This window comes from Chiloscyllium punctatum, chromosome 23 (assembly GCF_047496795.1).
Source record: "Chiloscyllium punctatum isolate Juve2018m chromosome 23, sChiPun1.3, whole genome shotgun sequence".
Classification (NCBI taxonomy): Eukaryota; Metazoa; Chordata; class Chondrichthyes; order Orectolobiformes; family Hemiscylliidae; genus Chiloscyllium; species Chiloscyllium punctatum.
The window spans coordinates 54,707,317-54,851,495 of record NC_092761.1 but is presented as its reverse complement, the minus strand read 5'-3'; the positions used below and the strand labels follow the sequence as shown (position 1 = coordinate 54,851,495).

The window sequence follows — 144,179 nt, the reverse complement described above, 5'->3', positions numbered from 1 at the left end:
ATTGGCTTACTGAAAGAAGACAGAGGGTGGTGGTTGATGGGAAATGTTCATCCTGGAGTCCAGTTACCAGTAGTGTGCCACAACGGTGGGTGTTGGGTCCACTGCTGTTCATCATTTTTATAAATGACCTGGATGAGGGCGTAGAAGGGTGGGTTAGTAAATTTGCAGACGACACTAAGGTCAGTGGAGTTGTGGATAGTGATGAAGGATGTTGTAGGTTACAGAGAAACATAGATATGCTGCAGAGCTGGACTGAGAGGTGGCAAATGGAGTTTAATGCGGACAAGTATGAGGTGATTCACTTTGATTGGAGTAACCGGAATGCAAAGTACTGGGCTAATGGTAAGATTCTTGGTAGTGTAGATGAGCAGAGAGATCTTGGTGTCCAGGTACATAGATCCTTGAAAGGTGCCACCCAGGTTGACAGGGCATACAGTGTTAAGAGGGCATACAGTGTTTTAGCTTTTATTAATAGAGGGATCGAATTCCGGAACCATGAGGTTATGCTACAGCTGTACAAAACTCTGGTGCTGCTGCACTTGGAGTATTGTGTACAGTTCTGGTCACCTCATTATAAGGAGGATGTGGAAGCTTTGGAAAGGGTGCAGAGGAGATTTATTAGGATGTTGCCTGGTATGGAGGGAAGGTCTTACGAAGAAAGGCTGAGGGACTTGAGGCTATTTTCATTAGAGAGAAGAAGGTTGAGAGGTGACTTAATAGAGACATATAAGATAATCAGAGGGTTAGATAGGGTGGACAGGGAGAGCCTTTTTCCAAGTATGGTGACAGCGAGCACGAGGGGGCATAGCTTTAAATTGAGGGGTGATAGATATAGGACAGATGTCAGAGGTAGTTTCTTTACTCAGAGAGTAGTAAGGGTATGGAATGCTTTGCCTGCCACGGTAGGCAAAAAGCTCTGGATAAGATGGGAAAAACATACTCAATGCTGTCCTCATTCTGATGGCCACTTTTGTGTGCAGCTGCATCAAGCTGTGCATAGACCCTTGGTACATAAACACCAAGTGTCACTACGTATTGAGGTTCTACCTGTCCCCGGTGTTGCGAAGGTCTCGCTGCTGCAGAACACTGCAAGTTATTGGATCATTCTGTACTGCCTGTCCTTCATGAAGAAATTTGTGATAAAAAACATCTTTGACCAGAAGTCCATCAGGAAGTGGTCAACGCATAGCATCCTCGAGAACTCTGCGGGAAATGGAGAGGGTGGATCCTGTTAGGTTGCCCTGAGCAGATTGTCAAAACTGTTTGGCAGAATGCCTCATCACCAGAACTTACCAACAAACACCAAGATGTTGCTGGTGAAGAGAAGGGCACCGTCTGTGAGATCCTTCATGTACTCCCAGACTCTCTGCGCCAGTGCACACTGCCCTCACAGTGACTGCAGCAAGATGAGACTGTCACATATCTCCTCCTGGAATGTGCCAATGCAAAGGAATTCTGGAGAGAAATGCAGTGGTTCTTGTTGAGTGTAATCCCGACCACTCTGTGACATGGGACTCTGTGCTCTACGGTCTGTTCCCCGAGATTCACACCAACACAAACAGTGACTTCACCTGGAAGGCTAACAACTTGGTGAAAGATTCTCTTTGTTCTGCCAGAAACCTGTTGGTCTTCTAGAGCAATGAGTTGACACCAACTGGATGTTGCCGATTGGCATATACTTCATGATGAGGGATGCGTTCAACCTTGCGGCAGCTGCCAGCATGATGTACTGGGGAAGAAAACACTATCCAAGCTCTTTCTGCTGAAGTTAATTAAGGTAAGCAGGAGGCTGGAAAACACAGCAATCCAGGAAATATCAGGAGGCTGAGAAGTCAACGTTTCATGTATAACCCTTCTTCAGGGATGGAGGTGGGAGGGTAGTGGGAGCTGCAGATAAAGGCAAGGGGGAGTAGTGGTGTTTATTGATGGGGAGAGGGGTGGAATGCTGAGATAGTGATAAGTGAGTACAGATGGTGGGTATGACCTGGTTTGTTGATGGGACGGATAAATCTGATTGGTAGCTGAAAGGAAGTGACAGTAACTGGAATGGAAGGTACACTTTTACTGTACCTGCCTCAGAAATTCTGGATGCTGATACTGGTATATAAAATTCTGCAGCACCATGATGAAACATTAAATGCTAAAGAGGTTTTGGGATAAAATGCTGTAAATTTAGCCTCAATAAAGACTTGCGCCAGTTAAAAAAAAATTTTTTAAAAATCAAAAAAACAAAAAAAAAATGGGCGGCATGGTGGCTCAGTGGTTAATACTGTTGCCTCACAGCACTACAATCCCCGGTTCAATTCCAGCCTCAGGTGACTGGCTGTTTGGAGTTTGCACATTCTCCCAGTGTCTGCATGGGTTTCCTCCGGGTGCTCCAGTTTCCTCCCACAGTCACAAGATGTGCAGGTCAGGTGAATTGGCCATGCTAAATTGCCATAGTGTTCGGAATAGTTCTGGGCGGGTTACTCTTCGGAGGGTCGTTGTGGACTTGTTGGGCTGAAGGGCCTGTTTCCACACTGTAGGGAATATATAATATAAAAACGGGGCTGGAAAGAGAGTTGGGTCATGGTTGGGAAGGTTATTTGAAATTGAAGAACTCAATGTTGAATCCTCTAGCCTGTGGGTTGTCCAGGCAGAGGATGAGGCGTTGCTCCTCCAGTTAATGGTCTGATTCACTGTAGCAACAGATAAGGCTGGCTTGCTGTGTTCTTCCAGCCTCCAGCTTGGCTAATTTGAACCTCATTTTCTGCCTGGGCAACCCACAGCCTGGAGGACTCAACTCTGCATTCTCCAGTTTCAAATAACCCTTCATCCCCAACTCTGTTTCCACCACACCGCCCCTCCAATCCACTTATTGATTCTTCCTTCCAGCTACCAACCGGATTCATCTCTCCCAACGACCAACTAGGTTGTACTAACCTCCTGTATTCACCAATCACTGCCTCAACATTCCGCCCCTCTACCCACCCAAAACCCGCCCCTCCTTTATCTGCAGCTCTCCCTATCCCCACCCCCAGTCCTTAAGAAGAGTAACACCTGAAACGTTGATCTCTCCACCTCCTGAAGGTGCCTGGCTTGCTGTGTTCTACCAGCCTCTTGCTTGTCTACTTTGAATTCCACCATCTGCAGTTTTTTTTGTCTCAAATGAAGTAAACTCAGGGTCGATTCAGTTATCGGAGCGGCCTGGTGTCTCAGATATATATGAATATTATATTGTGTAAGTAGATGCTAGGGGTTTGTTATCCAGATGAAACAAATCTACATAACTAAATTCTTTAGTGACTATGTTTCTATACAAAGCATTTTGTGAATACAGCATATATTTTTTGAAATAAAAAATACCTCTGCAAATACACAGTCACACCAGGTACACAGTCACTGTGGATACACAGTCATGCAGATACTCACTCACTGTGGGTACACACTCACTGCGGGTACACACTCACTGTGGGTACTCACTCACTGTGGGTACACACTCACTGTGGGTACTCACTCACTGTGGGTACTCACTCACTGCGGGTACTCACTCACTGCGGGTACTCACTCACTGTGGGTACACACTCACTGTGGGTACTCACTCACTGCGGGTACACACTCACTGCAGGTACACACTCACTGTGGGTACACACTCACTGCGGGTACTCACTCTGCGGGTACACACTCACTGTGGGTGCTCACTCACTGCGGGTACACACTCACTGCGGGTACACACTCACTGTGGGTACTCACTCACTGTGGGTACACACTCACTGTGGGTACACACTCACTGTGGGTACACACTCACTGTGGGTACTCACTCACTGTGGGTACACACTCACTGTGGGTACTCACTCACTGCGGGTACACACTCACTGCGGGTACACACTCACTGTGGGTACACACTCACTGCGGGTACTCACTCTGCGGGTACACACTCACTGTGGGTACACACTCACTGCGGGTACTCACTGCGGGTACACACTCACTGTGGGTACACACTCACTGCGGGTACACACTCACTGCGGGTACACACTCACTGCGGTACACACTCACTGTGGGTACACAGTCACTGTGGGTACACACTCACTGTGGGTACTCACTCACTGCGGGTACTCACTCACTGTGGGTACTCACTCTCTGTGGGTACACACTCACTGTGGGTACACACTCACTGTGGGTACACACTCACTGCGGGTACTCACTCTGCGGGTACACACTCACTGTGGGTACACACTCACTGTGGGTACTCACTCACTGCGGGTACACACTCACTGCGGGTACTCACTCGCTGCGGGTACACACTCGCTGCGGGTACACACTGTGGGTACACAGTCACTGTGGGTACACACTCACTGTGGGTACACACTCGCTGTGGGTACTCACTGTGTGTACACACTCACTGTGGATACCCAGTCACTGCGGGTACTCACTCACTGCGGGTACTCACTCGCTGCAGGTACACACTCACTGCGGGTACACACTCACTGCGGGTACACACTCACTGCGGGTACACACTCACTGCGGGTACACACTCACTGTGGGTACTCACTCACTGTGGGTACTCACTCACTGTGGGTACCCAGTCACTGTGGGTACACACTCACTGTGTGTACACACTTACTGTGGGTACCCAGTCACTGCGGGTACTCACTCACTGTGGGTACCCAGTCACTGTGGGTACACACTCACTGTGGGTACCCAGTCACAGCAGGTACTCACTCACTGTGGGTACTCACTCGCTGTGGGTACTCACTCACTGTGGGTACTCACTCACTGTGGGTACCTAGTCACTGTGGGTACTCACTCACTGTGGGTACCTAGTCACTGTGGGTACTCACTCGCTGTGGGTACTCACTCGCTGCGGGTACTCACTGTGGGTACACACTCACTGCAGGTAGACAGTCACTGCGGGCACACACTCACTGCGGGTATTCACAAACTGCAGGTACACATTCCCTGTGGGTACACAGTCACTGTGTGTACATAGTCCTTACAGGGGCATAGTCACTGCGTGTACACAGTCACTGAGATACACAGTCACTACAGGTACACAATCACTGCAGGTACACTGTCACTGTGGGTACACAATCACTATAGGTCCGTACATTAACTCCGGGACATTATTGGGGGTACACAGTGAATGCAGGTGCATTCTAAAGTACACAATATCAATACAAGTGTGCACTTGTACTCAAAAGCAAAAAAAACCCCATCACCTGTAAAATACTGGATGAAAGAGCAGATGATGGAGAAACGTATGAACAACATTAGTATGAAGCAAGTGCGATCATGCTGAAAGAAATAAAAGACTTGAAAAAATCTACAACAATATGGAGAATGTGTGAAATTGTGCTTGTGTTGGAAGTGTGCCAGTTAAGAATCCATGTCCAAGTGTGATACATCAGCCCAGAACATTCAAAGCCCAGTGGGTGGCAGGGTTTGGCAGTGGCTTGGTGCTGTGGGCAGGGGCTGATGGCAGGCGACAGCAGCCAAAGGGAGAGCAGATCAACAAAGGAACTGCAGCTCTCCAATGTCTCAATGAGGTTTTGCAGTTTAAACATCATATGTCCAATTAAGCATTTTGCTGTTCACTCTATTTCTTCTTTGGTATTGATTTTTGCTTTCCCTCCATTGATTTTGTTACTCTGTATAGGTTTTGCATCGTTAATAACATGCTGCTAGTCTGCAGCCTTTACAATATCTTTTACAATCTGTTCATTTTTCAAAGTTCAAGCAACTACAAGCTTAACCTGTCCAACCTTTCCTCATAAGACAACCCATTCATTCTTAGTATCACTCTGAACTAGCTCCAGATAATTTACATCCTTATTTTAATAATATGATCAATATAGTACTCCAGATGCAGTTTTCATTCGTGCCCTGTATAACTAAAGTATAAACACCCCACTTGAGCATTCAATAACCCTCGTGCTCATCAATAATATTGTATTAGTTTTCCTAGTTACTTGCTGTACCTGCATACTGCCCTTTTGTGATCCAACACAAGGCTATCTCAAAATTCTGCAATGTCTCACCATTTTGATAATGATGATTTGGAGATGCCAGTATTGGACTGGAGTGTACAAAGTTAAAAATCACACAACAACAGGTTATAGTCCAACAGGTTTAATTGGAAGCACTAGCTTTCGGAGCAGCGCTGGTGTTGTGTGATTTTCATTTTAATAATATTAGATTAGGTACAATCCCCACAGTGTGGATTTTTTAAAAATTTCTCCTGACAAAAGGGACATTATCCCACATTATACTCCACCCACCTAATTGGCACTCATTTAACCTATCCAATTCTTTTTGGAGCTTCCTTTTATCCTCTTCACAACTTAACTTCTTATCTATCTTTGGGTCATCAGCAAAATTAGCAAGCATACCTTCCATCTTTTCATCAGTCATTTATATAAATTGTAAACTATTGAGATTCCAGACCAGATCACGAGGCATCCCCAGCTGCTGCCTGACCAGCTACATGTTCCTGGCATTTTCTGCTTGCTTTTCAGCTTTCCAACATTTGCAGATTTTCCTTGTTGTGTCTTAATGCAGTTAACCAGTTTTACACATTCTACTTCAGACCCGAACTCTAGATATACAATGAAGAAACTAAATTCACTTCATATTGGAACCACGTGCAATAATAAGTGATTGGAGATGAATTATTTGTAAACTTACGAGTTAGTATATCCCTGAACCATATGTACTCATTTTAAGTACAGCAACTAAGTTCACAGAACAGAACTGCAATAATCACAAATCAGTTCCAAGCAGTATCAAGATAAAATCCAGCTGCTTTCTCCCCTCTTCCAGACCTGAAGCTCAGATGACATATAATTGCTGGTAGGGAGAGGATAAGGAAATTATAAACTTTGGCTGCCGATGTACAGCACTGGAAACAGACCCTGAATATTCTGTCAACCCACCTCTCAGCAACTCAATCTCACGTAAAAGATTTAGATTCTACCTGTTTCTGTGATTTCAGTCTTACTGCTCTGTAATCCTGCTTGATCCTGTGCAGCTCCCCTCCAGCCAAACAACAATCTTTCTCTAATTGAACTCTTTGTTATGTGACTGGTCACTTTGAGGCAAATGACCCATGTTAGATTTATTTCCATCTATAAATTAGAATTGTCAGCAAAAACCCAAGCAGCTTGCACAGGAGCCTGAAGAATAATTCAGCATTTCAGGTGAAAAGTACTTCACCCTAAGGTCATTGGCAAGAAAGAACTTTGAAAAAATCCAGCACCTGAGAATGCTCCCTAGATATTTCACATTCAATGGATCATTGTTTAGAAAGTAACCACTAAACTTTACATAAGAAACTCTCACAAACAATAATGAAGCAGATCATTTGTTTTTGGTAGGGGTACTTGAGGGAGGATTTTTGCTCCAAAGAACTCTCCTGGTCTTCTTTGAATTGTAATGTTTGTATGAACAGAGAGAGAGAGAGAGAGAAAGGAAAGAGAGAGATGGGACCCTTAACATCACATCCAAAAAAAACCGTCATTTTCCCACCCCCCAAACTGGATGGCCTGAATTTTCCATGTTTTCAGGGGCTGCCTGGAGTCAAGGTGTAAAATTCAGGTGAGCTGAACAGGAATATTGTATGTGTTACTTCTTGCTAACGTTGGCATTTACCATCAAAAAGGGGTAGGGGATGAGCACTCACCTACACAGGCTAATTGAGGCCATGCAATGTTAATTGCCAGTTAAGTGTCTCTTCCCACTGCCTTTGATATTTTACCTGCTGTACCTGGGCACTTTGCCACCTGAGGAAGCAATCCAGTGAAACCCGGTGGCCTCCCTTTGGCCTCAGGAAGAAGGCGTTCCTCCAGATCGGGCACTTTGTTGACCACAGAGCTCCCAGCCCATAGCTACCCATCAACTTCGTGATTAAACGATCACTGCCCCACCGGGCCAAACCCAGTCACCCAGGCCCTGTCATCTGATTGGTCCCAGCCAAAACAGGCCTGCTCCCCCCTCACTTGCCATCTGTTTGTTCCTCCTTCATCATGGCTGATCCAGGGGCTGATGTAGTTCCGGACCTGTCCCCCATTCCTGGTGGCGCTGTTGGGACTAAGAAACTGCTATCCTCTGATTGACCAGCAGCTCTTAGAGATGGCCATGCATTACGTCATCACTTCTAGGGCTGTGGGAGGTTGGATTGCACTGGTGAACAAGACTTTTGTGTAAAATATTGGCCCTTAATGCAGTTACCAAAGCAATAACCCAGGTTTTATGTCTAAATTTATGGTGGTATTTGAACCTGCAGCCATGTGACTCCAGTCTCCAAATAAGAATGCCACAAATTGAAGCAAAGCTGGTTATTATAGCTATTTTCAAACACAGTGACCAACCATTTTTCCACAAACTTCACATCATTCTGAATCTGAAAGACTGTCCTGCAAAGAGAACCTTCTGTTCCAAAGGATAATGTGCAAAAAGAAAAGAATTATTTATTTACATTTCAACATTATTATACAAGCTCGCAATTCCTACTCCTCGAGAACTGATGGGATAGAAGGACAATCAAGTAAGTCCATGGGGCCAACATGACTGAATATTTAAGGATCAGGACCCTGTGGTCAAATGATACATGAACTAGGTACGGCCAGAGCACTCTCGATACTTGTTAATGGTTGACTGATCAAGGCATCTTGCTAATCGACCAGAAGGGATAGACCTGTCAGTGGTGTGATGATATGTGCCTTTAAGAGGTATATGTTTTGTCCTGTTTCTCTTGAAGAGGGCATTATAAACCTGGTGCTGAGGTATCTGCCCCATGGAAAGCAGAGTAAATAGCTTTGTTTTTTTCTAAACAAAAGAAGCAGGAATAGGTAGAGTCATGCTCATACTGACCTAGGGTTTTAGTTTTTGCTTTCAGTTATTGAAGTTGGGATTTTGAAGTTGAAGATACAGTCCTCTTTCTGCTGTATGCTTTCCGATTTTCCTTTCTCCTGAACTGAAGGTGGTCGCAAGTGAGGGAAATCTGTTTTGACAAGTTTCCTTTGCCAATGATGTTTTTATGGGATCCTGCTGCATTGGGACAGTTGACAAGTAGTAGTTGAAATATATATCATTTTGTTAAGTCCTTTCACAGTGTTAAAGTTATGCCTTTTTTTTTGTTTTTTTATTTTAACTCTGGTGTAAATATAAAATGTGGTTTGCCCAAAGATTACTAGATTGACCGATCAAATCACATCCAGAAGCAAGAGCTTCCATTGCTGCTAAATAAGATAAATGTGAGGGTTGAAGGTACGTTGATATGTTTTGAGGGGGTTTGGTCTGGTCCATAACACTGGGGACTGGCATTTCTCTTACTCAACTCCAGACCAACCCTGAAGGTCAGCTGTTTAATTGATTGGCTGATGCTAGCAGGACAAGCAAAGATCACTGCTCTGTGAGGTACAGAGCCTGACAAGATGAAATGTTCACATTAGCTTTTCACTTTGATGAATTGATGGACATAATTGCCACAGTGAGTACAAGTACTGTCAACAAAACTGACTTGGGTCAGAGAGTCCTAGAGATATACAACATGGAAATAGACCCTTCAATCCAATGCCTCCTTGCCGACCAGATATCCTAAATTAATTTAGTCCTATTTGTCAGCATTTGTCCCATATTCCCTCTCAACCCTTCCTATTCTTATACCCACCTAGATGCCTTTTAAATCTTGTAATTTTACCAGCCTCCACCATTTCCTCTGGCAGCTCATTCCATACACGCACCACCCTCTGTGTGAAAAGAATTACCCCTTAGGTTCCTTTTAAATCTTTCTCCTCTCACCTTAAACCTATGCCCTCTCATTTTGGACTCCCCTATTCCGGAAAAGATCTCTTGGCTATTCACCCTACCTGTGCCCCTCATAATTTTACAAACCGCTAAAAGGTCACCCCTCAGCCTCCAATGCTCCAGAGAAAATAGCCCCAGGCTGTTCAGCCTTTTCCTTTAGCTCAAATCTTCCAAACTTGGAAACCTCGTAATAAATCTTTTCTGCACCCTTTCAAGTTTTACAACGTCTTTCCTGTAGCAGGGAGACCAGAATTGCATGCAGTATTCCCAAAGTGGCCTAACCGATGTCATGTACAACTGCAACATGACATTCCAAGTCCTATTGGCAAAAGTGAGGACTGCAGATGCTGGAGATCCGAGTCTAAACTAGAGTGGGGTTGGAAAAGCACAGCAGGTCAAGCAGCATCCAAGGAGCAGGAAAAACGATGTTTTCGGCAAAAGTCTTTCATCAGAAATTCCTGATGAAGGGCTTTTGCCTGAAAGGTTGATTTTCCTGCTCCTTGTATGCTGCCTTACCTGCTGTGCTTTTCCAGATCCCAAGTCCTATACTCAATCCAGCGACCAAAAATGGCGAGCATATCAAACACTTTCGACTACCCTGTCTATCTTCGAATCTTTCAAACAGACCATATTTCTTTAATAAGACGGTTGTTTTCCAAGAAGTGATCATGTGGAATAGGCCTATTTTCTGTGGAGTTGCAACATCTTAAATCCTTGAACAATTCAAGAGTAGATGATGAGAGGCTAATTCTCCATGGGGGGTGGGGAGTGGGGAGGGAGTTGAGGAGTTGTGGAGAATTTTGGTCAAAGCGTTAGGATAAGGAGTTCACTATTTAGTACCGAGATGTGCAGAAATTTCTTCAATCAAATAGTTCTCCATCTATGGAATTCTCTTTCACAAAGGGCTATTGATAAATTAAGTGGGTAATTCAAATTTGAGATTGAAACATTTTTGGCACTAAGGAAAACCAGGATAGAACAGAAAAGTGGAGTTGGTGTAGGTCATATCTATCATCTTATTGAATGTGGAGCAGACGTGAAGTGCCCTATAATCTACTTCTTATCCTTTTTTTACAGTTGACGGGTTTAAAGAAGGTTTGTGAAAGGTTGTCTGCACTTCAAGATGATAAAGTATCAGAACCAAATGAGATGTATCCAAGAATACCAAGGGAATTAGAATAGAAACTGCAGGTGTAGTGGCCAGAATTTTCCAATCTTCCTTTGACTCAGGGGTAATGCCAGAGGTGTGGAGAATTGCAACAAAAAGCCCCAAAACTACAAGCTTAACTTCAGTGGTGGGAAGTCATCGCAAACAATAATTCAAGACAGCATCAACAGTGGTATGCTGGTTATTTAAAGAATTTCATTGTGGATTTGTTCAAATGAAATTGCATTTATCTAAGTTGCTTATGTCTTTTGATGAGGGCAATGCTTTTGATGTGGCATACACTGACTTCCAAAAGACATTGATAAAGTGCTACTCAACAGAGTTCTGAACAAAGTAAGTGTTCAAGAACTTTAAAAAAAAAATTGATGGTAAATTAACTGAGTGACCATCCTATCATTCTATGATCTACAAGGCACAACTCAGGAATTTGACAGACCTGAGTAGTTGAAGAAGGTGATTCGATCTCACAAACTCAAGTGTATTAAGTGCTGGCCTTGCCAGGAAGATCCTCATATCCTATTCTTCCAAGCCTGTCAAAACCCTAATCTTCACCACACCATGATTCCAACCTAGTTAAACTGCTATCAGCAATGGACCAATTCCCCTAACATGCTGATTTTTCACCCTCTTCTTTATTATACAACCACAATTCACAAATCCAAAATAAATTCATAACTTGGCCAGAGCCAAAATGTATTATGTGCTATTCAGGTTGTGAACCCATTGCATTAGCTCTGATCACAGTACTAATGTCACCACCAAATAAATACCTCCTCTGCTCACATTAACCCAAGAACAACCTACAGTGTAACTTCCTTCCCTCTCACACTAATTCTAATACTTAAATATAATTATCTTACTTGCTCTCATGCCCATGCTAACTCTGGCACTGTTTCTAATTTATCTCAGGTGGATGCTAAACATCACCACTTCAAAGAAGAGCAGGAAATACACCCCAGGTGTCTTGGCAGATATATTTATCCCTCAAAAATATAACCAAAAATAGATCATCTGGTCATGAAAACATTACTGTTTGTGGTCATTTGTTGTGCACAGGTTGTCTGCTACATTTCCTATATTTTATAAGCAAATGCGTTTTCAAAAAGCCATGGATTAAACATATCTTAAAGAACACTCTTCCATCTCCTCCACTACTGGCACCAACAAAAAGCACAAGGAGCTCAAGGAATTCAAAGATCAAGACCATTCAAATGGCTGCAACTGCCGTCCCCTCTCTGACATCTAGACTCTTGCAATGAAACCTAACATAGTTTATTAATCTAACTAACTGCAAGACACCTGAGGTTGGAAGACTACACTGGTCTTCTATTCCCATGACACCACAAATTACAATGTAATTTTAAAATGCTTTTCCCAGTTAACAGGGGGGCAATTTAAACACCATACCTTCATCAGTTTTTAAACAAGGTCTATCAATTAAGTTTCTTAATAAATGCAAAAATATGTTTGTTTTTGAACCAAAATGCTTTCAAAACAAATGCAATGATTAGTTAAAGATGCAGTGATCAATATGGAAGTAAAAATACTTCCAAATGTCTGCAAAACATGCATACACTCACATGCATGCATGCACATACTTGGTTCTTAGGAAAAGTACAAAGCAAAACAGATTTCCTTACAGAGACTGGCTTTTGAAGGAAGAAGCATTTTTGCATTTTTGCCAATGAGAAAGCATCAAATGTTCTTAAGTGTGTTTCTCTGATATTCCAGCTGGTGTGGTCAAGTCACTCATCATTCATGGTTATGTCTGAAGACTTGCAGACACAGCTTGAACAGAGAATAAAAGATTTAGATGTTTCTTGTCTCACTCTTTCAGAAGAGCAAATGATTTTTACCTTGAACTCATTGTCATTTTTTTTTCAGAAATGAGAGAGTTCAGCTAAACAGCCTGTTCTTCACAAGCGTTCTTCAAACTCATTCATGGGATGTGGGTGTTGCTGACTCGGTCAGCATTATCGCCGGTGAGAAGATGGCAAGCTGCCCTCATGAATGACTGGAATTCTGGATCTACAGTGCTATTGGGAAGGAACTTCCAGAGTTTTAGCCCAGTGCCACTGACAGACTGGTTATATATTTGCAAGTCAACATGATGAGTAACCTTGTGGAGGGCAACCTGCAGTTAGTGGTGTTTCCAAGTATCATCAGCCCTTTGCCCACTTGATGGCAATGGTCTTGATTTTGGAAGATGCTGGTGAAGGAGCCTTCATGGCTTGCTGGTATACACTGCTGTGATTGAGAATCAGTGATGGAGGAAGTGAAAGCTTTTGGATGTGGTGCTAATCAATGGGCTGCTTTGCCATGAATGGTGGCAACTTCTTGAGTGTTGTTGGTGCTTTTGAATTCTTAGAACTTATTCAGGCAAATTATTTATTCACAGGATGAGTGTATCATTGGCTAGACAAGCATTTAATGCCCATCCCAGAGGCCATTTAAGAGTTAACCCCATTACTGTGGATCTTGAATCACATGTAGTCCAGAACAGGTAAGGATGGCAGCTTCCTTCCCTAAAGGACATTAGTTTTCTTTTAACTTCAACAAGTGATAATTAGGCTTTTAATTTCAGATTTTTATTGAATTCAAATTCCACTATATGCCGTGGTGGGATTTGAACGCAGCCACCCAGAACATTACATGCATCTCTAGATTAACAACCCAATAATAATAACGCAACATATTACACAATAATAATGCCATGACACCTCCCTTGAATATTCCCTTGTATTCCTGATATGAACCTTGTTGATGGTGAGCCGGATTTGGGAAACCAGGAGGTGAGTTACTCGCTATAGGATTCCCAGACTTTCACCTGCTGTTGCAGCCATTGTAGATGAATGGCCCAGCCTAGTTCTGATTCTGATCAATGGTAACCTATAGCAGGCTTTCCTTCAACTCAGCTTGTTCTTAATAGACTCGCCTCTAAATGACCCAGATAAAACAAGCGCCTTTCCAAGTTGGTCGACTAGAAGCATGCTCCGAGGATTGATTAGATTACATTACATTACAGTGTGGAAACAGGCCCTTCGGCCCAACAAGTCCACACCGCCCCGTCGAAGCGCAACCCACCCATACCCCTACATCTACCCCTTACCTAACACTACGGGCAATTTAGCATGGCCAATTCACCTGACCTGCACATCTTTGGACTGTGGGAGGAAACCGGAGCACCCGGAGGAAACCCACGCAGACACGGGGAGAACGTGCAAACTCCACACTGTCAGTCGCCTGAGGCGGGAATTGAATCCGGGTCTCTGGCGCTGTGAGGCAGCAGTGCTAACCACTGTGCCACCGTGCCGCCCATCCCATGCTTGAACCTGTCTGTTCTACAAGCTATCGTAAAACACAGAAATGCGATCACCAATATGATCAATTTGCCTGACTGACTGTTCCCAAGGATGAAAGTGAACCCAACCTGGTCACAGAAAATGCCTCCATTTATTGTAAGGCACTTAATTTTAACAAGATTGGTAACAGATAGGATTTCTAATTTAGGCACTTCAAACACCCAAACACAAACACTTAACCATGGTTACAACAGGCAAATGATAAACAATTTATCACATACACTGTGGAAAATGGATACACCTTTCCCTTCTTATCTGCTGATTTGTTTTTTAATGTGTGCATCCACATACTTGTGAGATCCTCTTGATAGGTTACAAGATCAGTCCCAAAGTGTAGAAGTGCAAAATTGCTCTCACAATGCCATTCAAAAGGTCAGGGCAGCCTAGCATAGCAATCAAGTCAAAGGGGATATTTAAAGATGCTTGGGCTCCCTATGCAGAAACTTATAAGGAGTTAAAGAGAAAGATATCACAGCTCCCTGTAAGATTGCTCCTTACAAAAGCAACGCAAGCTTCCAGTCACAGAGTCACTGAATTACTATGACACACAAGTAGGCCATTTGGTCCCTCTTGCCTGCACCGTGCCTAAAATGAATCACAATCTCTTACCTCTTCCTTGTCGCCATCTTCCTCTCAATCTCCTGTTTCATTGAGTGTGCATTGAATGTATCAAGTTAAAAATTACACAACACCAGGTTATAGTCCAGCAGGTTTATTTGATTTTTAACTTTGTCCACCCCAGTCCAACACCAGCATCTCCACATCTTGAAGGTATCAGCTCAGGGCTGTGCATGTATCCATGTTATCTGTGTTTTTTCAATATACATGGGATGTCTTTGCCTCTATCCCTCATGGATAGTGAGGACTGACAAGGTGAACAAAATTATGAGCTAAAATTCCAAGCCATAAGATAGAAAGTTATTTTTCTCACAGTTCTTTTAATTTTCGCAATGAGGATCCACTGTTGGCTGGTGGGTGACGGTTATGCTTTGATTCAATGCTTGATCAGCTGAACCTCGATCATTTGTTGTATGAACTCTTTCTTTGAAATATTAATGGGCTTTCTGTCTTTTCCCCACAAAGAGAGAGAGAGATGGATACTTTCTGTTTCCAGATTCTGGATGTTTTCCTCTCTCTGCTGCATTTTAATGTTCTGCATTGAAACCAAGCAAAGGTCTGATGCCAGGCAAAACTTCCTTAAATCCAAAGATTCTTGATGCCATTCAGTCTCTCATTCTTCCTTCTAATGCATCAAAAAGCAACATTGTGTGGCACAGCTCAACACTTGATTTCTAAGTTGCAAAACTTTACCTGATATTCCAATTATAGCAATTATACTCCCATTTCAGTTTCCAAAAAAAATGCAGATTCTTGAACAGCAAAAACTTTGTTCTATCTGGAATCTTATGAACTGGCACCCTCCATAAACCGGCAAAAATTGTAAACATGAAATGCCAGAACTTTACTGTATCATCACAACCTCTAGATTGTCCAGGGAGTCAGTTGAGAAGGCTCTCAGTCAGTAAGTTTTATTTAAGACGAAGTTGTATTATTATTTAAGTGATTTATGGTGTAAATAAAGTATAGCAGTGATTTGTATACACCCACATTACATTTCTATTGTATAGTGTCTGGCTTAACATTGATGATGTGAATCTCTTGATTAACTGGAATATTTGATCAACTGGCATAGTCCCAGTTCCATTGATGGTTGTTAATAAATGTTTGCTGTAATTCCTGAAATTAAACTTTTATTTCCTCTCTCCATCTCCTCCCCAGGAACTTTTACGGTACCCTTTAAACCTATTAACATTTAATCATGAAAATGTAACTCCTCACCTCCTCTAAGTCTCTTTCACTTGAGGCATTAGTCTCCAAGAGTATTCTCAGTGCATGTATTGGACGTGAATGCTTCCTTATCATAGAATGCCTAATGTTTTTTATGGAGGCTATTTGCCCCATCAGTCTGCACTGCTCCTCCAAACAGCATTTCACCCAGACCCACCGCACCCCCCACCCCCCACTCCATGCCTCTAACCCCCATGGCTAATTCACCTAACTCTGGACTGTGGGAGGAAAGTAGCAGAAACCCACACAGACACAGGGAGAACATGCATAGTTCACACAGTCATCCAAAGGTGGAATCAAACTCGGGTTCCTGACGCCGTGAAGCAGCAGTGTTAACCATTGTGCCACTATTGAGCATCCCTTAATTCATTGCCTGGGAAGTCAAGTTGAGGGGGAGGGTGTGTTGCCAGCAAGAATCTTTCTGGAGTTTCATCAACATGAGAAGTGCATCATCATTGATGAGGAAATAGATTCTGGACCAGCATCTATAGAATTGTGGTCTGCTGGCCAAGTAGCAAATTGGCACAATGGGCTGAAATGTTGCATTAGATGCTTTAACAATTCTGTGATTCTATGTTTTAAGCCTCAAGTATTTCTAAATCTTTAGTCAAGAGATCATTGTTATCTGTACGAGCTCTCTCAGGCTTACTTCTCTATGAGCGTCTAAATTCAGCAATTGACTCACAGTGATCCTGCAGCCCTGGACTTTTCTATAAAAAGAAAAACCGTTTCCTCCATTTGCATTTGTCACTTGCATGAAAACATTGGTTATCTATACGCAGGATAATTTGGAAACTTTCTGTAAACTTTTCTTTCCAGATTCTGAGGCCTTATCGCAAGGTCTGACTGCTAACACCTGGGCTAAAAACTGCCCCAATCCTTGTTTGATTTCAATCTGTTTGAAGTCCTTTTGATGCTTGACTTTAAGCTTCATTAAGGTGTGCTGTGTCCATGGAGGCTCTATAATGTGATTCTCTGTCCCTCTGCTAAAAAAAGACTTGAATGTTTCCCCAGACTGCTGGTAAGGCTCAGTTGGCTTTATGCGGATATTTTCGAATCAACCTGTTCAAACATGTTATAGATTTTTAGATTACTTACAGTGTGGAAACAAGCCCTTTAGCCCAACAAGTCCACACCGACCCTCCGAAGAGCAACCCACCCAGACCCATTCCCCTACATTTACCCCTTCACCTAACACTACGGGCAATTTAGCATGGCCAATTCACCTAACCTGCACATCTTTGGACTGTGGGAGGAAACCGGAGCACCCGGAGGAAATCCACGCAGACACGGGGAGAGTGTGCAAGCTCCACATAGACAGTTGCCCGAGGCGGGAATTGAACCCGGGTCCCTGGTGCTGTGCAGCAGCAGTGCTAACCACTCACTGTGCCACCATGCTGGCCAACACACCTCTGGAGCAAGTGGGACTTGGATTCAAGTATCCTAGATCACAGGTAGGGACACTACCACTGCACCACAAGAATTTTAAATGCTGAATATTAGCATCATCCCATTTGTTCTGAAGCAGATTTTTTTTTCCCCGGATGGGTTTTCATTAGTTACTTGCCATTCTTTTGAAGTGATCTACTTTGAAACATTATTGTTGTTTCTTGCTGCTTCAATGAACCATTTGAAAATGTGAGATCATAGCACCAAGCACTGCGGTGTGTGTAACTTTCCCAGCATAGTAAAGACAATTAGCAATAGCAGGACTCAAACTATTTTCCCTTTATGGCTGCTGCTTGCAGCTCTAAGGTTAAAAATGTAGACCCTGACAAACCAAAGGACTGGTCCCAGGAAAGCTGTCTGTTCCCTTGAATAAAAGATATTTTCTAATTTGAAATCCTGCCTATCTGGTGAACTACATTATTTGTGATAGTGTGTGATCTTCTTTAGACTGATCAGGTTTCATCCTGCACACCCACTACAATGTGGTGTCATTAGAATATTCTTTCAGAGCACCATATGGACAATTTTTCATGAGTCTGTAACAATTTTTTTTATAAAGAATTGATGGTTTGGCTGGATCTCTTTTTCTCTAATTAGACTTTGCTCAATGTATAACAGGGATTTGTCTTCAATTGAAATAGGAGTTGAAAGCTTTAATACATTATCATGTATTGAGGTGTCTGTAGCTGTGGTTTATATGGTAAGCGTGGCATGGTCACAGCTATTGATCAAATACAACAATGGCCTGTGTCTGGCTTTGCATGAACACCTGAAGGAGTATGCTATCTGCTAAACCCCACACATCTGTCAAGGCCCCACACATCTTCTAGATGAGCTAGTGCCTTTTCCATCTTCATTATAATTGCTATGTGTGCTATGGTAACTGGAATGCTGCTGTTGCTTTTCTATGGTTTTCCAATGGCTGTGTGCGCCTTCATCTTTGTAGTCTATTATGTGGGTCACCTCTCATGTGCAGTTTCCTGTTCTGTTTCTGATGAGGTTTTCCTGTTGCTTTCTAAACACTTTGTTTTGGATTTTCTCCTATGCATTTTCAGCTTTTGCACTTCTCTCCATGGTTCAATGCCAAGGTAGTTATTGAGGGGCAGCATTTACAGGGGCCCGTCACCACTGAGCTTCTCTTCAGCTATTCTCCCCATTGTGTAATCAGAGCACTAGGTTGTGCTTGTGTTCCATCCATAGCACCATGTTGTCTTTGGGCTTCACTTCAGATGCTCCTTGACACTTGCCTCCAATTCCAGCATCAACTACCATCATGTGGGTGAAAGTCTCTCCTCTTGTTAGTGAACACAAATGTTTTTTTTACATAACTATGCACAATGGTTGTAAATATTAAATGTCTCTATAACATTTATTTATGAATGTGCACAATAAAAGAACTCCTCAGAGGCCATTATTTATCACCAAATCACCTTTACGTACACATAAATAGTTCTTGACTTTAGTACTGCCCCAGTTGGAGTCAGCTACCAGAATGATGACATCTCTGACACTCCCCTTTTTATATGTCAGCCAGGACTCCCTGACTCAATCAGATTAACACCCCAGTCAGGGAACTCACATTCTATGAAGTCCAGCGAGCTGATCTCATTACAACCATTACAACACTTCCCCTCTGAGTTCAAGGACATAGGCTAGTCCTTTTTCTTGGAGAGCCACCTGGGGTATTCTAGCACTGGGTCAGGTTCATCCAATGTGGTGTCTGAAACGGGCAGTGTGTAATGCTTGGGAACATAGAACACATAACATACGGCACAGTACAGGCCCTTCAGTCCTCAATGTTAACTTGACCTGTAAAACTAATCTGAAGCCCATCTAACCTACACTATTCCATTTTCATTCGTATGTCTATCCAATGACTATTTAAATGTTCTTAATTTTGGCAAGTCTACTACTGTTGCAGGCAGGCCATTCCACCCCTCTACTACTCTGTGAGTAAACAAACCACCTCTGACATCTGTCCTATATCTATCATCCCTCAATTTAAAGCCACGTCCCTTCATGCTAGCCACCACAATCCGAGGAAAAACGCTCTCACTGTCCAACATATCTACCCCTCTAATTATCTTATATGTCTCAATTAAGTCACTTCTTAACCTTCTTCTAACAAAAACAGCGTCAAGTCCCTCAGCCTTTCCTCATAAGACCTTCCCTCCATACCAGGCAGCATCCTAGTAAATCTCCTCTGAACCCTTTCCAAAGTTTCCACATCCTTCCTATAATATTATAACCAGAATTGAACACAAATCTCCAAGTGCAGCCGTGCCAGAGTTTTGTACAGCTGCAGCATGACCTCATGGCTCTGAAACTTAACCCCTCTACCAATAAAAGCTAACACACTGTATGCCTTCTTAACAACCCTATCAACCTGGGTGGCAACTTTCAGGGATCTATGTACATGGACACTGAGATCTCTCTGTCCATCTACACTACTAAGAATCTTACCATTCACCCAGTACTCTTTATTCCTGTTGCTCCTTCCGAAATGAATCACCTCACACTTTTCCACAATTAATTCCATTTGCCATCTCTCTGCCCAGTTCAGCAGTTTATCTGTGTCCCTCTGTAACCCACAACATCCTTAGCACTATCCATAACTCTACCAAACTGAATTTCATCCCCAGATGTACTAACCCATCCTTCCAAGTCCTCAAATAGCTCATTTATAAAATTGACAAAGAGCAGTAGCCCCAAAACAGACCCTTGCGGCACACCACTAGTAACTGAACTCCAAGATGAACATTTCCCCTCAACGATCACCCTCTGTCTTCTTTCAGCTAGCCAATTTCTGTTCCAAACCACTAAATCACCCTCAATCCCATGTCTTCGAATTTTGTACAATAGCCTACCAGGGGAAACCTGATCAAACATCTTACTGAAATCCATATACATCACATCAACCACTTTACCTTCATCCACCTGTTCGGTCACCTTCTCAAAGAACTCAATAAGGTTGTTTACAAAGCCATGTTGACTATCCCTAATCAATTTATTCCTTCCTAGATGATTATAAATCCTATCTCTTAAACCTTTTCCAACACTTTGCCCACAACTGAAGTATTGCTCACTGGTCTATAATTACCAGGATTGTCTCTACTTATCTCTAGGTGCTTATCTCTTGTGCCAGGAATACCTTGGGAAACATTCACTCTCTTCTTCCAGAGGCAAAGGCATTGAGGCAGTAACATCCATCATGTCCATCATGTCTAAGGAAGGGTCACCGGACTCGAACCATTTACTCTGATTTCTCTTTACATGCTGCTAGACCTGCTGAGCTTATCCAGTAATTTCTGTTTTTGATCCAAAATGTCCATCATGTAGACCACGTGTTTGTTCAGGACCGTCGCATCTACCTGAACTTTATACATCACTGGTCATGACTTGGCCCATTTCCATGAATCTTGCATCAAACCTTGTCCTTTGTACCAAACTGTCTCTCTTGATTGGAAGTTTTGTGTCAACATTGGCATCCTTGATGCCATTTTACCCTCCCCCACAGGTCCGGCAAGATTAGACTTAAGCTGGTGCACAGTCTTCTACCTGTTAGCAACTCTGTCAGCTCTATTCCTGTAGTTGCATGTGGGGTGATCCTATAATCAAATATGACAGCTTGGCATCTAATGAGGTAGTAGGCTGTTTCTTCAAGCTCGCTTTCAGAGTTTGGACTTTTCTTTCTGCCAGGCCATTGGATGTGTGATATGGAGATGTCCTTACATGTTGAATCCCATTTGACTTTAAGAAATAACCAAATTCTTTGCTGGTAAATGATGGCCTGCTACCTGTGACTAACACTTCCAGACTCCATTTACTGAAAAAGATACATGCTGTTCATTCTATCATCATTCCTGTATTTGGCAAATGGATGTTATGCACATCCAGCCTCCTTGAATGGGCATCTACAATGATGAAGAACATTGAGGCGATGAAAGGACCTGTATTGTCCATGTGTAACCAAATCTAAGGTTTACCCAGCCATTTCCATGGATGTGAGGGAGTTGCTGGCAGTAATTGTTGTCTTTGTTGGCACTCTGGGCACTACCCCACCAATGTAGCTATGTCTGCATCCAAGCCAGGCCACCAGGCGTAACTCTGACCAACATCTTCATTTTGGAGACCTCTAGATGGCCCAAATGCAGTTCAGCCAGTATTTGATAGTAACCTCCACTCGGGACAATCACTCTTGCTCCTTGCAATAATATGCTGTCATCTACTGTGACCAGATCTCTCCAGTCCAAAAAGGTTTCAATTCTAGTTTTGATGGCTCTTTGCTTTCCCCCATCGCCACCAGCTGTTTCCAAGTTGGTCGACTAGAAGCATGCTCCGAGGATTGATTAGATTACATTACATTACAGTGTGGAAACAGGCCCTTCGGCCCAACAAGTCCACACCACCCCGTCGAAGCGCAACCCACCCATACCCCTACATCTACCCCTTACCTAACACTACGGGCAATTTAGCATCGCCAATTCACCTAACCTGCACATTTTTGGACTGTGGGAGGAAACCAGAACACCCGGAGGAAACCCATGCAGACACTGGGAGAATGTGCAAACTCCACACAGTCGCCTGAGGTGGGAATTGAACCTGGGTCTCTGGCGCTGTGAGGCAGCAGTGCTAACCACTGTGCCACCGTGCCGCCCACAAATAGAGTGAATAGCCAGAGACGTTTTTCCAGGGCAGAAATGGCTATCACAAGGGGGCATAATTCTGAGGAATTAGAGGAAGTTTTAGGGGAGATGCCAGAGATAGGTTCTTTACACAGAGAGTGATGGGTGTGTGGAATGCACTGCCAGTGGTGGTCATCGAGTCAGATACATTAGGGACATTTAAGCAACTCTTGGATCAGAACATGGAAAGTAGTACAATGAATGGAATGTAAGTTAGTCTGATCTTAGAGTAGGATAAAAGGGTGAACACAACATCAAGGGCCGATTGTCCTGTACAGCGCTGTATTGTTCTATGCTCTCTATGTTCTATGTTCTGGGGCTTGTCTATGTGACCATTTCCAAGGCTGACCCTTTTTTAGGAGTTGATGCCAAGATGCCAGGATGTATGCCAGGTTATGTATGAACTTTCCAGAATAATTTACCAGTCCAGCTCCAGTATTGCCATTGGAGCTGGAGTTGCTTTGATCACCATCACTTTATTTTCCAACAAGTGTGACCAGTCTTGTTGACACAGTTGCCCAAGTAAGTCACCTGGGGGGCCTGGAACACATTTCTTTCCTTCTTAGGTAAATGTCTGCCTTGGAAAAACACTTCAGGTATATATCTATGTTTGTTATAAGTGTTCTTTATTAGTTTTCCTTGATATTAGGACATCACATAGATAAATGGCGATCTGAGGTAGTCCCAGCAAAATGGTCTCTATCATCCATTGAAAAATTGAACAAGTTGATGATACTTAAAATGGTTTCTTGTATATTGGCACAAATCCTTATGGGTATTAATTGTTGCATACTTCTGGGAATCCTCATCTAAACACAACTGCAAGTATGCATGGCTTATGTCCAACTTTGCAAAGGACAACTCCCTGGCTTTTTCTGCAGATAAATCCTCTATGCAAGTAATGGCCATTTATTCACCATCAAAAAGTAGTTTGATATCGCCCAAAGGTGAACCAACCAATTCAAAATTGGTATGACCGATACTGCCCATTTCGCAAATTGGACTGATTTGATGATTCCTTCACTTCCAACCTTCTGATTTCTGCCTTTACCTTTGTCGAATCCTGGAATTGCTTTGTGGTCAACATGCAAGGTGGCCTTGGCTCCTCTGACTGTCCTGGAAGACTTCTGGGTATCACTCAGGCAACCATTTTCTAATTGAAAAATGTTGAGCCAAACTAGGTGAATCTCTCACAACCAATTTCTTCCCATGAACTTTGGCCCAAGCCTTTTACCACAATCACTGGTAATTGAAACAGCTGTTTTTCATAAGAGATGGGCAGTACGGTGGCTCAGTGGTTAGCACTGCTGCCTCACAGTGCCAGGGACCCAGGTTCCATTCCAGCCTCAGTCCACTGTCTGTGTGGAATTTGCACATTATCCCCGTGTCTGCGTGGGTTTCCTCTGGGTGCTCTGGTTTCCTCCCACAGTCCAGTGTGGGTTAGGTAGATTGGCCATGCTAAATTGCCCATAGTGTCAGGTGCATTAGTCAGAGGGAAATGCGTTTGGGTGGGCTATTCTTCGGAGGGTTGGTATGGACATCTGAAAGGCCTGTTTCCACACTCTAGGGAATCTAATCTAAAGAGAATGGAACCTAAGTTGTACACTTAGTCTGTAAATGTTCCCCAGTATAGGTTCTCTGCCTTGCCAAGGTCTTACACAAAGTTAAGGGCTAGAGGTCTCAGCAAATTTTACTAAAAACTGGTTCTGTGATCACTGATATGACTGTGGCAACACCGAATTCCACTAGAACTGGATGACCATTTAACCAGATGTTTATCTTAATTGGTTCTGCTTTGAGATTGCTAAGCAACTTAAGTGTTCCAAACTCTCCTGGATACCCTCCTGCATACTAGCCAATGAGTTATCTTACTCAGTTTAGGTCCAGACTTTTGCTGTCTCAAGTCTGCATTCTTGCAGCAACTATAGAGATTTGCCAGCCTAGATCCTGAAGAATGGTTTAACCGTTTGGCCAAGGTTTGGCTTTGTTTTGGGATTTTGTTGTGGGCTGATATAGGATCCCTCTGTTCAGGTTATGGGGCTATGCCATTATCTGCACTCAAGTGGTGTTCCCCAAGCTCAGTCAAATTGGCGAGGGTGTCCACTTCCATTGGAATACTCTGCAACTCATATGCTCCACTTTCTGTATTTTCCAATGATAAAGACAGTTGTAGTGCCTGTTTGAAGTCCAGTTGGGCTTTTTATACATGGTTACATCATTAATTCCACAGACCAGACCTAATATAAGTGCCTCATTAAGGGTTAAACAAGGTCACAGTTGTCATGACCTAGACAAAAATCCCAGTTCAGATTCTCCTGGTTCTTGAGTTGCTGAATAAAAATGTTAGCATCTCAGAATTAAAGGAGGCTTGGGGTCATAATATTCTTTAACTATGTCCATCAATTCTTGAAAGGTTTTAGTATCTGGAACCTCAGGGAAAGTTAGGCTCAAATAATAAGAAAAGCTGCAACTCCATGGGATTTCAGGAGAATTACTTGCTGCATTTCATCTGTCACAATATCATTGCTAATTCTTTCCACATACTGGGCCCAGTCCTCGACATTAGTGTTGAATGAGTCAAGCTTCACAAACAAAGGCATGAAGTAGAAATGCTTACTCTAACTCAAATATGACTGTTGCGAGCGAATTACTTCAGTTAGGTTCTTTCTTTCCATTGCCATTGAAATAACTCCACAGAGGCTGGAATCCCATCACCAAATCTCCCTCTGTTTACACATGAATATTCCTTGACTTTAGTACTGCCTCAGTCAGAACCAGTTACCAGAGTGACAGCATCTCTGAAACTCCTGTCCATGACTAGGGAGAAGGTAGGACCACTCAAGGATAAAGGACAGAAGTTGTGCTTGGAGACAGAGGATGTGACCGAGATCCTAAATGGTTTACATTGGTATTCACTCAGGAGAAGGATATGGAGGAGAGTGAAATTTGTGTAGAGAACGCTAATATGCTAAGGCACTTTGAGATCAAGAAAGGAGTAGTGTCGGGTCTCATGAAAAGCATTAAGGTGGATAAGTCTCCAGGACCCAATGGTATCTACCTCAAATTAATGAGAGAAGCAAAAGAGAGGACATTGCTGTATCCTTGATCAAGATCTTTGTATTCTCACTAGCCACTGGAGAGGTGCCAGAAGACCAGCAAGCAGCAAATGTTATTCCTCTGTTCAAGAAGGAAAATAGGGATAATCCAGGAAACCATAGACTAGTGAGTCTCACATCGGTGGTCGGGAAGCTATTGAAGGGAATTCTTAGGAATAGGATTTATGCATTTTGGAAAAGCATGGTCCAGTTTGGGGCAGTCAGCATGGCTTTGCACAGGGCAAGTAGTGTCTTACTAGTTTGATTGAACTTTTCAAGGAGGTGACAAAAATGATTAATGAGAATAGATCAGTGGATGTTGTCTACATGGATTTTAGTCAGGCTTTTGACAAGGTCCCTCGTGGTAGTATTATCCAGATGATTAAGATGCATAGGAACCACAGTAACTTGGCCATGTGGATTCAGAATTGGCTTGCCCATAGATTACAGAGGGTAGTTGTGGAAGAGTGTTCTTCTGGCTGGAGGTCTGTGACTGATGGCGTTCTGCTGGGATTCTTTGTTGTTTGTGATATACACAAAGAACAAAGAAAATTATCACACAGGAACAGGCCCTTTGGATCTCCAAGCCTCCACCGATCTAGATCCTCTATCTAAACTTGTCTCCCTATTTTCTCAGGATCTATATCCTTCTGCTCCCTGCCCATTCATATTTCTGTCTAGATACATCTTAAATGATGCTATCATTCCTGCCTCTACCACTTCGCTGGCAACGGGTTCCAGGCACCCACCACCCTCTGCGTAAAGACCTTTCCATGCATATTTCCCTTAAACTTTTCCCTTCGCACCTTGAACTTATGACCCCTAGTAATTGAGTCCCCCACGCTTAGAAAAAGCGTCTTACTATCTACCTCTCATGACTTTGTAGACCTCAATCAGGTCCCCCTCAACCTCCACATTTCTAATGAAATTAATCCTATTCTACTCAACCTCTCTTCATACCTAGCACCCTCCTTACCAGGCAATGTCCTGGTGAAACACCTGTGCACCCTCTCCAAAGCATCTGCATCCTTCTGGTAATGTGGTGACCAGAACTAAATGAAGTATTCCAAATGTGACCGAACCAAAGGCTTATACAACTGTAACGTGAGCTGTCAACTCTTGTACTCAATACCCCGCCCTATGAAGGAAAGCATGCCATATGCCTTCTTGACCATTCTATCAACCTGCATTGTCACCTTCAGGGTATCATAGACCTGAACACCCAGATCTCTCTGTACATCAGTTTTCGCCAGGGCTTTTCCATTTACCACATAGTTCGCTTGAGAAATGGATCTTCCAAATTACATCACCTCACATTTGCCTGGATTGAACTCCATCTGCCTTTTCTTGGCCCAACAAGCGAGTCTATTTGTATTCTGCTACATTCTCTGAGAGTCCCCTTCATTATCTGCTACTTCACCAATCTTAGTGTCATCTGCAAACTTGCCAATCAGATCAGTTATACTTTCCTCCAGATCGTTTATGTATATCACAAACAACAGTGGTCCCAGCACAGATCCCTGTGGAACACGTCTGGTCACAGTTCTTTATTTTGTGAAACTTCCTTCCACTACTACTCTCTGTCTCCTGTTGCCCAGTCATCTATACATCTAGCTAGCATACCTTGGATCCCATGTGACTTCAACTTTCTCCATCAGCCTACCATGAGGAACCTTATCAAATGCCTAACTAAAGTCAATGTATATAATATCTATATCCCTTCCCTCATCAATCAGCTTTGTCACTTCAAATTCTATTCTATTAAGTTGACCTTCCCTGCACAACACCATGCTGCCTATCATTGATAAGTCAATTTTCTTCCAAATGTAAATAGATCCTATCCCTCAGTCCCTTCTCCAGAAGCTTCTCTTCCACTGATGTCAGGCTCACCGGTCTATAATTATCTGGATTATCCTTGATGACTTGGATGAAAATGTAGATATCTGGGTTAGTAAGTTTGCAGATGGTACAATGATTGATGGAGTTGTAGATAAAGTGCAGAAGGTTGTCAAAGGATATAGCTGGATCTCAATCAGTTGCAGATATGGGTGCAGAAATGACAGAAGGAGTTTAACCAGGGTAAGTGTGATGTGCTGCCCTTTGGGAAATCAAATGTCAAGGAAAATGGGAGGGTCCCAAACAGCATTGACATATAGAGGGATCTTGATATTCAAGTCCATAGTTCCCTCAAAGTGGTCATTCAAGTGGATCGGGTGGTAAAATACAAGTGTCAGATTTCATGTTGTAGCTTTATAAGACCTTGGTTAGGCCACACTGAGAGTATTATGAGGAAGGGTCACCAGACCTGAAACATTAACTTTGATTTCTATTCACAGATGCTGCCAGACCTGTTGAGCTTTTCTAACAACTTCTGCTTTTGCTATTGTTTGAGAGTATTGCATTCAATTCTGTTTGGCACATTACAGAAAGGAAGTGGAGGCTTTGGAGAGGGTGCAGAAGAGGTTTACCAGGATGCTGCTTGGATTAGAGGGTATGAGCTATAGGGAGATGCTAGAAAAACTCAAGTTGTTTTCTCTGGAGCAGTGGAGGCTGAGGGAAGATTTTGTAGAAGTTTATCAAATTATGAAATGCATGGATAGGATTGATGGTCAGAATCTCTTTCCTAGAATAGGAATATCTCATACTAGGGAGCATGTTTTTTAAACAGAGAGGGTGATGGGTTTGAAAGACACTGCCAGGGGTAATACTGGAGGCAGAGACAATTGGGGTTTTTATGGAACTTTCAGATAACGACATGAACATAAAAGGAGTGGATGGATATTGATCAAGGGCAGGCAGAAGGGATTCGTTTAATTTGGAGTCATGTTCGCCACAACATTGTGAGCCGAAGGGCCTGTTCCTGTGCTGGCATCGCTGGGTAGGCCAGAATTTTATTACCCACCCTAACTGCCCAGAGACCTAACTACATTGGTGAGTCTGGGGTCATGTGTAGGTCAGACCAAACCAGATCATGACATTCGTGAACCAGACAGGTTTCACAGTCATTGTAAAACTCTTAATTTCAGATTTGATACTGAATTCAAATTCTGCCATCTGCCTGGGTCTCTGGTTTACTAGACTTGCAATAACAACACTAAGCTATCGCCTCCCCTTCCTAGACTGAAGGTTATAATTAATCTTTGGGTTCCACAACTCCCTTCCACTCTTCACTGGGTCAAACATTTCCTCAAATTGGCCCACCCAAGCCTTGAAATGGTTCACTGGTTTTCCTTCTATGTCTTCCCATGTCCTGTCCAAACATACCTTGCCCTTGACACCCACCTTCTGCTCCCTTAACCTTATTCTCATGAACTTACTTATCAACTTTCCCTCCTGGTTCAGATGCTATTATTTTTGGTTCAGTCTCTTCAGGATCGAATTTGCTCTCCTTCAGTTCCGATATCATATCTCTCTCCTCAAAAATAATCTAACTCTTAAATGCAAAGTCTTTGTAAACAAATTATACTTCACAATACTTGCAAAGTTTGTTTTATCTTGAAATATTGACTTTGTTGACTGTTCACCAAAGTTTATTTGTTTAATATAGACTTGAAAAGCATTGGTTGATCTTTCTGCAGTCTGAATTCAGCCTGTTGTTTAACAATTGTTTCCATCAAAATGCAATTTAATTATTAAGCACTATCTTGTGGCCAAAATTGTATCCATTCTCCCACTTTTTTCTTTTATTCCATGGGCTTTAACTTATTAAAAGCATTCTGGAAGTCCATTACATCACATCAACCACATTATCCTGCTCAACGCTTTCTGTTACCTCTTTTAAAAAATCTCCATCAGATTAGTTAAACAAAGTTTGCTTTTAACAGATCAATGTTGGCTTTCTCTAATTAAACTACATTTACCTGATTGACTTTTATCCAGAATCACTGCTACAGTTAAACTGTAATCATTGAATCCTTTTTGAAGAAAAGTATAATATTTGGAATTCTCCATTTGGCACCATTCTTAAAGGTAAGGAAAATTATGGACAGTATCTCTACAATTTCCAATCTTATTTCCCTCAGTATCCTGGGAAGCAACTGATTCAGCTATGATAACCTAAAAACTTTAAGTCTACCAGTTTTAATTAATGCTTCCTCCTAATTTTTGATGCACCCAGCATCTGACATGCTCCTTTGTAACAATGACATTGGGATTATAGTCAAAGACTTCCTTTTTGACAAAAAAAATGCCAAATACTCGTTAAACACTTCACGTCTGTCCTCTTCCTCCATGTGCAAGTTCTTATTTGCTGTACGCTCCATTTACTAACCTTTTCCTATTTATATACCTAGAGACGAATTTTGGATTCCCTTTAATACCATCACTTGCTATGATTTTTCTTCCATCTCTGCAACTTACTACTGGTCTCCCAAGGATTTATCTTTGACACTTCCTATTTTTCATCAACATGCTGCCCCTTGGTGGTATCATCTGAAAGCACAGCCACATACAATAACCATCAACGAGATACCTATTTCCATCTCTGTAACATTTTCTGCCTCTGTTCCTGGCTCAGCTCATCTCCTTATTCATGCCTTTCTGACCTTTGGATTTGACTATTCCAGTGCACACTTGGCTGACTTCCCAATTTCTATTTTCTGTAAACTTGAGGTCAGCCAAAACCATGCTGTCTGCATCCTTACTTGCCCCAACTCATGTTTACCAACTGTTCACATCTTGGCTTCCAGTCAAGCCAAAAAATTGATTTAAAAATTCTCATCTCTTTTTGTTCATATTCTTCCAGGACTGGCCCCTTCCTATTTCTATAATCATTTCCAACACCATAATGTTGTAGAATATCTGTACTCTTCAAATTCTGGCTTCTTGACCAACAACTCCAACTTTAATTGCTCCACTATTGATGGCCATGAGCTACTTCAGCCTTAAGTTCTGAAATTCATTCCCTAAGTTTCTCTGACTCTCCATTCCTTTAAGCTGCTCCTTAAACCCTACTTTTTTGACTTTGCTTCTGACTTTTGTCCCTATTGATGTGCTCATGTGACTTGATTTCTAATTTTGGTTTACAATACTCCTGTGAAACTCGTTGATACAGTTCATTGTGTGAACCATGTAAGTTGTTGTTAATTGACTCTAAATTTAGGACATCCTGAGGACACTAAGGTACTATAAAAACTCAACCTTTCCTTTTATCTATTTCCTTAAATCTAAATTATCTGTTTTCCTTCCTTGTGCACATTCACTGCCAATTTTCTGTAAGCAGCCTTACCGAGAGTTGCAGAACCAGAAGAATTATATTCTGGATCTTTAAAAGGGAGTAGACATTTGTGTTTTCAGGAATACTGACTTCAGGGTGGTGAAGAGGCAGTAACCTTACCACTGTCTGAATAAGGTGAAAGATTGACTCAGCTTCTGACAGTTGTTTACAAATGCTAACATATATATTGAAGAATTCTCCAAAAGCACCTGACTATAACGTGGAGATATTAAATGGACTCTGCATTCGATATACTCTCTCAATGGCAGTTAGCCGATATTATCTCATTGCTGTTTGTGGGAACTTGTGAGCAAATTGGCAGCTGAATTTACTCCATTGCTATAGTAACCACACCTCAACGGCTGTACAGTGCTTTGGAATGTTGTGAAAGGTGCTGTATAAATGCAATTCTTTCTTTTCATCAATTTATCCTGGCTAATAGAGTCATTGAATTATAGAGTTTGACACCACAGAAAAAAGTCCTTCAGTCCACTGATTCTGTGCTGGTTCAATAAAAAGCCACCGAACTGCTCTAGTCTTATTTTCCAATACTTGGTCCAATGCTTTGTATGCCTTGGCATCATGAGTGCAAATCTAAATGCTTCCTAAATGTTATGAGGGTTTCTGCCTCTCTTGCCCTCCATCTGGATAAAAACAAATTTCGAACATCTCCTCTAAACCACCTATTTTATCCCTGCTAAACCTTAATTCAATGCCCCTGGTCACTGATCCCTCCTTCAAGGAGAAAACTTCTTCCTTTCCACACAATCGGTACCTAGCATAACTTTAACATTATGTCTCTGATCAATGTCCCTGGTAACTCTTGCTCTGGTCACTGCATCTAGTTGCTGCATTTCTTTTTCCCAAGCATTGTATGATTCTTGTATCCCTGGTCACAGTCTCTCTGGTCACTGACTCTCTTACTGTATCGAGAGTCAATGTCTTTCTGGTGGGTGTGATCAGAGTGTCTTTGGTCACTGTTTCCTGGTCATTATATCCTGGTCATTGTATCTGGATCACTGTGTCCTGGTCAGTGCCCCTGGTCTTTATCTCCTGGTCATTGTACCAGATCCTGATCAGTATCTCTGGTCATTATCTCATGGTCATTGTATCTGGATCACTGTGTCCTGGTCAGTAGCCCTGGTCATTGTATCCAGATCACTGTGTCCTGGTCAGTATCCCTGGTCATTGAATCAGGATCACTGTGTCCTGGTCAGTGCCCCTGGTCTTTATCTCCTGGTCATTGTACCAGATCCTGATCAGTATCTCTGGTCATTATCTCATGGTCATTGTATCTGGATCACTGTGTTCTGGTCAGTATCTCTGGTCATTATATCCTGGTCATTGTATCTGGATCACAGCATCCTGGTCAGTATCCCTGGTCATTATATCCTGGTCATTGTATCCAGATCACTGTGTCCTGGTAATTATCCCTGGTCACTGTGTCCGTGGTCACTGTATCCTGGTCTGTGTCCCTGGTCTCAATCTCCTGGTCATTGTTAATGGTCATTGTGTCATGGTCATCGTGTCCCTGGTCAGAGTCTCTGGTCACTGTATCCTGGTCACTGTTTCACTGGGCAGAGTCTCTGGTCACTGTGACCCTGGTCAGGGTCTCTGGTTACTGTATCCTGGTCACTGTTTCACTGGGCAGAGTCTGTGGTCACTGTGTCCCTGATCACTGTATCCTGGTCAGAGTCTCCAGTCACTGTATCCTGGTCACTATTTCGCTGGTCAGAGTCTCTGGTCAATGATTCCCTGGTCACTGTGTCTCTGGACACTATGTGTCTGGTCACTGTGTCTCTGGTCACTGTATCCTTGTCACTGTGTCTCTGGTCAGAGTCTCTGGTCACTGTGTCCTGGTCACTGTGTCCTGGTCACTGTGTTCTGGTCACTGTATCCTTGTCACTGTATCCTTGTCACTGTGTCTCTGATCACTGTATCCTGGTCACTGTGTGTCTGGTCACTGTATCCTGGTCACTATGTCCTGGTCACTTGTATCTTTGTCACTGTATCCTTGTCACTGTGTCTCTGGTCACTGTATCCTGGTCACTGTGTGTCTGGTCACTATGTGTCTGGTCACTGTATCTCTGGTCACTGAATCCTTGTCACTGTGTCTCTGGTCAGAGTCTCTGGTCACTGTATCCTGGTCACTGTGTCTCCTGTCAATGATTCCCTGGTCACTGTGTTCCTGGTCACTGTGTCCCTGTTTGCTGTTCCGACACAGAGCCCAGTTGCTGATGGGTAAGGGACTCTTGTATGTTCTGAGTATCTCAAAGACCAACGTTTCGAATTGTCCAAATGAAGGACAGCCAGCCCAGTCTCTAATTTTTTTTTAATTTCAAAATATACTTTATTCATGTAAATAAATCTTTGGTACTTGTACAATTTTCCATGTCGTTCATAGTTGTATACATTGCATGTCTTAACATTACAAAGAACAAATTGAATTAATCGAATTCATAGTTATCCTATTAACAGTTACCTTTATTAACTATCCAGTCTCTTGGTATTTGGCTGTGGCTTCAGCGGAACCCACCTACTGAGTGGGTGCCCTGTTATATGAAAGCAAATGAAACTTCTTTAACCCCCCCAGTTTATGGGGTTACCATTGTCCATTTGATTGTCCTGTCTCTGGTGTGGCTGTCTACATCCCCATGGTAAGCACGAACTGCTGGACCTTCGCTGGGCTGAGGTAGCTATCCAGCTCCTCACTGGGGTCATTTACCCGCTCTGGTGTCAGCCCAGTCTCTAAATCTCTCCTGAGCAGTGATATTTGCGGCTGTGCGAGGATAAATTGTAACCGGACCAGCCCCGTGCGACCTCTCGCAATTCCTGTTTCAGGAAGGTTGGGATCCGGTAGGACGTGATGTAAATTATCCTGGTCTGTTAAATAGGTGGAGTCCACTCGCAGTCCCTGCCACTGCAGCCCTGAGGGATTGGGGATTGGCGTTTGAGTGGAGAGCACGCAGTGCTGGGAAGGTGTGAGAGTTGGACTGGGATCAGGACTCCAATAACCGCCGAGGAACCGCTTCGCCCCCTACACCGAGTTAGTGAGTAACTGTGTCCCGAACTTATCACTCTGACGGGTTTAACTTTCAAATGTCTAAAATCTCTTTGAAGGTTATGGAGGGGGAAAGGTCACGAACCAGGACTCACAAGAATTCGTTTGTGGAAAAAAAAAGATTCAGAGTGTAATCTTTCTTCCCTGAGCTGAGTGCAAGAGGAGAGTGTGTGGGATTCCGGGTTCTGTCGGATTCCGTGTACACATGATTCAAGCAGTATACTGTTCTCATCGATCCCGGACTGGATCAATGTCACAACACTCAGCCAGCACAGAACACTTCCCAGGGAATGTGCACAGTCCCTCAATTCCCTGCACACAATGCTCTTCATGAATCTGTGCCTCTCAATGGCCAGTAAAGTATCAATAACTGTTTTAAGAACGTGTGTCAGTAATCAGGTACGAACTATCCAAGTCAGTTGGAACAAATATCACTTAATTTATTGCATCCGTGACTGCTCACCAGAAAATAATCAGTTTTCATTACCGTGCACAACAGCGTGATCCATTGTCTACAAAATTATGTAATATATCAGGGCAGTGTGTCAATACTACCCTGTAGCCACTGCCCATGCTTCACCATTCACTTCACTGGGTGGATCCGTGAATCTACCTCATATTAACTCCTGCTTTTTATTATTGTGGTCACATTGATGACATTTCTCCCCATTGTTTCACAGTATTCAATATTACTATCAGTAATGTTAGCAAAACTCTGCCAGAAAGCATTGTGTAGATGGCCTGTCTTACTTTATGTTTAATTTTGATAAAAATGTTCACGATATGTTCAATATTTATGTGTACGTTAATAAAAATCCATGTAAAGCATACAAATGATGGAATGGGAGTGAACGAAGTTGGTGTTTCTCTTCCCAGGGGACTGTCAGATGATCAAACATTTAACAGGCTTTTGTTTCTTGTGGTTCTAGGCAGATCTTGAGGATGAATTATTACCCTGAAGCAATGGCTGGAAGCTGGAGCTCCTACTCTCCACCTTATAGGGGCCTAATGGTAGGTTGTGCGGAAAGCCAAGCATCCTGATCATCGAGCCTTGAACGTGTCAGGAAGTTGTAAAATCACACAACCTAGGCAGACGTATATGAGAAATGCAGCATTATTCACCCTTTAAAAGGCCTGGCATTCCCCACCATCCACACTCACCCAGTAACTACCCTTCTCATGAGAAGAGCTTAGAATTTGCCAACAAGATTATGAGACTGTGCTGGCAAAAGGGAAACGCTGAAAATTGAAACACAGCAGAGAAGGAAACTTGGTGTTTTCAGCTGTGTTAAAGGAGAAAGAAAATGACTTATGTGTTGCCATTTTCAAAATATTCACTGAATTTGATTACTTAATAACCTTCAGTATAAGAAAGAAACACAGATTTAGAAATTAAATTATTTTGCTCTTGTTCTACAAATGTTTTATTATTCTGTGACAGAATTGTGCTACTTGTCATATTGGGAAGAATCCCTCTTAAGTATCCAGTATATTCAAGCAGAGATCTAACTGCCTGTTTAAGTTGGTTTTGAATGGTCAGAGCATGTGTGGTCAGTTCTTTTTAGTTCTTTGGCACCCCATTACATTTCTTTAAGTGACTTTGAAGAGTTCCACATGAAATTAATATTTAAAATTTTACTCCCACTTCCTTAACCTCTCATACCATTCTGAACTGACTGACTTTGGTATCCCCTGCAATCATTGGCCTGTTTCTGGGCCACAGTGGACAGAGTCCCTGTCATTACTGGTCCTTCTTATGATACTGAGAAGAACTGTTGATTTATAGTCACTCCCTCCTTTGCATCTTTGATGATCTTTTCCCCAATAAAACGTTTACTGCCTCTCATGCAGAGCAGTTCTGCTACCTCCAACTTCAATTTGGTTGGGTCGAAAAGATACAGTTTTTGTGCACCAATGCACAAGTGGCTTGTCTCTGAATTACTTGAGCTGGATAGGTGACATGGAACTCTTCAAGGTGACAGTTCCTTCAAAAGTATCATAAATTCATCTTGGAGATGAGATAAACCTCTAACCCTGTCTTTTGTTTTTAACAAAACGTCTCTCTTCATTACCAAACTTCTTAAACGTCTAAATAAAAACTGAAAAAACTGTGGATGCTGTAAGTCAGAAATGGAAACAGAAATTGTTGGAAAAGCTCAACAGATCTGGCAGCATCTGGGAAGAGAAATCAGAGTCAAGGTTTCAGGTCCGGTGAAGCTTCCCCAGAACCTTTCCGAGAAACATCACTGACCTGAAATGCTAACTCTGATTACTCTTCACAGATGCTGCCAGACCTGCTGAGCTTTTTCAGCAATTTCTGTTCTTAAACATCTATCCTCATCAGTTCTACCCTCAACTTTAACAGTAAATGTAGAAAGTTCAAAGATTTTTTTTCTTACTAAGATAGAGACTATTCAGTTACCTCTGCTGCTTCCTCCCCTTCACTTTGCAAACCAAATCAAACTTTTCATCCCTGGCACATCTCTAATTTCCCTTGACATAATCCTGTATGTTTGTCTCTGATTTTTCTCATCGCATCAGCTCTGAACCTATTGAGATTTATGCACTTAAGAACCAAAGCATATTTCCTTCACCACTGCTAATGCTTTAGCTCTTTATTCCCCTGAAGGCTGTCAGCATGTTCAGCAATTGACATACGTCTAGAGCACTGTGTGTACTGAAGGTAAGGAATATTCACCAATCTTGGGTGGAGATTTCTTTCAGAGTTCTGCATCAATTTGTGTAGTCAAACATCCTCTGAAGTTCTATTTCTCTTATGTTCGATCTTGGATAAGCCACAATTTCCTCCAGCTGAATATTGAGAAGACCAAAGCCATTGTCTTCAGCCAACTTTGTTCATCAGCTGTTGCATTAGAATTCCATGCTGACTCAGACTGTTCACAACTTTCTACATTAGAGATGTATAAATGCAAGCTCTGGGCTCTTATTGTGCAGTAGCAGTGTCTCCATTTCTGAGCCAGAAGGCCCAGGTTCACGTCCTACCTGCTCTGCCTGAACAGGTTGATGAAAAAGATCTAGAAAGGAGAATTGTTCCCACCAAGAGCTGTTTAACCTTTTATGGGTCTTGCAGCAAAGTGGTAGTGACCCCACCTCTGAGCCAAGAAGGCCTTGGTTCAGGTCCCATTTGCTTCAGACATATGGCAAACCAAACATCTACTTAGTTGAAAATCACACAACACCAGGTTATAGTCCAATAGGTTTAATTGGAAGCACACTAGCTTTCGGAGCGACGCTCCTTCAGCAGGTGATGCTCTGAAAGCTAGTGTGCTTCCAATTAAACCTTTTGGACTATAACCTGGTGTTGTGTGATTTTTAACTTTGTACACCCCAGTCCAACACCGGCATCTCCAAATCATGTCTACTTAGTTGAACAGTTTGATTTTTAAAAAAATCTACAAATATGCATTGTTGTTTCGTTGCACTCTGCGTTGTCTCTGCTGGTCTCAGAATGTCACCTGATAAAGAGTACGAGAAGTACAATTCTTTAGACGTGGAAGTAAACGTGCGACTGTGTAAGACTATGGGCTGGAAGGTAAGGCTATGCCAAGGCTGGAAATAAAGGGCAATATGGCTGGAAACATACAAAACTGGTCGAGTTTCCCAGTTCCCCAGCCAGGTGGATAGGCTAATTATATGCCCAGTTAAGAGTAAGTAATGAATGTAGATGAGATTTTCTAGTTGATCTCCAATTCCTCATTATGACAGGGACACTTGAACAATTAGTGGCGAGTCAGGCTGTCTACAGGGCCATATGTCTACAGTGGTTGGGTCTACTGCCAAACACTACTGTTCAGAGAGGCCTCTCCACACCTGCATCCTTCCCCCAACTACACCTAACCACCCATTTCTCAACCTGGATGTTTGCTGTGTTTCTTATTTATATCTTTAAAGTAATGGCTGAAATAGCCTCTTCCTATTGAAGCACCCTCTTAATCACCAACCTGTGGGTGGGGGGTGGAGTGAGGAGTTGGGGTGTCAGTTTGCTCAGTTGGCTGGATGGCTGGCTTGTGATGCAGAGTGACTCCAACAGCCTCCATTCAATTCCAGCACTGGCTGAAGATCCCACCTTCTCAACTTTACACTTTGCCTGGGGGGGGGTGATGACCTTCACGTTAAAGCACTACCAGTTGTCTTTCTCCAATGACAGAACAGCCTATGGTCCAGCAGGTCTGTGGCAAGTACCCTTTCCTTCAGATTGGTAATCCTCTTATGCAAGGTGAAAGTGAGCACTGCAGATGCTGGAGATTAGAGCCAAGAGTGTGGTGCTGGAAAAGCGCAGTTGGTCAGGCAGCATCCGTGGAGCAGGAGAATCAATGTTTCTGGCAAACGTTTCCTAAAGAAGGAATTTTGCCAAAACATTGATTTTCCTGCAGCTCGGATGCTGCCTGACCTGCTGTGCTTTTCCAGCACCGCATTCTTGATCCTCTTATGTTGAAAGGCCTCTCCAGCTTTAGGAGCTTCCCCACCATCCTCAACTGGGCAGGGAACCTGTCCCCATGCCGATTAAGCCCTAATCAAAATTCCAGGTCAGTGTTTGATTCTCCATCGGTGAGGAGTCAAAACCTAGGTCCTGTTTCACACCCCTGAGGTTAAATTCTGCCTCGTGTATGTGACTGAGTGTGTACGTATGTGTGTGCTTACTTGTGTACATGTGGATATTTGAGTGCATGAATATACAACTTAGTGAGCTGCTATTGTGTCCAAGTGTTTGAGTATTAACAACTGTGGGTGAGAGACTACATGTACACAGTTATATCTGTGACTGTGTACATGTGTGTATGGTTGCACCTGTATATTTGGAAGACTGTATGGACGGGTTGGCCTACTGAATGTATAGGTTTCAATAAGAGAATTGCAGTACCAGAGTATAAACTTCAATGAGCATTGAAAGCTCCGCAGGCATGAGTTTTTGTACAAAAGACCTGAAGAGATGGTCTTCTACAAGGCATTTTGAGTACTATAGGAATGACTTTGATGGGATGAGTAGGATCTGCTAAAGACATCACTTTATGTTTCATTATTTGAATTCCTTGCGTGATTAAAAGAGCACTGACTGCAAAAAAAACTTTTGCCAAACCATATTTTGTTTGAGGTGGAGGAAACCTGAGAGTGTACTCACCATATTAACAGATTGTGGTCAGTCTTTTTACAGAATCACTGTTCTACACTTCAAACACTTTTGAGAACAAATGTCTCAAAAGCAACTGTAATTTTCCTTTTATTCACTAACAAGATGTGGGCATCACTGGCAATATCAGAATTTATTACATGTTCCCATTGTCATTGAGAAAGGATTGGTGAGCCACCTGCTTAAATACAGTGCAAGGCCATTTTAGCGGGAAAGTCAAAAGTCAGCCATATTGATCTAGATCTAGGTAAGCTTGGGAAATTCCAAAGACAGATAGGGATGGACAATAACGCAAAACTCCCATGAAACAATAAATCTTGAGTGTAATCATGTAAGGATGTAGAAAGTTGCCATGCAGGTATAATACGCAATTCAGAAAGAAAATGGGTGTTGGCCTTTTTTGCAAGGTGTTTGGAGTACAAGAATAAAGATGTTTTGCTAAAATTGTACAGAGTTTTGGTGAGTATTTGTGGAGATTTAGAATCACAGAATCATAGAATTTTATGGTACAGGAGCCCATTCAACCCATTGTCTCTGTATAGGCTCCTGAAAGAGCTACCCAACTCATCTCATTCTCTAGCCCTAACTCTCAAGGACACTAAATTTTTCACTTTCAAACATATATCCAACTCTCTTTGAAAACTCCTATGGAATCTGCCTCCACCACGCTCCTGGGCAGTGCATTCCAAATGCTAACAACTCTCTGAATAAAGAGGTTTCTCCTCACCTCACACTTAGATCTCATGCTGACAATCTTGAAATTGTGACCACGTTACTAACAGTAACTTGGAAACAGAATATTCTTCTTTATCCTGCCATCGTTTTTCATAATTTTGAATACCTCCATAAGGTCTTTCTTAATCTTCTTTGCTCAACTTCTCTAATTCTTCTTCGTATCTATAATCCCTCACTGCTGGTATCATTCTGGTTAATCTCCTTTGAACTCACTCCAGGGCTTTCACATCCCTTCTTAAATAAGGAGCCCAGAATGGAACACAATACTCCAAATGTGAGCAGTCCAATGTTTTGTAGCAATGCCACGTCACTTCCTTACTTTTATACTCTATGCCGCTATTTATAAATCCAAGGATCCAATAAACTTTCTTAACAACTGTTTGAACTTGGAGAAAGTGAGGACTGCAGATGCTGGAGATCAGAGCTGAAAAATGTGTTGCTGGAAAAGCGCAGCAGGTCAGGCAGCATCCAAGGAACAGGAGAATTGATGTTTCGGGCATAAGCCTGAAGAAGGGCTTATGCCCGAAATATCGATTCTCCTGCTCCTTGGATGCTGCCTGACCTGCTGCGCTTTTCCAGCAACACATTTTTCAACTATTTGAACTTGCCTGGTCACCTTCAGAGAATTCTGCACATGATCCCCTGAGGTCCCTCTGCTTCTATACTCCTCTCAAATTTGTATCATTAACTCTGTATTGTCTCTCCATGTTTCTTCTACCAGAATGCATTACCTCCCATTTCTCTGCATTGACATTCATCTGCTAGGTCAACCAATGTGGCAAATTTGTCAACTATGTCAGCCTCACAATTCACTATTCTCCCTATCTTAGCATCATCTGCAAATTGCCCTCAACATCCATCTCCAAATTATTTATATAAATCAGAAGAAGCAGTAGTCCCAACACCAATTCCTCAGGAACACCATTTTCAAGTTGTCTAAGAAATGTTCAACTTTCCCTGTCTTCTGTTTCCTATCTTTTAACTAAAAGACAGCATCCAGAATCTTGGACCCTCAGATTTGAAGTCAGCTGTTCTATCAATTGAGTTACCCAGGCATTGGGTTGCATGATGTCTGGTTCTTCACCTCTGTAAAAGGATATATTTGCATTAGAGGTGGCCCAGTAAAGGTCCAAAACATTGACCCTTGGGATGAGGCATGGCCCATGGTGTGGGACAGATTAAATTGGGTCCTTAGTCACTGATGTTTAAAAAAGAAGAGGAGCTCTTACCGAGCTTTGCAAGATTCTAATGGAACTTTTTGGGCAAGATGCTGAGAGATTGTTTATGTTGATTGGGAATCTAAATAATCGGTATACAGTCTTCATTTAGGATTGAAATGAAGAGAAATTACTTCATTCAACATGTTGTAAATCTATGGAATTGCCCACCCCTGAGAATTGTGGATGCAGCAGTGTTGAATACATTTAGGATTGGATTTAGTCAGATTTTTCATCTCTCAAGGGATCAAAGGGATATGGGGAGCAGATAGAAATGTGACATTTAACCCCAAGATCAGCAGTTATGATGTTGAATGGTAGAGCAAGCTTGGAGAGCGAAATGGTCTACTCCTGATCCTATTTCTTATGCTCTTATACTATTTCATTCAGGCTATCCAATTGACTCTAACGATAGCACTAAGATAAGCAGATTAGAACTTTTGAAGTTGAATTCTAGGTCCCTGGTCAGATTTCGCAGGAGGAGAAGGGGAACTGAAATGAAAGACCTCTTCATCCCATCAATGAAAGTATGGTGGATAGGTATTTTCAATAAGAGTTCATTAATTAGAAAATGTCTCTGGGCTTGGATAACTGAAATGATTTATTGATCTTGCTGGGGCACAGCGTTCTTCATTTAACATCTCTGTGGTTAGAACTGAGATTGGTCAATGCCACAGGCAAATAGGAAAGTGGGCGGCACGGTGGCACAGTGGTTAGCACTGCTGCCTCACAGCACTAGAGACCTGGGTTCAATTCCCACCTCAGGTGACTGACTGTGTGGAGTTTGCACATTCTCCCCGTGTCTGCGTGGGTTTCCTCCGGGTGCTCCGGTTTCCTCCAACAGTCCAAAGATGTGCAGGTTAGGTGAATTGGCCATGCTAAATTGCCCGTAGTGTTAGGTAAGGGGTAAATGTAGGGGTATGGGTGGGTTGCGCTTCGGCGGGGCGGTGTGGACTTGTTGGGCTGAAGGGCCTGTTTCCACACTGTAAGTAAGTAATCTAATCTAATCTAATCTAAAAAAAAAGCAGATGCCAGTCACTTTGTCTGGTGATCAGTGATAAACCTGTCAGTCTTAGGCCATCACTCACTTCTCTGTGCATTGAACAACTTCAGTTCTTCTTATACAATGTCATAACGAAAATTTTGAAATGAACTCGATGTGAGGATTTCTTAATAGCTGAGGGCATCATGAATAACAGACACAGTAGGAAGCAATATTGCCAACTATATCTGTAACCCTGTTATAATTCTCGGCTTCATGACACTCTCATTATACAATCAGTTTGTGCAGTTTGTTATTCTGTTATTTGACTGCAGTCAAGATTTTCAACTCTGGCTGTGAGGTGATAAATTAATACAAGAATGTAGTAAATGATTATTATCGTTGAAATTTATTTTGCAGATCCTTAAAAGTATATAATGACTATTACAGAAAATAAAACATTTTATGTGTTTTTCAATATCTCCAAGTGCTTTCTCTGCAGTGAATTCCTTTGAAACATATTGATGCTATTGAGGAAAATGTAGCAAAAATTAGGCAAAGAGTAAGGATTTGTAAATCAATTAATATGTGTGTGGAGTTTGATTAAAGGATGTGTCGGTTTAAACTCTGATAAATCACAAAGATATATTTGTATACTCAAATAATCAAGAATGGATTTAATGCCTCATTTTTATAGATTACTTCTGGCAAAGGTGATTCAAGATTTGACACAGTAGAAGCATCAGGAAAGATTTTGCAAAAAGGAAGGAAGACAGGAGACCTAATGGAGCTGTTTAAAATTATAGTAGGGCTTGGTAGGGTTTCTACTACAGGGATTCTAAAACTCAGTGCCATATATAGTCACTAATGAATCCAAGAAGGAGTTTAGAGAAACATCTTTTGGAAGAGAATGATTAGAATGTGGAACTCATTACCACATTCAGCAGTTAAGACAAATCGTACAAGCATGCTGAAGAGGAAGCTACCTGAATATTTGAGGGAGGAAAGGATACTAAGATATTCTGATTGGGTGAGTTGAGGTCAGAGGCATGTATGGAATATAAATAATGATATTGAAGAGTTAAGCTGAATTGCCTGTTCCTGAGCTGTAAATTATATGAACCGAATACCTTTAATACAATTTATAAGATGTTAATTTCTGTCCCTTTTCTGTTACATTATTTACATTATTAACTGAGAGTCATAGAGTCATTGAAACATAGAGGTGTACAGCATGGAAACAGAACCCTTGCTCCAACTTGTCTATACCGACCAGATAACCTATATTAATCTAGTCCCATTTACCAGCATAAACCCTTCCTATTCATATACACATCCAAATGCCTTTTAAATGTTATAATTGTACCAGCATCCACCACTTCCTCTGGCAGCTCATTCCATACATGCAACACCCTCTGCATGACAAAGTTGCCCTTTAGATCCCTTTTAAATCTTTCCTCTCTCACCTTAAACTTATGCCCTCTAGTTCTGGACTCCCCCACCCCAGGGAAAAGACCTTGTCTATTTGCCCTATCCATGTCTCTCATGATTTTATAAACCACTATAAGGTCACCCCTCAGCTTCCGACGCTCCAGGGAAAAGAGCCTCCGCCTATTCAATCTCTCCTGACAGTTCAAATCCTCCAACCCTGGTAACATCATTATAAATTTTTTCTGAACCCTTTCAAGTTTCACAACATTCTGCTGGTAGGAGAGATGTGCTTTTTTTAGTTTTTGATTATATTTGTACACATGCAATATTAAGACAGTTTAATGCAGTAGAACATTGATGCATAGTCCAAGATGGTATTTCCATGATTACAACATGATTTCCACTTTTCTGCTTTGCATGGCTGCGGTTTGTATTTTCGACGCATGGCTGCAGATAGTTGCAGAAGGAGTTATGCATTTAACACTGGAATAATCTAGTTCTAGCTATTGGTCCAGTGCAGGGTTATCTCAATCCTAGTGGGCAGAGTTTAAGTCTCTGACAGATCAATGTGAGCAAGCCCCATTTGTAAACCCTGGAACAGGGTAGATCCAGTTGTGTTACTCAATGGCAATTAATTCTGGCTGTTGACTGTAGTGCTGAAAGGGTTAACACCGAGGAGTTACCAAGTAGCACCCACTTTGATACTGTCATTTGGACTGTGGGCAGAACAGCACCAGATCTCAAAGCAGTGACATCTAACATCCTCCTCAGAGTTTCTATTTTGATAATATCAATGTAACCTGTAGCAAGTTTTTAACATACAATAATTCACACCCGATTAACAAAAGACTCTTCTAATCTGCCTTCAGAAATTATTTTCCTGTACAACACTGAACCAAACCGTGGGCGGCACAGTGGCACAGTGGTTAGCACTGCTGCCTCACAGCGCCAGAGACCCGGGTTCAATTCTTGCCTCAGGCTGTGTGGAGTTTGCACATTCTCCCCATGTCTGCGTGGGTTTCCTCCGGGTGCTCCGGTTTCCTCCCACAGTCCAAAAATGTGCAGGTTAGGTGAATTGGCCATGCTAAATTGCCCGTAATGTTAGGTGCAGGGGTAAATGTAGGGGAATGGGTCTGGGTGGGTGGCGCATCGTCGGGTCGGTGTGGACTTGTTGAGCCGAAGGGCCTGTTTCCACACTGTAAGTAATCTAAACATATCCTGTAGTTTCCTATAGTTAAAGAGTTCAACAGAAGCAGCAGCTCACATAGTGCAGGTATGCCAGGTATCCTCACATCCTAACAGCAATTAAAAAAGATGAGGTTAGATATTAAAAAACAGCAGAAGTGAGGATGCTGGAAATCAGAAAGAACAGAAGTTGCTGGAAAAGCTCAGCAGGTCTGACAACATCTGTGGAAAGAAATCAGAGTTTGGGGTCCAGTGACCCTTCCACAGAACTTCAGAACTAGGAGAAAGGGTGGGGGGAGGGGTTAAGGAGCAAACGATAGGTACATTCAGAGCCCAAAGAGACAGAACAGCCAGACAGTCAAAGGTGTGATAATGGTCAGCCTGGGAGAATGAATAGCTACAAATTGGGACTATTAATGGATAACACTGGGTTTATGTAATGCCAGACATTGTGATAACAAGGCCTGATGTGTGAGGTTTGGGGTAAGGAGAAGGTGCTTCAAGCCTGAAGATTGTTGGACTCGATATTGAGTCTCGAGTTCCAAAATGGAAAACGAGGTGCTATTCTTCCAGCTTGCGCTAGGCTTGACTGGAGCAATTCAACTCACCATCTGTTCCTTGACCAATATCTCTGTCTCAGGCTTGCTGCAGTGCCCCAAGCTCAGTGCAAACTGGAAGAACAGCACCTCATTTTCCATTTTGGGAACTCTACAACCTTCTGAACTCAATATCAAGCTCAATTTTAGGGTGTGAAGCACCTTCACCCATATCCTCACCCCAACCCCCACTGAACTTTATAGTGAACCTGTACTGCTTTGGGAAAGCTTGATGCAGTAAATTAGAGGGGTATAATTTTCTGTTCAACCCATGCTGTACCTGTACTTTTATCTGTACATAAGAATGATGGACAGTGTAAACAGGAAATAATCTAGGATCTAATCTACTCTGTACTCACCCTGCAAATGTTTAGAGTATTCTTTACTCTAAAGTCAACTCGTGTTGCACCTGATTTGGAATTTTTGATGGAACTACATATAGACATTTATTCTGCATCAATCCATATTGTAGTTGTAGCTGAATTGAAAGTGCTGGGTGCCATAATATTGCGTGGACTTGCAGAGCAGGTTCGAAGCTCCCCCTCCTAATTCCCATGTTTGAGGGTTCTTAGTGATCACTGCAACTAATCTTTGTTGTACTTGATCCTTGTCACTCCCACAAAACAGCATTTTGTAACCTCTCAGAATTCAATCAAAAGCATAATGTCTGCAATTAAAAAAATCAAAGATGCTTTCATGCCTTTGTATGTGGATCCATGCATTGAGGTGCTGTTTCTGTATTTCAGAGACACATCCCTGTTGACATGTGCGGGGACACATCCATGGGAGGATTTCCTGATAACTGCTACCAGCAAAGATTCTACAATGGACATCAAGAAGAGCTTGCAGCTCAGGAGGTACCTACCGGTCTTGAGTATTCCACTCCAGGTAAGAGGGTGCAATGCACTAATAACTTTATCCCTTTCCCATGTCTCTTATTGAAAAGAAAACTTTAACCCTGTGGATAAACCTTTATTAGTTCTTCAGTGACACAGTCCCTCATTAATAAAAACCTCCTGGCCTTGATTATTATATGTTCTCCTTTATCTTTGTCGGATGATCTCCTCTCTCTGATAAAGGTCTCTTCTTTCTTTGATGGCCTCTTTGACAAGAATGTCCTTTCTTTGATGAAGTCTCTCTAATAGCTATTGATGAAGATGAAAGAAAGGAACTGAAATAATACCAAAAAAAGCTGAAAATATAGAGTAGGTCAACTGGCATTTTAAGGAGGAGAAATACAATGGCTATGAAGTTTTCATTAAAACTGATGTAAATGAGGTAAAATTAGTTTTCTTTTAACGTTTCAATCCTTCCTTTCATAGTGTGAAATCCACAAATGCTACTGCCTGTGCCCCCTTGCGTGCATACATTGTTTCCCACCAAGATCGTGACCCCATCAAATTAATTTCCACTTTGCTCTCCTAGATCCTTCTTTCATTATTTCTCTCCTCCCCGTCTTCCCAAATGACTATTGCAACTCTTCAGTTCTCCATATTCACCTGACTTATCTACCTTATCCTAGGCTTGAATCCCTTTTCCATAAGCTTCCGGATTCATTCGAGATCTCTGCTGAGATTCTTCAAAGAGACTTTTTTTGGCCTCCTCTCTTGCAGCAATCACAATTTCCCAATCCAGTTCTCTTGTCTATCTTTTTCCCTGCCTAATTCACTCTTCTCAGTGATAGATCTAATAGACTCTGACAGTAGTCCTGCTATCATGGCCTCTTCCCATACAGGAGAAAGGGAGGACTGCAGATGCTGGAGATCAGAGTCAAGAGTGGAGTGCTGGAAAAACACAGCAGGTCAAGCAACATCTGAGGAGCAGGAGAATCGACATTTCAGGCATAACCTGCCTGACCCGCTGTGATTTTCCAGCACCACACTCTCGACCTTTTCTATATATTCCTCCATAATGTTTGTTCAATCACAACCAATGAACTTGAAATCTATAAATGTATTCTGGATGATTGCATCAAATTCCTTACCTTGGTGGAAATCTGGCTGAGAGGTGACATCCCTGTTCCACTAATTGGCTATTGCTTTCACCATTTAATTGATGCAGACATGTATGTCATGGCAATATAGCCCTTTGAACCAAATTTCACTTTGACCTGAGCCCCTAGTACTTTCCCCTTCTTTGAGCATTCCATCTTGTTCTACCAGTCTTGACTCATTCAAAACCTTGTTTTGTACCAGCCATCCACATAGCATGACAGTTTCTTAAGTAGATATGCTCACTACTTTCCCCTTAAACCTTTAATGAATAGCTTCCCATTTCAGGGAATTTTGACCTTCATATCAACTCATAACATTCTGTCACTTTTCCCTGAATTCACCCCCTCCTTTGACCTCACATTTTATGGAAACATCCCACACATACACACAGTCACCCATCTTGCCATCTACTCCAAACCTCCAACTCATTGAGATATTGAGATCTCTGCTGAGATTCAAATCTGGCCTATTGAAGACATCTAATGCTGCATCATTCTTACATCTTTCCACAAAGCCTTTATATCATGCAGTGGTAGTGCCTCTACCTCTGAACCAGGAGGGTGAGGTTCAAGTTCCACCTGTTCCAGTATTGTGTCATAACATGTCTGAGTAGATTGATTGGAAATAGCTATACCCCTGTACATTATACATGTTTAACCGAGAGACCAGAAATAAAAAATATTCTCTTAGATAGGGTTCTGTTAGACAGTTGCAAAAAACTGTCAACTTTTCTTGATTGACACCTTTAAATGATTACAATAAATTCTTATTTCTGTGGTCTCTTTTAGCAAAGTCTCAATGTTTACTTTCACAAGATTGAGTACTGTGAAGTTTTTGAAGTCTCTGGTCATTAATGCTTTAACGTTCTGTTTGATTGACACTTTTAAAAGAGTTGCAAGAACTACAGTTTTTTCAAACCATATTTGTGAATCTTTTCTAAGCAGACCCCTAATGTGTTATTATTACTATTTAGTTCCTTACATAGTGCATACTATGTAAATAGGCATGGATATGGGAGGGTGGGTCATGGGGTCATCAGTTACCATGGAAGACAACATTGGTAAAATCTTTTAAACATACTTTTCAGACATTTGCTGAATCAAGTCAATGGTTTCTGAATCCTTTGAGGAATTGTGAACCATGAGTCATTCAGAATCTGGCCTGATGACAACTGAAGGGAGCTATGAAAAAGCCTATCTCATGCAATGCAGCCAGCCAGGTCAAGAGCATCATTCACTACTCACATCCTTATCCTGTGCGAATGAAAACTGGGGCACGGAAAGGGAGCAGGTGGCACCACAATCGGATCCCACTTGCCAACATCAAATGGCTCCAAAGTTCTTCTGACTCCAGGTTCATGTTGATATAACAATAAATCATTTTTCTTCTTGGTGGTAGTTATGAATGAAAGGAGCTGTAAATATGCCAGTGCAGAGTTTTCTCTTGATTTTAGTGGTAGGACCTAGGCATCTATCTGAACAGAGTAATTTCTTACCACTGGATGGAACGTACCTTAGCATTTCCATCCTTGTTGCCCTGCCCACTGTTCTCAGCAATACAGCAACATTAAAGGACAATCAAACTGCATTGTCGATGCTGATTGAACTGCAAAGTGCACACTGACTCCTGTGAATCTGTCTGTGACTTAAAGTTGACAAGTAGCAAGATTGTGATTGGGCCCACATCTCACAGGTCTTGTGCAACTACATCTATGGTGAGAAACCATGTGAATATTTAATAAGGCTCATCCATTGTTTTTATATGAATAAAGTGTTAACAGTACAGTTGTCACTCTGTTTTCCACTAAAAGTTTCACTGACATTTCTGACATGGAAGCAGATGGTCCAGCTTCAATGCTGCGGGTTGGCATCCACTTGAAAAAAAAAGTTACTGTTTGGAAAAAAAAATTGTGAAGCGTTTGTTCTTGAGAAAAGAATAGTGCACCACAAACCAACACAATAGCAATATATGGTGATCAACAGAGAAGTATAAACAGGAAAGCCAACCTATGCGCTTAGTGCAGAGTTACCACACATCTAATCTGAGCCTTATCATTGAACCACATTGAGTCATCACCTCTAAAACTGCAGCTCTGTTAGGACTTTTCTTGTGTATCTAAATTCTATCAAGAAGATTAGTGTTGTTTTTCACATTTTTATTCTTGTCACTTCAATAAGTTTGAATTAAATTACCCTTAACACTCTTCCCTCTCCCTAATTTGTCCAAGCTGATACAAGCTATTTTTGAACGCTACCTTGCTCTAATTCACTCCTTCTCAAACTCTCGAAATTTCCATTATGTTACCTCCTTCCTGAAATCCCTGAAAGGTTTTGGTACCTAATTATTATTTTAATCTCATTTTACTTTCCTATTCACGTGGTATGATATGATGTGGACTTCGCTCTAAACATTTCAGCAAAACGACCTCTGAAAATCAATAATGTGCAGCTAACATAAAGTCCCTCAATCAGAATTGTTGCATTTCCAGAATCAAGCCTAAACTAACTCTGTATTCTCAGAGTTATTCTCAACTACTTCACTGGGCAGGGAATTCCACAGATTCACAACCCTTTGGGTGAAGAAGTCCCTCCTCCATTTGATCCTAAATCTGCTCCCCATAATTTTGAAGCTCTCGCTTCTTGTCCTAGCTTCACCCTACAGTGGAAACATCCTCTCTACTTCTATCTTATCTATTTCCTTCATAATTATATATGTTTCTATAAGATCCCCGCTCATTCTTCTAAATTCCAATGAATATAATCCCAGTCTACTCAGCCTGTCCTCATAAGCCAACCCCCTCAACTCCAGAATCAACCTAATGAATCTCCTCTGCACACCCTCTAGTGCCAGTACATCCTTTCTTAAGTAAAGAGACCAAAACTGCACACAACTCCAGGCATGGCCACACCAGCACCTTGTACAGCTGCAACGTTACCTCTCTGCTTTTAAAATCAATCCCTCTCGCAATCAGCCTTCCTAATTACTTGTTGTACCTGCAGACCAACCCTCTATGATTCCTGCACAAGGACACTCCAGTCCCTCTGGACAGCAACATGCTTCAAATTTTTACCATTCAAATAATAGTCCTTTTCACTCTGACCAAAATGAACGGTTTTACATTTATTAACATTGTACTCCTTCTGCCTGACCTTTGCCTACTCACTTAAACTATGTTCCTCTGCAAAATTTCACAGTCCTTTGTATACTTTGATCTGCCATCTGCAAACTTTGACAAACTATATGTGGTCCCCTACTCCAAATCATCTATGTAAATTGCGAATAATTGTGGTCCCAACACTGACTTCTGAGGCACACCACTAATCACTGATTGCCAACCAGAAAAGCACTAATTTATCCCTTCTCTTTGCTTCCTGTTAGTTAACCAATCCTCTATCCATGCTAATACATTGCATGCAATGCCATGCATCTTTATCTTATGCAGAAGCCTTTTGTGTGGAGCCTTCACTTATGTTTCTTCTTGCATTTTCCATCCTTCCCTTTTCTTGATTTGAATACTTTCGTTTCATCCATGAAAACTATTCTAAATCTGCATCTTTTTGGTTTTTTTTGCTTGGTGAGTATTGTAGAAATGAGGAATTGTGAATGAGCCAGGAAGAAAAGTTCTAAAATAAACCAGAGATAAAGCCTTTGAAATAAGGAAGGGGACCGGAAATATAAAATGCACAAGTAAGAAACAGACAGTTCAGATCTTTTTGCATTTTGGTTGGGAATTTCTTGAGGGCACCAAGCAATAAATGCCTCACCCAACATCTAGGACTATGTCCGTCCTTCAAGCTTGCTGGATAGACTTGAGCTACATCTGGTTAAGGGGTGATCTTAGACAATAAGGGTACATATAGCAATTAACTGAAGTAAGGTATTCAGACTCAGAATCAAGTGGGAAATAAATGGTAACATCTTGAAATATATCTATATTGTGGAGGAGGAAGTACTGAATGTCTTGAAACACAAAGGTAGATAAATCCTCAGGATCTAATCAGGTGTACCCTAGGTGTGGGGAGCTAGGGAAGTGATCTCAACAAACAGCTCGTGAGCAGTCAGTTTAAAGAGGCACCATTACTTTTTCTAAAAATGTGATGAAGTGGCATCAAGTAATTATTTTCTTCCTCTATTTTTATAAAATAAATTTGGCAAATATATTTACATATGAATACATGAAGAGAGAGAAAAACAGTCTAACAATGCTTACCTTTTGGTACCACATTCCCCATACATTCCCCCCATCTATAATTGTCAACATCGCTAAACTGTGGGTGGAGAGATGGCTAAATTGTCTCTTTAACCTGATTGCTCACTCGCTGTTTGTTAAGATCGAAATTAATGTCAAGAAAATTCCATTGAAGCTGGTTTCTTTATCATTCTACGCTAATTTTCTCAGATGATCATCTCATAATCTTAACATCTTTGTCCTCATAATCTGGATGAGCAGAGGAGACCAAATATTTGCCATAAATTGTTGTCCAAATTCACTGCATTGGCTCTTGGATACTGAATAGTGTTTATTTTTAAACATAGGCAAGGTCATTAGTTAATGAGACAACATTCAACTAAAACTAAATAAGATGAATTAACACTTTGTCAAGGTCAAAACACCTGCTACAAATCACAAGTTGCTGTTTAAATGATGTTAGTGAATATGTAGAACATTAGCTAACCAAAACCTGAGCTTACAGTAGGCTTTCATAAAGAACATGCTAATTTCTTTTTATTTAACTGATTTTCAAATCAACCTGTTCGGAGATGTTATTACATGCCTCTGGGGCAGGTGGGATTTGAGGCCCAGCTCTCTTGGACCAGGGGAAGGGGCACTGTCACTGTGCCACAAGAGGTTTCATGTCAAGGTTATATGACTTTTAGAAGTTTCAAGTTCCTTCACAGCCAATCAATACTTTTTTGAAGTGCCGTGTTTTAATATAGAAAAACTCAATAGCTATTAGGACAAGACCCACAGCCACTAAATGAGATAATTGAGCAGTTCACAAATTTCAAATGTGTTGATTGAGGTCAAGAAATTGGGTTAACCTCACTACTCTTTTTTTTAAAAAGAGTGCCTAAGTCTGGTTATAGGCTTTCATTTCATCCAAAAGGCTGCATCTCCAATAGCACAACCAATCCTCAATGCGGCACTGAAACCTTGGTCTAGGTTCTGTAGATACACTTTCTAGACTGATACTTCAATCTATGCCTTTCTACGTTTACCTGATCCAAGGCTTCTGTTGTTTCCACAAATAATTGAAGCAAAACTGAGAGGGACCCCAAATTATAGTAACTCAACTTATCCTTTATGTAATGTCAATAAAACAAGATGATTGCAACTGTACTTAGAAACTGCTTCAAGTTTCTGAATATAATTTATCATGACAGGATTGGTTTCAAAACCAACTTGTGAATAAAGCTTCTCACATCACACTGATAAATACTTGAAACAAGCTTGACTCAATGCTGCCTTAGCTGGCGCAAAATTCATTCTCAATCTCTGGATGTACATATATGGTAAGACATACCCGTTGACCCTTCAGAGCAGGCATACATTACCAGCATGTGCGTGAAAACCTCAGAAAACCATATTCACTGCCGTAGGAAATCATTAACTAAATAATCCAGACTATGCTTATAGTTATAGTAGAAACCAATCTAAGATCATCAGTCATATGCTGATGGTGTAATGCATTTGCTTGTGCCAGAAGCTACATATATACGGACCCAGGACCTTGTTTTAAGTTAGCAAAAGGAATTTGTAGACCCGTTTAAAAGAAAGAGCATGGAGACAGTCAATCTCTGCTGTATTCCCATGGTAACACCAGGCGATTTAAGATCTACCTGCCTAGTCTGATCGTTAAGATTGACAGTTAACCATTCCTGCTGCATGTTATGCCACTGATGGCCTAACCATTCAGCACCTCTTCTCATTTTGAATAAGTTGGTGCCCCTTTATTCAAGATGTTTCTTTGTGTTCTTGTTTTGATGAGTGCAAGACAAAGAGCTTGAATTCTTGTCTCCTCATCAACTTTATTGAGTTTTTTTGAAGATGTAATGAAGAGGATTGGTAAGGGCAGAATGGTGAACATTATCTATATGGACTTCAGTAAGATGTTTGACAAACTTCCTCATGGTAGACTGTTTAGAAAAATCTGATCACATGGAATACAGGGAGAACCCACCATTTGGGTACAGAACTGGCTCGAAGGTAGAAGACAGAAGGTGGTGGTGGAAGATTGCTTTTAAGACTGGAGGTCTGTGACTAGCTGTGTGCCACAAGGATCCACTACTTTTCATTATTTATATAAATGATTAGGATATGAACATAGAAAGTCTGGTTACTAAGTTTGCAGATGACAAAAAATTTGGAGTTGTAGTGGACAACGATGAAGGTTACCTCAGAGTACAGAGGAGCTTGATTAGATGGGCCAATGGGCTGAGGAGTGGCAGATGGTACTCAATTTAGATAACTCTGAGGTGCTGCATTTTGGAGAGGCAAATCAGTGCATGACTTATACACTTAATGGTAAGATCCTGGGGAGTGTTGCTGAGCAAAGAGACTTTGGATTGCAGGTTTATAGTTCTTTGAAATTGGAGATCCATGTAGACAGGGTATTGAAGAAGGCATTTGATATACTTGCCTTTATTGGTCAGTGCAGTGAGTATCGGAGTTGGGAGGTCATGTTGCGGCTGAACAGGACATTGATCTGGCTACTTTTGGAATATTGTGTGCAATTTTGCTCTCCCTCCTATAGGAAGGATGTTGTGAAACTTGAAATGATTCAGTAAAGATTTACAAGGATGTTGCCAGGGTTGGAGGATTTGAGCTATAGGGAGAGGCTGAATAGACTGAGGCTATTTTCCCTGGATTTTGGAAGTTGAGGGTTAGAAAATCATGAGAGAGCATGGATAGGGTGAATAGCCAAGGTTTTTTCCCTGGGGTGGGGAAGTGCAAAGCTAGAGGGCTTTAGTTTACGGTGAGAGGGGCAAGATTTAAATGGGACCTAAGGGGTAGCATTCTCACGAAGAGGGTGGTGCCTGTCTGGAATGAGCTGCCAGAGGAAGTGGTGGAGGCTGGTACAATTACAACTTTTAAAAGTCATCTGGATGGGTATATGAATAGGAAGGGTTTAGGGGGATAAGGGCTGGGTGCTGGCAAATGGGACTAGATTAAGATAGGATATCTGATCAGTATGGATGAGTTGGACCAAAGGGTCTGTTTTGATGCTGTACATCTCTATGATTCTGTACTAAATTGGAAATATATCGAAAGATTATAAAATGATTTTGTTCCTCAATGGGCAACCCAACGAAATTGCCAAAGGTTTAAAGTTTTAAAAATTCTATTGTAGCAAACAAACTAAAAGCACCCAGCACTATTGTTTAGGCAATTTAGATTCAATAGTAAAAAAAAACTTCTAAATCCTATCGTGTGACCAAAATTGACATGTTTTTATTTTACTTTGTCTCCAGTGACAGACTATTCTCATGGAACCAGTCTGACGTGATTCCTACTTCAGAAGGCTTGCTTTCCTTCTTTTCCTTTTATAATTATATCATTTCTAACACCCACACTGACTTTTACAGTGCACATTACCATGGCGATTTGTCCTACTAGCCAAAGTTAGGCAAATATTCCAGTCTTGTTTAATTTCTTGCAATCTCAGTCTGCTTAATCTGAAACTGGGCTGGCATCTGCATTCTTACATGGAAAAGTGTAACCACATGATTTACTTGTGTCTCAGTACTGTCTCTCAGATCTGTGAGTTTCAACAAACTGATCCTGCAGTGGTTCCCTCTGGACTATTCCCCCCCCCCCCCACCTCACTCTAAGCCTGTTTCCATGCTACTGTAATCCACATATCTGTGTGGAAACATTATTTAACAACTTTTGAACTCACAATCTCACTGTATATTGAAATTAAATGAACAGTTTAAAGATTCTGTGTAGAGGGTTGTATGGTAAGGTTTTTTAAATCCCTTTTGGAAATTTAGAGCAGAGGGGATGGTGGCTAGGGCAGGTGCATGCTCCTCTTGCAGGATGTGGGAGGTAAGGGTTACCACTAGTGTCCCTGCTGACGTCACCTGTGGGAAGTGCACCCAACTCCAGCTCCTCACAGAGTGCGTTAGGCAACTGGAGCTTGAGCTGGATGAACTTCAGATCATTCGGAAGGCTGAGGGTGGGTGGCTAGAGAGGAGTCATGGGGAGGTAGTCACAGCTAAGTTACTGGATAAAGATGGGTAACTGTCAGAAGAGGGAAAGGGAATAAGCAGTTAATGCAGGGATCCCTGTGGCCTTTCCCCTTAATAATAAGTGTACTGTTTTGGATACTATTGGGGGGGGGGGGGGGTGGGAATGACCTAGCAGGAGAAAGCCTCAGGGGCCAGGTCTTTGGCACTGACCCTGACTCTATGGCTGAGAAGGGAATGGGGGGGAGAACAGTGAGTGATAGTGATCGGAGATTCATGGTGAGAGGAACAGAGAGGAGATTCTGTGGTTGCGAATGAGACTCCCAGATGGTATGTTACCTGGCGGGTTCCAGGGTCAGGGATGTCTTGGATTGAGTTGACAGGATTCCTAAAGGGAAGGGTGAGCAGCCAGAAGTCATGGTACACTTGGTAGGAATGACATAGCTAGGAAAAGGGATGAGGACCTGAAAAGTGAATATAGGGAGTTAGGTTGGAAGCTAAAAGGCAGGACGAGCAGAGTAGTAATCTCAGGATTGCTACCAGTGCCACCGGCTAGTGAGATGAGGAACAGAGAGCGAGTGAAGCTGAACACGTGGCTGCAGTGCTGGTGTAGCAGGGAGGGCTTCAGATATGTGGATCATTGGGATACCTTCTAGGGAAGGTGGGACCTGTATAAGATGAATGGGCAACACCTGAACTGGAGGGACACCAATATTCTGGGTGGGAGTTTTGCCAGAGCTCTTCAGGAGAGTTTAAACTAGTTGACAGGGGATTGGAACCAGATTTACGGAGCAGAGGAGGGGGTAGCTGGTGAACAGGCAGATACAGCATGCAGAGAGTCTGTGAGGAAGGATAGATAGTTGATAGGATAGAAAGTTGCAGTCAGTGTATCTAGTTTAATGCAAGAAGTGTCAGGAATAAGGGTGATGAACTTAGAGCTGAAAATGTGTTGCTGAAAAAGCTGGAATTTTTCCTGAAGAAGGGCTTGTGCCCGAAACGTCAATTCTCCTGCTCCTTGGATGCTGCCTGACCTGCTGCGCTTTTCCAGCAACACATTTTCAGCTCTGATCTCCAGCATCTGCAGTCCTCACTTTCTCCTCCGTGATGAACTTAGAGCATGGATCTGAACTTGGAGCTATGATGTTATGACCATTTCAGAGACTTGGATATCACAGGGGCAGGAATGGATGTTCTGGGGTTTAGATATTTCAAAAGGAATAGGGAAGGAGGTAAAAGAGGTGGGGAGTGACATTGCTAATCAGGCATAGTATCACAGCTGCAGAAGGGAGGTCGTTGAATAGAGTTTGCCTATTGAGTTACAGTGGGTTGAATTCAGAAACAGGAATGGAACAGTCACATTATTGGGAATTTTGTATAGACAACCACCTCCCACCCCCCACTCCAGTAATAACAGAGACATGGAGGAGCAGATTTTGCAAAGGTGCAGAAGTAACAGGATTGTTGTCATGGGTGACTTCAACTTCCCTAATATTAATTGGAACTTCCTTCATGCAAATAGTTTGGATGGAACAGATTTTGACAGGTGTGTCCAGGAAGGATTCCTGACTCAAATGGAGATAGGCCAACTAGAAGGGAGACCATATTGGATTTGGTGCTTGGCAACAAACCAGGTCAGGTGTCAGATCTCTTGGTGGGAACGCATTTCAGTGATAGTGATCACAACTCTCTGACCTTTACTATAGTCATGGAGAAGGATAGGAACAGATGGTATGGGAAGTATTTAATTGGGGGAAGGGGAATTACAATGCTATTAGGCAGGAACTGTAGAGTATAAATTGGAAACAGATATTCTCAGGAAAATGCATGATAGAAATGTGGAGGTTGTTTAGAGAGCACTTGCAGTGAGTGCTCCCACTGAGACATGGAAGGGATGGTAGGGTGAAAGAACCTTGGATAACAAGAGATGTGGAACATCCAGTCAAGGGGAAGAAGGAAGCTTACTTAACATTGAGGAAACAAGGATCAGTCAGGGCTCTATAGGGTTACAAAGTAGCCAGGAGGAACTGAGAAATGGACTTAGGAGAGCTGGAAGGGGGCATGAAAAAGCATTGGTGGGTAGGATTAAGGAAAACCCTAAGGCATTCTACACTTATGTAAGGAACAAGAAGATGGCCAGAATGAGGGCAGGACCAATCAGGGATAGTGGATAGAGATAGTGGAGGGAACTTGTACCTGGAGTCAGAGGAGGTAGGGGAGGGCTTAATGAATAATTTCCTTCAGTATTCACTACTGAGAGGAACCCTGTTGTTTCTGAGGATAGGTTGATGTTAAGAAGGAGCATGTGCTGAAACTTTGAAAAACATGAGTATCGATAAGTCCCCTGGGCCAGATGAGATATACACTAGGTTACTACGAGAAGCGAGGGAGGACGTTGGTTAGTCTTGCGATGATCTTTTCATCTTCACTGTCCACTGGAGTAGTGCTAAATGATTGGAGGGTGGTGAATGTTATTTCCCTGTTCGAGAAAGGGAATAGAAATAACCCCGAGAAATACCGTCTGACATGGTAGTGGACAAATTATTGGAGAGAATTCTGAGAGACAGAATTTATGATTATTAGGAAAAGTATAGCTTGATTAGAGATAGGGCAGGTCATGCCTCACAGGCCTTAGTGAATTGTTTGAGGATGTAACAGAACACATTGATGAAGGTAGAACAATGTTTGGAGTGTACATGGATTTTATCAAGGCATCTGACAAGGTTTCCCATGGTCAGCTAATTCAGTAAGTAAGGAGGCATGGGATACAGGAAAATGTGGCTGGCTGGTTACGTAATTAGCTGGCCCATAGAAAACAAAGGGTGGTAATAGATGGAAAGTATTCAGCCTGGAGCTCGGTGACCCATGGTGTTCTGTGGAGACCTGTTCTAGGACCTGTGTTCTTTGTGGTTTTAATGAATGACTTGGATGAGGAAGTGGAAGGGTGGGTAAGCAAGTTTGCTGATAACACAAAGGTTGGTGGAGTTGTGGATAGTGTGGAGGGCTGTTGCAATTTGCATCGGGACATTGACAGGGTGCAGAGCTGGGCTGGGAAGTGGCAGATACAGTTCAACCTGAAAAAGTCTGAAGTGATTCATTTTGGAAGGTTGAATTTAAATAAAGAATACAGGGATAAAGGCAGGATTCTTGGCAGTGTGGAGGAACAGATGAATCTTGGGGTCCACATTCATCAATCCCTCAAAGTTGCCACCCAAGTTGATAAAGTTGTTAAGAAGGCATATGGTGTGTTGGCTTTCGATAACAGGGGGATTAAGTTTAAGAGCCGTTTAAGGTTATGCTGCAGCTGTATAAAATCCTGGTCAGACCACACTTGGAATACTGTGTTCAGTTCTGGTCACCACATTATAGGAAGGATGTGGAAGCTTTAGAGAGGGTACAGAGGAGATTTACCAGGATGCTACCTGTACTGGAGGGCATGTCTTATGAAGAACAGTTGAGGGAGGTCGGGCTTTTCTCATTTGAGTGAGGGAGGATGAGCGGTGACTTGATAGAGGTGTACAAGATATTGGGAGGCATAGATAGTGTGGATAGCCAGAGACTTTTTTTCCCAGGGCGGAAATGGCTATCATGAAGGGTCATAATTTTAAGGTAATTGGGGGAGGTTTAGGGGAAATGTCAGAGGTGGTGGGTGCATGGAATGCACTTCCAGCAGTGATAGTAGAATCAGATACACTAAGGACATTTAAGAGACTTTTTGATAGGCACATGGATGTTAGTAAAATGAAGGGTATGTTGGTTAGTATGATCTTAGGGTAGGATAAAAGGTTGGCACAACATCGAGGGCCAAAAGGCCTGTACTGTGCTATACTCTTCTATGTTCTTGTTCTATGTTCTAGAATCATTTTCAATTATTTTCAAAATCTGACATTCTGACTACCTTCCAAGGCCTTTGAGGACTAAATGTCTACTCATAATCCACACAGATGCTCTGGTAATTGTTCACGGCACCTTTTTCCAAACAAGACAATCTGACCCTCACCTTTAATGTTTTACATCAAACACTTGACCCCTACATTCCTTCATTTTACCTTAATTTAAAGGCACATGTCTGAAACATAATGTTCTTATAAACCCTTAGAACTGTAACAGACCATAAAGCAATACAGAGGACTTGACCGACAGCCAGTAATGAGTTTTCTGGCTCAAGATTTGTTTTTCTACCTCTACTCTTTATGAACACTATTGATCTGTATACTTAGGGTAATACAAATATGAGATGTGTTTTATTTTCTAGTCTGCAGTTGGTACTTGTATAATGTCAATTTATGACTTTTAAATACCTCAATGGGATTAACTCAAAGCTGTTTGTTTCCTGTAGATATTTTTAACCAGCCCATTCAGACAAGTTATGACATACGCAAGGCCTGGTAGCATCTGTGAAGAGTGAAACAGAGTTAACGTTTCAGGTCTGGTATGACTTTTCTTCAGAAGAATTGGACTCAAGTGTTAACTGTGTTGCTCTCTGCACAGATGTTCCCAAACCTGCTGAGTTTCTCCAACATTTTCCAATTTTATTTCAGATTTCCACCATTTGCTTTTATTTATGTTATGACACATCTCTGGAGCAGATGGTATTTGAACCTGGGCCTTTTGCTTGAGGTGGAGATGCTACCAATTTGGCAGAAGAACCTCATTATCCCCTGTGTCCTGAAGTCAAGGATTTCTTTGAAGTTATTTTCTCTGAGCAACTTTGCCATAAACAAGGCAAAAACCTTGCTGATGTACAAAAATAGGGTTTCTAATGCACTTATGGCAAATTTATTGTGACAGAAAAGAAAAGAAAATCCCAGTCCTGTTCCTTTATCATACCAGTGTGCCGGGTGCCATTGATTAGCTCAGTGTTGCTTTTTCTTAAAACATGGTTGCACTTGTTTCTCATCTCCATAAGGCCAACATGAAGCTTACTCAGGTTGTTACACAATATTCATGCTGGAAGATGAATCAGTGTTTCCTATGAATTGATGATCACTGCTCAGAGCTTGTGCTCTCTCTCTCTCTTAATATTCCAATCAATACCTGGGAGATATTTCCCAAATTTTACAATTCCAGACAAGATACCTCAAATTGTTAAGCTCAATAAAAAGTGGCTCTGGTTCCCCTTTTTGGGTGTTCACCCACCCAATAGTTGTTTCCCCCAGGGTTAGTTTAATGTCTTCCCTGTAGATACCTTTCTCACACATCCAAATGAACTTACGTTTTAAAAGGACCCAATTTGACCAGGCTTTCTTGAATTAACAGAAAAAGTGTATTTATCAGTTATTATTATTTGGAAGAAAAATGGTCACATGACACATACACATATTTTAGAAATAAAAGGTGAATTCAAAAAGGTGCAGTTTATTAAAGTGATCAGTCTTTGAATTATCCATAAAGAATATTTTAGCCATCTCAGTGGAGGCTACTGGTGATGTTGCAATTGGTAATTGAACAGATGATTTTAAATCTCTTGGTTTTGTAGGTTGATTGAAACTCTTTCATCCAGATTCCTTTCAACCCTGCTAACTGCCAGCACTCTGAGTGACTGTGTCATTCTCCAGTTTCCTGCCACAGTCCAAAGATGTGCAGGTTAGTTAGATTAGCAATGGAAAATACAGTATTGCAAGGGTAGGATATGTGGGGTGAGTCTGGGTGGGATGCTGTTCGGAGGGTCGGTGTGGACTTGATGGGCTGAATGACCTGTTTTCACACTGTAGGAAATCTCTGATTCTGTACGATTCTGTGATTTTTCCTTTTCTTTGACCTGCAGTGCAGGACTGTTTAAATGCCTGTCCTCAGGGCCATGAGCCTCATGACCCTAGTCCATACACAATGATGCCAGGACACACTGGCATTATAGCCAGTTTTAATATCTTTTTAAAAATATTTTTGGAGGGCCAAAACTCTCAAATTGTACAAGAGGTGAATTTCAACTGAGAGGATTTTCTGATTGAAGGAAAATATAAGCATATTTTGCTCACATTATAAGATTATCAAGATTTTCTTTTGATTGAAGTTTCACTGACTCTCTACAGTTGTGATATTTCCTGAATGCCACACTGGAATTTGGCAGATAATGATTAAAATATACATTTGCAGTCAGTTTTGGACTGCACTGGATGGTTTTGAAAAAAAACCTTTCACTGCAAATTTAACACTATCCTTGATACTTTGGATCCATTATTACAAGATTATACACCCTAAGATATTGTTTACTATTTTGTCCACTGCTATGCATTGTGCCATACATATATTGCTTGACCTGTGTGTTATGCTGTCAGTATATTGTGGTGTCAGTATACTTGTGATGTCTGTATATAGTGCTGTAGTTTAATAAAGGTTTTAGTGGATTTATCCTATAACTTGTCCTCACTGGCATGAAGCCAAGGCCCTGTCAATGTGGTTAGTCTAAAAGGTTCTGAATTAAGTGTGGATTTGCTTTTGAGAGAAGTCAATTTTGCGCAATTATGTATATTTATTTTTAATGCACATCAAACTGGGATTGCTAGTGAAAGGCAGCAAGCAGTGCAGACCAAACCAAGTTTTGCACCGTTTAGCAAGCTTACTCAGTAACCACAGAATGGCTGGTATGGGAAATGGAAAGATATTAAATTAGTGTAGTCAAGAGATAGTCTTCAGAGGTGAGAGCTAAATACACTGTTGAGACAAAGTAGCTTTATCCAAATCTTACTAACGTTTGTATGTTGAGACTTTGGGTGGTTGGATCACTCATTAATTTGGTAATAATGTCAACTTTAACGAGATGATATTTTTTAATGCATTGCTCTTTGCAAAACTATATAAAACTAATGCGGTAGATTAGCCTGAACTATAACTTCCCATTGCAACACTGTCACTCGTTGCCTCAGAGCTAAGTTTATTATTGCTAAATTCATATTAGAAACCAATAGAACTGCAAAATGTTTTAATGGCTGATACAAGACTCCAAACACTGAAAAATCTAGACACCGACCACCCTCCGTGTGAAAAAATTTCCCCTTTGGACCTATATATCTCTTCCCTCTCACCTTAAACCGATGTCATTTTGTTTTAGATTCGAATATGTTGGGAAAAGCTGTTGATAATCTACCTTATCTGTTATTTGGATATCGAGTCACTCACTAAGTAGCAATGGTTAGTCTTGATGTAAGCTCTACCTGGATTATTGTTTGCTTGGCATGAACGACTGATATATTTCATAAGCCACTCTTACTTTGAGTTTCTCTCTATTAATTACATGATAGCACATTAATCACTGTTCGATGTTAAGGGGATTTATTTCTGATACCTGTAAATCAACTGAATATATTGAAATTAAGTTTAACTACAGATAATGAATATTTATTTCCTTTGCAAAATCATGAGCAGAAATAAATATTATAGTCCAAATGTAGCTGCTGTGCTAAGTCACTGCGTGCAATTATCTGAACTTCTATCTTCCTAACATTGAGTGGATGAGGGGTGTTTTCTTATTACTCTGACAGTCTTGATAACAACTTAACACATCATAGCTTTCTCTCCCACTGAGATTGCAAAAAATGTTTAATAAATTTCATCAGTGCCATAGAGTTTACACATAGTTCTAGATGTGTTAATTCTTTCTCTTATGAATATTTGTAAATATCTGACAAGAATTAAGCAATTAAAGGAAGTGAATCTTGATGTGATGTAAGCATTTCTGATGTCCTGAGGTTATAATCACTATACCTGTAGATTTTAAAACCTTTTTAAAAAGGCTGATCATATAATCCAATTATAATGTCAGCCCTGATAGTGTTTAATGCCAAGTATGAATGCCTGAAACGGAAAATGTTCCACTCCTCCGTATTAAGCTTTCCTCGATGGACATAGGAAAGAGGGAGTGAATACTTCCAATGCCATATTCCTTTTAAAGATATATGCTGTGCCCCTCTGGTCTGCTAAACTAGACAGCTGAGATATAGGCAGGAGGCTGGAAGAACACAGTAAGCCAGGCAGCACCAAGAGATGAAGAAGTCTATGTTTCAGGCTTGTCCGCTTGGATTCTAGCATCTGTAGTTTTTTTGTCTCTAGCCTAGAAACAGGGGTGTTTCAAAACTAACAATGCATGATGACAACAACTTAATCACAGAAACAATTTCAATTGGTTCTCATTCACATCTTCCAGCAATGGGTTAGAATGATTCTGATGGTGTCTGATAGTTTCCCAGGTGACGACTCTTGGTACCTTTTGGTATTTTCCATCTCTACCAACATATGGTATTGGGTAAGGGTTATTTGAAGTCATTGACTGCTACCAGTTCTCTTTTGTTTTTGCTTTGTCTTGGGTCCTGGCTTTACACCTGGCAATGCTTATATGTCCCTGGTGTATTTTTTCTGATATATCTTCTCAAAGTTTAACTGAGAGAATGGCTCTTCAGTCATATATTAATAAATTGTCTATATTCATGAAGTGTGGTCAGTGCTCAAAGTATATGTTCTCAGATGACTGGCTTGATGCTTGGTCTGGCTAACCCTCAAGCAATATTGGTGAATGCAGTAGAATCATATTCTTGGTCAGTCTTTGAATTAGAAAACCTAGTGCTTGGAAACAGGCCCTTCGGTCCACATCGACCCTCTGAAGACTATCCCACCCAGACCCATTGCCTTACTTTGCCCCTGACTCAAGCACCTGTATACTATGGGCAATTTGACACAGCCAATTCACCTGACCTGCCCATCTTTGGATTGTGGGAGGAAACCGGAGCACCTAAAAGAAATCACACAGACACAGGGTGAACGCGCAAAACCCACACAGACAGTCAACTAAGGCTGGAATCGAACCTGGGTCCCTGGCACTGTGAGGCAGCAGTGCTAACCACTGAGCCGCTGTGCCGCCCCACTTGTTCTTGCTGAATTTGATTGAGCCTCCCTTGGTTGTTCACCACTGTTTCTTTTCACTCATATGTAACATCTATTTTATGCCATTGTAGATAATCTCAACAATTCTTTCTTCTCTTGGTCTCCGCCATGAGTCTAGGAACCCCAATGAAACCATCCATTGCTTGTTACTTGACTAGTTGGTTGACAATGATTTGTTTCTGTTATTTTGGAACCAGTGGGATGCTTTCTGCCTCCTTACGGATGTCGAGATACAAACATCAATGCTAACTAAACAGTGAGGTGTGTGGATAGTGAAAGATGTAAGCATTTTCTTATGCTCCCTGCGTTGCCATGCAACTTATGGCATTGCTATGCTCTTGACCATTATTCCATCTATGCAACATAATGTCATCCTTGTAGGTTGTATCTTGTTTTTCAGGCACGGTGTTTGGTCTGATAGGATAATCATCTTGGCAATGGCATTAAGCTTAAATTCAATAGAATGCCCACTGGCTGAAATAATTTCTATGAAGACACAGAGAGAATGTGCAAACACCACACACACAGTCAACCGAAGCTGGAATCGAACCTCGAGGATGTTTTCACCATATTGAGCTATTTGCATTGTAACATTCTTATTTTCTAAATCTTTATAATTCTTCTAATTCTGCACTTGGTGTTTAATTTTGAGGAAATACTGTATCATAAGAGCTGTCATCTCCACAGAGTCGTACGGAAATATTGTGTGGAAATGTGAATTCTTTTTCAATGTTTTCTTCAACTTTTCCTCATGGAGCCTATCATTGCTCTCTGAACAGCTTCCTTCACTGTATTTTTGAAATGCGGCTGATTCTTCTCTCTTTCTTCTTAGTCCACGTTTCTCTCTCAGTACATTCAGAAGTTACCAGCTTCTGAATGAAGTTTTACCTTTGAAGTGCTTGTGTTTGCTGTTTCCATAGCTGTCCTTCTTTATCAAGAATCATGATGCTGACTGATTGCCTGTGCTTTCTTAATGCAGTGATGCTCTTAAAGTGACAGCCTCATGATTGAATTCTTTTTCAGCCCTTGTGAGTCGTCTGATTTTTTTCCCCTCACAGTCAGGAAACCTGCTGTTGCAACCATTTACCTAGCTGACCACTCCTAGCACCTTGTAAAATTTGTCACCTTTATCAGTGTGTGGTAATGAATAAATGTTTGAGGGTGTTCACCACCACCAGTTCTCCTTTTATGTTTGCTTCGTCTCATGCCTATCTAATGACTGGTGATAGAGGATACACCACCACAGAGTATTTGTAGAAGAGACAATCTTCTTTGATTACAAGGCAGTTTATTGCACAATAGCAATAAGGACAACCATATTTGATTAGCTACAATGAATAGGGTGCTACAGATCCATTAGAGATTCATCTGTACCATCTGAAACCTAGAATAGACCTCCTTGTTTCCACTCAGAAACTGTAAGGGACATTAACAGATGGGTGAAAAATGATGGAAGATGTTATCAACAATTCTATTATATAGAAACTTACTCAAAACTGTTCCACTCGGTCCACTCAGCTCTTGATTCTTATTACAATCTTGGTCCAAACATAGACAAAACAGCTGAACCTGAGGGGAGTTGAGAGTGCCTGACCTTGATGTCAAGGCAGTACTTGACAGAGCGTGGTATCAAGAAGCCCTAACACAACTGGAGTCAATGAAAATCAAGGAGAAATATCTCTACTGGTTGGAGTCATATCTTGTACAATTGAAGATTTGTGATTAATGGAGATCAATCAACTCAGCCCCAGGACTTCAGGCATTCCTCAGGATAGTTTCCACGGCCTAATAATCTTAGAGGGATTTATCAATGACCTTTTATTCATTATAAGGTCACAAATGGGAATGTTCGATGATGATTGCACAATGCTCAGCACCATCTGCGACTCCTCAGATTCTGAAGTAGTTGATGTCCTATTTTCAGCACAACCTGAGCAGTACCAAATTTGAAGTTGTCAAGTAACGTTTATGCCTCATAATTCCCAGGCAATGACCATCTTCATTCACAGTTAAAATAACCATCTGTCCTTGACATCTAGTGGCATCACCTTTGTTGCTTACCCCAGGATCAGTATCATGGGGGTTACCTTTTACCAGAAACTGAACTGAACAAACTATATAAATACAGTGGCCACTTTCAACATGCACTCTTTCCAACATTGATACATCGTGTAAGCAGAGTGTACCATCTACAAAATGCAATTCACCAAGGCTCCTTCAGCAGCGCCTTTGAATGCCACAACTTTTAGTACTTGGAAGGATATTTTGATCAATGTTTATAAAACAAAATGATTATGTTATATGAATCTGCATTAAGGAATATGTTACTTTCCAATGTGTCAGCTTTAAACACAAATTGGGCAGAGTAGATCTTGTTCTGGCAGGAAATACTTCCCTGGCATTGAAAGCATGGGTTAGATATGGAGTGAATCTCTCATTAGTGTACCCTATCATGTGTGCCCAACCCTATTTTGCAACTGTCATGTAACAAGTCAGTATGATTCTTTCTTCCATTACTTAGATCATTACCAATTAGTTCTGTTTGGGGTGAAGTTTTTCTCTATGAGCCAAGGAATTGAAAGAAGACGGTGGAAAACTTATTTCACACCAAATTCTCACAGGCAGAAGATGATGTAGAGTTTAATGCCAATAATTTCTTGAACTCTTGTCCGAAGATAAGAAGTTCAGCAACAAATGTTCCGCTGCATTGAATCTGCCAGGATTGATTTTGACGACAGGCAACAGTTCTCAGCCAATCATGTCCAGAAGCTAATTTTGTTCTGTGGTCACTGTAATGGAATAAAAGCCATGCTTTTGACACTCAATGCTGACCACACTCCCATTGATGAGTACAATACTAAGGAGCCTCAGTTGTCATAAAAATCTAAAATTCTAAAGGTTGAACTCAAAAGTCACTAAGGTTCAAATGAGCACCTTCTGTGCAGCCTTGCTCCAGGACTTCAATGTGCAATCTCAACAATCCCTTCCCCCACTCTCATGGAGTCCTGCTTCAGGACTGCATTCTCAGGACTACTGTCTTTTGGACAAGGTGTTGGAGTAGACTGTAGTGAAATTATGATGAATTCAATGGGCACAACTTAAAGCCGGGTATTGGTGAAGTGGTCAACCAATCTTGCTGGCTCAAGAGGAAATCCAGTGGAAGGATACCATTGATATTCTGAAATTCTGGAATGTAAAATTGGATAAATCAGTCATATGAATGCTCATCATCTGACTGCTTCAGCCAGTCAGAGCAGAATTAGACCACACTAACCACAGAATCACAGGGAAGCCATCATTTGACAAAGAGATCTTTCTGTGAAATGATATTCAAATAGTCTAACCATGGCTAAACCTGTGAAACATTAAAAGTGGTGTTGACTGGAATCATAATAAAGTTATGTTGAGTGGTGCAAAGTGAAAAGTGCAAAAACCAGGAGATTCTGCCATCAAATTTTCTAACCATTCGAAAGTACAAAGGAACATGTTGGATTAGTTTGGCAATGACTGCCTCCCCCATAATCAAAGGAGCTCTACTTCTGTGGTTCAAGGCAGCATAAGCAGAAAACTTTCTCATTTTCTCTGGTCCAATCCTGTGGGAAAGGGGAGTACTGAATAGAAGGTTATGCCATAAAGATTTCATTTACAGTACACTATGCAGTTAAAGATTACTGCATCCTTCCAGAGCTAGCACCCAAGTCTTTTTCAAAGCCTTTTATTGTATAAGGTCAGGTCATTCGCACAAATTGAAGAACAAAGACATGATTTACATATTTACTGCATCAGTGTGTTTTCATTTGTTTTTTTTAACGTTAAATATGTTGGTAGGCAAATCAGATGACAAAGGGACCTTATCTGCTTAACTCAAGTTTGTGGGTGGCTCTTGATGGGATTAATTACAATTTTAAGGTTTGAAACTGACAATTCAAATGGCCTCTTAATTTTCATTTAAAGATGTTTTTCCAAATAACCTGTTCAGTGATTTTTTTTTTATTTCAAAAATATACTTTATTCATAAAAAGATTTGATGGTCTGTACATTTGATCATGCCATTCATATGTCCACATTTCCAAACACAGATTCGAATTTATCAATGTCATTTACAATCCTGTGCATTTTTCAATCTTGTACATATACATATATTTGGCTGAGGCATCAGCAGAGCCCAAAACAACGTCCGCATGGGCCCCCTGTTCTTCTTTAGGCAGGCCGATCTTACACGGTGGTCTTTCCCCACCGCGCCTTGGCGGCAGCTGCCCCAAGCTTCAGCGCGTCCCTCAACACGTAGTCTTGGACCTTGGAATGTGCCAGTCTGCAACACTCGGTCGGGGTCAACTCCTTCAGCTGGAAGATCAACAGGTTTCGGACCGCCCAGAGAGCGTCCTTCACCGAGTTGATGATCCTCCAGGCGCAGTTAATGTTCGTCTCGGTGTGAGTCCCGGGGAACAGGCCGTAGAGCACGGAGTCCCGCGTCACGGCGCTGCTCGGGACGAACCTCGACAAGCACCACTGCATTCCTCTCCAGACTTCCTCTGCATAGGCACATTCCAGAAGGAGGTGTGTGACAGTCTCGTCCCCGCCGCAGCCACTTCGAGGGCAGCGTGCGGTGCGGCAGAGAGTCCGGGCGTGCATAAAGGATCTCACGGGCAGAGCCCTTCTCACCACCAGCCAAGCCACGTCTTGGTGCTTGTTGGAAAGTTCTGGCGATGAGGCATTCTGCCAAATGGCTTTGACAGTCTGCTCAGGGAACCGCTCGACAGGATCCGCCCTCTCCTTTTCCCGAAGGGTCTCAAGGACGCTACGTGCTGACCACTTCCTGATGGACTTGTGGTCAAAGGTGTTTTTCCTCATAAATTTCTCCACGAAGGACAGGTGATACGGAACAGTCCAACTACTCGGAGCGTTCCGCGGCAGCGAGGCCAGGCCCATCCTTCGCAACACCGGGGACAGGTAGAACCTCAGTACGTAGTGACACTTGGTGTTTGCGTACCGGGGATCCACGCACAGCTTGATGCAGCCACACACAAAGGTGGCCATCAGGGTGAGGGTGGCATTGGGCGTGTTTTTTCCCCCATTGCACCGGTCTTTGTACATAGAGTCTCTTCGGACCCGGTCCATCTTTGATCTCCAAATGAATTGGAAGATGGCCCGGGTGACTGCGGCGGCACAGGTCCTGGGGATAGGCCAGACCTGTGCCACATATAGCAATACTGCGAGGACCTCACACCTGATGACCAGGTTTTTTCCCGCGATGGAGAGCGACCGTTGCCCCCATCTGCCTAGTTTCTGTCTCATCTTCCTGATCCGCTCCTCCCAGGTCTTGGCGCACGCCCCAGCCCCCCCGAAACAAATACCCAGCACCTTCAGGTGGTCAGTCCTGACGGTGAAGGGGATAGAGGATTGGTCGGCCCAGTTCCCGAAGAGCATGGCCTCGCTCTTGCCTCGGTTTACCTTGGCCCCCGAGGCCCGTTCGAACTGGTCGCAGATGCACACGAGTCTGTGCACGGACAGCGGATCCGAGCAGAAAACAGCGACGTCATCCATGTACAGGGAGGCCTTAACCTGCAGGCCCCCGCTGCCAGGAATAGTCACCCCTCTCAGGCTCGCATCCTTCCTGATGGATTCGGCAAATGGCTCTATGCAACACACAAACAAGGCGGGTGAGAGGGGGCATCCCTGCCTGACTCCAGATCTTACAGGGAAGCTATCTGATTCCCACCCATTGATTGAGACTGCACTGACAATGTTGGTGTAGAGCAGTCTGATCCAATTTCCGATTCCCTCCCCAAAGCCCATTTTGGAGAGGACATCCCTCATATATGTATGCGATATCCTGTCAAAGGCTTTCTCCTGGTCCAGGCTGATGAGGCAGGTGTCCACCCCCCTGTCCTGCACGTAGGCGATCGTATCCCTGAGGAGTGCGAGACTCTCAGAGATCTTCCTGCCCGGTACAGCACAGGTTTGGTCCGGGTGGATCACCGATCCCAGAGCAGACCTGACCCGGTTGGCGATGACCTTTGACAGGATTTTGTAGTCTGCATTTAACAGTGAGATCGGTCTCCAATTTCTAATTTCCTCCCTCTCCCCCTTCCGCTTGTAGACGAGGGTGATGATGCCTTTCCTCATGGATTCACTCATGGTACCTGCCCGGAGCATACTGACATACACCTCCAGCAGGTCCTGGCCGATCAAGTCCCAAAGAGCGGAATAAACCTCGACCGGTAAGCCGTCGCTTCCGGGAGTTTTATTCTTTTCGAAGGACTCGAGGGCCTTGGTCAGTTCATCCAGAGATAGCGGCTGGTCCAGCCTCTCTCGTGTTCCGTCATCTAGGACCTCCGTGATAGAGGACAGGAACGACTGGGAGGCCGCGCTGTCGGTCGGCTTCAAGTCATACAGGCTGGCGTAGAAGGATTTGCTGATCCTCAGGACGTCAGCCTGAGATGACGTTACCGAGCCATCTTCTTTCTTCAGGCTGCTGAGCACGGAGCTCTCTTTGTGCACCTTCTGGAAGAAGAAACGTGAGCACGTCTCGTCCTGCTCCACCGAGCGGACCCTGGACCGGAAGATTATCCTGGAGGCCTCCGAGGCAAAGAGCGAGGCTTGCTGGCCCTTCACCTCCTTGAGGTCCTCCGTGACATCCACCCCCATCGTCTGCAGCAGGAGCAGGTTCTGCATACTTTCCTGGAGCTGGGACAGTTTTCCCCGCCTCTCTCTCGCCTCCTGGACACCTTTGAGGATAAAGAACCTCTTGATGTTCCCTTTTACCGTTTCCCACCAGTCCGCTGGAGACTCAAAGAGGGGCTTCACGGTTCTCCAACCTGCGTAATCCCTCTTGAGCTCTTCGATGTTTCCCGGGGTCAACAGCTTAGTGTTCAGTTTCCACGTTCCCTTGCCCGCCCGCTGTTCGTCCTGTAGGTGACAGTCGGCCAGCAGGAGGCAGTGGTCAGAGAAGAACACCGGCTTGACGTCGGTGGATCTGACCGAGAGCGTTCGGGACACAAACAGGTAATCTATCCTTGAGCGGATAGACCCATCTGCCCGTGACCAGGTGTATCTACGCTGCGCTCCATCTGCAGGGGCGCTGAATAACCTGTTCAGTGATGTTATTATAGACTTGAACTTGAGTCACATGGCTCACAGGGAGGGACACTATCATTGACCCATCATCTCAACCTCACTCCTCACCTGAGGTGTGGTGACTTCAGGTTAAACCAGCACCCATTGTCTCTTTCTAATGAGAGATAGAGAGAGAGCAGCCCTATGGTCCCCTGGGACAATGGCAAGCTGAAAACCAACTCTTGGAAGCTGAGGATGTGTCTTTTTATTCAGGTAGATATAAAGGATTCCACAGCATTATGCAGAACAAAGCAGGGTTTCTCTTAATGGAGACCACCAAAATTTGATACATCTGCTTTGCACGTTTTGGGCTATTAGCCTCAAAAACAATGATTGCACTTCAAAAGTCAAATAATGTTTGTAATTTTGGACTGTTCTGAGAGTGCAGTTATTTGTATCTAGATCCAACTCCTACTGATTTGGAGATATCATTAAGCTTCTGCAAGCTTTGTGGTTTGAGATGTATCTGCTTTATTTGCAGTGTCACTATTCTGTACAGTCCACGTAGATTTTTGGCCAACTTGTGGCACCATCTGGCAGCTGATTACTGTCTGCTGCGAGTGTAAATATTGCCTTTGGTCTTCTAACACTTGTTGCCATTTCTGTTTATGAAATGCATCTATTTCCCAAAATACCTTGAACCTTTCTCTTCTAGGAAGTGGTTTGTATTGTACCAGCGGCTCCATAGAAAAAAACTTACAGTTGTATAACACATCACAGAATGATTTAAAGAATTTTGTGTAAATGAAGTACTTCAGAAGTACACTCATTGCTGCAATATAGAAACCACAGCAGCCAATTTTCACACTCCCAGACGGAGCAATGTGATTAATAATAAGCCGGTATTTTAAAAGCAGGGTTTCTCTTAATGGAGACCACCAAAATTTGATACATCTGCTTTGCACGTTGGTTGATGGATAAATGTTAAACAGGACACCAAAGTGGAATCACCTCTCCTTCTTCAAACAATGTCTTAGGATTTCCTGCACGCATCTGAAAAGGAAAACAAGCCCTTGGTTGAACATTGAATCCAAGAGCTGCCATTTGTTCTGTCAAACAACTGGTGGGGAGCTTGAACTTGTAAATCTTGTGACTTGCATCAAATTGAAAGATAAGACATGCAAAGTGGCAATGACCAGTGGGAAACTAGAAGATTGGAAAAACTTTAAAGGTCAACAGAAAGCCACAAAAATAAACTCTAAGGAAAAGTAAGGTAGATTATGAGTAAACTAGCACAGAATATGAAGACAGATAGCAAAGGTTTCTACAAATATATAAAACGAAAAAGAGTGGCTAAGGTAAAGATTGGTCCTTTAGAGGATGAGAAAGAGGATTTAACAATGGGAAATGAGGAAATGGCCAAGGCATTGAAAGGGTGTTTTGTATCGGTCTCACACTGGAGGACACAAATAACAGGCCAGTAATTGACAAGGAGACTAGAAATGATCATTACCACAAAAGAGGCAGTGTTGGCAGCTAATGAAGCTAAAGGCAGACAAGTCTCCTGGCCCTGATGGAATGTATCCGAGGGTCCTGAAAGAGATGGCAGGAGAAACAGCAAATGCGCTTATTGTAATTTTCCAAAATTCGCTGAACTCTGGGTCTGTTTCAGCAGATTGGAAAACAGCAAATGCGATGCTACTGTTTAAAGAAGGAGGTGGACAAAAGATGGGGAATTTCAAGTGGGTTAGCTCAACCTTCGTAGTGGGGAAAATGCTTGAATCTATAATCAAGTGAGAAATATAAAGACATCTAGATAGAAATTGTCCCATTGGGCAGATACAACATGGATTCATGAAGGGCAGGTCATGTCTAACTAGAATTCTACGAAAACATTACAAACATGGTGGACAACAGGGACACAGTAGATGTGGTATATCTAGATTTCCAAAAGACATTCGACAAAGTGCCACACAAAAGGCTGCTGCATAAAATAAAGGTGCATGGCATTACGGGCAATGTATTAGCACGGATAAAAGATTGGTTGACTAACAGGAAGCAAACAGTGGGGATAAATAAATGCTTTTCTGTTTAGTGATCAGTGACTAATGGTGTGCCTCAGTGATCAGTGTTGGGAGTGCAATTATTCACAATTTGCATAGATGATTTGGAGTTGGGGACCACGTGTAGTGTGTTGACGTTTGCACTAAGGTGAATGGTAGAGCAAAGTGGGCAGAGAACTCTGAAAGTTTACAGCGGGATTTACGTAATTAAGTGACTGGGCAAAGGTCTGGCAGATGGAGTACAATGTTAATAAATGTGAAGTCATTCATTTTGATAGGAATAACAGTGAAAATGATTATTACTTGAGTGTAAAAAATTGCAGCATGCAACTGTGCAGAGACACCTTGTGTATGAATCACAGAAGATTGGTCAGGAATTGGTACAGGTAATTATAAAGGCAAATGGCATGTTGTCCTTCATTGCTAAAGAGATTGAGTTTAAAAGCAGGGAGATTATGTTACAGCTGTGCAGGGTGGTGGTGAGGCTATACCTGGAGTACTGGGTACAGTTTTGATTTCCTTACTTGAGAAAGGATATACTGACACTGGAGGGGGTGCAGAGGAGGTTCACTAGGGTGATTCCAGGGTTGAGAGGGTTGCCTTATGAGGAGAGACTGAGTAGACTGGGATTATATTCATTGGAATTTAGAAAAATGAGGGAGTATCTTATAGAAACATGAAATTATGAAGGGAATTGATAAGATAGAAGGAGAGAGGATGTTTCCATTGTTGGGTAAGACAAGAGGGAATAGCCTCAAAATTAGGGGGAGCAGATTTAGGACTGAATTGATTGGGAACTTTTTCATCTAAAGGGTTGGGAATCTGTGGAATTCCATTCCCAGTGAAGTAATTGTGGCTTCCTCATTGAATGTTTTTAAAGCTAAGATGGATAATTGTTTTGAACAGTAAAGGAACTAAGGGTTATGTTGAAAGGGCGGGTAAGTGGAGCTGAGATCACAAAAAGATCAGCCATAATCTTATTGAATGGCAGTGTGGGCTTGAAGGGTCAGGTAGCCTACTCCTGCTCCTGGTTCTTATATTCTCATGTTCTTTGTTTGGCAAAGATTGCTACTGTCACTGAGTCACTCAACCATCCAGTCTAAACCAACAGCATACAGCAAGCATTTTTGGATGTACAAGTGCAAGTTTTTACTCATTTTCCAAAACAATACTGAGAGGCATGATTAGCTGCTATTAGCCCTTGTTATATATCTCACAAAGCATATTGTATATATTGTATACAGCATGTTGTGCACATTAGCCAATTGGTTTTAAACCACATGAATGGGAATTTCCCGGATTGAATACTAATCTACCCTGTGCTTGCTGATTCAACTCTAGGTAGTTACTGAGGCGCACTGGGCTAGGAACAGAAAATCACAGGGTGACCTCTCCTGAATGTTCTGTTATGATCTCTGCAGGAATGTCCCTGTGATTGGGCTGTTTTCCTGAGAACGTATTCCCAGTGGGAGAGGCATCCTACAGCGCACAAATGCAAAATGTTCCTAATAAGCTCTGAGCTAACCCCAAACAAACCACAAATCAAATCTAGGACTTCCTGCTCTGTATCACACATTCCCAAAACTAACATGTCCTACCAATTAAAATGAAAAAAAGCAACTTTAATATCGGAAAACATTCCAAGGTACTCTACAGCAGTGAAATTAGACATATATTTGACACCAATCCAAAGGAGTCATTGCAATCCAAAAACCTGGCCAGAAGCAGCTACAACAGCTCCTGGACCTCAGTCATCTACAAACAGCTCTAATCAACTGTATATTCTAGTTGCAGCAGTTGCCTGACAGTTGGAGGGTAGTCTAGAAACTGCATGTCAAAGCAATATGCACACATGAAACTAACCATGAGCAAAGTATTAAAGGTAAATTATTAAGTAAAATAACCAGTTCTCATTCCTCTGGTGAGTTAGTTGGTAAGTCAATGAGCAAAATCTAGAAAATGCTGTTAATACTCAACAGAACTTTTAGAATCCCTACAGTGTGGAAACAGGCCTTTCAGCCCACACCAACCCTCAGAAGAGTAACCCACCCAGACTCATTCCTCTACCCTATATATTCATTCCTGACCACAATGGGCAATTTATCTAACCTGTACATCTTTGGATTGTGGGCTGAACCCCACACAGACACAGGGAGAATGTGTAAACTCCACACAGACAGTCTCCCGAGGCTGGAATCAAACCCGGGTCTCTAGCACTGTGAGGCAGCAGTGCTAACCACTGAACCACCGCGTTGTCACATGTGGAGAGAAAAAAATAAAGATAATCTTTCACATTGTGACTTCTCTTTATCACTCTGAAACATTAACTCTGTTTCTCTTTGAATAAATTCTCCCAGACCTGCTTGTGTTTCTCCAGGATTTTCTTTCATTTCAGATTTTCAGCATTTTGCTTGCGGATTAGTTGCAATGGAATCAACTCATTTCAGATTGACCCTGAATCTAAATATGTGCTGTTGCTGACCGAGCTGGCCTCAAGTCAACCATTACCATTAACACCAATACCACTGGGTGTTTGGGTACCAGGCAAACCACAGCTGCAATTCCTGATAATCCCCAATGAAAAGCTCACAAATTGGGTGCTGAATGAAGATAGCATTGGGACCAGGTGTGATGCCACCTTAAGACAAATACTAACGTAAAAGTTAAGTCACCCTAGACTGACCAGACCATAAAGCTTCTTGGATTAGATTAGATTACATTACAGTGTGGAAACAGGCACTTCAGCCCAACAAGTCCATACAGACCCGCCACCCACCCATACCCCTACATTTACCCCTTACCTAACACTACAGGCAATTTAGCATGGCCAATTCACCTGACCTGCACATCTTTGGACTGCGGGAGGAAACCGGAGCACCCGGAGGAAACCCACACAGACATGAGGAGAACGTGCAAACTCCACACAGTCAGTCGCCTGAGGCGGGAATTGAACCCGGGTCTCTGGCGCTGTGAGGCAGCAGTGCTAACCACTGTGCCACCCATTCAAGAGGCACCTGGTGGTGGTTTTAACCTGAGGGTCAGCACACCACTGGGAAACAGAGAGGTTGAGAAGGAACCTCAGCCTGAACCTACTTTAGTGATGTTATTCTGTTTGCAAGCCAGCTGAGCTAAACCAACTCTTAAGGTAAACGGGATAGTAATGGAACATCTCTTTTTAGGTCCACATAGAATTCACAGCCTTCTGGGCAAAGTCGAAAATGGCACTCAACCCTTGGGAAACCTGGAGCAGTTCCAACCTCTAAGAAATACAGAGACAGAGATGTCATTGTGAGGGCTTCCCCCAACCTCTGGAGGGTTAACTGTCCAGGATAAGGAGATAACCTGGGAACTGATGTCAGAGGGCAAAAGCAGAACTGGAAAGAGCTTCCAGAATTCTGGAAAACTGGGGTACAGTTGGACTCCTGTTAAGAACACAGGGTGGACAATCGTGTGAGAATAGCCAGGTTTCCAAAGATAGAGGCTGAAGTGGGAGTAGTGCAGGAATAAGCATGTGTGCAGATGTGTGGTGTTTATAGAATACCGATAGCAGAATGGTGAGTTTTCTGTTTAACGTTCTGTTTGTGAGCTGCAGCCTCCCAGCTGTGGGGCTTACAGCTGGGAAGAGGTCCCAGATTGCAGTCTTTTTTTTTCAAATATATTTCAATGTAAACACATGAGTCTCAAGGTCTGGGAGGTTGTGGGAAGAGAGGAAGCGGCGATTGTAATCTGTTAAAACGTACACTTGCCCAGAAGAGAGACGGAGAGAGAAAAAGAGTAAAAAAAAGAAACAATCTGGCGTCATATCCGCCTGCTACAGTCCAGAAAGGGGGAGATTTAATTATCAGACAGGGAGTGAAGAGCGTCCTCACTGCATGAGATCCTGACAAGTAAAAAAAAAGTGTAGTGTGTGAGAGCTGGGGGAGGCTGAACTGGCGTGTAACCCACCCCAACAGCAGCAACAAAACAGAGACGCCCTGAATCCGTGAGTAACTGAACGTGGCTCAGTGAGATTTCACTCAGCCCCACACAGATACCTCCAGAACAAGCAGGACGCCCCAGAATTTCTGCTCCTCAGTTTTACCCAGTTGTGTTGGACTCTCCACTGCTGCTGTGAGCCGGGGAGACGATGAAGGGAGCTGGCGACCAGCCGACTTTGACCATCATTAAAACCGAGAAAACTGACGGTGAGTTTCAGCACGGATTTCGCCTCCTTCCCCCGGGCACCTTTCTCACCCCCAGCGTGTGTGTGTGTATGTGTGTGAGAGGATTTGTGAATGGCACACAGCCTGGGAGCTGTCACTCGGTGAGCGCCTCTTCCTCTCTTTGGGATATTGGCTTCAGTGTAACTTTTCAAACTGGTGAATGCAGCCTGGCTTGTCATTTCCAGCTTGTTTGCTTTTCTGTTTGAATATATCGATTATGTTAACATTCTGCAGCGTGTTTTTGTTTTGTTTGTGAGGGCGGTGAGCTATGTTGTGTGTGAATTTGCAGTTGGTAATGAGTTGGAAATTGTCCCGACCTGAACTCTCTTGCCTGCTGGTCCAGGTACCGCGAAACCTCTACTTTATTGAGACTGACAGCGCCTCACTCTCTGAACTGGGGGTGATCGGAGACCAATTCTCCCCAGTTTTCAGCAGGGTTTAGAGTTACAGTTTTCTAACGCTCCGGCTGTTAGTGCTTTCAATGCTATCTGGCTGAACTCCGGCCCTAAGTATTGCATGTTTATTGAACTGTAGCTGTAGATGTAACTCTGGGATACGATATACTTCACTGAACTGAGAGCACACTGCTCTTAATCATTAATCTCATTTTGGCTTTCTCTGATTTGCTCCTGTGTATGTTTGGAGTGGGGGTTGTGTGTAGGGGTGTCGGGTGGGGAGGAGTGGGTGTGGAATGGTATCGATTTATCTTAAAGTCAGCAGCCCACCGAGAGATTTTGGGTGGGGCTCCTGTAATCTTCCTGACGAGGTGGATCTCATCTTGCCAGCGGTTTCGGTCTGGTCATCGTGGACCAACCTCCAGAGTGAATTCCCGGGATTTGATAGTAAAATCCCAGGCTCTCATATAAACTAGGCAAAACCCACAAGGAGCCACGCTGACAGAAATGAATTGACGCCAAAAGCTGCTTTGATTAATGTGTTCATCCATTTCTTAACTCTGCGACAGCGATACAGCTGCATACTGGGTGATAACGCTTTGCTCAGTCAGGATTTGAACTGAAATAACAAAGTGCATTTGTATAACGCCGAGAACACGCTGTCCAAATGTCTTCTGTTTTTGAGGATTGTAACTCACTGTCGGAACAGGCTTTTTGGACAGTGATTCTCAGCTGAGGAACACAGACAGCCAAGTGTCGTGCTGTTCCAAGCAGTTTTTTTTTATTATTTGAGAGGGCTGTGGCTTCTATATCAGAACTCAAATCCATTCAGAACTGGCGCAGTTTTCGTGTGAGATTTGCGAAATTCTGATTTTATACATTTTAAGGAAAAGCCGTCCAATTAACAAGATTTCCAGGAACTCTTTCTCTCCACTCTGGCTGTGTTTTACAGTCTGCCCACCGCTTTGTGGGAGTAGACGTGTTTAGCTTAATGTTGTAAAACATGCAGAGAGTCTCCTTTCTCTGAATCTGGTGTTTTAGTAAAACACCAACCCCAGGTCACAGCCATCAGCCGAATTTTGGAGCGGGTTCAGAACTTCTGGAGAGAGTGAGATTAATTTGGACTCCAGTGACAGCTACAGACTTAATTTAGACAAAAAAAAAACAGATAGTTTACATTAACATTTAAGGTCCAGGCACCAAGGCTCTGGCTTTTAGTAAATTTACATATTGCACAGTTCTGCTCTGAAGGGAAGCAGCTGTGTGAGTGAATGCTTTTAGGAACACAGCAAGGCCACAGACTCTGACTGCTTACTAACATTTCTGACTGTTTTATTGCTGACATCACATCCGACCGCTGGCTTTAATACGCTGTCCAAATTCGGCCCAACCTCAGACTCATTAGCATACAATGGCACTGGACTACATTCCGCCAAGCTGTCTCCACCCGTGAGGAAAACGCCACTGAGCTCTCATTAAAGGCACCTTACTCCAGTCCAAGCTCCTGCTCCCATCTCGTTTGCGGGTTGGTTGCTGTAGTCCGACGCGAAGACTCAAGTGCGCACATCTCCCAGTTTCACGGGCTCACTGTGAAACAAACCTCAGTCTGGTGTTCACAAGGTTGGTGTGCTCGCCTGGAACCCGCTGCCTGTGTCTTGTCAGTGGGTTCTCAGCCCTGATGTTGGGTGGGTGCAGCACTTAACTGGGAGGTCAGATTGCAATACAGGCTACCACAGCAACATCACTGGTCACATATTGATCACAAGTGATTCTTTTTTGTGTTACTTTTAAAACTTTCTTCATGGGATGTGGGCGTCACTGGCAGGTCAGTATTTGTTGCCCATCCCTAATTACACTGGAGAAGGTGGTGGTGAGCTGCTTTCTTAAACTGCTGCAGTCCTCGGGGTATGGTGAAGCCGCTGGTCGGCAGGGAGTTCCAGGATTTTGTTCCAGCAACAATTAAGGAATAGCAATTATATTTCCAAGTCAGGATGATGGATGGTTTTTGTGGAATTTGTAGTTCAGTCTATTCCCAAGTATCTGCTGCCCCTGTCCTTCTGGGGGATAGAGATCACAGGTTTGGCAGGTGCTGTCAAAGGACCCTTAGTGAGTTGCTGCAGTGCACTTGTGGATGGTACACACTCACCACTGGTGTAAAAATGAACATTGAGGGTAGTGCTGCTTTGTCTGAGATGGTATCAGGCTTAAGTATTGTTGGAGCTCAACCCATCCTCAGGCAATACTTCATTCCACTCTTGACTCGTATCTTATAGGTGATGGACAGGCTTTGGGGAGTCAGGAGGTGACTGCAGGATTCCTATACTCTAATTCCCAGATTCCAATAGGTAGTTATTGACCGGCCCCAGATGGATGCCCATTTCTAGTTGCCCAGACAGCGCTGTTTAATTTGGGGATTCAGGAAGTGGAGGGAGGGCAGAGCATCATGGTTGACCCCCACCCTGTTCTCTTTCACCATTCACAATTACAGAAAGGGGGTCAAGAGTCACAGGACAGGGATCAGGAAATGGGATCCCTACTGGCATATGTCTGTCCTTGTAGGTATATGGGACCAGTTCTAGTTGATGTACAGTCATCCTAGTTCATCGCAGTGAATATTGGACAGATCAGGGATCAAAGCTGACCCATTCCTCATCTGTCATTTATCCAGCACCCATGATATTTCTCAGAAGTGGTACATCAAACAATTGCTTTAATGTTCAGTGACTCTTCTGTCAATGATACAGATCAACATTCCAGAGCAAGATGAGGGGAATGGTCAGTTTCTCACAGGATTGGTTTTTCTGTGGGTCAGTGCTATATTGACCTTTTCAGTATTTGGCATCTTCTTGATTTCATGAGGAAGTGGATGTGCTAAGTAAGGTTAATGGAACATGCACTCGCAAGGTTTGTGAAGGTTTGTAGCTCAGGTTGAGGTTTAGGGTGTAGGTTTGCTCGCTGAGCTCAAACCTACAGCTCAGCGAGCAAACCTACACCCTGGAACATACACTAGTGTGATGCTTTACACATGAAATTTGATCCTTGAATTCTTCATTCGTAAATTATAACTTTTCTCTTAGATTCCCAGGATTGGGGCCTCTAATGAGTAAGGGTGCAGGTGCTTTCTTATGCCTTACCCCTTACCAGCAGCTGGATGGATGGGTGTTATTGACTTTGAGGGGGCTGCACCTAGAACCCCACTGGAATCTTTCATTTTTTAAAAACTGTTTCCAAGATATTACCACCAATAAAACATATCTAATGCATCTCTTTTCAATGGTTCAGGCCCCTTATCTTCTCTCCCACTTTATGTTCTCTCCTTTCTCTCTCATTTCCTATTCCATAGATGAATCATACTGGATTCCAATAATTAACTCTATTTTGTCTCTCCACTGATGCTGCCAGAGTTGCTGAGTTTCTCCAACACTTTCTGTTCTTGTTTGTGATCCCCTTGATCTGATGCTGTCCAAATGAACAACGTTTGGATGATGAGACTTAGTTTGAGAAAAGCAAAAAAACCTTTATGCTCAACAAGCCTTTGAAATCTTAAGTAAATTCTCTAGAAGATCTTTTATATTTTTCCCAGCTTGCCTACAAGGTAAAGCTCTCTGCCCTGACAGTATTTGTTGTGATCATGTACAATGAGAGCACAGATTAGATGCAAGATAATGCTGTCTTTACATGGGTCAGGTATTGCCTTAAGGTATATTCTATGAAATCTTGTCCCTGCTCTGTAACCTAAATACTGAATTATCTACTACACTATTGTGATACATCTAGCAGCAGTAATAATTCTGATAAGGGAGCCAAGTGAGTGAAGGTTGAACCAAGCGAAAAGCTGTACCCCCATTTTGTTTCCCTTTCTTTGTAAGTTTTGTTTCTTTTTGTCTCATTTTCTACTTTCAAATGGCAGTAGACCTGGTTAAAGCATATCTTTAACTTCTTTTCTTGCCCCATCACCACCGCCTTTATGTCTTCTGTCATTTAATTTGTCTTACAATCTATCAGAAATCTTTTTGTACTTTATCCATTGCTTCCTTACTCAAAACTCTGCCTCGTTGCATGGATATTCCTAGCTTTCTCTGCTTTTAATTTCAATGGTGAGTTAAGGGTCACTTTGAGCAATGAGACTGGCTTGAGGCTGCCTGTGGTTTTAAGCATAACTCAAATTCAACATAGTTAAGTCACAGTTGTTGAGGGTTACTTCAATAAAAAAGTCCTGAATCTTTGGAACTCTTTTCCTCAGAGAGAGGTGGAAGCAGTGTCATTGAATGTGTTTGAAGATAGTGGCGATAGATCCTTTACTACCAAGGGAGTAAGGTGTTATGGGAGTTGACAGTGACATTGAGGCCAGTTCAAGCATGATTTTATTGAATGGGAGAACATGCATACCCTGCTTCTAATTCATATATATGTTCTTCTGAAGGGAACCATTCTCAATGCTAGTATGGTAAAAGTTTCTGATGAGGAAAAACCTATCTAATATTCCTTTCAGCAACTTTTCTCAAAGTCCCTGAATCTCATTTGTCAATATGAGAATGTGTATTTCCTTCTTGAAACTTACTAATGTTTTTTGATCCTGTGCTCACGATTTACTCCACATATCCTATTAGCACAAAAAAAAATGCACCTGTATTTTGACCTTTCTTTCAATGCTTTAGGTTTGTGAATGTAACTCCTTGGGTTTGCATTCTATAAAAGGCTGAAAGTTTCCAATTTGTCCAAACTTTCAAACAGTCAAAAAATACCCCATCATATTTCCTCTCTTTTCAAGAGGAAGCAAACAGAGAATAGTTGATCTTTTCTAATGCATTTTTACCATAAGTTCAAGGTAGCCGTTCCCTATATATCACTGTTTGCATTCTGTATCTGCTGTTCATCATATTCTGGTAGCAAAGCAATTAGCTTGATTTTGTCATAATCTTACTTTGCAGTGTCTCATGGTGTGATCGAGGCTTTTTGGGTTAGATTTTATCCTTTGTTTAGTGGCTGTAGTGTTCTGGAGTGATAGTGAATAAATTGACACAGCCTCAGAGGGCAGGGAAACCATACGCCAAGCAGCTTGATAGTACCCAGTAACTAGTTCAAAAAGACACAAGTATGCAGTGTGTTAGTGACAAAGCATACCAATAATCAATCCACCAATAAAGCAGTGATCATTATGTGAATGATCAGTTTACCAGTATAACACTATATTAATTAGTTTTGGGATGAATTCCCAGCTGAGTGTTCTGAGTTCTATTATTTTTCATAAATAATGGTGTAGTGTTTTATTGCAATTGCATTACTTTCTAACTCTAATCGCTTCATTCATTGTCTTAAACTTAATAAAGTTCCATTCAGTGAATGAGAGACTCATGTGATCCTGATTAGTTGACATAGCTGTGCTGGAATGTCACTGGCCATGCAGTCTGCCCAGGCAGATTCCATGAAACCACAAGAACGGCATTACTCATTTCAATCTCCTTTTCTTTAAGCAGAAAGAGAAATGAAATATTTGTACTCATTATCTTTGGGGGCAGTCTTCTCTGTTCACAGTCAGAGGGATTGAGGTCTGAGATCTGAAGCATGCCCTTTGAAGAATGGTGCAGAAGGACAGGCTGTTCACGCGAGGTTGAAGGGTCATCTTCCTAGAGTGTTGGTGCATTATTAGAGATGCAATGTTTCGAATGAGACATTAAACTAAGCGTAAACTGAGAGTAACAAGGGTCCTTATTGATGAGATGTTTTCAATTGAAACTTACAATTGGCACAATGTAATTCATGTTATAATCAATTGGAACTCCTCCCTTGCATGCTGGTTGCAAGCAATCCAATGGTATTATTCAAAGCAAGGCAAGGGGTCTCCTTCATGGCATTGTGGCCATTATTTATCTCTAAACCAATATGAGAAAATCACATTCTTACACCTAGGTTAACGATCAATTCAATCCACGCCATCAATGTGAGGGTTTATCCTTGTTTTTTAACCTGACCCTATCAGCATAACATCTATTCATTTGCACGCTCATGTACCTACCTAGTTTTGAAGCTCTCATGAACAAGCATATAGTCTTATCACCTCACCTCGCTGCTGTGGTTATCTACCCGCTTATCACATTGCTGTTTGTACGACCTTGTTATTTGCAAGTTTGCCATTGCATTTCAGTTCAAATCAAAAGCACTTTAACTGACTGTAAAGTGCTTTGGAGAAACGCTGAGGTTGTTAAAAGTCTGATGCAGTGACAATTCCTTCATATTATTGATAAAGCCTTGAAAGCACCCATCTCATTCTGATTGAGGTCAAGATCATCTGTAAGGTTATAATAGGATTTTCCTCAACAAGATTTACATTGATTGGGTGTACATAAATCTCCAAGCTATATTTGATAGCTGATAGGTTTTGGGAAGGCATTGTCACATTGACTGAAGTTAGCTGATTGGGATTGGGCCTTCCCTTTTCTCAGTTTCAGGACAGCTGCCTTTAAAATGCAGACAGCGCATTATTTGTTTCTCTACGTAAACACATCCTCAAGTGGTGCTTGTTGCCTCCTGTTCTTCCTCCCTATCCACATAAGGTGGAACTCTTAGAGCATCACAACTCAACTGGTGGCCTCTCAAATGTTCAGAAAGTTTCTTGGTTTATAAGTAGATCTAGGAGGATGCTTAGTGTCTTCATCCTATTTCAAGGGGTGCTGAAAGCTACTTCTTAATTATTTTTGTTTATATCTAAATCAGCAACAGGCTAAAGAACTTAAAGGATGAACATTTCAAAATGAGTTGAAATTATGAGCTGTAATTTTGAGTAAGTAATGTAGAGAAACTGCAGCCACTGGTTCATAGGAAATGATTAGATTTCAGGTGGTATTTTAGTAAGTGGAATAGGGAGCAATGTTGTGCCACTTGATACGTAATGTATTACGTTGCTTCTGAGATTTTCTCCTAAGGCCACAACGTCTAATTGTTGCTCAGTAAACATGTCAATTGGAGTTCAATTGTTAATTGAGTTGCAGCTGGAAAATATTGTAACAATGTCCATGTCAGAGACTTTTAACATTAAATGACTGGCACTCTTTATTTTGAAGATAATATACACATTTAGTTGCTACCTTTCATGAACTAGGATTTCCCAAAGTATTTTTGAAGTGTGGTTGCATTTTTAACAGAGGAAATACAACAGCCAATTCTGTACATAAATGTTTTTAAATTCTGATCAGTGCAACCTTCTGATGGGTATTATACAGAACACAGGAGGTGAGATTTTATCACATTCAACACCCATTCATTTACAGAGTTAAAACCAAATCCAAATGGAAGATTTTGTGGATTGTGACAGTATCTATTTCAGACATTCAATATCCTATCAAATGCCTAGCACATATATATTACACATTAGATAGAGTAAAGCTTTGTTGTATTTTGTTGGGGAGAAAGTGAGGACTGCAGATGCTAGAGATCAGAGCTGAAAATGTGTTGCTGGAAAAGCGCAGCAGGTCAGGCAGCATCCAAGGAGCAGGAGAATCGACGTTACGGGCATGAGCCCTTCTTCAGGAGTTGTATTTTGTTGCCCATCCTACATTCCTGAGCACACATTAATTGTCAAGTAAAATTTCCTCTACATTGTTCCAACAAACATTGTGAGGGCAGATGCAACATGGGTTAGATACAGAGCAATGCTGTCTCAAGTGAGGTACAGCATGAGTCTTGTACATTTTAACATTCTTGTTGCAGTGTCTCATTGGAAGGAAACAATGGTAAATCCAAAGTAAAGCTCTTTCTGCATGTAAAGCTGACTAGAAAATGCAAATGTACTAATATGCCATTTTCTGTCTAGCAGGCCAGGTCCTGTCCTTCTGGAATGTAGTCACCAGATGAATAGAGTCTGAAAGACAAAATTCTAATATTGTAGTACAAAAGTAAAAATATAGGAAAAAAACAGAAAAGGATACAGCTCTAATGGGAGTGCAAGTTTATTGTAAATGCAGAAAATGCTGACTGTGGCAGGGCAGGTTGAGAAAGTGTGAAATGAACCATGTGGGTTTTATAAGTAGAGGCAAAGTCAACTGATTTCAGAGTTTCAATTGGAGTATTGTGTCCAGTTCTGGATGCTGCACTTTAGGAAGTGCATGAATCTATTAGTGTGCAGAAAAGACTGATGAGAATGTTTCCAGGGATAAAGGACTTCAATTGGGTGAAGAGTTTGCGAAGCTGGGGCTATCTTCCTTAGAAAGAACAAGGCTGAGAGAAAGTTTCATAAAGTTACTCAAAATCATGAGGGATCTGCACACAGTGGGTAAGGAAGGACTGCTCCAATTGGTGGAAGAATCAAGGAACGGGACCTGCCAATTTTCAGTGATTAGTTACAGAAACAAAAACAACTCTGGAATGTGGTTACAATCTGGAATGCAGTGCCTAAGCATATGGTGGTGGCAGAATCATTTGTGGTTTTCAAAAGGGTATTGGATAATTATATGAAGAGAAATTGTTTGTAAGGATACAAGGAAAGCACAGGGTAGTGGGAGTAGCTGATTAAGTCTTGCAGAGGACCGGCAGACGTGATGGGCCAAACAGCTTCTAACCTGTGCTATAATCATCCTGTGATAGAACATAGAACATAGAACAATACAGCGCAGAATCGGCCCTTCGGTCCTTGATGTTGCGCCAACCTCTGAACTATTCTCAACTCGTCCCCCTACACTATCCCAAAATCATCCATGTGCTTATCTAAGGATTGTTTAAATCTCCCTAATGTGGCTGAGTTAACTACATTAGCAGGTAGGGCATTCCACGCCGTTACCACTCTGTGTAAAGAGCCTACCTCTGACATCTGTCTTAAATCTATCTTCCCTCAATTTGTAGTTATGCCCCCTCATACAAGCTGATGTAATGATCCTAGGAAAAGGTCTTTCACTGTCTACCCTACCTAATCCTCTGATCATCTTGTATGTCTCTATCAAATCCCCTCTTAGCCTTCTTCTTTCCAATGAGAACAGACCCAAGTCTCTCAGCCTTTCCTCATAAGTCCTTCCCTCCAGATCAGGCAACATCCTGGTAAATCTCCTCTGCACCTTTTCCAATGCTTCCACATCCTTCCTGTAATGGGGTGACCAGAACTGTACACAATATTCCAAGTGTGGCCACACCAGCGATTATAAGTGTTATTCTAAGAAAGCTGTCCTTTGATGAGATATTTCATAAATTGGGGCCGTAATCTTTGAAGTTCAAAAGCTTAAGAGATGACCCCACAGATATAGGCAAGTTATTGAAAGGATTTGACAAGCTCAATACTGAGGAGCTGTTTCCCCTGGCTGGGCCTGGAACAGGGCAGCATAAGCTCACTGTAAGGGGCAATCATTTAGGACTCATATGTGGAGAAATTTCTTTGCTCAGAGAAGTGTGAATCTTTGTATTTGTCTGGTCCCTGAGAGTTATGGGGAAGTGATGGTGTAATGGTATTATCATGAGACTATTGATTCTAGGGACCCAGGTTCAATAACAATCAGAAATTAAGAGTCTAATAACAGAGTTCATAAATTCCTTATAGGAAAGGGAAATCTTTCATCCTTACCTGAACTGGCCTACGTGTGACTCCAGACCTACAGCAATGTGGTTGACTCTTATCTGACCTCTGAATAATTAGGAATGGGCAATAAAAGCTAGTCTAGCCAGTGAATGAATATGTTAAAATTATGATGAGTTGAATTGCTGTGCTAAGCAGATGTTTGAGATGTCCCCATTTGCTTACAAACCCATTCTATGTCAAACAAAATGTCAACACCACAAAGCCGTGAAAGCTGCCTTTATTTCTCAGCTTTTTGACACCTTACACCGCCTGACCTTTTACAGCACAAATCATTACAAAAAAACGTTGGGATTAGTTCTGGGAAAGTTTAGTTTTTTTTTACTGCTAAGCATGCTGTCTTCAGAAAGATCCATCACATTGTCAATGTGGTCAACAAATGTGTTTTTTCATATTTTCATGCTGCTGTGTAGCATCCCTGAGCAGCTATGTGGCTTTCACTGGGTGAACCAGGTGGGGAATGGGTGGACACTTGTTGGCTTCTTAGGGTCAGCAGGGCGATAGTCTTCCTTTTCTTCCACTGATACATTTTATGCACTTTCCTGATCCTCACCTGAAAATGCTGGAGGTCATCCAGACGGTTTCGTTTGTCCCAAACAACATGAGTAATGTCTTGGCCTTCACAAAGCTACATGGTTTCTTTGACTTTCCTGTCCAAGAAGCAGCAGCTTTTCAGCGCTATTCATTTGCCCATAATAGAGACTCATTCCTTGCTCTACTTCAGGACATGGGTGAGAACACTTTGCAGACATGGTTGCAGATTTGTCAGTGATTTTCACCTTAGGGTGGTCTAATACCATCCCATATGGAGATATACTTCTCTGACATAAGTACATGATTTCAGCCAATTCAGAATTACCAGTCTGGAATTTTCGATTGTCAGCAGTTAGCACTGCTGTCTCACAGCACCAGGGACCCAGGTGCTATTCCAGTCTTGGGCGACTGCCTGTGTGGAGTTTGCACATTCTTCCTGTGTCTGTGTGTGTTTCCTTCAGGTCCTCTGGTTTCCTCCCACGATCCAAAGATGTGCGGGTTAGGTGAATTGGCAATGCTAAAGTGTCCATATTGTCCAGAGATGTCTGGCTTAGGTGCATTAATCAGGAAAAATGTAGAGTAATCGGTTAGGGGAATGGGTCTGGGTGTGTTACTCTTCGGAGGGTTGGTGTGGACCAGTTAGGTGAAATGGCCTGATTTGTCACTGCATTTCCCATTCTGCCTCTGGGAATGGCTGACAACATCACCACAACCAGAGTTTGGTTAACCAGTTTAACTCATCACAATTTCACTGTATACAAGGCTGAGCTGGAGAGAGTTTCAGTCTTTTAAAGGATCTCTGGAGTGGTTTGGAAAATGAAGTTAAGGCAGAACATCCACTATGATTGAGCTCAAAGGGCCATATAATCAAATCCTGCTCCTATCTCTTATGTTCTTAAGTTTTTGTCAGCAGTGGATGAGGTTGTGACTAGGGTATGTGGAGGGAGCTTTACTCTGTCTCACAATGTGTCTAACCAAGAAATGAGTGATGATGACAATGGAAACTGCAAGTCAGAATGCTAACATCCCATACCTTAGACATTATATCCACAACTTGTGGAGTGAAGGCAGGAACATTTCCACGCTATAGTAATCACATTAGCCTGGAATCATGATGCAGTCATCTCATACTTACAATTCAATGGGTGAGATTGGTTATGCTGTGTCTTCACACCTTTTAATCTGAAGTTTGCCAGTCAGTGGGGGTCTTGGGGATTCTTCCAAATACTCTCTTAAACTAATACAGCATGGATCAGACTCCGCTCCTTGCTGAACATATGTTGTAAGTGTACGCCTTGTTATCTGTAATTGCAGTGTCATTTCTGATTGAAAGGCTACAATTGTGAGGCAGCTAGTGAGATACTGTGATGTTTCGTCAGAGTGTTTCTTTTAGCGACAAAGGACAATTTCAATGTGATTCCTTTTCTGTTGTTCTCCCATCTTCCTTGCTCAACCTACAGAAGGCAAACAAAGGAACAGAAGGTAGCCGTTCAGTCCTTGAGTCTGTTCTATTATTCATTTAGCTCATATCTGGTGTGTTTGCAAAATGTAAATACTTTGGGAATTGATACCCTGACAAACCGAAAGACCAAATGTATCACATTGTGAATTAACAAGCCTTGCAGGCCAGCAAAATCCATGTTTACTCCTGCAACAGCCAACTACAGTTAGGAGCTTACTGTTCGAATGCCTGAGGTCGGGGGAGATATCCAGCAAGATTTTCAGTTGCAGCAACAATTTGTACTTAAGAATCTGTACAATTCAATTCAGTCTTGTTGTAAATAGTGAGATAACTGTGGAAAATGTGTGTCAGTTTCTGGTGCCCCCCAAAAATGATAATGTCCGATAACCCTTGTGAAATCTAACCAAGGTAGAGGGGGAAATGATGAGAATCGAGGTCTGCTCCATAGTGAGGCATAATCCTCAGGCAGTAACCCAGAAAGGTAAATCAGGAAATGAACTGAGATGAGCATGGAATCCTGGTTCAATCCTGCTATAAACATCACCAAATGTGAAGCTACCACAGACGATACTTTGTATAAAGTTTAAGAACTGAAGTTTTTTACACATGCTGCAATTTGCCAACACAGACTGCAGAAGGGTTTATAGGGATTGACGCAAAGTAAACAGTTTCTTGTGTGGGTGTGTGAGTGGGTCCCATTCCAGATGGTTCATAAGTTCATCAAAACTTCACGTAATAAGTTCCAAATAAAGCAACAAAGATGGGTTTAGTTTTGAAGCCAGTGAGAGATGAGACATTTCTGTAACCATTCCAACACAAAATCTTTCAAGAATTGAAGATGAACTGCTTTTAAATTAGAGTTCAGTTACATTCTTTGATTGAGGTTTTCAATTTTCAAAGCTGTATGCAGAGATGTAACATTCATTACACAAATCTGACAGCACCAAAACCCTGGAATTTAATTAAACATTGTGACTATTAAAACAAAATCAAGAAACTTGGTGAAGATGTCTCTGTTCATTTTGAATGCTGCGGCATGATCGCTATTCTGTGAGCAATATGGTGTGAACATTTCAGTTAATTGAATATGACATCAAAAAGCCCTTGGAAAGTTAATAGTAATCAGTAAAACTTTCCACTGACTGCTATCATACCTAGCTCAAAGGAAGATAGTTGTGGTTATTGCTGACCTAACATCCCAGGGCCAGACCTTGACCATTGCCAAGAATGGAGGGTCTAACCACCTCCTCTGGCAATATCATTGCTGATTGTCCACCCTGGCCTGCCCCATCAACATCCTAGAGGTTACTATTGACCAAGCATACAACTGGGCCAGCCATATAAGCATGATCATTATCTGCACAAAGAAAGGTTGTTCTGTTTGCTGGAGGTCAGTCACACCCAGGACATCTCTGTAGGTATCTAAGGAGACTATCCAAGACAAAAACATCTAGCTACCTCACCAACAAAGTCAGAATTAGGGATATATTCTGATGAATATACAATGGTCAGTGCCATTTGTGACTCCTTAAATACTGAAATCCATGTTCAAATGCAACAAGACCCTGGAAAATATCCAAGCTTGAGCTGAAACATGGCAAGTAACATTGCCTGGCATTTGTGTGGCATGAATGACCATCACCAACAAAAGAGAATCTAACAATTGCTTCTTAACATTCAGTGGACTTAGCATCACTGAGTCCCCCACTATCAACACTCTGACCTTTGACCAGAAACTGAACTGGACTAGCCATGTAAATAAAACAAAGAACACTGGATGCTGGAAATCTGAATACAAAACAGAAATTGCTGGTGAAACTCAGCAGGTCTGGCAGCACCTGTGGGGAGAAAGCAGAGTTAACATTTTGAGTCTGGTGATTTTTTTAATCAGAAGAGTCATATAAGTACTTTGGCAGCAAGAGCATTTCAGAGGATAAGAATCTTATAGCTAGCATATTCCCCAATTTGCCTGGATGAGTGCAGCTCCAACAACACTGGAGAAAGCTTGATATCATCCAGAAAAACAGCAGCAGTAGTCTCTGCCATCTGCAAGGTGCACTACATACAGCTATCAAGGCTCCATAGGCAGCACCTTCCAAACCTACAAAACTACCATCTAGAAGGACATGGCCAGCAGACATGAACACCACCCCCTGCAAAGTCTCTTCCAAGTCACCCACCACCTTGAGTTGCAAATATATTGCCATTGCCTCACTGTCACTGAGTCAAAGTCCTGAAAATTCCTAACTATGGGCATTGTGGGTCAACCTACAGCAGCACATGGACTGCCACAGTTTAAGAACAGAGCTCGAAATCACTTTCTCAAAGGCAATTCAGAATGAGCAATAAATTCTGACTTCTCATATCTTGGTATGCCATCAAAACTAGCCTTGGAAGCCACCCTGACCTTGTGTAAAGGATGCTCATCTCTTTTGTTAGGCACAGACTGCCTTGTAAAAACAGGTCCAAGTTCCACTTCAACAAAACTATAGTAGATCAGTATTCAAAACAGGACATGACAGCTTGTTCGATACATCTGTTGATCTCTGATAACTCTTGACTTCTAATTAGTTCTGCACTTGTGTTACTTGTAAAAAACTTTTTATATCCTCCATAACCTATCCTGTTGAAAGATATTCAGTGGTTAGCACTGCTGCCTCACTGCACCAGGGACCTGGATTTGATTCCAGCCTCGGATAATTGTCTGTTTGGAGTTTGCACATTCTCCCAGTGTCCGTGTGGGTTTCCTCTGGGTGCTCCGGTTTCCTCCCACAATCCAAAGGTGTGCAGGTTAGGTGGATTGGCCATGCTAAATTGTCCATAGTTTTCAGGAATGTGTAGGTTAGGTGCATTAATCAGGGTGAATATAGGGTAGGGGAATGGGTCTGTGTGGGTTAATCTTTGAAGGGTCGGTGTGGACTTGTTGGGCTGAAGGGCCTGTTTCCACTTTGTACGGATTCTATATATATATAATCTACAAAAGGACATTATCTTATAAACTAAACAAAATCAGTGTTGGATTCTAGATTATAATGTATCACAACTCAGCTTTCTGAGGTCTTTTGAGTTGCTTTAACGAGGATTCAATAGTAAATGTAGACAATGTGTGATCCTCTGTTTTTGGAATCACAGTGTAGTTTTTGGTTCAAGATCAATAATATAGAAACCATTACAGTATGGTGTTTCTATTTATTGAGTGAGAAATTGAAGATCATAAAAAAGCTGGGAATTACTGCCTTTCATGTGAAAAATGACAGTCCTATCTTGGCCCAATTGGGAGATATCAGAATCTATTTTACTTTCCCTCTGCCCATTCCTGTCATGAGCAGAAAAGAGGCAAGTTGGAAGCTTACTTGTAATGAGTGACCGCAGGTAAGAATGCAAGAGAGGCTGAGGTGTGAGTAATGTTGTGGCATATTGCAAAAATGGGATCTATGCAACTTTTGTAGGTCAGGGCATTCACACATGGGCCACATGAAAGCTTTGGTTAGCTGTAATGTCATATACATTCGAATCTGCAGAAAGCCATGGCCACTGACAGCCTCATCTTAACTGGGTTAAGTGCCGACACCATCTTGTCATATCTCCAGGGAAGTCAGAACCTGTGCAGAGAGTTGTACAATGCAGGAGAGACCTCAGACCCTTTTATCCCCACATGAACATGTCCTCAGACTTCTTTAACCAAATGTCCTCAGATTTCTGTTACAAATTAATCTGCTGCAGGTTTCTATGCCTCTTTGTGTCGTGACCTTATCCACTCATTCATTGCAACTCTGCTACTCCTTTTCACACAGAGCTGGGAAGCTCTCTGGTGTTGCTGGGATTATGAAGGGTCTGCTTGAACATCTCATTGAATTGATACACACGGGGTGATGCACAGTTGTCAGCCCATAATTAGAACCTTGTAGTTATTTAATCATTTTACACACATCTTCAGGGCAGAGAAATCCTTGGCTAACACGTAAGGACACTCTCGCTGTGCCACAAAACCCTAGCCAACACTGTATCATTAAATACATTAAGCCTCTATTAGTTGAAAGGAATTCTAGATGAACAGTCTCCTTTGCCTAATACATTTTTCTTTGTTATGCAGAATACCAGTAACTCCTATATAGAGCTCGGCCACTTTGCTGAAGTGGTCTAAACTGGAGTGTTTGTTCACACAATTGCTCTCCTCAATGTTAGATGTCTTAGTGATAAATGGAGAGTAAGGATCAGTGCATACTGTAGCTATTATAATTAAATGCCAATATTCAATCTAATGTATAGCAGATTGATCTTGGCCATTGTTATTTTCTGAATTTCAATTCAAGCTAAAATTTGTTACCACTGCAACAATTTCAAAATCAAAATACTGCAAATGTTTAGAGTCTGGAAATAAAATTTTAAAAATGTTGGAAGTAGTCAGCAGATCCAGCAGCATCTTGAGAGAAATTGAGTTTATGTTTCAGGCCAATAGGCTGATGACAGATTGTTGACTGGTCTGATGTGTTAGCTCAGTTGTTGCTGTCATTTTTACAGACACTGTGAACAACACCCATTTTAGTTTCTAACCTGCAAAAATGGAATTTGCGTGTTGAAGTGATTTTGGTTTCTCACTCATTTAAACAATAAAGTGACAGCATGGAAACAAGCCAATTGTCCTAACAGCTCTGTGTCTGTCTGTATACTGCGTGTAGCTCCCTCCCACACTAATTACCTCTTCCCATTCTGCCTTCTGTGTTCCTTAGTTGCCTCTTCTACTTAAAGGAGAGAAGTTAAAGGTTAATATTAGGAAATAATATTTTGAAGAATTTCTCAAAGGTTATGAAGGATAGAATTAATTATAAATTAAAATTTGATGTATTTTGTTTGCCATCAGTGCTTGGATAGCTGGACAGCTGCTTTGTAATGCAAGGAGATGCCAATAGCGTACGTTCAATTCCCGCACTGGCTGAAGGACTCTCTCAACCTCTCCCCTTACCTGAGGTGCGCTGACCCTCAGGTTAAACCACCACCAGTCATGTCTCTCAATTGAGAGAACAGCCTTATAGGCTGTGGTGACTTTGCCTTTTCACTTTTGAAGAATTGTTCTTGAATATGGAAGAATAACACTAATGGGAAACGAAAATCAATCTGAACACAAATCTTTCAATGTGATAGGGAAAATCATTGGTTGATTTGGGAGGGGCAAGGTGTGATGCTGGTTTCACATTATTGTCAATAAATCATCCATTATCAGTTTGATGCATTGTCACTTGGTAAAGGTGTAGCATTGGTATTAGATCTGAATGCAACACTACCCGAAAGAGAGAATCAAAGATTTTCTCAACCCCAGACTGTTGCAATGTTGACACTGGGATATTCCTGCTACTTATTCCGTGAGAGACCTGAATGAGCATCTTATTGAAACTTAATGTTTCGTTTTTTGGCTGAAGCTACAGGGTCAAACAGTCAATCTTTAATTCCACAATGACTGATCTCCTCCAACTAGCTGGACAATGGTTTGATGCTGTCAGCTAGATTTACTCCTGCTACATGAGATTCTGGACTTTAAAGTCCAGCAGCATAGCATCAACTCTGCCATCCTAATGCTCCAGGATATTGGCTGCACTATGTGTGCAACTTAAAGAGAATGAGCTGTGAAAATGCAGTGTACTTCAGATAAGACATGGGACGGGGATCCCTCAAAAGTCTGAAGAGTCAATTGACTGCCTAAAACCCAGTTACAGATGGATATAATAACATTAAATTGTCACTCCATCACTGCTTGGGAAATGGAGATCTCACAAGTTGCAATCCAATCAGAATCATCCCAGCTTTGACTTGCCTTGGTTTCCTTCTGAATATTTTCAATGGTCTCCTTCCTAAGAGTTGGTACAATACTGTCTGCATTTTGTGCTTGTGAACTTCTGGCTTTAACCAATGTAAGTAGAGCCCCCTGCAAAATGTAGTCCGAAATAAGGAGAACAAATAGTGACTCAGTCCCACGCTGACGGTTGTTAATGCTCCCCCATAACTTCATCAACTTGTTGTAGGTATAGCTGTATACCACAATGATCGAGAGAAACATCCCACATTTGTTAAGTAGTCTGTGTATTGGCTGTGCATTAGGCATGGACAAGGAATGCTGCTCAGATGGTCTCACCTTGAGACAGATAGAGAGAGATGTTGACATCACAGAAACAGAAATGCTGCAGATTTATTCTGCTTTGAGTAGTTTCATAGTAATTGGTATTTCCAAAAACAGCTTAGATATTGAGCGGCAGTAAGCTATTCAATCAGATGAACCATCGCATCAGAGTCCACCTATTTCCTCACTCTGAGGCTGCAGATATGCTCTTTCCTGTAGAATAACTGAGGTGGCTACAAGTTCGACACTGGAATCCTATTTAAGTTTTCCCTTGATCCTCCCCTCATCCAATAAACACATTGGTACAGATTATTACAGCCTGTTCCCAAATGCGAATACCTAATTCAGCATCAATGGGGATCAGAAATGAAACTCCTGCCGACCAGCAGAGCTACTGTTGTTCAATCACACATTGTGCCAGCACTTACAAAACATTTGTTGCAATGTGAGTCACAATTATTTTAGTTATTTTATTGTTTGGATAGTTCCCATTCTTTTATGTATAGGACATATAGCGTCTAGCTGAAGTTCTTCTGTAAGGTGCTTATTGTTTCTGGGGACAGATATTACTAAACAGAAGTATGGAAACACATACACGCACGCACGCACACAGTTCTTGCAATACATGCATCAAAATTTCATTCTTGTGTCCAAGGGATTTTATACAACTCTCAAAGATGAAGCCCTTTGATCTCAATTCATTGAGGACAACCAGCAGCTCCCTACTGTCCGGGGGGGATGGTACAGTGGTGCATGTGGAAACAGAGCCTGCAATGTATCAGAGCATGACCTGCAGCCTGTCTCTGACTCAGTTACAAGGGCCAAGTCATCCTGGGTCAGTCACTGCAAGGGTTTTGCCCTCAATCACATTTGATTACACTGAAGCTACTGTTCTTTCTTTCGCTGAAGGGATGGTGTTAGTTTGGGGAGGGAGTTTGTCCCATGGGGTGGGTTTGTGCTTCATACTCTGAGACTGAACAAAGACTCTTTAAGCTGGAGACGGCAGACCAGGTCTTACTTATTATCAGAAAACAATAATCATTCTCTTTGAAAGGATTGAATTGCAGGGAAATATTTAGTCCTAAGCCTGCCTGCCTCCAGCCTCATCAGTCCCACGCCTTAAGGCTCTGTTTAACTGTGCTGCTTAATGGTTGATGTGTCCTCTTTCCATTGTGGAACTTGGAGTTCCTGTGATTTGAGGGTTCAGAAATAACACTTGGGTTATTGAGAAACATGCTGAATGTTTGTTGCAAAGGTTGTGATCGTTTCAAGACTCAATCAGTGTAAAGTTCATGGGAGTCCGATCGGCCTGGGTGACGAGACTGATAACACTTGCCATATTGTTTGACATGAGTGAACTGGAACAGTACTGACTGCAAACCCTGTAAGAGGAAACAGTTGGGCATGTTGTTCCTGTCAGCTGGAGTCTTTGCAAAATATACTGTGAAGCTTCTTAAGTAATTTCTAGTGCACAGCAGGAAATCTGTGAGGGAAATTATTTCAACCATCTTTTGTATCGAATCCTTTAATCTAAGGTGCTGTAAATATTCAGGAAACAGATTGTTTGAACATGGCTGTCATTTCCAACCAACTTACCAAGCTTCAGATTGTTAACAGAAAGATCCCAACTCTGTTTACTTAGTTAACGTCACAAGTTCCAGCTCTGTTCACTCTCATTATCACATAGCGACATGACACTGTCCACTCACGGTAACATCTAACACTCCACTCTGCCAGAGCTACTTCCAGTCAAATCAGGGATTGCGATCTGCCCAATCCTAGTGACAGTTCGAACTCCATTCAATCCTGGACATTTTGTGAAAAAGGATTAGATTTCTTCAGAGGGGAAGAATGAAATGAATTCTGCTTTTCATCCAACAGCTTCAGATAGAGAAAATGTAATTCATAGGGCTGTGTTTTGGGCCAAGATTCTGGTTTGTGTCTGAAATCGATTGCACTCTGCTGTGAAGATGTCCCTGTGTAGTACCTTACCTAGAAAATGTCAAAACCTTTGACCACAACACTGACATCTAGTACCTTCCTGGCTAACAGGCTGCCAGCAAACTGAATTCTGTGGAACAGATCATCCAAACTTTCTGATGACTGGTTGGTACCGATGGGTTACTACTGAAGGAGACTATTCCTTAATGACAGTATTTTGAGGACTCATTACAACTGTAATGGATATGGCTGTGACTCCTAATGTTCTTAGTCATGACAGTCCAGCTGATATGAAAAATGGACATACCTGTAACTTCAGATGTTTCTCAGACAGGACTGGCCCTTCAGATGTTTACTGCAGTGGACAATGTGAGCATTGCAATCAAACCAATTCTATTGTGTTGAAATGTTGTGACAAGAAACATGCATGAGCTTGTAATTTGAGTTTCTGTTGAGGTCATCATTAAGATCTTTGATCTGATGAGATTTTCCTAAGTACTCGGAACAAATGTTTTGTGTCCAGCTGTTGAACTGTCATAAAGGAAAGGGATCAGTGAAGGACCTCCTCTGTCTGATATAACCTGAATGACTGACTCCATTCCCAGGCACTACAGCAGAACTCATAATAGTCCAGAATATCTGTGTTCTTGATGTGTAATTATGTTGAAGTTGGTGATCTGCTTTGCTTCGAGGGTGGATGGTGACCAACAGCTGTACAATGTAGACTGACTCCATATCTGGCTGTGTTCTTTGTGAGTGAGAAGATTGATCAATGTAAGTCTGGCTGACGTACACTCAAACTCAAGCTTGTAATACTGCTACACTAGGAAGCAGTATCCTTGCTGATGCTGATGGATTAGTGAGATGTTTAGGAGTGAGAGGAATTGCTCTATGTATCTTTGGTTCTCTAGTTTTAAAAAAAAATTGCTATTAAAAGCAAGTTTATTATGTAAACGTTGACCAGCTTCAGAGAGAGATCTTGTTTGAAGAAGTTTAAAATTAAGCATTCTTCTTGTCAGACAAATATTTTCATATTCTTAATCCCCTCGCTTCCCCTCTCTCTTCTTGATCCCCCTTGCTCTTCCCTCAGTCTCCCCTATCTCTCCCCCCTTCCTCCCTCTTCATCCTTTCTTTCCTCCTCCAACTTCTCTTGTCTATCTTCCTCCTCTATACCCATCTGACTCTTTTTCTTCCCCCTCTCACCCTCTCCTCAGTCCTGTATTGTCCCTACTTGTCTGTCCTTTTCTTCTCTCTCCTGTCCCTTTTCTGCTACTTTCTCTCCCTCACCCCTTCAATTCTGTCCCCCAATTGTACTATATCTCCATAATTTCAAAAGTCATGATCCCATGCAGTGATGTAAACTTCAATATGACAGGGCAATGAGTTATTGTGGGATCAGGCACCCTTAATTCATGCCTCCCAGATTACCTTTCTGTTGCTTCCATTGGATGAACAGGTTTCCAGACTCATTGCCCTGTGTTCTGCTGCATCACCCAAGTGTGCAATATCTTGGGGCTTCTCTCCTGACAATGAACAGGCTGGAAAACTCAACCTTGTTTCAACTAGGTCACCCAGTCTTAGTGTTAACCTTGAGCCTGGATCCTTGCTTCTAAATAATGTTGGTGCATTGAAAGAAGAGAGACCAGATTCAGTGAATATTGCTCCTCAATTTCTGTCAATTAAATGACAAAGTCAAATTCCCATTCAGAAGGCACGTTCCTTTCAATGATGCCATCAAGGTTGTATGTCGAGTCATTTTCTTATCAGACTTGGGATGCGGGCGACACTGGCAAGGAGCATTTGCTCATGATCCCACACAGATTCACAGTCTGCTGATAAAGTGAGCTATGTTTATTTTTTCAGTGACTGATTCCTGAGAGAATCTGCATTTTATGATCTCCTAGCACTTCTGGTCTTGTGGGTTTCTTTTGGTTTCATCTCCACCTCCTCCAATCTTTCACCCAGTGCAGCACCTCCTGGCCTTGTCTCCTGCTAATCATCTCTCTTCCTCCCCTTTGTCTGCTCTCCATCCATATCACTCTTCCTTTACTCTTCTGCCCTGTCCATTGTCCTCTAGCAAGCTGGCATCCAATTTGATCTCTTTCAGAACTGCTCCCTTTACAGTAAGCTTGAAACTCTTTGCTGGTTAATGTTTCTTTCCAGCTGTTAATACTTGCTAGCAGAAGAGGGGCTCATTATGGTCTGTCATTTCTATCCATAGCAACTCACTAAGTGAATGTACCAACAGAGCAGTGTAATGGTGATTGGCAATCAATGCCAGGACTTTTATCTATTGAGGAAAGGATAGTGAAGTGGGAATTCTAATTAACAATACATTGTTTTAGAATAATTAATTAGCAGAATTTAGAATTTATTGTGCCTCACCTGTAGTGCTGCAACAGGCTGAAATACAGCTTTTGAAAGAAGAAATGTATTAACCATGAGCTTAAACTTGGCCCATCTGCTTATTTTGTCTCTGCCCCCACATTGATAGTAATTCCCAGATGGGAAGCACATAGGGAGCAGCAAATTATTTATCTGCAGTCTTGATTAGCTTCCAAGCATTGTATAACTGCCTACATCGTATGTAAATTGATTAGATTAGATTCCCTACAGTGTGGAAACAGGCCTTTCTACCCAACAAGTCCACACCGACCCTCCGAAGAGCAACCCATTCAGACCAATTCCACTAACACTACGGGCAATTTAGCATGGCCAATTCACCTAAACTTCACATCTTTGGACTGTGGGAGCAAACCCACACAGACACGGAGAGAACGAGCAAACTCCACACAGACAGTTGCCCGAGGTGGGAATTGAACCTGGGTCTCTGGCACTGTGAGGCAGCTGTGCTGGCACTGAGCCATCGTGCAACCCAAGCAAGATCCCATTGGAACATGTCAGCTGCATGAAAGCACAAAGTACTGGAAATGCTCAGCAGCTCTGACAGCACCTGTGCAGAGAGAAGCAGAGTTAATGTTTCAAGTCGATTGTGACACTTTTTCAGAATCTGTGGAATTTTGCTTTTATTGAAGTGGTGGCTGCATTATAAACGGCATTAGTGTGGGTGACTAAATCACCAGAATTAATTCAGAGTGTCTCAGTTCTGACTTGCATTCTATTTTCACAGCCCTGGTTTCAGGCATTACTGGTGGGTGTTTTGTGTTCATGAAGGCTGGAGCATATTGTCTCTTGCCAAATTCTGCGAAGACCAAGGATTTGTCAGCTTCCATTAAATTACTATATCTTTCCACGCTTATCATTCCTGCGTGATACCTTGCTGCTTCTCTCTATTCCATGTTTCCGCGCTGCTCCTGATTTGGTCTCTTCATCCATTTTTGAAGGGTCTGTGTACATAAATCAGCTTTTGTTAATTGAGCTGCCATTTATAATCTCTGCCGCCCCAGATCTGAGTATCACATCAGCATGAGTAATTCTATGACTTGCCACCAATGAATGTAAAACGAATCACAAGGAGAATGCTGCTTAGAAAAGGTATGAGAGGGCAAAGGACACTCACTGAATTCTTTCCATTCACCACTCTATGAGAGATTGGTTTAAGGTAGTGGAGGGATGCTGTTAACAGACATTGCAAAATGACAATGAAAACAAGAAATACTTATGATTTGGAGATGCCGGTGTTGGACTGGGGTGTACAAAGTTAAAAATCACACTACACCAGGTTATAGTCCAACAGGTTTAATCGGAAGCACACTAGCTTTCGGAGCGCTGCTCCTTCATCAGGTGGTACCACCTGATGAAGGAGCGATTCTCCGAAAGCTGGTGTGCTTCCAATTAAACCTGATACCACCTGGTACCTGGTACCACCTGGTGAAGGAGCGACGCTCCGAAAGCTAGTGTACTTCCAATTAAACCTGTTGGACTATAACCTGGTGTTGGGTGATTTTTAAAGAAATACTTAGAAAGACTCAGCAGGTTAGAGAGAGAGAGAGGAGAGTGCTCATGTCTCTCAAGAGCTTCTGCCTGACCTGTTGAGAGCTTTTACTTTATATTTCTAGTACCTGTAGCGTTTCACTTTTGTTTCATTAGGCTGTCCAATGATTCCACAGTCACTTGTATTTAAAGGTGCTGTGTATGTGAATTGGAGAATTGATGGACTGTTAACAGCCAATGATAACTCAGAATGCAGATGTTTATTTTTAGTCCTTCCCACAATTGAAACCTCACATCCAAAAAGGTGATGTTGGCGATTGGATTTTTCAGGCATGTCCTATATCCAAATAACATGTCTCCCAACTATATGTTCATCCATTCAGAGCTCCAGAAGTATGTTGATCCAGAAGACTGCTGGATGTTGAGTTTATGTATAACAGACATTTTTTTTTCTAAACTCCTGTTAGACCTGGAATGTGGAGATATACCATTACTGACACCCAGCAGCAACAAAATGATGTCTCAAGCCCTCAAGGACACATTTAGTGAATTCACAAGAGTACAGCAAAGACTGGGAATTCCAAAAGGTAAACACTACAATTTACTGCAACTGAGCTCCTTATCTACTGGTTTCATCTTGGATATCCTTCAGCAAAATGCTGGTGTGACCTGGAGGAACTTACTTTTCATTGTCAGAGAGGCTTATTTCCCTCTTCGTTTGTTAATATTCCATTTATTTGTATATTTGACCTCAAAAAATAGCATCCATCTCTCCCAAAATTGAACTGCATGAGGAACACCTCACTTTTCAAATTCATCAGGGGCATTTCTTAAATAGTGCTCACACATTTCCAAAATAAATGTCAATGAAAATCATTTGAGTGTAGCAAATCATCCATGGTTGCACCATTTGTTTAAATTCAGTCCTGTTTGGATTTGACAATGGCGTTTGTTAATTTTGGATTTGAATGAAAAGTTTGAGCAAACATTGGTTCTATATTTCGATTTAGCAAAGTGATTCAGTGGAAAGGGGTAAAGTTGCATGTGGGCTGATGGTAAATGATGAAACCAATTATGTTCTATCTTCTACCGTTTCTGACTTCAGTGATGTCAGTGACGAAATGAACTCCAAGTATCACATTTTGGAATTTTTATTACTTGGTTTCCCTTTCATGCTGACGGTGATCAATTTTATATAAATGTCCTAGCTCCAAAATTAAAATAATAACCAATTGAACGAGCCAGTGTCTACTTTGAATTATATGAGCCACTTTCACCCTCATGTAGTTCAACCTTTGGCTAGAGAGTTAGTTTGGATGAATAGTGACTGCACACTCACCCTTTCCCCAATCACCCCATCCACCCCATTTTTATAAACTAAAGGATTTGATGAAAATGAAAAAAAACATGCACTTTTAAAAAAAACTCTGATAGTTTTTTCTGACTCACACGTGGCAGTGTCCGAGAGGTTTCACTTTAATTCTTGAAACTTCCAGGTCAGTCCTGGAAAGTCTGCACCTCTACCCTTAATAGAATCTTGCATGAGACCTTCTGCTGTTGCGTGACTCAGGAGAGCTGCATTGTGGCCCTTCCTGTATTTTGAAAATCGCAGCAGTTCTTATCAGGTACAGAAATGCCACACATTTGTTATGTTTCCCTGCAGACCCACGAGAATGGATGGATGAGCATGTGACTCACTGGTTAGCCTGGGCTGTCAATGAATTCAGTTTGAAGAATGTAGATTTCCACCAGTTGCGAATGAATGGAGCCACTCTGTGTGCCCTGGGCAGGGACAGCTTTCTGGAGTTGGCCCCTGACTTTGTGGGTGACATCCTGTGGGAACATCTTGAGCAGCTTCAGAAAGGTAAGCCACAGGCTCATGGCATTAACCTTTCCCTCCTTAGTATTGGATCATGCCCATGGGATGTTTAAACAGCTCTCTGAGTCAAATGTTAGAAAAGTGCACCATTAGTTCTATTGAAGTGTATTGCATGTCAATTCGACACTGTGATGAAAACCCTTCACCAACTTACCTTGCAGTATCCTTGCAGTATTTTTCGAGCTACAGTGACATAGTGCTGCAAGTCTGTGTGTTAGCTGGCCATAATGCGGGGGAGTGAATTGTATTGGTAATGGTTAAGAAATCCCATTGTCTTTAAACGGTACTGTTGATGGTGAGGAGTGCACAATCTCTCATGATTATTTTTCTCAGGTCCCATTTGACTTGTATCTTTCTTAAAAGACAAATCTATTATATTTAAGAGGGTGTTCGTATGTTAAGACTTTGCTGTATGTTTCTTGCATTTGATTTTTCAAAAACTTCTAATTTCCCTTTTCATACCTGACTCCTGCTTTGGTTGCAGGATGGTGGGAGTGTGCCCTATTCCAAAGACAAACACTACACTCACTTTTCCAGCAACTTCTGTTTTTATTTCTAATTTACAACATCCACAGTTCTTTTGGTTTTTACTACATTCACTCTACTGGTGATATCCAGCGGGACAGTGTATGTGAAAATGGTCTTATTCAGGGAGCAGTGAAGGTTTGACAAAGAGAATGGATAATCAAGATTAATTTGTGTAACTGTAAACATGAAATACATGTGCAACATTGATACATATCAACATGTATGCACACAAAATACATACACACAATATACACTTCTTGAACTGCTACATGCCAATTGATATGGCAGGTTCTATAAAGACCATGTGAAAGCAACTTTGGGATCTGGGCAGCAGTGTAACCTTATTCACATTTCTGTATTCTTCTACCACATTGTCTCAGGTTGTGATGTAGCTCACTTCGGTCTTTAGCCTTGCTGAACATCCAACACAAAGGGAGATTGGGGAATGTGAATTCAGCTCATAGCAGACTGTCTCACAGCTTGGAAGTGCCTCTGATTCAGTGTGAATACATCAGAAGTGCAAAGTATGTCATGTAGTACATCACAGATACGCAAAGGGAAAGCAATTGGCAACAAATTTAAATTGATAAATGTCACTCACAAAACACAAGATGACTGATATGGCACTTGCATGCAAAGTGGTGCACTTGAAGTTTGCACATCAAAGATCAAGATTTACTCTGTATCTAACCCCATGCTGTCCCTGTCCTAAGAATGTTTGATGAGTACAGTAAAGAGGGAATGTTACTCTGTGTCTGACCCCCGTGCTGTACTTGCCCTGGGAGTATTGGATGAGGATGATGTAAAGGAGGCATTCCTTGTCATTAAGCCACATTGTATCTGACTGGGATTTGAATGTCTAAATTGCAAAGTACCCCATTGTACATCTTGAGCATCTTCAAGATGGCCTCAACTTGATTAATATGTTAAGAGACTGTGTTTTTTTTTCAAAGAACGTTGTTTGCTGATTGTTAAATTTCATTTCTGCCAGAATGCCAAGAAGACATCAAGCCCTACGTGGTAAACGGTGTGGTTTCCGGTTATTCTGAAAACAGTCTCTTCTCTGCCTATCCCATAGGTGAGTTAGAGCTTAACCTCAAGAAGAATTAGCCCAGAGTTATCAGCACTAGGAATGAGTGAACTGCCTTAAGAATACAAAGCTTCCTCCCATTTGTGTTCATTGTACTTGTGTCTAGATTTGGATGTGGGGTGCAGGTCAGATGTAGATGTGGCTGTGAGGTGCTTGCAATGTCATTCAGGAAGGGTGGGATTCAGGAGCGTTGTAATTCAGGAGCGATATAAATTGTGAGCAGTTTGCATAATTTGGTACAAATTTGGGCCGGTGTGAATCAAGAGGCTACTTTGATGTGAGGACCTTTCTTTGAAGATACCAATTCTTCTCCCATTTAATGCTCGCAGCTTGCAATTGTGATTCTACTTCTGAGTCTGTTTCTCTGCTGTGCATTAATTTCAATCTTTCTCCCAACAGGGTACGGCAGTGAACACGCACAATGTGTCCCTCCATCTGAATACTCCGATCCAGGATTTATTACAGAGTCCTACCAAACCCTGCATCCTATTAGTTCGGAGGAGCTGCTGTCTCTAAAGTATGAACCGGATTATCAGGCTGTGATAACCCGTGATGCTCCTGTGGAGTCACTGCAGACCGAGTATTACCTCAAACAGGAAGTGGTATCGCCTGACAATATGTGCGTGGGCCGTATTAGCCGAGGTATGTTGTGACTATGGGCCAGAGAAGTAACAGTTCAGATGGACAGGAGTGCATTGGCTAATTCTGTGAAACTGTAGTGACCTAGAGGAGTGGCTGGACTTCATCAGGTTTGCTGACTCTCAAAGATTATCTCAGAATCTTCAGGAATTGAAATTTCACGTTTTTGCCACAGTTGAGAGCAAGGCCTATGAGAAAAAATAACTATAGAAGCAGAAAAAAAAACTTGTGATTTCCTTCTCTTTGACATTTCCAAATTTAAGCTTGAATTCAACTGTCTGCAACCTTCATATAACATTCGGTTCTGAGGTGATTTTCCAACCTTATATAAAAGCAAAATACAGCAAATCTGAAACTGAAGAAGAGTTATTGGACACAAGACATTAAATCTATTTCTCTCTCCAAAGATACTGCCAGATCTGCCAATCTCCAGCACTTTTTGTAGCTTTTCCAGCCTCATATCCCTGCTGCCATCTCTATGAGTGTTACCACCTCTGTAACATTGCTTGACTTTACTTTTAGTTCATCTGCTGCTGAAATCCTCATCAATGCTTCTGTTACATCCAGACCTGACTATTCCCATACACTGCTGTTTGGTCTTTCACCTTTCTACTCACTGTAACCTTAATGTCATTCAATACTCTGCTGCCTTTGTCTCAACTCACAAGTTCCATTTCCTTATCTAATTCACTGCTTGCCCTTTATAACACTTTTATTCAAGCTTACCTCTTTGATCAAACTTTGGTTATAGAACATAGAACATAGAACAGTACAGCACAGAACAGGCCCTTCAGCCCACGATGTTGTGCCGACCACTGATCCTCATGTATGCACCCTCAAATTTCTGTGACCATATGCATGTCCAGTAGTCTCTTAAATGTCCCCAATGACCTTGCTTCCACAACTGCTGCTGGCAACGCATTCCATGCTCTCACAACTCTCTGTGTAAAGAACCCGCCTCTGACATCCCCTCTATACTTTCCTCAAACCAGCTTAAAACTATGATCCCTCGTGTTAGTCATTTTTGCCCTGGGAAATAGTCTCTGGCTATCGACTCTATCTATGCCTCTCATTATCTTGTATACCTCAATTAGGTCCCCTCTCCTCCTCCTTTTCACCAATGAAAAAAGTCCAAGCTCAGTCAACTTCTCTTCATAAGATAAGCCCTCCAGTCCAGGCAGCATCCTGGTCAACCTCCTCTGAACCCTCTCCAAAGCATCCACATCTTTCCTATAATAGGGCAACCAGAACTGGATGCAGTATTCCAAGTGCGGTCTAACCAAAGTTTTATAGAGCTGCAACAAGATCTCTTAAAACTCAATCCTCCTGTTAATGAAAGCCAAAACACCATATGCTTTCTTAACAACCCTGTCCACTTGGCTGGCCATTTTAAGGGATCTATGTACCTGCACACCAAGATCCCTCTGTTCCTCCACACTGCCAAGAATCCTATCCTTAATCCTGTACTCAGCTTTCAAATTCGACCTTCCAAAATGCATCACCTCGCATTTATCCAGGTTGAACTTCATCTGCCACCTCTCAGCCCATCTCTGCATCCTGTCAATGTCCCGCTGCAGCCTACAACAGCCCTCTATATTGTCAACGACACCTCCAACCTTTGTGTCGTCTGCAAACTTGCTGACCCATCCTTTAATCCCCTCATCAAATTCATTTTAAAAATTACAAACAGTAGAGGCTCAAGGATAGAGCCCTGTGGAACACCACTCACCACAGACTTCCAGGCAGAATATCTTACCTAATATCTCCTTTTATGGATCAGTGTCACTCATTTTATAATGCTCATTTCATAAATGTTCCTTATGCTTAAATCACTATTTAAATTTAATGTTTTGTTGAATTATATTAATATTTAAAGAGTAAAGCTGTTTCTCGAGTCAGGATCACAGAATGAAAGGATTGTTATGGGGCAGAAGAATTTGGTCTCTGACTCATTAAATGAGCATCTTTATCAAACGCCAATCTCCTAGTCTTTCTCTCATACCCTTGGATGTTATTTTAGCCAAATAATCATCCAATGACCTTTTGTGTGCTTCAATTGAACTTGCCTCCATCACATTCCCAGGCAGTGCATTCCATACCCTACCTTATCACTGAGTAAATAAGGTAGCCTTGCTTCACTATAGCCGTGCTTCTTTTGCAGATCAGTTTCAATTTATTTCCAATCTTGTTTCTTGTGCAAACGAAAACAGTTTCTCCCAAACTATTCTGTCCAGCCCACTCATGATGTTGAAAGCCTCTATCAAATCTCCTCTTAGCCGTCCTCTCTCCAAGGTTAACAGCCCAAAGTTCTTCAATCAATCCTCATAACTAAAGTTCCTCATTCCTGAAACCATTCTTATAAATAACTTATATACTCTCTCCAATGCAATCACATCCTTCTGACAATGTGGCACCTGCAACTCTACACAACAAATCCAGCTGAGGTTTAACAAGTGTCTTTTACAAGTTCAAAATCACCTCCTTGCTCTTGCACTCCCTTACCCCAATTAATAAAGCCAAGGATAATTGCTTACTATTCTACCTGCCTATCCTGCCTTTCCTGATGAAGGGCTCCTGCCTAAAATGTGGATTTTCCTGCTCCTTGGATGCTGCCTGACCTGCTGTGCATTTCTAGTACCACTGTGCACATATACATCCAGGCCCCTCTGCTCCTGTACCCTCTTCAGAATTGTGCTCTCTATATTGTCTTCGATGTTACGATGAGTTCAGTTGGGTAAAGTGAACTTGTTCTTTCTAACTGGTCATGCTAGACCTAAAGTACAAGGTCAGGGCTGTTCTACATCATGTGATGGATCCCCCAGAAAGATATCCAGCTGAAGCTGACATTTGTCACCTGTTGGATATCCCTAGATTCGCGTATTGATTAAGGATGGAATTGATGTTTGCTGCTGAGATTCAGTAAACTCTGCAAATGATCTCTTGGGTTGAAAAGATTACCCAGATTAATGGATGTGGTAAAACAGTGAGAGGCTGAGGCAGTAAGTACAGCTGGAGACTGGCTGTGGAAATTAGTGCCTCGATAACACTTAGGTGTGACACTGTGCTCTATGACTAATTCTTCCTTGCAACAGGATTGTTCCTGTGATACTAGAGAGTGATACCAATCTCGAAGGCCTTGTGTCAGGCTATATTTTTCATTTTTGCTGATCAGCATGTCTTTTTCTTGCCACTTCAATGTTTTTTGCTGAAGTTGAAAGGTCGTGCTGACAACTGGGAAGAATTATAGCCGTAAGCAGACAGAGGCCACTATGAACTCAGTGAGAATAGTTGTTTGGTTCTGACTGGATACTCTGGAGTTCTTATCAGAGACTGTGAGGGAATGTGTCAACTGATCCTTGTGAAACAGCTAAGTTATGGAGCCTGAAGATTAGATGAATAATCGCTGTGGTGACTATTTCTGCAGAACAAGCCACTACTGGAAACGTTGACTTCATGGAGCCTTGTCAAAAAAAATGGGTGCCATTAAAATCATGATATATAGATATTATTTAGTACCTCCAGTGTCCTATGCATGCTTCACTGTGTTTTAAAAGGAACAGGAGTAAACCATTTAACCCTTGAATTTGTTACAACACTGTTGTTATCAATCAAACTGCCTTGCCTCTGTAACCCTGAATTCCCCATCTCTAACAAAAATAGATCAACTCCAGCAAGAAATTCTCAATTCACCCTCTGCTCATCATTTTTGAGGGAAAACAGTTACAAATTTCCACAGTCCTTTCCGTGAAGGAACTGCTTCCTGATACCCTGGACTCAATTCCCCACCACCAGTTGGACTTCCAAATTCAACAATTTTAAAACATTTTGGATCTTAAATTGCCTTTGAGTTACCAATTCACTGGCCAACGAAAAGTTTCCTTATTCCGATTTATCATATCAACATTTCCAATAATATAAAGATTTCAAACAGATCTGTGAATCTCCTTAATTTGTCCTGAAAAGAGGCCCAATTTCTCAGGTCTCTTCTCATACAAAAGTCTTTCATTGTGATATCATTGTGGTGAACATCTTCTGTGCCATGACCATGATATTTGTCCAAATGTAAATCACCATAAGAACTGACAAGTTGAACCAAATAAATACTTAACATGTAGTCTCACAGGATGTGTTATCAACACAGTTGTGACCCGCACCAGTACAGTGCAGCTTTCAGTTTAAGCTCAAGATTTCCGACTCCAATTTGAACCAGTGTGAAAACTGACATCACAAGGGAAATCCTCTTCGATCTGAAATCTTTGTTTTTAGTTGGAAGAGGAGATTTGCACCTGCAGACTCTCAAACTATCTGGTGACCACCCATTTTCTTGTTTTTCCTTTAGGTAAACTCGGTGGCCAAGATTCCTTTGAGAGTGTTGATAGTTTTGACAGTTGTGACCGCTTAACACAGTCCTGGAGCAGCCAGTCCTCTTTCAACAGCCTCCAGCGAGTGCCCTCCTACGATGGTTTTGATTCTGAGGACTACTCCAGCAATTTGCCCAATCACAAGCCCAAAGGGACATTCAAAGATTACGTGCGAGAACGAACTGATCTAAATAAGGACAAGCCGGTAATTCCTGCTGCTGCTCTGGCTGGATATACAGGTAACCCCTGACCTCATCACCTCAGGTCTCTATACTGTAGGTTGTTAAGACATACACACAAAGATCTGGATAGTTTGATCAATTTACCAATAACTTGTTTGAGATGATGGTTCAGGAAAATCTCCTGCTTTATGTGTGAAAGTGGAAGTCGATATATGTTTTTTACAAACTCACAAATAAAGATTTGCATTCACCTAGCACATTTCACATCCTTCGGACACACCTAGGCACCTTGTGAAATGTAATCACTTTTGTAGGGTGTGCAGCAGTTGCTGCACAATTTCCCGTAATCAGCAATGAGGTCATGAATAGATCAGAGAATTTCAGTGTGATGGTTGGCCAGAATTCCCTTGCATTTCTTCAAATAATAAATCATACTTTAAGGGAAGACAGGTTTAATATTATCTTCAAATGATGGCACCTCCATTCGTGTAAACACTCTCTCGGAACTGCAATAACGGATTGGTTAGTCTTGACATTGAGCTCAAGCCTCTGGAATAGGACTTTAAATCTATGATTCAGAGGTGACAGTGCTACCGGTGAGTCAATGTTAACATTAGTAAAGTTGAGGAGCTGGTCGGGGAAACAGGGTGAAAAAGAATGATGAGGTTGGTTTCTCCAAGAAGTTAGATAGAATATTGGATAATCCAGACATGTGGCTCACAGATGGACCTTTGGCTTCTCACCCTTGTTTTTAAAAAGACATGTGATGTGATTGCCACTGGCTAGACCAGCATTTATTGCCTATCCCTATGTGCCCAGAGGCTGTGTGTCTGGAATCTCATGTAGGCCAGACTAAGTAAGGGTGGCTGATTTTCTTCCCTGAAGGACATTACTGAACCAGCTAGGTTTTTGTGACATTTTAGTAGTTCCATGGCTGTATCCACATAATAGATTGTAGATTTTATTGAATTCAAGATCAGAGTAAAGGCAAGATCAGCTGGAAATGAAGTTTTTTAACCCTGTGTCCAACTCACCAGCCTGTCAACTTCTAAAAAAGCGTCACTGGACCCAATACGTTAACTCTGATTTCTCTCCACAAATGCTGCCAGATCTGCTGAGCTTTTCCAGCAATTTCTGTTTTTGAGCTTGTCTGCTTTGTGTGAGCAATAAGAACCTTCTCTCTTCCTGCTGTTACAATCTAACAGAACTATACTGGGGTTTGAGGAATGTATGTATGGGGAAGATGGGAGACAACTGACACACAGCTTTTGGCCCAGCTTGTAAAAACCAAGAGTGAAAAAGCCTGTATCTGAGCTGAGTACTCATTTGGGCTGAAGGTAAAAGTGGGAATAGCAAGTTAATTCACTGGCAAGGGTGATATTTATTTCCATCCCTAGCTGCTCTGAGAAAGGGGTGCTGGTGGGTCTACTTGAATCACTTGTAAGAGGTTTGGCACATTTGTGTGGCCTCTAGGCCACTTCAAAGCCCAATTAGAGTCAACCACACTAGTGTGGGACAGGAGAAGTGTATAGGCTGAATAAGAATGGCAGGCTTCCTTTCCAAAAGAGTGTTAATTGACAAACTTTTATGTTCACTTTTACTTTCACTCATATACTTTGAACCAATGTTTGAAACTGCCAATGGCAGGATTTGAGTTGACCTTCTTAGGATAACTGGTCTAATAATGTAACCTCTTTTTCATTGATATAAAGCACCCACCAAATAGCATGCAACTGAAAACTAAACCATACATTTACAAATAATAGTGTCGGAATGTAATATGTGGTTTATAATTAGTTTGTCCCTTGCCTTGAACAAAATTCTTGAACTGATTATTTTGAACAGAAAAATGGTTTCTCCTTTTACTCTCCTGATTTTATGATTTAACTGTTACCTTCGGCTCTGAAACATGCTGTGTAATTCTTTTGATGGTTTGAAATTAAGCACATGTTGAAGATTTAATGTAGATCTTGGCTCTTGGTGATAAGTGCTTGTTATTTGATCTTCTGTGGTTAGCGCCATGGTGAGGAGAGATGAGAGATTAGAGATGAGGAGAAGGCAGAGGTCTTGTGACCCTGTGTATCTCCAAGTACCAAAGACTACAGTCAAATTTTGATTTGGATTTTCCTGGTCTAGTTTAGCACATCATACATTTTAGTACTTTAGCAAATGTATTGCAAAGAAATAATTAAAGCAAAGTTTGTTATTGCTCCTCCTTTGGTTGCCATGGAAACCCCAATACTTTGGTAGAAGTAGGTCAGCTTGTGGGGACTGATAAAATCACACGGTGAAGTGTTTTTTTAATAAGGAAGTGAAAGACGCGGAATTGCAGTTTGCTTTGGAAATTGCCTCAGGTTGAACCTTTACTCTTCATGAGGTGTTCATTAACTGTCAAATGCTACATTTACCTATTTTTGTACTTTTGTACTTTCCGTATTCACCGAACATGTCTGCAGGCTCCATCTCAGTTTACACACTTTCTGATTGAGTACGCAACTTATGTTCAAGGACATACACAGGATCAGTTATCAGCTTGTTCCTAATGTTGAGTGGACTATAATGAGGAGCAACATGACTATAATAGCTCTGGCTGTAAGAAGCTTGAGTTAAATAAAATTAGGACATTGTTAATCAATTTAGGATTTATCCTAAATGGTCATAAATTAGCAATTACTCTCAAAAGAGACCAGAAAATGGTTGATGTGGAGCAAGGTGAGGTTACACCAGTACTATAGTGTGCTGCTGTTGGACTGTGGTTAAGCCACATTATTGGGTCCAAGTGTGGGTTTGGGTTGATACTGTTGTGTTGAATCTGGAAGTAACTAGCAGTCAGAAGTGTAACAAGAGTTCCAGCTGATTCCCTTTGTTAGAAGAGCCATCTACTCCACTTGGAAAAATGTACAAAAATGATAGTCTGACTGAATGCACGACAAGCATTGAGACACTTTCACAATGAATGATACCAAAGGCAATTACATGCTTCACTTTGCTACAAACAGTCACAGATCTTATCTGTAATAAAACGGAGCCCAGTATTGTCACAGATGAGTCAGAGACCAAGAGCCTGGCTTCAGAGTTTGTAGTAATGTAACAGATATATTTTAGGTCTGGAGACCTCCCTTTTACTTTTGACTGATTTCCTTTCTCATGATCAGAATTATGATGGGCAACCATTTGCTGGAGTTCAGGCTGAAGACTCTTTTTCACTTCATTTGTTAGCCCATTTGGTGACTGCAGCACTTGACCCAGGATAGTTGCAGTCTTGAGCAGCTAGCTAATCTCAACAGCAATGAGAAAACTGCAAGTGATTTTCAGCTGAAGAAGTGGGGAAAAGAAGTACAGAATTTTCACTTCAATCCAGTCAGCATGTGTGGATATAGTCCAATGCCAACGTTAAGCTCAAATGAAATTCATTCCACCGGTATCAGTGTTATTACGAATATAGTTTGAATTGTATTATTGAATATGTCAAAAGCAATTCTTTGAGATGGGAGGGAAGCAAACAGGAACAGGAAAGTTGCTGCCTTCAGGCCTTTGTTTGCCTGATTGGTTTTATTAAATGCAGGTTGGAGGGTTAAGGACGATCCCAGTGAGCAAGGGGCAAGGATGGGGATTGCATGACAGGGTATGTGCTACATTGCAACATTTTATTTGTTTTAATTGTTTTGGGCAGATGGGTATTTGCCAGACTGAGTGAACATGACCACATTGAATTGTGTTTATGTTGGAACTGGTCTTAAAAGGTGATTCTAGAAGAGACAGTGAAGATGGGCGACATGGTGGCTCAGTGGTTAGCACTGTAGCTTCACAGTACCAGGGACTTGTGTTCAGTTCCAGCCTCAGGCAACTGACTGTGTGGAGTTTCTACATTCTCCCTGTGTCTGTGTGGGTTTCCTTTGGGTGCTCTGGTTTCCTCCCACAATCCAAAGATGTGCAGGTTAGGTGAATTGGTCATGCTCAATTGCCCGTAATGTTAAGTTTATTGGTCGGGTAAATATGGGGTACGGGAATGGGTCTGGGTGGGTTACTTTTCGGAGGGTCGGTGTGGATTTGTTGGGCCGAAGGGCCTATTTCCATACTGTAAGGAATCTAATCATTTCAGTGAAAGCAGACAAGTGGGAAACAGTAACACAGCAGAGTTTTATTATGAATGATTTTAACTTTAACAAGTGAATGGCAGAACTAATGAGCAGAAATAGAAGGGAGCCTCAAATTCTGTCTCCAAAATGGTGGCCAACTTGTCCTTTTACCCTCCCTCGATACTGGGATTTCATGCTTTCACTCTGACCACTAGAATCTGATGCGCAATACTCCTAGTCATGTGCCATATTGAATTGGATAACTCTGTCCTTCCTGATGGCTGCCCGTAAGATTCTCAACTCCAGGAGAATTGATGCCCAGTATTATATTAGATAATCCACCACCGGTAGCCCCATAGTGCTCCCTCAGCCCCCCTTCCAACCATTGGTCACCTAACACATTGATCCTTATGCAGCTCACCTTCCTACGCCAACTATAACACAAATAGACTCCTCATTGTCACTCTTGACTATTAGATAACACCTTTCCAATATTTTATGTTGGTTGAAAAAGAAAGTTTGAAGAATAATTTGACTTTGATTTTTCCTTCTAGTTGTTCTTCAAAGAGTCTTGTTGATTAATCTCCAGAAACTTTAGGCTCTGGTCAAGTCCTGGAGGCTGGGGAACCTGAGATCAAAGGTTTGTTGGACATACCGAAAGACAGAGGTGTAGTAGGGTTGTTGTGAAGAGGTTCTTTGTCCTGGCTGAGGAATAAAGAACATGAGGTCACATTCTCTGATTAAAGGGTCATCCATTTCGGATGGAGAGAAGAAGAAATTTCTTCACTTAAAGTGTTTCCAATTTTTGGTATTCTGCATCCCTATGCTCAGTTATTGAACATATGCAAGACTAAGGTAATAGATCTTTTGGGTTTTAAAAAGTAAGGATAACACAGGAATGTCAACACATGAACCTACAAACAAGAAACAACAAGTCAGCAACTTAGCCCTTTGAGCCTGTTCTGCCATGCAATAAGATTTTGGCTGGCCTGATTTTAACCTCAACTTTCCTGCATATCCCTGATAATGTTTCATCCCCTGGGAGTCAAGAGTCTCTCTAGCTTGGCCTTAAAAATATTTAAAAACTCTGTATCCTCTGTCTTCTGAGGAAGGAAATTCCAAAAACTCTCACTTTTCTGAGAGAAAAATGTTTCTTAAATGGGTGACCCCTTATTTTTAACCTATGACCTCTAGTTCTGTATTCTTATAGAAGAGGAACGATCCTTTTGACACCCACCTGGTCAAGTCCCCTTAGCACCTCATATATTTCAATTCAGTCACCTCTGACTTTTCTAAACTCCAGAGGACGCAGGTCCAGCCTGAATGGCCTTTCCTCTTAAGCTACTCCAATTGTTCCAGGTATTAGTCTAGTAAACCTAGTAAAATGTGGAGTTGAGGTAGATCAGCCATGATCTTATTGATAGCTCTCTCTCTCTCTTTCTCCCCAACAGTCATGAAATAGAAAAGTGAGTGTACTGCTCAAGGAGTAGTCACTCAATAAGATATTGCCAATTTTTAGGTTAGATTTCCTCCAATGTGGAAACAGGCCACAGGAACCCACCTTCACCCTTTTCACTCTAACTGATGCACCTTACACTATGGATAATTTAGCATGGCCAATTCACCTGACCTGCACATCTTCAGATTGTGGGAGGAAACCAAAGCACCCAGAGGAAACCCATGCAGAGAATGTGCAAGCTCCACATACAGTCACCCAAGGCTGGAATCAAGCCCAGGTCCCTGGCACTGTGAAGCAGCAGTGCTAACCACTGTGCTGCCTGAAAATTTTAGTGGATGTTAAAGTTGAGTTTGGGGAATTGTGCCACCTCGAAGGGAGCTGAGTTGAGACCAAGCGGAACATGTTTTCAGAAGTTTTCCAACAGCCAGCGGAGAGCGTCAAAACTTCCATTCCATCAGTCTGTATTAGATTCAGACCTGGGTCTGAAGGTGAGACCTCAGGATCTATTTTCTAAGAAATGTTGTATTTTTGAGCTGGCACCAACCATCATTACCTGACAGATAGTCTCTTAGAATCCCTACAGTGTGGAAGCAAGCCACTCGACCCTCCAAAGAGCATCCCACTCTATCCTACATTTCCCATGGCTAATACACTTAGCCTACACATCCCTGAACACTGTAGACAATTTCCCATTGCTAATCCATCTAACCTGCACATCTTTGTGAAACTGGAGCACCTGAAGAAAACTCATGCATAGATGGGGAGAATGTGAAAATTCCACACAGACAGGCACGTAAAGTTGGAATCGAACCAGGCAGCCACTGTGCCAACACATGCAAGTTCATTCAAACGGAATTAAACTTGGATATGTATTCTTTAGTTTGAACATGCGTTTCCAGTTTATTTTGCTGTATCTGTTGTTGCATTCATGCATACCTGTGTGTGTTCGTGTGCAAGTATTGAAAACATAGCAAGCAGAGTTGTTCTCCCTTTAGTCTCCATTTAAACTCCCTTCAGTCTTGTGAACAATCCTTACCTTAACTACATACAGCACAGTGCTTCTCCACTTTGAATCATGGCTGGTGGAGAGGGTTTCCTTTCGCAGGAGGGTAACTGTACTGGATTATATCTCAAGTACAGGAGTGCAACTGGGAGCTCAGCTTCTATGTTCAATCACATTCTGAGGCTTAGAGAGACAGAGAGCATTGACACTTGTGTAATATCTAAAGGTCAGCAATATAAGATTGATATTACCAAAAATAGACATCACAGAAAAAAAGTTCATTATCCAGGGAATGGTGGGAGGGTGAAAGTCAATACCACCAAGTGTGTTTGCAGCAGATAGCATAGAAACATTTAAGGAGAAGCTAGATAAAAGAGTAATGTATAATAGTGATAGAATTAGATGAAGGAGGATGGGAGGAGAAGTGTAAATGTCAGTGGAATGGTAAAGGTAGATGCTTGTTTCTGTGCTACCTACTCTGTATCATTCAACGTAACCTAATTTCAATTTGCTCAACTGCATTGGGGCTGTGACTAAAATGAGGGATTTGTGCTTGCTGAAGTGTAAATAGGCTACCCGCAATAACTTCATGCAAAGGACTGTTTGGTCTTGCAGCATGGTGCACGCCCACACAGTCACGTGTATTAGCTGCCCACCATGTCTCAGATGTGGTGCTGCCCTTGTTCTAGCAAGGCCTGTACAGGAGCTCAGAGTGCCCCTATGTATATTGTCAAACGTTTAACCACACCATCAGCATAGAGCGCAGTGTGTGCTGCTCAACTGCACTGATCCACTCTGCACCATTTGAATGTGAAAGTATTTCACAATGATGCTATCGTACCATATACAGTTTCTGTTTCAAATATATCACAGTGTCTGATTCTAGCTGTGTGTTGCACAGGTGGAGATCAGCACACTGCTTGTTCATCCTTCCAACTGATCAGTGAAACAGTGCTGTGAATATGTTGAAGTTCAACTGCCTCAGCCTTATCAGATTTGTGCTCATAGGACATCTAAAACACAACTTGTGCAATTTTTATCAGATGGGAGAAGATCTAAGGTTGATGCTATCCTTTACAGAGGTAGATAACATTTTGGAAAGGCAAGATATCTTGTTGGATATGGTCCAGGGGTTGAAGAAGAAGGGCTTATGTCCAAAACATCAACTCTCCTGCTCCTTGGATGCTGCCTGAATTCCTGTGCTTTTCCAGCGCCACACTTTTCAACTATGGTCCCCATACTCCATTAGGACTAGTAAGATGTCCTTTGGGAAGCAATGTGATTTTTAGAAAAGGTAAAGTTTCTTTGAGAGTTCTTAAAAGTCGACATGCAGTGTTCAAATGTAGAAACATACTGTACCAAGAGTGTTCTAGGTAGGGCTGTACATGACAGTGCGTATTTTGATGTAGCGCAGTACAGGACATTGATTGGTCTGAAAAGAGGCAGTAAGTGCAGTGACTATTCCTATATGGTTCTACACTGCACAGAGGTTTCTTCACACCCATACAGTTTTGTGGATATTGGGCCTTATTACACTGTAGCATGGCATCAAATAGCATCTGCTGTCAGTTAGACATGCACTAAAATGTTGAGGTGTTAAAAATGTTTCAGTGACAAATTGCATAAAGGGAGGTTAATAATGATGCAGTAAGTAAAGTGCTATGTAACTAATCACATTGAAGGGTTGTGATATTTAACAGCTTGAGTGTAAATTACAGTCGGTGAATTCAATATCAAATGAAGTATAGAAAGTAAATGAGGGAAAGAGCAATTAGAGCTATAAAACAGAGAAGATAAAGTTATTTCATATTTGAGATTTTAATAATAATAATATCAGCAACTAAAACTCAAAAGAATGAATCTCTTCACATGTAAAAGTAATTTTCAGTGCCAGAAATGTTGTCCAGCAGAATTGAGGCTTATTGCATTATTAAAAGGGGATGTGGAGTGAATAAATTGAGAGTGAATTTTCTGCAGTGGATTTGGTTTTTACTGATTGTGTAAGCAATTATTTCAATGTGAAGTATAATTTTTCAAAAGTTAATGCTGGAGTACTGTAACTCAGACAGAAGATATGAATTTCATGTTTAATCACGTTACTATCATTTGTCAATAACACAGGTTGTCACTAACTCCTTCCTTATTTCCACACATCACATGATAGTTTGCCCTGCCTGTATACAAATTTGCAACAAAGCACAGAAATGAAATATAAATTTAACCCTCATATCCTGCAGTGATTGACTGGTGAGCCATTACTTAAAGATTTAGCTGCTCACTCCCGGAGTAAAGTTGTTTTCTGTTCAGCTCAGGAGTAAGAAGAGAAGAGAAAGTATCTTTCCATGGTCCTGAGTCTGAATATGAAGATTTCTCTCGCTGTATGTACATGAGCTGTGAAAGTGTTTGGAAAAATGTTTGTTTCTGGACAAACTTGGGGCAGTGTATGAAGGTGTGCTGGGTGTTAACTCCTGAAACATTTCGAATTGTTGAAACATGACATGATACTGTCACCCCTGGCTTTCACATGGGGCTGCAAGAAACTCTCAGATTTCTCATTTAAATATGCTCAGAGGCAATTCATTCAGAATTTAAGCTTGTATTCTGGATTTAACACCCAGTGCATAGCCTTCCTAAACGATGTGAAATTTGCCAAGGTCAACAAGGTGCAAACATAGCAGAGATTCTGTGAAATTAAAGACTTTAAAGATTGAAGCAGCTATTGCTTGTGCTCACAGGATTTGTTTTGAAGACTTGCGTTCACTTCTTTGTGGATGATTTCCAACATTTTGGAAGTCATTCGACTTTTCTGGATTTCTTTCACCTTGTTCTATGTCTCTCTGGTGCCAGCCTTCAATACAGCATGGGAACAATTCATGGAGCCATACCATAGACCTCTGTTGAGGAGCTAGCAAACCAGTAGCAGCTACCTTCTCCACAAATACATGCTGCTACATAGAACAGGATGGACTGTTACCTTCAGTTTGGGATGGACCCAGTGCATTAGCTTATAGGAGACAACATGTTCAGTACAGCATGTGCTAACCTGGGACAGCCACTAATAGATTGGCCCAGGATTACCTACCCATTATAGCTTTCCTGAATGTAGGGTCATACCTCCAATCGACTGGAAGTCTTGTTTTTTGCTACCTTTTAGTTTCCTCCTCCTACATAAAGTTTAAACACTTCCTGATTTTGCAACAGGCCCATAGTTTAACCAAAGAACAATTCAACCAAAGAATGATGCTTTCACTTTTTGGATTCTTTTTTGAACTTGCTATGTATTTTGGCTTCTTTATTTGAGACTATTCTTATGCCTAAATCTTAGCTTCATGCCATTTTTGACAACATACCACAGATATTAAATCGAACACTGTTCTGCAAATGAATTTTGCTCTTTCTCTGTGCTGTGGTATTTTGGGATAAGCCTGAAATTTTGAGAAGTGTTTTGGTACCATTAATGACAGACCTTATTACAAGTTTTAGTTGACAAAATAATTTACAATAATTATGATAAAGTACAATGCAAATAATTTTAAAAACACCACAATAAATAATATCACAATACAGCAAACTTTTTATTAAGCAGCCCCTATGGGACCAAGATGTACCAGTTGATCAAATCAAGTTGATTCCAGCTAATCATAATCAATGTGAAAACATGCACTCAGTAACAGAAATGTAACACTTGGGTATTCACATTACTGTTATACTTTATTTACAGCATAAGTCACTTAAGTAATAATGCATCTTTGCCTTAAATAAAACTTTTAACTTGCACCCTCAGCTGACTATTCGGACATTGGAGAGATTGAGATAATGTAATAAACTTTGTGGAATTTGAGGTATATAATTTTTACTGATTTATCAAGAATGCTGGTTGAAAGAAAGTTTGCTGTATATATTCTCCATTATCTGCAGGACTGTAATAGCTTCTTGGAGCAATGATATTGTTAAAATGCTTAGCAATCTGTATGAATGGTTGAACAGAATTTCAATAGTCGCCAAACTTGAGAGGATTGGATTACAACCGAAATTGGATCTTGTTAGTTTGCTTTTACAAAAGCTTTCATAGCATCAACAATTAAGACAGATCCACTCACCAGCTATAACAATCTTTTGAAGTGCATTGTTTTGCAAAGCAAGTCTGCTGTAGATACTCCCAAAGGGTGGTGATAATCTAACAACTCAGATTTTCAGTTTCTGAAATTGTGTTCTAATTTATTTCAAAAGAGTCAGATTTCTTCGAGAATGAATTATCTCTATTTTCTTGGATTTCTTGCATTAGGAGAATTGGGCAAAGCAATCAGCAATTGTTGACACATCACTTTCTGCACCCTAACTCTTGCGCTTGTTTCCATTGTTACCTATCATCCCTGAGTGGAACATTCAGTTAGTTCATAGATCAATGTTTCATTGCCAACTCTCTGTAATTTCTCTTTTTGCACCAATATAATGATATTTCTTTCTGTTGCTTATGTGAACAGACCTATTAAACTTTACTTTAAACCCAATTGGGATGTGGCTGCACCACCCCAGCTTGGCAAAGTAGCATATTTCAACCCTTATGTGCAACCATACAGCATTACGTGTGGCTTATACAAAGCACCTGTTTTGAGCAAGTTGCCAACTATCAGCTAAACAGAACAAAATGCTTCCGTTGACATAACCTGTGTCCTTGCATTCCTCAAGAATACTGGAGAATCATTTAAGGTGTGCTTTCACAGGCAGCCAACCAATCAAAATGTATTGTCCTCAAGAGGCGCCCAGAAAGTATGAATGTAAAGAAAATAACAAACAGTGGACTGTTTCTCTTGTTTCCTTGCTTAAGCAACCTTTCAACTTTCAAGATTGAATTTTCTTCAAAGAAACAGAGGAATTTTCCCTTCTCCACACAATTATCTCCATTAAGGGGGGCCTGTATCCACCATAGTTTTCTTCTGGAGCAGTGAGAGTGGGATGGAATCAGTGTTGCCTCAGAAATTGGGGTCCAGTTAGCAAGAGAGGTGACAGATAACATGTCCAGGAGACTAAAAGGCTCACTTTAAATTACTGGCACACCAACAGAGATGTAATTATAAATGTTAGGTCCTCAAGTCCTCAAGTTGAAAGTAGAGTTGCAGGTAGATAGGATCGTGAAGAAGGCGTTTGGTATGCTTTCCTTTATTTGTCAGAGTATTGAGTATAGGAGTTAGGAGGTCATGTTGTGGCTGCACAGGATATTAGTTAGACCAATGCTGGAATATTGCCAACAATTCTGGTCTCCTTCCTATTGGAAAGGTGTTGTGAAACTTGAAAGGGTTCAGAAAAGATTTACAAGTATGTTGCCAGGGTTGGAGGATTTAGCTATACGGAGAGGTTGAATAGGCTGGGGCTATTTTCCCTGTACCATCAGAGGCTGATTGGTGACCTTATAGTGGTTTATAAAATCATGAGGGGCATGGATAGGATAAATAGGCAAAGTCTCTTCCCTGGGGTGGGAGAGTCCAGAACTAGAGGGCATAGGTTTAGGGTGAGAGGGGAAAGATATAAAAGAAACCTAAGGGGCAACTTTTTCACTTAAAGGATGGTACGTATATGGAATGAGCTGCCAGAGGAAGTGGTGGAGGCTAGTACAATTGCACCATTTAAAGGCATCTGGATGGGTATATGAATAGGAAGGGTTTGGAGGGATGTGGGCCAGGTGCTGGCAGGTGGGACTAGATTGTGTTGGGATATCTGGCCGGCATGGATGGGTTGGACTGAAGGGTCTGTTTCCATTCTATACATCTCTATGAGTCTTATGACTCTAACTCTTCACCCCTCACTCCCTTCTCTCAAATTTACCATTCCCCTTTCATGCCCACTGTCACCTATGCCCCTTATACGTATATGTCCTTCTGCCCCCACACATTCTTCATATCCACTCTCTGAGTATCCACCCTGTGCAGAATGAATGAATTAATGGTGAGACTTTGAATTGCCCATGAAACTGGCACCTGAAGAAAACAGGGCTTTCAATAACCAATAACCAACTTACACCTTGTAAGACAAATCAACCAAAATTCTTCATAGAATTAAGCTTTTATTGTCTCATCACCTCTTAATCTAATGTAAATAACACACAGGCATTGAAAAAGATCTTCAAAAACAAATTATTATATTGTAATAAGAATAGTAATCAAACAAAGCTCTCACTCCCCTCTGCAGCTAAGTCAAGGAACCTGCCATGAGATAAATGCATGAAACCGTCTTGGAGCTCAGCCAAGCATTCATAATGTCCCCATCTGAAAAACATATCAACAGAAGCAGTTTGAACAGATGACCAACCAACCATGTCTTCCGATCATATCATTTAAGAATACCATAGTAAAACACAATTGGATTATAAGCTGTCTAGCAAAATGTACATTTTGCCTGATTGGGTTGTTACAATCAGTTGTTTAATAAAATCCATACCCACATCAGCTGGTGAGAGAAAGAAAAGTCACCCCTACTTAATCCTTGTAGTAACTGGTGGTCATTGTTGGTCAATTTGTGTGTCTAATGTCTCTTTCCGTGTGCCTGTGTATTGGAGATGTGTGTGAGACTGTGTCTGAGGGTCTACATGTATCAGTATGTATTTGTTTATGTTTGCCCACTGGGTCAGAATTGTCTTAAAAAGATAGCCCTTGAATTCCTGCAACAGTTTCCAAACTTTGGAAGCTGCTGATTGTCTCTTGTGGAAGTGGGACTTTTCATCACTGAAAGAGCCAAATTGGAGAAATGTTAGAAAGAGCATCATCCCATCCTGATTGTGGATCCAATTAGCAAGTTAATACAGTATTATTTATACAGGAGTAGGGCATTGCAGCTCACCAATGCAATGTTGGAATTCATCTTGCACATAAGCAGTCTTGTCACGATATGTGCCGACCTTAACCCATTTCTTTTTAACTTCCCTTTCCTTCAGCCATCTTTCTAATCTAAACTTAAATGGATCACAATTCCTGTTCAATCACCAACTCTGATAGTGCACTGTACAGTCTGTTAATGAAGTTATTCCCATTCTCTGATTGAAATGTCTCACATCTAACTGCACATTTTATAGCTCACATTCTGCATCTCCCCAATCACTGGAAACAGTTTAGCTCAATCCATCTGGTGCCATTCCTTCATATATTGCAACTGAGCTACAGGGAGAGGCTGAACAGGCTGGGGCTGTTTTCCCTGGAGTGTCGGAGGCTGAGGGGTGACCTTATAGAGGTTTACAAAATTATGAGGGGCATGGATAGGATAAATAGACAAAATTTTTTCCCTGGGGCCGGGGAACTAGAGGGCATAGGTTTAGGGTGAGAGGGGAATGATATAAAAGAGACCTCAGGGGCAACTTTTTCATGCAGAGGGTGGTATGGGTATGGAATGAGCTGCCAGAGGATGTGGTGGAGGCTGGTACAATTGCAACATTTAAGAGGCATTTGGATGGGTATATGAATAGGAAGGGTTTGGAGGGATATGGGCCGGGTGCTGGCAGGTGGGACTAGATTGGTTTGGAATCTGGTCGGCATGGACGGGTTGGACCGAAGGGTCTGTTTCCATGCTGTACATCTGTGAGTCTATAATAGTTCTCCATATAACTGTTCAATTCCTTTTGAGCTACTGAAAATAATTCCAGTAGCTGGTGGTATAGTAAAATATGGCATCATAAGGAAGTAGCATCCTTCAGACCAGAGTATGAATGACTGGGGTTGAGAAGTATGTTGCTGGACATTATAACCTGTGATCTAAGGCTCTCGATGATGGTTTCTTGACTGAGAATTTTGGCAGCTCTTGCTTAAAGCTACTCCCGCTGCTTGCTCGCATTCTTAAAGAGTTGGATCATCACTGCCATAAAAGGGTTTCTTAATGAAATCAGCAGAAAAATAGAGAGACCTAAAGGGTACAGTACTGTCACCTCATCTGACAGAGTGTCTGTGTGTGATTATCTGTCATACATTTTACAGTCCCATCAATGCTTTGCCTTGTTCCCAGTTGGGAGTAGAGACACACTAATGCTCAGTTTTCACATTCTAATGAACTGATGCCATCATACATCTGTGAGCTCTGCTTAAATTTTTCTGCATGAACTTTTTATTTTGAGCAAGGGAAGATTTTGCTCAGCAGACACTGCACTCATTGTGGGAAATGTTTAGCATGTGATTCCTACTGTAAGCTCTATTTTTAGGTTGCGTGCAAGAAAGAGCAGGGTTAATGCAGTATGAAGCCTGTGTGCCTCCTGTGAGTCTTTCCTGTCGATAGGTAAATGTCGGAGATGAGTGAGTGAGTGAATGAGTTTGAATTCATTGCTAATGTATCAACCTTGTTTCAGTGGCAGCACTCTTAGCCCTGAGTGAGAGCTGTGGGTTCATCTCCTTCTCTGTAGACTAAGCATGTAATGTCAATAACACTCCATTGTAGTACTGAGGAAGTGCTTCACTGTCAGAAAAGTCACTTTTGGAATTGAATGAGCTCAAGTTCCACTTGGTAAAAACAATGACTGCAGATGCTGGAAACCAGAATCTGGATTAGTGGTGCTGGAAGAGCACAGCAGTTCAGGCAGCATCCAAGGAGCTTTGCAATCGACGTTTCGGGCAAAAGCCCTTCATCAGGAATAAAGGCAGTGAGCCTGAAGCGTGGAGAGATAAGCTAGAGGAGGGTGGGGGTGGGGAGAAAGTAGCATAGAGTATAATGGGTGAGTGGGGCAGCATCTCGTCCACATCCCACACCTCCACCCTCAGACCCCACCCCTCCAACCGTAACAAGGACAGAATGCCCCTGGTGCTCACCTTCCACCCTACCAACCTTCGCATAAACCAAAGCATCCACTTACATTTTCACCACCTCCAAAAAGACCCCACTACCAGGAATAAATTTCCCTCCCCACCCCTTTCCACCTTCTGCAAAGACCGTTCCCTCTGTGATGACCTGGCCAGGTCCACGACCCCCTACAACCCACACTCCCATCCTGGCACTTTCCCCTGCCACCGCAGGAACTGTAAAACCTGCGCCCACACCTCCTCCCTCACCTCTATCCAAGGCCCTAAAGGAGCCTTCCACATCCATCAAAGTTTTACTTGCACATCCACTAATATCATTTATTGTATCCGTTGCTTCTGATGCGGTCTCCTCTACATTGGGGAGACTGGGCGCCTCCTAGCAGAGAGCTTTAGGGAACATCTCCAGGACACCCGCACCAATCAACCCCACCGCCCCGTGGCCCAACATTTCAACTCCCCTCCCACTCTGCCAAGGACATGGAGGTCCTGGGCCTCCTCCACCGCCACTCCCTCACCACCAGACGTCTGGAGGAAGAACGCCTCATCTTCCGCCTCAGAACACTTCAACCCCAGGGCATCAATGTGGACTTCAAAAGTTTCCTCATTTCTCCTTCCCCCACCTCAGCCTAGTTCCAAACTTCCAGCTCAGCACTGTCCCCATGACTTGTCCGGACTTGTCCTTCCTTCCTATCTCCTTTTCCACCTATCCACTCCTCCCTGACCTATCACCTTTATCCCCTCCCCCACTCACCCAGTGTACTCTATGCTACTTTCTCCCCACCCCCACCCTCCTCTAGCTTATCTCTCCATGCTTCAGGCTCATTGCCTTTATTCCTGACGAAGGGCTTTTGCCCGAAACGTCGATTTTGCTGGTCCTTAGATGCTGCCTGAACTGCTGTGCTCTTCCAGCACCACTAATCCAAATTCAAGTTCCACTTGTTCTTTTCTAAGGTAGAAAGTCTTATTTCACTATTTTGATGAGGGGCAGAGGAATTGCTGTCTTGGCTAATATTTATCCTTCCTTATCTCATTGCCGTCTAGGGAGACTTTCATTGTGTTACTGGTTGCCTGCTCATACATTAAAAACACTGACTACACTTCCAAAGGCATTTTTCACCACATAACACTTTGGCAAGTTTACAGAGTCCTGAGAACATAAAGAGGTGCTGTATAAATGGAAACCTTATTATTGTGCCATGCCAGATGCACAGTTATAGTTTATTAGATCTGACCCGTGGTTGGGCTGTCTATTTGTCAGTTAGTGAGCACTGCTGGAGAATATGTGACATAGGTGGGGTGGTGAGACCAATGCCGTTAAGTCACAGATCCTGACTTTGGTTTTGACAGGACTAATTATTTCTAATTATTTCAAACTGCACCCAACTCCTGAACAAAAAGCACCCTTTATAAAGTGGCAGCACAGTGGCTCAGTGGTTAGCACTGCTGCTTCACAGCACCAGGGACCTGGGTTCAGTTCCTGCCTCGGGTAACTGTCTGTGTGGAGTTTGCACGTTCTTCCTGTGTCTGTGTGGGTTTCCTCCAGGTGCTCCAGTTTCCTCCCATAATCCAAAGATGTGCAGGTCTGGGTGGGTTGCTGTTCGGAGGGTCGGTGTGGACTTGTTGGGCCGAAGGGCCTGTTTCCACACTGTTGGGAATCTAATCCGATCAAGCTGCCTCATAATTACTAAAAGGAACTGGGTTGTATTTTGAAAGTTCAGATTTTGTAAACTTCCCCCTTTTCTCAAGGGTAGTATAATTTGATACAAAAACTGAAATTGCTGGAGAAACTAGTATCTGTGGGGAGAAAGCAGAGTTAACGTTTTGAGTCCGATGAACTTCCTCAGAACTACTGCTGAGTTTCTCCAGCAATTTCAGTTTTGTTTAAGAAGTGCAGCATCTGTAGTTTTTTTTGTTTCAATATGGGTTGATGCTGGAAATGTTTGTGAGGTGTCAATGAGCAATTGCATGTTCCAGATTGTTGGTGGTGCCCTAAAGTTGCTTAACTGAATGGGAAGTCCCCCTCTAGAGTTCCTCTTGAACTGATTAGACTGCCTGGTGCCTTGGATTGAAAGTTTTCTTGCTAAGGGATGTGTGATTATAATCGTCACCTATTGTGCTGCCGTCACAGCTGCTTTCAGCTCAGATAATTTTGCTGATCTCGACATGGTATCAACCTCACCAGGCAAACACCAGTGTTCTCAGAATCATCACAAATGTGCAAAGATTTAGTCAGGATGTGGAGGGGCTGTTGTTGGACTGGGGTGGATAAAGTTAAAAATCACACAACACCAGGTTATAGTCCAACAGATTAATTTGGAAGCACTAGCTTTCGGAGTGCTGCTCCTTCACCAGGTAGCTGTGGAGCAAGACCATAAGCCACAGAATTTAGAGCAAAAGATTACAGTGTCATGCAACTGAAGTTAAATATTAAACAAACCTAGATTGCTGTTAAGTCTCTCATCTTTTAGAACACATTGCAGGTTTTGGTTCATTAATTTGTAAATCCCAGAACTTCTTTTAAGTCACATTCTCGAGATAACTTAAGGTTTTATAATAAAGTTTTATAAAAAAATTATAAAAATTTTATAGAACGACTTTGTCAAACTATCTAAAGTCCCTAATTTACCAAGCTGACCAAGTCAGGTTAAAAGAAAACATTCACAACATTCCTGTAAGGTGAATGCCAAGGGTCTTTTCCCTCGGGTAGGGGAATTCAAACCAGGGGGCATATATTTAAGGTGAGAGCAGAAAGATTTGAAAAGGACATGAGGAGCAATCTTTTTAAACCAAGAATCATTTGTGTATGGAATGAACTGCCAGGGAAAGTGATGGCTGCAGGTACAGTTATAATATTTAAAAAGGCATTTTGATATGTTCATGAATAGGAAAAGTTCGAAGGGATATGGGCCAGGAGCAGGCAGCTGGGGCTAGTTTAGTTTGGGAACATGGTCGGTGTGAACTGTTTGGACTGAAGGATTTGTTTCCATGCTGTATCTCTATTACTGTATAAGAAAATAACTGTTTATTCTGCATAAATGTTCTTTTAAAGCCAATGTCAATTTGAAAATTTGAATTGCTGACTTATAACTCTACAACTTACACTCAATTTCTTCTTAAAATCCCCCCCACTCCTCAAACCTCTCCCACACACTCAGCCACCACTCTGACTCTCAGGCCCAATACAATATGGAATTCCTTGAGCTCTAAATAAGTTTCACCAGATCTATTGCAAGAATTCATACTTTTTAACATGTTTTTATGTGATATTGATAGATCTTAAATCCTTTGAATGATGCATTAGTTGGAGCATGTACTGTATGTCAATCTCGTCTTCCAGTGAGATTGCCCAGGATCCCTCAAACCCTTCCCCCTTTTGTCTGCCCAAGGCCTCCTCCCTAATGTTTTCTTGTATTCACTGCTCACAATAGGGTCTAATCTACCATGTGAGACCTATTATGATGTGACTGCAAGAACAGCCCAAACCTTCCAGCTGCTTGCCACTTCAATAAACCACCCTGCTGTCATGCCAGCATGTCTGGCCTAAACTTATCCAGTGTTCCAATGAAAGTCACAGAAGCTGGCACAACTGCATCTCATTTTCCACTTCGTCACTTCATAGTCTTCAGGACTCAATAGTATGTTAATAACTTCAAATTGTGAATTCTGTTCTTCATTTTGTTTCACCCCCTTTTCCCCACTTCTCAGTATCTTGTTTGCATGGGTTTGCTGTCAGCAGGGCTGATCCATTATCTGTTGGTTACACCAACCATGAACACCTACTCTTGCTTTATATTTCTTCTCTTCCTCCATATTTCTTCTCTAATATCATTGACACATACTCAGCCTTTACCTCTGGGCAGCCTTACTATCTGTTCTGGTTGTCCATTTCATCCCCCATAGCATAAACCCCCCCTATATTTCTAACTCCCTCTGAAAAGGAGTCATATCAGACTCAGAAAGTCATCTCTGTTTGTCTCTCCACAGATGCTGCCAGTTTCACTAGCACTTTCTGTTTTCATCATTCTCATTTGTCCCATTTCACATGCCCCCTTTTACCTCTCTTTCCCCTCCTACATTTCTTGCACCTCCTAACTCTCTCATCATTTTGCCCTGTACACTTCTGTTGTAACATTCCTCCTTTTGCTCATCACCCAGCTCTTGCCAGACAGTGGTGATGTTTAAATATCCTCATTTATGCAGGAATGCGGCAAGTGAATAGTATCTAAGCAATTTAATTTTACTAACAACACAGTAGTGGGATTATTGAAATGCTGATGTTTTACATCCAGTTTGTTTGTAAGGATTTGTGTGCAGATATATTCCTGTCAGCAGCATAGGATTTGAGTTTAAAGTTTGTGATCGCTTTGGGATCTATATATTAACATTCTACTCACTCTCTCTCCATGACAGGGAGTGGGCCCATTCAGTTATGGCAGTTTCTGCTGGAGCTCCTGACTGACAAATCTTGTCAGTCATTTATAAGTTGGACAGGTGATGGCTGGGAGTTCAAATTGGCGGATCCTGATGAGGTAAGGGCATACTGGCATTGTCATGAAACTTGGCCAATTGCGACCATTTTATAGTTTCATGGGTTTCACAACATGTTCAAATTCCTACACAGAGTGCAGGTTCATACCATTGAACTCAAAAGGACAGAGGCCAGTCATTTTGAACTCTTTAAGAATCAATCTTTCTCTCTATTCTCTGCATTCACCCTCTCCGGCTCGTGAGCAGTTTTGTATGTAATTGTTGAAGTAAAATAATAATCTGTTAACATTTCAGCCCAAGACTTTAATGATTTACTTTTTGTCAGCTCTGGTTAGAATTAAATTTAAATTTAAAATTGGCTTGGCATGTTTCATTGGTATAAAACCGTGGTTGAATCAGTTAATCTTTGTTCTGTTTTGCAGCCATTATGCTTGTAGTACTGGTGTTGCTGTCACTGAATGTCCCCAGCTTATGGATCTGTAGTGGTTGCAAATTGAGATGTGATCACTTGAAGTTATTGATTAGAGTTGTTTCTACACCTTATATTTGGAACTTTACATCCACAGGAGACCTCTGTTGTCCTTGAAGTGTAAGGATCTCTCAGACTTGAAAATTGTATAACTGTGATTTGGCAGTTAAAAATCCGAGTTTTACTGGATAAGAGAGATAAGAACATAACAACATGAGGACCAGGAGCAGGAGTAGGCCATCTGGTCCCTCAAGCCTGCGCTGCCATTCAATATGATCTTTTTGTAAACTCAGCTCCACTTACCTGCTGGCTCACCATAATCCTTAATTCCTTTATTGTTCAAAGATTTATCTATCTTTGCCTGAAAAGCATTCACCAAGGTAGCCTTAACAGCTTCATGGAGTTCATGGACCTAGTTACTCATTTGTGTATTAGACAAGAAGACCCTATTTGACTTGATGGTAGTATCCTGTTTGTAGAAAGAATCAAAATCGAAGAGTGTGGTGCTGGAAAAGCACAGCCAGTCAGGCAGCATCCAAGGAGCAGGAGAGGCGATGTTTCAAGCATAAACTCTTCATCAGGAACCTTCCTGAGCTTATGATCAAAATGTCGGCTCTCCTGCTCCTCAGATGCTGCCTGACTGGCTGTGCTTTTCCAGCACCACACTCTTCGATTCTCATCTCCAGCATCTGCAGTCCTCTTTTTCTCCGAGTAGAAAGAATCACTTGTGTTGCTATTATACATAGTAGCATGAAATGGCTACTTCAGCTGTTACTCATTTGTTTGTGGTATTTTACCCTTCGAGAGAACTGTTCTGTGCACTCTCCAAGCCTGTAAGTAATGGGCTTAGTCCCATTTGTGAATTTGCATGGCACACAGCAAGCACTTAGAGCTGTAGAGCTCTACAGCACGGAAACAGACTCTTTGGTCCAACTCATTCATGCCCACCAGATATCCTAAATTAATCTAGTCGCATATGCCAGCATTGAGACTAGGTCCCTCATATCCTTTCCAATTCATAAACCCATCCAGATTCTTTTTAAATGTTTAACTGTACCAGTCTCCATCACTTCCTTCATTCCATACACACACCACCATTTGCCCCTTAGGTTCCTTTTAAAAGTTTCCCCTCTCACTTTTTAAACCTTCAGGTTTGGATTTATCAACTCTGAGGAAAGGACCTTATCTATTCACTCTATCCATGCTCCGAATGAATTTATAAACCTCTATAATGTTTAGTGTCTGATACTCCAGTGAAAATACCCCTAGCCTATTCAGCCTCTCACTTTAGCTCAAACCCTGCAAGCCTGGGAACATCCTTACTAATCCTTTTTGAACCCTTTCAAGTTTCACAACACCTTTCCTGTAGCAGGGAGACCAGAATTGCACACAGTGTTCCAAAAGTGGCCTCACAACTGCAACATGACCTCCCAACTTCTGTACTCAATGCACTGACCATTAAAGACAAGCCTATCAAAAATCTTCTTCACTATTTTGTCTACCCAGGGCTCCACTTTCAAGGAGCTATAAACCTGAACCCAAGGTCTCTTTGTTCAGCAACATTCCCCAGGATCTTTCCATTAAATATTTACATCTTGCCCTGATTTGCCTTGTAAAAAGGCAAACCTATCATTTATCTAAACTAAACTCCATCTGCCACTCTTCAGCCCATTGACCCATCTGATCAAGATCCCATTGTACTCTGAGGTAATGTTCTTAACTGTCCACTGCACCACTACTTGTCTGATTGGGACAGCCGTGAATCAGCAGGAGAGCTTTGATGTGAAGTATTTTGGCTTGAAGTTTATACAGTGAACAACAGGCTCAGACCATGTTGACAACATGAAGTGCCTTGACAACTAATTTAAAATTGGTCCAGTGTGTGACATATACCTTCACTCAGGGACCTGTCCTCTGCAGGAAAAAGGGACATGTCCAGGACTGTCATGAGTAAAGCAAAAGTGTGAGACAAAGTAGTTCACTGGCACATTTCCTATCACACCACCTCCACCAGTGATAGAATCATAAAGATGTACAGCATGGAAACAGGCCCTTCGACCCAACCCATCCACACAACCAAGTTTCCTAAACTGAATTAGTCCCATTTGCCTGCATTTAGCCCATATCCCTCTTAACCTTTCCTATCCATTTACCCGTCAAAATGTTTGTTACATGTTGTAATTGTATCTACCTGTACTATTTCCTCTGGCAGCTTGTTCCATACCCTCTGTGTGAAAAAGTTGCCCCTCAGGTCCTTTTTAAATCTTTTGCCTCTTAAACGTTTACAGTCCAGTTTTGGACTCCCCTTCCCTGGGGAAAAGACCTTTGCCATTCACCTTACCTATTGCCCCTTACGATTTTGAAAACATCTATTAAGTCACCCCTCAATGTCGTACACTTGAGGGAACAAAATCCCAGTCTACCTAGCCTCTGTTTCACTCAAATTTTTCATAATATTGGGATGCAGGAAAAGATGCAACAAACACAATATTACAATTCTGCCACTGGAACTGAAAAGTTTTAACCTGCAGAAGATGCCTGAATAGATTGATGCCTGCTCAATTAGTGACCCAGTAGAAGTGTTTAACATCAACTTTAAGATGAATTTAATATTATAAAAAGGTAAGATGTTTCCACTTGCAGAAAAATGAAAACTATAGGACATAAATAGAAGATAAAGCACTAATAAGTACACAAATGAATTCAGGAAGCTTTCTTTTACCTAGAGAGCTGTTAGAATGTTTAATTCATTACTTACTGAAACATTTTGACCATTATCTTAATGCATTTACGGTGAAGGAAGCTAAGTACATAAGAGGTGCAAGAACAGAAGTGTGTATTGATTGGTGATGGAGTGGGAGGAGCCCATCTGGAGTATAAACACCACTGGAGACCAGTTGGGCTGAATGGCCTCTTTCTGTGCAATTCTCAAACACTGCATTCTTTTTCAGGTGGCCAGACGATGGGGAAAGCGGAAAAATAAACCAAAGATGAACTACGAGAAGCTGAGCCGAGGTCTGCGTTATTATTATGACAAGAACATCATTCACAAAACAGCAGGCAAGCGTTATGTGTACCGGTTTGTTTGTGACCTTCAGAGCCTGCTGGGCTACACACCAGAAGAACTACATGCCATGCTTGACGTTAAACCTGATGCTGACGAATAAGGAGTACCTGCTTGTGGGACTGGATTCCAAGCTGTGCTCACTTGTGGGACTTGTGTATGGTTTGTTTGCTTAAGCTTCATAGAGAAAGCCAAAAAAAAATCATTGCATTGTAGATGGACATTTCAAAACAATGCACAGTTCTACAGGGCAAACCAAACCAGTTTCTTGTTAAAAAAAAACATTTTTATTTGTGTCTTTTGGTTTTGTAACCTCTCATTTTTCCTGCCTTACTAGTACAACAGACAGACTGTGTAAGGAGTGTGATGACATTATGCATTGTAGGATACGGGAACTCTGCCCAAAAGGAAAACCATTACCATCAATGGGCAACTGCATGACTGTCTCAGGCATCTTGTCTGTTGACAGCTTTGGCCACATTGGTGAGTTAATAGAAGTTAATAGAACGAAGAACATTACAGCACAGTACAGGCCCTTCGGCCCTCGATGTTGCGCCAACCTGTGAAAATAATCTTAATGTATTAGATAGTCAGCATGTTACTTATTTGCCAGTATTCCTTTTTGTTTTAAGCTCATATCTAAGATGGTCTCAGTATTTGCAGTCTTGTGTAGAAACCGTACCAGCTCTGATTTGATGAAGTGTTGAAGGTAGGTAGACCACATCAAAGATGACACATGAAGAACCTGAAAGGGGGCTTTGATAGGTTGAAAAATAGACCAAAAATATTCACATTACACCAAGCCTGTTGGAACTTATACATTGTTCTTTGTCCAGTCTGACAATCACTGTGGTTCATTGTATTATTCGTTTTAAATATAGAACAGTGAACTTCAAAGTGACAGAAGATGAGATGCTTTGAAGCACTATGGTAGTTACCCATACTGTCTAACACAACTATACAAATAGAGAGAGAGAGAGAATGTGTATTGCAATGTGTTGTGTACAACAAGACCACTTCTGGGAATGTGTTTTAGAAAGCTAAATGAATATGCAGATTGAACACTGACCCTAGTGGTATTCCAAAGAGGTCCAATGGGATGGATATGTTTCTTGATTAGATCTCCAGTTTGATCGAACACTCATAAGATGAAGGGTAGAGGTATACATAGGTCTAATCTGAGGCCTCACAACTCTGTAACCTCACAGGTGAATTGAGTTGAGACAGTTTTTGCCTAATCTGCAGGTAAGAAGAGTTCAAAGGAAATGCGTATCCTTGAATTAATGGCCATTTCAAATTTTAAACGATCCTGTGATGAGTGATTGGAAGGTTGCTTGAAGTTAAGGAGCAATTCCATTATTAAAGCTAAGCAAGGGAAGGTTAAGCTTACTGGTGCCTTTGTGTGACTACTGAATTAGAAAGGCTTTAAGTATGTCACTGGATATAAATTGGAGATTATTATTCTTTCCTATCTTCAATGAGCCAAAGACTATTGTATAATTTTATTCTAAAAATTTTGACCAGGGTGCATGTATATTGTCCGGAATGCACTGTGTAACTTCACTTTGTGTTTCTGCTCTCTTTTCCTGGCTGCATTACTAGAGGGATATTTCTGCCAACTATCATAGTCAGCCATCCATGAAATATCACAGGGACACTGTCTCAGATGCATCTAGCTCAGTCTGACTGTGCTGAGCATGTGTCTGTGTAGGACTGAGATGCTGTACTGGGAGATATCAGCTAGTTGATTCATGGTTGAATGTCCAGCAAGAGCATTATCTTTTCAATGAACACATGTGTCTCTATCAAAAACGATGAAACTGGAGTAATTGAGCAAAGGAATTTTGGCAGAATGGCAAGACCATGTGGGAATTTCAAATTCAAATGCTGAAGAGTTATATATAGCTGCGGTTTGTTACCAAATGTTTCTCAAAAGCACCATTCCAGAACAATTTATTAAGTAAAAGTCACTGTCAGAAATGTTGGGAAATGTAGTATTAGTATCTAAATAAAAGTAAGACTTGCATTTATATAGCCCCTTTCATGACCTCAACGTATCCAAAAACAATTTAGCGTCAGTGAAGTACTATGAAGGGTAGCCATTGCTTTAATGTAGAAAGCACTGGTAGCCAATTTGCACAGAGCAAAAGTCACACAAATAGCAATGTGACAAGGATTTGATAATCTGCTTTATCAGCATTGGCTGAATGCTAAATATCGACTAGGACATTGATCTGCATCTATGATTTCTCTCTCACAGAGAATCCTAACTTTCGATGTTTCCATGAAAGACAATTACTAAATGAAAGGCCAGTTAATTTTCAGGAGGAGAGGAAAGCTGCAGGGCCAGTCATTCCATTTAGGAATGCTGCTTTTACTTGCTGTTTGGAAGCTGAAATGGACAGGCTTCCTAATGAGTGCTTACTTTTTGAGATCAAGAACAGGAATGGCAACAGTACTGACTCCCAGCTTAGTCAGCACTACATAGATCGATTATGAATAATGCCCAGAGGCACATGGTATAGTCAATCTCCTGAGGATGAAAGGTGAAAGAGGGCAAGCTACAATTGGCCTCACAGACGTATGATGAGTGTGACTGCACCAGGGCAAAAGCAGATCGCAACTTGTTGACTTTCCATCGCCATTTCAAGGATGATGTCTGAATTACTGATTGAAACCCCTTGGGAATTCAGTAACAGTGAATATGAGCGGAAACCAAAAGTGTTGGCCTAGATTGACAAGTTACTTCATGTGCAGTTCATCATTCAGTTGATTAAGGAACAATCTGCTTCCAACCATATCTGTCTCTCACTGGTGATGTGAGCAAAGAAGTGACATGTGGTTATATGTTGCAAGTATGTGGAGAGTGAATTACAGGAAACCTTGAAATGCCTACATGTATTTTATATTGTATATGTGAATCCAGAAGCACAGATCATTGCTTCAGGGTTGCCGAGACCATTTATTGACCCATCATATGTTCCGTTGCCTCTGTGATCTTTAGATTTAATCCAAAATAATTGCCTGAACAGGATAGTTTCTTACTGTAGGTTTAAAGTCTAAAATAGTGGATATAAAAAAAGATATTTTATGTATTTGTTCAAGACTTATTTTTTAGCTTTTTTAAGAATAATTTATATTTTTTAAAAGGACAAAAAAGCAAAAAGAAAGCTGGTGCTTTGTAAACTGAGGTAGCTTAGAGATGTAGCGATCTCATTGGAGCAGAGTGAAGATTCCTGTAAGTTTAGTTGCTGATGCTGGCACATCATGTTGCTGGATATATTTTATATAACTTTCTGTGCTGTTACACATTGTAGAAATGCTTCATAAAAAGAAATGAGCTGTGAAATTTGGATTATTTTGACTCCAGTGTAATACCCCATGCCAATGTTGTTCAACGATTTTGACATCAAAGTTGTTAGAATCTACCTCCTGTAGCTCCAATTTAAACTCTGTCCTCTGTGGACTGAATGTGAGACTCTTATTGCCTCCATATCCATTTGAGATGGAACTAAAGACTCTGTTTTTATGAAGATTATCAAGAATTATTTCAATAAAAGAAATTCTTATTCTTTTGAATTTGGTATGGTCTATTTGCTTCTTTTTTATTATTGTGTACGAAGCATAGAGCTGGCCAGGGTCTCGTCCTCTGCTCATTTCTCCATGCATCATGGCTCATATTCAACTGCAGTGAACAAGTGTTTTATGGTTCAGAGTAAGAATGCATGAGGTGGTTTCCGATGGCTTTCCTCACAACCTCTCTATACCCTTGCAGATGAACTGAGTTGAGACAGGTTTTGCATAACCTACACACAAGAAGAGTTCAAAGAGTTCCTAATAAAATTAGAAATCCTTTTCCCAAAGAATTACCTACCTGCAAGCAAGTGTTGTCCCTTGAGGTTGTCCCTTAGGAGCTGAATATTCAAGGATATACATCCCGTTGAAAAGATAGGCAGGTGGGTAGAGCGGGTGGGGTTGCCTCATTAGTGAGAAGTGAAGTTAAATCAATAGTAAGAAACGAAGTAGGGCAAGATGGTGTAGTATTTGTGTGGGTTGAACCGCAAAGATAAATAGAACTTATTTGGGGCCATATATTAGCCTCTAAACAGTAGTCAGGAGCTGGGGCATAAGATACACCAGGAGATAGAAATGGTGTATAGGAAAGGCAAACCTACAGTGATTACGGGGAATTTCAATATGCAGTGGATTGGGAAAATCAGGTTGGTAATGGTTTGCGAGAAAAGGAATTTGTGGAATATCTATGAGATGGCTTTTTGGAGCAGCTTATGGTGGAGCCCACCAGGGAACAAGCAATACTGGATTTTATGTTGTACAATGAGGCAGGCTTGATAAGGGAGCTTAAGTGAAAGGACCCTGAGGAAGCAGTGATCATAATATGATCAAATTTACTCTGCAATGAGAGAGAATCAGAGGTAATAATATTTCAACTGAATAAAAGGCAACTACAGAAGCATGAGGGAAAAGCTGGGTAAAATTGACTGGAAGAGGAGCCTTCAGGAAAGACAGTAGAACAGCAATGACAGGAGCTTCTGGGAGTAACTCAGGAGACATAGCAGAGATTCATCCTGAGGAAAAAGAGCATGGTTCAGGGAGGGTGAGGCAACCATGGCTGACTTGGGAACTCAGGGAAAACATAAAAGCAAAAGAGAAAGCATATAAACTAGTGAAGAACAGTGGGAAACCAGAGGATTGGGAAATTTGCAAAGACTAACAGAGGGCAAAAAAGAGGGAGAAGATTAAATGTGAGGGTAAGCTAGCTAAGAAAGACTGTAAGAGTTTCTTTAGATATATAAAGGGCAAAAGAGAGGCAAAAGTAGACATTGGGGTGCTATAAAATGACACTGGATAGATACTAGTGGGGAACAAGTCAATGGTTAAGGAAGTGAATAACTGCTTTGCATCAGTCTTCACAGTGGAGAAGACATGAACAAGTTCCCAAAAATTCAAGAGAGTGAGAGGGCAGAGCTCAGTATGGTGGCCATTACCAAGGAGAGGGTGCGAGAAAAACTGAATGGCCAAAGGTAGATAACCCAGCTGGACCAGATGGACTATGCCCCAGAGTTCTAAGGGAGATAGCTGAAGAAATAGTGGAGGCATTAATGGTAATCTTTCAGGAATCACGAGAATCAGGGAGGGTTCCACAGGACTAGAAAATCACTAACATAATGCATCTGTTTAAAAAGGGAATAAAGCAGAAGACTGAAAATTACAGACCAATTAGCTGAACCTCGGTCATGGGTAGGATCCTGGAATCCAATGTGAAGGATGAGACTTTTGAATACTTTGAAGTATATGGTAAAATAGGGCAGAATCAACATGATTTCATCAAGGGGAAGTCATGCCTGACAACTGTGCTAGAATTCTTTGAGGAAGTAACCAGCAGGTTAGACCAAGAAGAACCAATGGATTTTATCTACCTGGACTTCAAGAAAGCCAGGTACCACACAGGAGGCTACTGAGTAAAATAAGGGCCCATGGTGTTAGAGGTAAGGTGCTAGCATGGATAGAAACTTGGCTGTCTGGCAGAAGGCAATGAGTGGGAATAAAAGGGGCCTTCTCAGGGTGGCAGCCAGTGACATGTGGTGTTCTGCAAGACTCAGTGTTGGAACCACAACATTTGACTTAATACATTAATGATCTAGATGAAGGAACTGAAGGGATTCTGGCTAAGTTTGCAGATGATACAAAGATAGAACATAGAAGAGTACAGCACAGTACAGGTCCTTTAGCCCTCGATGTTGTGCCGACATTTCATCCTACTCTAAGATTAGAATAACTGACATACCCTACTTTTTACTCTCATCCATGTGCCTATCCAAGAATCCCTTCAATGCCCCTAATGTATCTAACTCTACTACCACTGCTGGCAGTTCATTCACACACCCACCACTCTCTGTGTAAAGAATCTATCTCTGACATCTCCCCAAAGTCTTTCTCCAGTCACTTTAAAATTATGCCCTATTGTGATAGCCATTTGCAACCTCGGGAAAGGTCTCTGGCTATCCACTCAATATCTTGTGCACCTCTATCATGTCACCTCTCATCCTTCTTCGCTCCAATGTGAAAAGCCTAACTCCCTCAACCTTTCTTCATTAGACATGCTCTCCAGTCCAGGCAGCATCCTGGTTAATCTTCTCTGCACCTTCTCTAAAGCTTCCATATCTTTCCGATAATGAGGTGACCAGAACTGAACACAATACTGCCAGTGTGGTCTAACGAGGCTCTATAGAGCTGCAGCATAAACTTGCAGCTCTTAAACTCAACCCCCCCCCCCCACCCCCGCAAATAAAACCTTATCAATTTGGGTGAAAACTGTAAGAGAACTGTGGATGTAGACCCCTCTACACTGGCAAGAATCCTGCCTTTAACTCTGTAATCTGCATTGAAATTCAACCTTACAAAGTGAATCACTTCACGCTTTTCCCGGTTGAGCTCCAAGGTAGAAGGACAGGTAGCATTGAGGAGGCGGAGAGATAACAGAAGGATTTGGACAGGTTTAGAGAATGGACAAAGAAGTAGCGGATGAAGTACAATGTGGGCAAATGTGAGGTCATGCAGTTTGGTAGGAATGGATTATTTTCTAAATGGGGAGAAAATTCAGAAGTCTGAAATACAAACTAGTCCAGGATTTTCTCAACTTGCAGGTTGAGTCAATAGTTCTGAAGGCAAATGCAATGATGGCATTTATTTTGAGATGACTTGAATATAAAAGTCAGGATGTACTTCTGAAGCGCTATAAGGCTTTGGTCAGGCCACATTTGAAGTATTGTGTACAGTTTTGGGTCCCATATTTCAGGGAATAATGTACTGTCCCTGGAGCATGTTCAGAGGAGATTTATGAGAATGGTCCCAGGAACGAACCACTTAACATATGAGGAATGTTTGTGGATTCTGGGTCTATACTTGATGAAGTTTAGAAAGATGGGGGTATCTAATTGAAACGTACAGAATACTGAATGGCCTGGATAGAATGAATGTTGGCAGGATGTTTCCATTGGTAGGACAGACTAGGACCCAAGGGCACAGCCTTAGAATAAAGAGAAGTTTTTTAGAATGGAGAAAAGGAGAAACGTCTTCAGCTTGAGAGTGGGGAATCTATGGAATTTGCTGCCACAGAAAGCTGTGGAGGCCAGGTCACTGAGTATATTTAAGACTGAGATAACTCGGTTCTTGAGCATCAAGGGGATAAAGGGTTACAGGGAGAAAGTAGGAGAACGGGGTTGAAAAACTTATCAGCCATGATTGAATGGCTGAGCAGACTTGATGTCTGAATAGCTTAATTTATGCTCCTATGTCTTATGGTGGTATGGTCTTAAGGCTTCAGCTTTTCTACTAAGAACACTGAAAGTTTCTTTATTCAATTATCACCTTTGGTTTGTAACTCTGAGTATGGGACCTTCAGCTGGCACTGGGCTAATCTGCTAAGTAGCAGGCACAGTCACAGGGTGAAGGTTCAAATGATCCTGCTACTGTTGATTAAATAATTGCAATCTTCCCAACTGACAGGTCATGATGCCATGGATATCAACTATTTCTCATTGATTTCATGTATCTATCAAACTGAACACAAAGACCAATAATCATCAGTTATTATTATACACCACTTGAGTTCAGAAACAAGCCAATGCTGTTGTCTTGTGGAGAAGTCAGCCACCTGTGAGAAGGTAGTTCCAATGTCTAGCAGAGGGGTTGTGGCAGGATATACACTCCCTGATTTTCAACATTTTTAATTTAGCTGCAATTATTTTTCATTATTGCGCATTAAGTCAGAGAACAAAAAAGCAAGCAAAAACAAAGCAATAACACTTGAAAATAACTCTCTTGCCCTTAATTTTACAAGGTGAGATGGAACCAGTAAAAATCACCATAGTCCTACCAAGGCATTGGGGCTGCTCTCTCATTAGAGAGAGATAATTAGTGGCTGTTTAAGCTGAAAGGCACCTTGCCTCAGGCAAAGGGAGGGGTTAACAAAAAAGAGCTCTTGATAGAAGTGTCAGCTGGTGTGGGAATTGAACCTATGCTTTATATCATGAACTAGCCATCCAGCCAACTGAACTAACAAACTTCCCCAGTGGCTTTTTGGCAGTTTTACAGGCTTCTCCTTCTGTGGTAGCGTTGACTTGGTAACATTGCCCCACCCTCCAAGCATACTAGATTAGAGTGGTGCTGAAAAAGCGCAGCAGTTCAGGCAGCATCCGAGGAGCAGGAAAATCGACATTTCGGGCAAAAGCCCTTCATCCGGAATAGAGGCAGAGTGCCTGCAGGGTGGAGAGATAAATGAGAGAAGGGTGGGGGTGGGGATAAAGTAGCGTAGAGTACAATAGGTGAATGGGGGTAGGGATGGAGGTGATCGGTCAGGGGGGAGGGTGGGGGAAGGTAGCAAAGAGTACAATGGGTGAATGGGGGTGGTGATGAAGGTGATAGGTCAGAGAGGAGGGTGGAGTGGATAGGTGCAAAGTAAGATAGGCAGGTAGGACAGGTCTTGGGGACAGAGCTGAGCTGGAAGTTTGGAGCTGGGGTGAGGTGGGGGAAGGGGAAATGAGGAAACTGGTGAAGTCCACATTGATGCCCTGGGGTTGAAGTGTTCCGAGGTGGAAGATGAGGTGTTCTTCCTCCAGGTGTCGGGTGGAGCATACAGATGGTGCATCCCTGAATCTCCATGAATCCCGTGATTTCCTGAGTGAGAAGATGACTCACTAAGATTCTAGTCTATGTTTCCTAGATCATTGTGAATTTCTGTCTCCTTCATCTATACAGAGATGTTGTGCTTCAATAGCTCTAATTCTCGGTGGCTCACCCTGGGCTGGGGGACAGCTTTGGCAAAGCTGCAATTGTTAAAAATCTCAAGTGACGTCCGGCCGGTTGGGTGTCTTGTTTTCAAATGCATTGAAGCTCTCTTGTTGCTGCTCTCACAGTCATCTCAGGTTGTGAGTCTACCAATTTCCCATTCAGAGTCAAAGGTCCAAGAGCTTTATGAAGCAACTTCCTCATGGCAGTACCATGATGGAAGTCAATTGTTTCACCAAACTGTTAGACAGGAGCAGCTACCATGAAGTATCAACTGAACCTGATATTGTTACATCCATCCCAGTAATTCAGAGATTCTTTAAAGTGTTCAAGAATATCTCAGTGCATAGAATCACATAATCCCAACAATGTGGAAACAAGCCATTTGGCCCCACAAATCCACGCCAACACTCTGAAGAGTAACCCACCCAGACCCATTCCTCTACCCTATTACTCTACATTTCCCTGACTAATGCAGCTAACTTACACATCCCTGAACACTGCAGACAACTTAGCATGACCAATTCACCTAACCTGCGCATCTTTGGACTATGGGAAGAAACCGGACCACCCAGAGGAAACCCACACAGACACAGGGAGCATGTGCAAACTCCATACAGATAGTCGTCTGAGGCTGGGATCAAACCTGGGCTCGTGGCGCTGTGAGGTGGCAGTGCTAACCACTGAGCCACCGTGCCACCCCTACAAATAATGTGTACCAATTAATATCCAAATACATTTTAGTTTTTTACAACTGATGTACTGTTAGAAATTATTTAAACCAATGTTATAGAATCATAGAGAGGTACAGCACCAAAATACACCCTTTGATCCAACTCATCCATGCTGACCAGATATCCTAAAATAGTCCCATTTGCCAGCACTTGGCCCATATCTCTCTGAACCCTTCCTATTCATATACCCACCCAGATGCCTTTTAAAAGTTGAAATTGTAACTGGCCTGTTAATTCCAGCTTTTTCAATTGCTTGGATTGTCTTCAACTGTTTGGAGCATATTTTGTTCATTTTGATTTGGAGTATAGATACCTCACTCAGAGGTTACATATGTTTTACAGTTCAATACAAAGTGAAATATCAGTGAATTCGTCTCAATCAAATAGACAACAAACTGAGGCGACATGTGCATCAAAATCATGTTCCACGGCATCTGAGTTCTGTACCTACCAAAGATTATCTTTCCCTTTTTCATGAGATAGTGGTATTGCCAGCATTTGCTGCTCCTCCCTTGATTGGCTTGCTAGGACAAGCTGGGTTTGAGTCTGGAGTCACATGTAGGCCAGATGAGGTAAGGACCACAGATTTCTTTCCCTAAAGGAAATTAGTGAATTTGCACAACCATCCATAGTAGTTTCATGATCACCAATCCTGAAACAATCTTTCCATTCTAGGTTTATTAATTGAATTTAAATTCCACCAGCTAAAATAGTGAAATCTAACCTCATCTGTCCAGAGCACAAGCCTAGACATCTCAGTTATTTGTGGAGTGACATGACCATCGTGGTATTGTATCTCCAAGTGTGGAGAGTGACATGGAACAGTCAATCAGCCCAATGGAAATCTAGATAATTTAACTTTGACCCACAACTTATGTTGAACTCGATGTGATGCTGTGCTTGGATTTTGGAAGCATTCAATGTCATTTGGACTTCCAGGGCAATAGTGCAGAACCTGCCTATAGAAATTTGCAACGTCATTTGTTAGAAGAGTGAATTCACTCTTCATTCAGAGAAGAGCTTGCAGTAGTTTGATTTCCTTTTGGCCAAACTTTTAAATCTTTTTCTTGTCGATACCCGTGTTTTGTGACATGTATTTGAACTTATTTTTTACAAGTGTCCCAAATGCTGCTGCAAAGAGCAGCTCTATGGGGAGAATTTTGAATGATTGATCAAAGTGGTCATACTCTGGGTTAGCAGCATGCTCAGCTGTATTTACAATGCAATGGTCAGAGCATAGAGTCATAGAATCATACAGTCATGGAGATATATAGCGCAGAAACAGACCCTTCGGTCCAACTCGTCCATGCCAACCAGATATCCCAACCCAATTAAGTCCCATTTGTCAGCACTTGGCCCATATCCCTCTAAACCCTTCCTATTTATATTCC

General features: G+C 41.8%; 1 protein-coding gene across 3 annotated transcripts; it reads left to right on the top strand.

The window, feature by feature from the left end:
• The first annotated feature begins 33,499 nt into the window (after nt 1-33,499).
• Nucleotides 33,500-136,825, top strand: ets1 (v-ets avian erythroblastosis virus E26 oncogene homolog 1). Of its 3 annotated transcripts, none has more exons than XM_072593018.1 (10): nt 33,500-33,651; nt 34,596-34,677; nt 45,708-45,849; nt 101,702-101,821; nt 102,898-103,098; nt 104,633-104,719; nt 105,131-105,373; nt 109,710-109,970; nt 129,636-129,754; nt 133,134-136,825. In XM_072593018.1, the coding sequence occupies exons 2-10, from the start codon at nt 34,609-34,611 to the stop codon at nt 133,347-133,349; spliced, it is 1,458 nt and encodes a 485-aa protein (XP_072449119.1). In that variant the 5' UTR covers nt 33,500-33,651; nt 34,596-34,608; the 3' UTR covers nt 133,350-136,825. The 3 variants fall into 3 exon arrangements, with proteins under 3 accessions (XP_072449119.1, XP_072449118.1, XP_072449120.1); XM_072593017.1 differs by having other exon boundaries at nt 33,501-33,655; XM_072593019.1 differs by lacking the exons at nt 33,500-33,651; nt 34,596-34,677; nt 45,708-45,849 and adding an exon at nt 76,849-77,322.
• The last annotated feature ends 7,354 nt before the right edge of the window (nt 136,826-144,179 follow it).

What these genes read in the sequence shown, in the direction of transcription:
- ets1 (XM_072593018.1), top strand. Translation starts at nt 34,609, where the DNA reads ATGAATTATTACCCTGAAGCAATGGCTGGAAGCTGGAGCTCCTACTCT. An exon ending in AAGACTGGGAATTCCAAAAG is followed by an intron (nt 101,822 to 102,897) that starts GTAAACACTACA and finishes GTTTCCCTGCAG; the next exon opens with ACCCACGAGAATGGATGGAT. An exon ending in CTTCTCTGCCTATCCCATAG is followed by an intron (nt 104,720 to 105,130) that starts GTGAGTTAGAGC and finishes TTCTCCCAACAG; the next exon opens with GGTACGGCAGTGAACACGCA.